This window comes from Apium graveolens, chromosome 11, assembly GCF_009905375.1.
Source record: "Apium graveolens cultivar Ventura chromosome 11, ASM990537v1, whole genome shotgun sequence".
NCBI lineage: Eukaryota > Viridiplantae > Streptophyta > Magnoliopsida > Apiales > Apiaceae > Apium > Apium graveolens.
Genome location: NC_133657.1, coordinates 195,484,355 through 195,610,951, shown reverse-complemented (window position 1 = coordinate 195,610,951; position 126,597 = coordinate 195,484,355). Strand labels below are relative to the sequence as shown.

The following is a 126,597-nucleotide window of genomic DNA, read 5'->3' as shown; positions in this document are numbered from 1 at the left end:
CATTCTGTTGCCCAAATGTACTGATAAATTATCGTCATCATTAGATTGTAATTGATAGGGTGATAGAATGATAAGGGTTCTTGATGATTTGTATTGTTTATTTCTGTATCTTTTGTTTACTTATTTTGTCCCATAATTTCATGATGTGCTACATGACAAATTTTAAGACCTTATCAAGATGACTGTGGTTCGATGAGGACAAGGATGTCATGTGAAGACAGTTGTGGACCATCGACATTAGTTAAATACATTAATGTTTTAAGATAATCAAAGTGGCATGTCTGAGATTTGAGAGCATGTTCAAATTACACACCAGACAACAGTTAGTTTGTCATCGGTGCACAATAATGTATTCAGAAATACTAGTACACGTAAACCGTGGGTTTGTCATATGTGAACTAGTTTCTGAACATTCAGCTGAATTATGAGAACTACAAAAATATATCGGAATGCAGTGACTTCTTCAGTCTGGTGGTAACTTAGGAATCACGATGTAATGAGATGAACTGACGATCACTCCAATAGCGACATTCAAGAAAAGACCTCTTAAGATCAAAATATGTGATTTCGTTCCTTGTTGCTTCAGGTACACAGAGAATGGAAAACTAAAACTCTATAAGATAAATTTGAAACTGCCTTACATTCTTTTACTTCTTTACCGCGAGTACTAGGAACCTACGTATGTATGTATAATTTTAGAGAGAGAAGGGAGATGAGAGGAAGCTGCTAGGGTTTATACAGATGTATATATCTATCTGTATATCAAAAAATATTTTTCTTATTTTTAATCCAAAAACGTAATTGATCAGTTTTAATTAAAATAAATATTTTACTTAAAACATATTTCAATATGTATATTATTTAGAAATGTAACAGTTAGACAGGACCAATTTACCTAAGCCCAAGCCCATAAATTCTAGGCCCACTAACAAATTCTAACACATACTCCCTCAATCCCGGCCAATTGTTATCGTTTTTGAGTGAGTGTCCGACACACATTTTAAGATGAATATAATAAAGTATAGTTATATAATTTTTTTTAAAATTTTCTTTTTCTGAATAAAAATCGAATGTTTAAACTTTTATTCAGAAAAAGAAAATTTTAAAAAAAAAATTGGAACTATACTTTCTATTCATCTTAAAATGCGTACCTGACACTCCCTTAGAAACTATAACAATTGGGAGGGACGGAGGGAGTAATATTTATATTAAAATATTATATTAAGTCACTATTTATTTAATTAAAGCAATAGTAAAATCCTTCGCCCAGGTCACCTCGCGTACGCGAGCCGCCGAGACATTCGCCCAAATTGCCCTTCGACCCAACCCGACCCGAGTCGTGTCGTGGAGAGGCCCACACTACACCCATGCATGCCCACATGCCTTAGTAGTTGTGCACTACACTTACATGTTATACAATATAAAGCCACCAACCCTCTTTCACCATATCAATGTGGTACTCAAGTTTTTACAACTTAATCAACCACAAACCCATTTCAAGCAAGCCATTTCAACTCCATTTATTTATGGATTCCACTAAGAAAATATCTTAGATCCAAACATGAAAGTTTGAGTCCTCTTAGCAAGGAACAACTTTCAACTATTAGTTTCCGGAAATTACATCAAAATCATAATTTAATTATGCCTCAAAGTTCCATTTTTTACAATCCCCCACAAATCCATACAGAAATACATATCTTATTTTATCATGACTTGTTTTTTCAGAGTCGGTACCCTTTCGGGTTTGAACCCTCCTAAGTCCTCTACTTCGATGGCTACCGGATATAGATGGAATATTTCACCTTGAATCTTTATCCGTGTAGTGTAACCACACTCCATAGACGACGACAAGTCAAAGGCTATGGTCAGATCTACGGCTTTGAGACGTTAAGGTCGTGCCTCGATCCTGTTCGTCGAATGCTTCGAGGAATAACCCTTTCCTCTAATTACGACCTCACAATAACATTCACTTAGCTGGGCATCTCCAAAGATGTACTGCTAACATCTCGTCTTACGACTTGACCCCATTCAGAGTTCTAAAAACTCTTGCTATAATAGCAGTTTCAGTACCTTTTTGAGGTTTCCAGGGGATAGACTCAGATACGAAGTATCAATCTATATATAGTAAAGGTACTACCGATTCATCCTTACAACTTGTTATTTCCACATTGAATACACTTCGAGGGATCTCCTCTCAGGTGTATTGGGTTCCCATTGTAGATGAACCATGATGGGTTTTTAGTCCCATCCCCAACCTCGACTTAAGGACCACAGCATGCTCAAGCCCTTTAGTCAACGGATCAGATATATTATCCTGAGTTCCTATGCACTCTATAGCAATAATCCTATCAGACACAAGACCCCTTATAGACTTAAGTCTAACTTGGATGTGTCTCTTTGTTTTAGCATTATACTTCACAATTCTGATCTTGTCGATAGTTGTACGACTATCATAATGAACAGAAATGGGAGGAAGCGGTTTGCTTACTATAGGTAACATTGACATCAGTCCATGTAACCATTCAGCCTCCGTCCCCGTGGCATCCAATGCACACACCTCAGCCTCAAACATAGACCGATTAATTAAAGTCTGTCTAGAAGACTTCCAGGACACTGCTACACCCTCAAGGGTAAACAGATATCCAGTCACTCCATTGGAACCGAATTTCTTAGCTATCCAGCTTGCATCACTGTACCCCTTGAGTACCCCCGGAAATCTTCAGTAATGCAAACCAAGGGAAATAGTTCCCTTAAGATATCTAAGAACTCTATTCAGTGCCTCCCAATGAGTCTTGTTCAGACAGCTTGTATATCTAGTTAACTTAGACACAGAGTAAGAAATATCTGGTCTAGTCACATTAGCAAGATATTACAAATAATAATCTGAGAATACCTTAACCGAGACACAGGAACTACCATAACTATTCTTGATAAGGCCAACTTAAGGATCGAATGGAGTACTAGAGATTCTACAATTTGAATAACCATACTTCTCAAGTATAGATTTCTCTATATAATGAGATTGTGACAAGGTTATTCCATCAGTTGAGCGAGTCAACTTGATCCTAAGAATCCCACTAGCTTCACCCATATTTTTCATCTCAAAGTGCATTTTCAAGAAACTCTTTGTCTTGTTAATAATCTCAATATTGGTTCCAAACAATAAAATATCATCCACATATAGGCACACAATCACACATTCATTTCTTCTAACCTTATAGTAGACGCACTTGTCACTTTCATTAACTAAAAACTCAAAGCCTAAAATAGTTTCATCAAACTTCTTATGCCAGTCTGTAGGAGCTTGTTTTAGGCCATAAATGGATTTGACTAACTTACATACTTTCCTCTCGTTACCAGAAGCAACAAATCCCTCAGGATGATCCATATAAATCTCTTCTTCAAGGTCACCATGAAGAAAAGCTGTCTTTACATCCATCTGATAGATGATAAGACCATGTACGAAAGTCAATGCAATAAGCAATCTAATTGTTGTCATTCTAGCAACAGGAGAGTGTGTATCAAAATAGTCACTTCCTTCTCTTTGCCTAGAGCCCTTAGCAACTAGCATATCCTTGTACTTATCTATTGAGCCATCAGGGTTTAACTTCCTCTTGAAAATCCATTTACATCCTATAGTAGAACACCCAGGAGGGAGATCGACTAACTCCCATGTTCCGTTAGAAATAATAGAGTTCATCTCACTCTTCACAACACATTTCCAGTGCCTCGACTCCGAAGAATCCATGGCCTGACGGAAAGTTAAAGGTTCGTCCACGATATTGTAAGTGACATAATCACTTCCAAAGTCCTTGACTACCCTTGCACGCTTACTCCTTCTAGGTTCCTCTACTTCATTATGAGTAGAGCTACTACAAGGAATCTGCCCCCACATTCGATCATTTCCACATGAGTCGGGAATGAAACTCGATGTGTGAGTGGGATCATCATCAGAAGTACCTTGAGGTATACCCGTCTTCATAGGGAACACATCCTCAAAGAATATTGCATCACAAAACTCAACTATCGTATTCGCTACAATACCATCTATGTCCGATTTTAAGACTAAAAATCTCATAGCAATTGTGGTTTCAAGATAGCCCAGAAAGACACAATCAACAATTTTCGGTCTTAGTTTCTTTCTCTTGTGTTCAGGGACAAGCACCTTGTCAAGGTACCCCCACACACGAAGATAATTCAAACTAGTTTTATGCTTCCTCCATAATTCATAAAAGTCTTATCCATGTATTTTAGAGGGACTCTGTTCAGAATATGGCAAGCCGTATTCAGAGCATCTCCCCACATGTACTTAGGCAACCCCGAATTAATCAGCATACTGTTAATCATATCTTTAAAAGTTCTGTTATTTCGCTCTGCCACCCCATTAGACTCAGGTGTGTATGGTGGAGTCACCTCATGAACTATACCATTGCTTGCGCAAAATTCATTAAACGGGGTACTCGTATACTCACCACCTCTATCTGATCTCAACCTTTTAAGTACTTTGCCAGTTTGTGTTTCAGCTTTATTTTTAAACATAATGAATTTATCTAATGCTTCATCTTTATGTTTAAGCAAATAAACATAAAAATATCTACTACAATCATCTATAATGGTAATGAAATATCTACAATGATCTTTAGTCAACACGCCACCAAATTCACATATGTCTGTGTGTACTAATTCTAAAAAATCAGAATCCCTAACAAAATTATGAAATGGTTTCCTTGTTAGTTTAGCAGTCACACATACTTGACATTTAGTTTTCTTATCAATGGCATGCTTTGGAATCAACTCTAAATTTATCATATTCTTTAGAGCACCAAAATTTAAATGACCAAGTCGTAAGTACCACAAATCAGATGATTCTAAACAATTAACAGAAGGTGCAACACTATCATTAATAAAATTGCCCAAAACAGGCTCCACATTTATTAAAAATAAACTGTCAGACAGGTAAATTTTACAAAAAAATTACCATTATGCGTAATAACTACTTTATTACATTTCAGGGAAAGTTCAAAGCCATTTTTAACCAAACAGCTTCCACTAATAATATTTCTACGAATAGAGGGAACATGATGCACTCTAGTGAGAGATAGAATCCACCCAAAAGCAAACTTCAGGTCCACGTTTCCTATTCCAAGCACTTGTGCAGCACTAGCATTCCCCATCGTCACTGTCACTCCATGAGTCTGTTGATAAGATACAAACAGAGTAATATCAGCACAAATATGCACATTAGCTCCAGTATCAATCAACCATTCATTAGACAGATAAGTGGAAAGTAGTTTAGGGTTGTAGTTAACATACCCATTATTGGCTTCATAGGCAACAACCTCACCAACAACCATGTTGGCCACAGGGCCCACTAGTGGTTGCAAGTCCAAGCACAGTATTTTCTTGAGCTACCACTCCAGCTTTCTTCGCTTTCTTCGCTTTCTTTACAGGATAGTCCTTGCTCCAATGACCGGCATATCCACAAGACCAATATGGTTTGTTTGCCTTTGGTTTCTTAGCTTTGTTCTTGTCAGTTTTAAGTTTAGTGTTATCCTTCTTACTGACAAATTTTCTTTTCTGCCCAACAGTCACTACGTTCACCTTCGAACTGCTCCCATGTTCAATAGGCATCACATGTCCTTGTTTGGACTTGTGCTGATCATGCACAGAGATGTCCAACATAAGGTTTGTACATGTGATCTCTCATTTCTGTCTTTTCAGGGAGATAGCAAACTCCTCCCAAGACTTAAGGAGCTTTTCAATCACATCCATCACCTTAAACTTCTCAGGTAAGTCCATTACAGACTCACCCAAAGCATGCACCAACATCTCAAACTCATGTACTTGCTCAGTAATGGATCTGGTATCCACCAGCTTGAACTCAAGAAACCTCGCCATAAAATACTTCTCAAGACCTTGAGAATCAGTATTATGGGTTTGATCCAGCTTCTCCCACAACTGCTTAGCACTATGGGCATCCGAAGAATAAACATCAAACAAAGTGTTCGTTAAAGCAGCCAAAATGGCTGCCCTAGCCACCCTATCCTTCTCAGCCCATAGCGCATAAACAGTCATAGTTTCAGCCTTTTCTTGATCCACAATAGGAGGATCATACTGCACCACCGGCGATAGACCCTTAACAGTTAACCAAAGCTTCATCTTTTTCTACCAGCGAGAAAAAGAAGCCCCCCACTGAATTTATCAGGCATGCCTGATAAATCAATAAGCTGAGGAAATCTATACGTGGTCCAATCTATGGCGGACGCAGTAACTCCAGAACCAAAACCAACAATAACAGGAGTCTTATCAACATTAACAGGAGTCTCACTTTCGTTAACCATCTTGTTAAATTGTAATATAACAAATAAACTATTCAAGATTGTTGGGAAAAATAATAGTACTACGACTAAACTAACACAACGAGTCAGTTATATAAACAATAACAAGAACAAGGCAGAATCAACAATAACGAAAACAAGTCACGAAGGTCAAACAAAGAATATAATCAGAAACTGTTAAATAAAAAGAAGACGAGAAAGAAAGCTTATCGTAATGAAGCTTTCAACACAGCTGAGTCATCAATCTCTCAAGAGGAAGAGGTTGTTCTTGAAAAGTTTATTACCCTCACTTACTGTGTACCGAGCCTGCAATAACCCTCCCAGGATAAAACAACAGCTGAACACCGAGCTCACAGTAGGACGATGTTCAACGGCGATCAGACCTCAGTCGCCCAAAACCTATGTATGTATGTATAATTTCAGAGAGAGAAGCGACATGAGAGGAGGCTGCTAGGATTTATATAGATGTATATATCTATCTGTATATCAAAAAATGTTTTTCTTATTTTTAATCCCAAAAACGTAACTGATCAGTTTTAATTAAAATAAATATTTTACTTAAAACATATTTTCAATATGAATATTATTTAGAATTGTAACAGTTAGGCAGACTCAATTTACCAAGCCCAAGCCCATAAATTCTAGGTCTCCTAACAAATTCTAACACATAATATTTATATTAAAATATTATATTAAGTCACTATTTATTTAATTAAAACAATAGTAAAATCCCTCGACCAGGTCGCCTCGCGTACGCGAGACGCCGAGACAATTTGCCCTGCGACCCGACCCGACCCGACCCGAGTCGTATCCTGGCCTGGCGTTGCGTGGCGAGGCGACGGCAAGCGTGTGCGCGAGGCCCACACTACACCCATGCATACCCACATGCCTTAGTAGTTGTGCACAACACTTGCATGTTATACAATATAAAGCCACCAACCCTCTTTTACCATATCAATGTGGTACTCAAGTTTTTACAACTTAATCGACCACAAACTCATTTCAAGCCAGTCATTTCAACTCCATTTATTTATGTATCCCATTAAGAAAATGTCTTAGATACAAATATTAAAGTTTGAGTCCTCTGAACAACTTCCCACTATTAGTTTGCGGAAATTACATCAAGATCATAATTTAATTATGCCTCAAAGTTCCATGTTCTAACATATCGTTACTCCATTTAAAGTCAAACGTATCCATTACCCACTGAATTATTTCATGGCAGCTGGAGTTGTAATTGCTGTGTTGCTGCAGTCCTAGCTATCAAAGTTATCCAGTTCCCTCCTATTATATTTTGAAGGAGGTCTTAGATTATAATTTCGTTTAATTAGCAAAAGGCTCATTAAACCTAATCAAGGTTGCAAGTACTGATTAAGTTTTTTTAATGCATGCACATCCAGCTTAAACGAGTTAATAGTGTTTTTATCAAGAAACGTTGAAACGATTATGTTCCAAAACCAGAGGACCTTGTAATATTACTTTTAACAAACGATAGAAATGTCAGATTTTCTTTTAGTACCGTATTTACACTTTTAAGTAACAATGGTGACTTTTAAGTGAAACAGGCGGCTCAATTTCATAAGGTGAAATAAGGGTGGTAATCCCTAACAATCATGTGTTAAATAAGGCATATCTTACACACTGTTTCAGAATTCTTAGATCAATATTTTAAGGGTACAAATGCAAGGAATTTTTTTTAGCGTTCCGCGAATATTTTTCGCGGAAAGGAAAAAAGCCCTTCCGCGGATAAAGCTTATCTAACACGCGCGAGAGAACAGAACAGGACACATGAAATAATCTAGCAAGCAATATGTATATAAAAATGATTCAGATGGTGACCCCTGTGAATGGAGATGGAGTACTGCATACGTACACAAGAGTTCTGTATGTCTAGTACATGATCATTACCTGTAGTAGATAAACAGCTTTTACGTAATCTTTGTCATCTGAATTTATCATACAGAACTATATAGAAAAGGAGCGAAATTAGTGATAATTTGCCCATAACGTTCACACTATATGTTACCTAGATGAAATTAAAACTCTAATTACTTGTCGCGATATCAATAGTTGATTAAGTAGTTGTTGTGAAGATCAATGGAATGGTTGGTCTGAGAATATATATAGGTAGATAGGTTTATCACTTTATTTCGATTGTGGCAAGGCCGGTTAGTCACGGCATGGATGTGAAAATGTTGCAACCGAATTCGCATGAGTTGTAGTAAAAAAAAATGGCATGAGTTTGGCTATGTCGGATATCTTATTAATCACTTATAGCTGGCCAGTGCAATGCACGGGTCTTGATTAATATTTATTATTTTTAATTTAATTTCATATAATTTTATTAATATTCTATATATATAATTAAATATTAAATAATAATTTAGGTTCAAATAGTACAAATAGTATATGATTAATTTGATCTTATTCATAAATAAATAATAATGTAGATGTTTGTTGTTAGTGAGTGAGATTCGAATCTGAAAACTTATATATATATATATATTTATAAATAATATAAATGTTTGTTGTTAACATGATTCAAACATGAGAACTTATATGTATCTTTATAAATAATAATATAAATATTTTTTGTTGACGGGATTTGAACCTGAGAACTTGGGACGGAGGCAGGGGTGGCCGGCGGGTGCGGCCGCCACCCCAAACTCCTGTATAATTGTGAAATTAGTATTAAATTTATGAAAAAAAAATTACATATTTATATATTTAGTAGTAAAAAAAATATTTTCAATTTTTGCCCCCTTAAAAATATATAAATTTTATGAATTTAGTATTAATATTAGTGATGTTTAGGATAATTATGAATTTAGATACACGAATTCAAGTATATCTGTATATTAAAATTGTTAAAAATAATATTTATTAATTTATTTAATATATAATAAATTAAAAATATATATTAATTACTCGAAAAAAAATATTCGCCACCCCAAATTCGGGTTTCTAGCTCCGTCCCTGCTTGTAGAGTGTACTTTTTTAGTATTTGGATTTAAAGGCTCCGATTATTTGATGAAAAAGATCCAACGATCATGATGAAAGGGGATAACCAAAATAAGGGGTTAACCAAAATATAAATTATAACTCATTCCGGCTATTAAAGTATAGTATACGTAAGCTTGTAAGTTCTTTGTACGGAACTATATTAAAGACGGCTACTGCTAGGAAAAAATATATTACAATTTTCGAAACATTTTGAGTTCATTTTTCTGGTATTTTTGAATACGAAACTGCTTACATGGGGGCTCACAAAAAATCTGCAATGCTCAACCTCACATCACACTTCACACACATACACTTTGCCACCACTTTTCTTTCAAGCTCTCTTGTTCGGATAATACAGGACCGCAATTTGGTGGGATCCACTTTTATACTCTGTTTCATCATCTTCTATGTAGACACCACTTCGTCGCTTACAGTTTTTTCTCATTATTACTGTGGATACATTATCTCACAATTTTGGCGTAAAATTTAATATTATATACCTTTTTTCATAAATTACAATTTGCTACCTATAACTTTTAATTTTTATGCAATATACACCCGTGGACAGTTATAACTAAAATAATGTAGGGTAAAATAAGAATTCATATATAAAATGTAATTAAATTTTTAGTTATAATTCAAAATATTTAAAACTATTTATTTTAATGAGTTTCCTCTCTTAAATACACAATAAACTAATAATAACGTCAAATAATTAAAATAGGTGATGAAACGAATTTATCACTAAAAAATTATTATACGATTAAAAATAATGTTTAAATATATTTTTTTTAAAATTATTTTTTTTGGAATTTTAAACTTTTTGAATTAACACCATAAAATAAAAATGAAATTCAAATTAGTAGTACAAGTCGAAACTTCAAAAATATGAAATAAATATAAAATTCAATTTTTAATATTTTTAAAATATGTAAAATTTATGTTATTCAATTTTTTAAGCTGAAATTCCTAATTTTCCCATGTTTTATAAACGAAATTAGGAAAAACCGGTGTTATTTATTTTGGATTTTAAAGAAAAGATATGTAAATTGTAATTTTTGATAATAGGTATAAAATATTAAATTTGGGGCAAATTTGAGGGATGCCAAATCAAAAAACTTAAGATGACTCACTCAACAACCGATGAGCACATCAAGTCATCAACAAAGAATACACGCCAAAACAAATATATACCGCCTTTATAATATACTCCCTCTGTCCCTCCCATTTGTTTACACTTTCCTTTTTGGTATGTCCCATCCAATTGTTTACATTTCAAAACTTTCCAAAAATAGTAAAGTTTTTATAATTTTTAAATTAACTACATCCACTATTTTCCTCCACTATAACCACTTTATACATATAATATTAATCGGTCCCACTACTTTACTCATTTTTTCAACTTTTCTCCACTACTTTATCATTTTTCTTAAATTTCGCGCCCCACCCAAATGTAAACATTTGGGAGGGACGGAGGGAGTACATGATAAGACCACTAGGGCAAAAATAAATAAGAAAAAAAATGCGAGCATACAATTAACTTATGGCTCATTTGTTAAATCTAAATAATAATTTCCGAACGATTAAAAATTCTGAATCAATGTTTAATCTGAATGTTGAACGAGTAATGTTGTGTGTTAAATCAATATAAAATTTTTGAATGATAAAATTAATAATTTTAAAATTGAAATTAATTTACTTCCTAGTTTTATTATATTGTTTAGTGTTATATGCATTTGTTTCATTATTTTGTTATCTTAAATTAATACAAGTAATTCATAATAATATTATAAATTTTACATTAATTTTTTTATAAATGATTTTAAATAAATCAAATTAAATTTTACTAATAAGTATATGCTCATCTACACGAGAAAAATTATATTATGAATAAAAAAAATACTTGTATAATTAAGAAATTTAACCAAATTTAATGGCATTGGTGAAGGAATGGTTCAACTAAAATTTTTACAATGGCCGGTCCAGAACTTATTCAGATGGAAAAGAATTGTTCAGGACAATTGATGCTTAATCAAACAATCTGAATGACTAGATAATACTTCATTCAGTTCAAGATAGCTCAAGTGGTAAAGGGCTTATCCTCTGTTGTCCCAGATCCTGGGTTCAATCCTGGCTCACCCCGAGAATTGTTGAGAACAGATACTCATTTGTAAGGTTATAAGCCAAAATTAGTCACAAAAAAAAAGTCCATTCCCTTATAAACAAATGGGCCCTTAATCAGCACAAGAAGTTGTAGAAAACTAAGGGCATGTTTGGCCTAACAAAATAAATAACTTATTTGCTTATAAGCCCTTAAGTACTTATCGACGAGTGTTTGTCGACCCAACTTATAAGTCGAATTTACAACTTATAAACTGATAAGTTGAATGTTAGCAACGACGTACTTTTTCTCAATTTATTTTGATTTTTTTGTTTTTATTAACTTTTGTTTTAAAATTTATGTTTTTACATGTCTTTCTAATTAAAAATTTATGAATTAAAATAATTATATTTAAAATTTATTTATTTTAGCTCAGTTAAGTAAAAAAAATTCTGACATTTAACCAAACACTTATATAATTTATAAGTATCCATTTACTTATCACTTATAAGAGCAACCTCAACAGCTTACTTATAAAGGATCCTTACCTAAAATTATAAAGATTCAATCAAAATTGGAACTCCAACAGCATCCTAGTATAGTTCCCTAAAATGTTAAGATTCTTCTTTGCTTCCTTGTTTAACCATTCCCTATCTTACTTTTGTTAATTAAATATTGATTTCCCTCCTTTTTCACACTCTTTTTTAAAAAATATGAATAGGATTTAAATTTAATATTAATAATAGTAAGGAACCAAAATAAGAATTGTTATTGGAGTTGAGCTACCTCATAATGTCTTAAATAATTAGGATCCTATTAATTTATATTATTTTTAAGGAACTCAGGGATACTACTGGAGTTGCTATAAATCCCTAATTTATTTTAAATCATAATTTACTTATTTTAAGATTTATCAAGCGGGGACACTAAATAATTGGTGTGAAGTACGGTAAAAGAGAAAAGAATATATGCTCCGATGACAATATTAGTGGCTTTGAATTTGAAAAAAAAAATGTTTATAAACGCAGCAACTATATCAACAAGTACCGATCTTATGTGCTAAAAACCACGTAGATATTGATAGACGGAAGATTATCAAACCAAGGACACCTAGCTTTGTTTAAATCTCTAAACTTGAATAAAATATTAAATAACATTAGATAGAAAATTATTGTATAAGAAAATAATTTTATGGGATTCCGAAAATATATTGAACAATTTTTTTCTTCTCTATTTTAAAGTACTTATTCTCTTTATTCCTCTGCTATATATAGGCAATGCTTTATATGTTTTTGTCCCAAACGAAAATTGCCCCTTAATTTTTCATTTATATATATATATACTTTTATTCCGTGGAAAACTATCTTATATGGAGAACTGTGCAAAATTATTGAATTTATTATAAAATCTCATCACAAATAATAAAATTTTATTTCAAAAAAATATAAAATTCGATGCAAGAAGGGGCTTGTTTGAGCAAATTAATTCATATGACTATTATGCCCCTATATAATATCTATATAATATTTATTTCTCATTTATTCTCACAAATAATATTTATTAGCTAACTTTTAATTCCTATATAATACTTATTACTCACAACTAATTTATACCAGCATAAATCCCGTGCGATGCACGGGTTTCCATTAATATTTTAAATTTTTATTTATCAAGTTATATTATATTTTTAAAATATTTATATAAATATATTATGATTATAAATTTATAATAAAAATAATAGAATAACGTATGGTCGTAATTTAGTAGAATAAATAGACTATTTCTAGTAGTTTAACAATTTAGTAGTTTAGCAGATATGTAACACTATTATTTATATAAGTTGTATTCGTAGTTTAGTACGATAAGTATACTATATTTAGTAGTAGTTTAATAATTTAGTAGTTTATTAAATATATAACACTATTTATCTATTTTTGTAATAATCAAAATTAGGGAATTATCGATGAACCAAATTATCTCTATTCCGGCTATTATAATATAGTATAGATTTTGATTTGATACACCATTGATATATATTTCATTAGTATGTACTTTATGCATACATTAATGTAAATGTAATATTTATTTAACTCAATCATTCATTTGTTAAATTTATTAATTTGACATGATTAGTATACATATATAAATACAGATTCATACATACGTGGATACATATACAATGTACATATTTACTTACTTGGACCAGACTAACGAGTCAAAAACAAATACTCGGATTGAATATTCGAACGAACAACTATTTTTACTCATCAATCACATTTTTGACACGTAAAATTATTCCAACAACATTTCCAATGCAAACACATAAAAGAATTTCGAAAAATCAATGAATTATACATATTTAGAGGATGTTCGTGCATAATCTAATAACTAGCATAATAACCCGTGCGAGACACGAATCATTTTCTATATTTTTTTTGTACACCATATAATTATAATTGTAAAAATTCTGATCATTTCCTTATTGGTAAATATTGTATAACGTCTAAAATATATCAAATACAAGTTGAGTGTTTATGAATGTGTATAATTTTCATGTAAGACATTAACAACATACACAATGTTTATAATATAACTCATTAATCAAATTATATATTTTCTTATTTGTGTTGTGTAATAAGTATTTAAAAAATGAATATAAAAAGTGTAGTCACTATACGTTTATAAGATAAAGATTTGAAGTTATTCCGTACAACGTTGTCAATATGTTCATAAAAAATAAACTAAAAGTTAAAACATATGCTTAATGCAGAGTCAAGTAAAAAATTTTAGTTTTGGTCAAATAGACCCTAAGTAATGAGCTATTTTATTACTTAAGTTATTACTAATTTACAACTACCTTACTTAATTTCAAAGAATTTAAATTCGCCAAGACCTGCAATCCTAATATTCAAGAAAATAGAATTTACATAACCATTAATATATGTTACTTTTAATAAAAATTGTTAACATTTATCTCGATTTTACGTCAATATTAATGTATTAATTCATTAATTTAAGTTGTCCCGGTCGTGTACTTAGTTTTTAATCTAATCTATTATACAAAGTTAATTTTATAAGATGTCAGATAATTGTCAGTGTCATAATTCATCAATTAAAATTGACATAATCCACCTAATTTTTAGAACATTGAAAAAAACTTAGATTTAGTTAATCATTCTCATTTTCACAACATAAAAAACTTTGGTTATTCTCTTCCAGTGTATTAATAAATTCGAATACAACATTAACATTGAATCTTTTAAAATTAGTAAAGATAAAGTCACGTGCGCGGGTATATGTATGTAAATTATTTTTTGTTATATTTTGAATAATTATGCTAGTCTCATTTATTATATGCTAAATCTTAGTTATGTATATATCTAATTGTTAGCCAATTAATTACTCAAATAGCATGCATTTATAATTATTCAAAAATTATAATTATCTAAAAAATAAATTACCATTATATATATATTTTAGTCGTAGTAGCACTAACAATTAATCAATATCTATTTTTACTCAACAGAGCATCAATCATGGATGCGACATAAAAATAATTCATATATCGTAAATACTAACTATTGATATTCACAAACTTTTTTTTCAAGAATTCGTAGATAAATTTGTATTAATATCATCATTCAAATCATTTTCAATTTTCTTTTATTTATGATTCTAATTTTTTTATATAATTAATGGTTTATCCAACTTTTTCCTCGCGTATACTTCCTTTTTTTGCGGATATTAAAGATTAGTATTGATGGTTTTGTTCTTTTTTGATGTCTTGTTTCATATTCAATTACCTTTTTCTGTTGTAGCGGATCAATACAATCAAATTCTTCTCTCTGAATCTTAGGATCATCCTAAGATGAGTTTTTTCAGTTATGCAAATTGTGAAAACATGTCTTCGAAATCGAATGGAAGATGAGTTTCTGAGATTATTTTTTACTATATATTGAAAATGAGATTGCGGAGACCATTTCTATTGACGGAATCATTAATTCATTTTATTTAATCAAAGAAAGGCGTGCGCATCTCAAATAGACCGGTATATTTTCTACTTTTATCAATTTGGCCCCCCATGCTAGATTACTGGCTCCGCCCTAGTTAGGATGGTCTTGCGCATACATGCCGATTTTGAAGAATTCGCAGAAGGTATAATCTTTTTGCCATTTCATTTTAATTATTTTTTATTTTTTTTCGTTTTTTATATTCTTCTCCGGTTTTTACCGGGTTTTTTATTTGTGCGATCGTGTTTGAACCGGTTTTTGTTTATTTTTAGTTTTTGGTTTGGTAAAATACTGAACTGGTTTTTACTGATCTTAAATGACCGTGCTTATTTGAAATCAGGCCCATTGATATATTGCTGAATGTAAAATCTTATTAACACCCTCTAGTATCTCCCTTTTTCATTTACACTGTTTCTATCAGCCTCTGTATGGACAATGTTTTCTAGGGCATTTTCGTCGCTTAAAAATAATAATCTAGCCAAATCAACTTATGTTTGATACGTTTTCACACGTTTTTTTCAAAAAAAATCCAATTCCGCAATTCTGTTCTTCAATACAGCAATATAAGAAATCAATGGCTCATAAGCTACGTTTGAAATCAAAGTATTTATTATAGATTTTAATTTACTAGTAGATCAACCATAACCCTCTCTCTCTCCTCATCTAAAAATCTGAACGTTACATCGTTCAGATCTATAATGAATACTTTAATTTCAAACGTAGCCTACAAGTTTTGTTTAAAGAATGTTGGAGAGAAATCAATTTTAAAACAAATGGATCTAATCTTAATTTACTAATAGGTTTGTTCAATCTTCTTCCTGTTTTTATTAGGGCTAGGAGGGATCTTTGGCTTGTTGATTCAAATTACCGTTACGAAAGGATATTGGAGCTTTGGTAAAAGGAATAGACTACCTGATAGGTAGCATAATTTTTTATTTCGTAAGTTTTTTTCCCTTCTTCATATTATTAATTTTGGTTATTTTTGTAGGTGCCTTGTTTTTATTTATTGTTAGTTTTGCATAATTACATTGGAAATATGGTATTTGTGTATATTGTTATTATAAATTTAAATAACTTTTAGAATTTTATTTTGTAGTTGAGACAAATGTGACTTTCAAGAAAATTGTTAAGGCTGTTGATGTTGTTGCTGTGTTTGCGAGTAATAATGTAATGAGTACTGAAAGTGTCATGTCAGTATTAATTACAATTATTTCTCGTTGCTCCACCATAATTCCGATGAGGAAACAATTCGAATACTTATTTTCTGAAACCGATCTTTGTTCTAAAGAAATTCCAGTTGATCTTCTTTCTGTTTCAATAGGGTGGAAGGAATATTCTAAGAAAATTTATGTTGGTGCCAATTCAATTGATGTTGAGGGATACTAAATCATACATTTCTCCAACTTTTCAAAAAGTACCATCAACCACAATTGAATCGGCGCCAACATAAATTTTCTTAGAATAAAATTAAGAGGGTTGTAGTTCAAGAGGTGAGGAAAATGCGTTGGGTTACACCCGTTGATTTTGGAACCTCCAAGAAATGGAAGTAGAAATTAGATTCTGCTCAAGGTGGGTATGATGTGTATATGTGAAATTCTGATTAAAGTTCTGTTATTATTTTTTTACATTTGTGTTGACACTTAATTTTATTTCCACACACTTAATTTCTTGCTCAAACTTCTGCAGATGGTGAAAAGATAAATGTTCACGCTACAACATCTCACCCTTCAAAGAAATCTGTCCAATCTCCCAAATCTTGTAGATTTTCATGCAATTCGTGCAACAAGTACCTTTCATCAAAACCCTTAAACACTTAGGTTTGTTGCTTCGCTCGGTTTAGTTGAGACTTAACAATCTCCTTTGTTGATTTTGCGGGACATTCAAGTCTGAGAAGAGGTTGGGGTCTCACGCTAAGGCTAAGCATGGAGGCAAGTATATGTGATATTCTTGAGCTAAATATTCTGAAATATATCTTTTTTTTGCTCACTATTTATTTCCACACTCTAATTTGTTTGATCAAACTTCTGCAGATGGTAAAATGGGTAGTGGGAACACTACAACTCCTCGCCCTTCAAAGAACTCTGAGAAAAGACAGTCTAGTCTCCTAAATCAAGTGGACTTATTTGCAATCTATGTAGCAAGTACGTGCATCAAAAACCTTTTAAACACCTTGGTTTGTTGCTTCATTGTAATGTGTAGTTGATACTTAACAAATTTCTTTGTCGATTTTGCAGGACATTCAAGTCTCAGATGGCCTTGGAGTCTCACGCCAAGGCTAAGCACGTAGGTAAGTAAATTGGAATTACTATGCAATGATTATTTTTAATATCAAGAGTTTGCAGCCCTGATATTGGATTTTGGTTATCCGTTTTAATATTTTGGTAGTTTTGGAAATTATTGGCTCTTGTAACAAACCGAGTTGGTGGTACCTATGGCATTAAGTTTAAATAATTACGATATGGTTATTTGTTTTAAATTCTTTGGTAGTTTTGGAAATCCTTGGCTCTTATAACAAACCGAGTTGGTGGTACCTTTGGCTAGAGCTTGCAATTCGTTCGTTTCGTGTACTTTCGTGTCGTGGACAGAATCTGTGATTAATACATATAATATAAGTGTGTGTGAATAAAAGAAAGCAAGAAAAAGGATATGAAGGAGAAGTTCTCGAGTCCAGTCGTATAACTGTCTCCTTAAAGTTATTACGGCTCTCACCGTATTTGTGAGTCATTAGCCTCCCAGGATAAAATGAGAAGACGGCGATGTTACGCAAACAGCACCTTCGGCGAACTAGAACGGAGCAAGAAACTATCAACGGAATTGAGAGAGTAGGGTTTGTGTTTAGGAGGTGGCCGTGTGGTGTATTTCGAATGTGTGAATAACCCTAAGCCTAATACGTTATTTTATAAGCTCGAGGAAACGTATGTGCTACTTCACGCATAATTAATTAAAACGCGTTAATTAATCAGTCGATTAATAAATCAAATCCATAATTGTATCTGATTATTATCACATCAAATAAATTATAATAATCTGTAATCAAAATGAATTAGACTTTTAAAAACCCAAGCCCAGTGGAAATTAAATTTAGCAAAACTAGTCCGTAATTATTCGGGCCAATTTTCTGCTACATTCGTGTCCGCACATCGCACACGCAAGCAAGCTCGAAGGCTTCGCAAGCCTCGGATTGTCCCTCGAAAGCCCAAGTTTTGCACCCCCATGTGCGCGCACGCAGGTGTTGGAGCAATACATAAATAACACATTTGAATGCTACATAAGTGTTTTCCTATATAAAGTTATGTATGCTCCTTTGCAAAATCAAAGTGGGACTTTCTTTTCTTCCACAAATTTCCACTACTATGAGACTAACTTCGGATGATTATATCTCATCCATCTCTTAGTCATTTTGAGTGGTTCAAAATAACTCGAAAAGCTCTCTCGGAGGAGAACGCATTCCAAGTGTCACTCGTTGCGCGCACACAACATTCATCCACTCAAATTATAGCTCAAATTGACTTGAAAATGTGGAACTACTACCCATATTTTCCAACAATCCCCCACATGGATGAGATTGACATTTCAGTAGCACACACAAGAAAGGCAGACACGGAGTTTGACATAGTGATAGTTCCTTCGATCAGATATAGCATACGATAGGTAGAGAATGCTCCTTGAACCTTCGCTCGAATATGCATACCGACTTTACTGGTAGACAGTAGACATGCTTATCCTTGAACTGTTCGACCGTTTGTGTAAACGGTAATATACTTATCACTATATATTTTCTGACTCGTTTAGTTCTCATGAGTATGTCCATTTTGGCCATGGAACATCGTCCTGGTTCTGCAAGAGTTTCTAAAGAATTGTGCCTCGTAATTCTCCTTCGTACCCTACGGGTCACACTGTTTCCTCATTATAGGAATAGGTCAGGGGTTTCCCCACAGTGATTTGGTCATCATGATTTAGTTGGCCCATTGAACCAAGTTCTTGGGATCTTCAGTTAGCATTGGTTGGGTGTCCACCATGATGCTGTTAAGCAAAAGGCTTAAGGACCATCCCTCTCGATGATTTCTCAACCACTTCTCTTGATAACCCTTTAGTTAGCGGATCCACAATATTATCCTTTGACGGTATATAGTCAATAGTGATAATTCTGGCTGAGATCAATGTCTAATGGAACTAGGGGTGTAAATGTGCCAAACTGTTCGTGAGCTACTCGAGTTCGGCTCGTAAAAAAATTGAATTCAGATCGAAAATAATCAAGTCGAGCTCGAGCTCGAGCTTTTCTAATTTTTAACCGAGCCGAGCTCGAGCTTCAAATTATTCGGCTCGTAAGGTTCGCGAGCCTTATCAAACCTCTATTATTTTTAATTTTTTATTGTAAATATATTTTTACGTAAATATATAATATTTTTTATATATTATTTATTTTTATCGAGTCAAACTTGAGTAGAACCGATCATATTTCGAATTTATGTTAATATTAATTGAATTAATTCGAGCTTTAGAGCCGAACTCGAGCCTACCGAACCTTTTACGAGCCGAGCTTCGAACTTGAAATTAAAGGCTCAGTCGAGCTCGAGCTCGAGCTTGAACTATTTTAATCGAGCTCGAGCCGAGCCTGGCAGTATTCGGCTCGACTCGGCTCGATTACACCCCTAAATGGAACTATGTCATCGTCGTATGTGACGAGACTTTCCATTATACATCGTGCTATGTGCTCTACTAATAGCGTATTGATTGTCACAGTGTATCCCTATTGTAGTCACAGGCTTTGGACGTCTTGGAATATCCTCTAAAAATTGGCGTAGATATTCACCCTCTTCAGCGCATTTATCTAGTGCCACAAACTCAGCTTCCATCGTGGAATGAGTTATCACAGTTTGCTTTGAGGATTTCCATGAAATTGCTGCGCCAGCTAGTGTAAACACATAGCCACTCGTAGACTTTAGAGCCTTCTTACTAGATATCCAGTTCATGTCAGTATATCCCTCTAATATTGTTGGATATCTACCATAGTGTCGTCCATAGTCTCGATTTCCTCTCAAGTACCTCAGTACCCCTATGATCGCTTTCCAGTGATCAGCTCCCGGATTACTCATAAACCTACTCAACTTGCTGATTGAGTATGCAATGTCTGGTCTTGTACAACTCATTAGGTACATCAGACTTCCAATTATCCTCGAGTATTCCAACTGGGAAACCGCTACACCTTTTTCTTGGATAGATGTAAAGTCATATCCACAGGTGTCCTAGCTTTCTTAAAGTCATCCTTAAGAAACTTCACAAGGATCTTGTCAACATAGTGAGGTTGACTCAATGCGAGTCCCTCTGATGTTCTAGAAATTTGGATTCCTAGAATCACATTTGCTAGTCCCATATCTTTCATGTCAAATCTTGCCTTTAACATGTCCTTTGTAGATTTGATCACTTTATCATTGCTTTCGGCAATAAGTAGATCGTCTATATACAATGTCATCATGACATCCATTGTCATTTTCCTTGACATAACTGATTTTGTTATCTTTGTAATGGGCACATCTACCACATTCATTGATCTTGAAGTCATTTTCCAACACGACCTCGTCAAATTTCTCATGTCATTTCATAGGAGCTTGCTTCAAGCCATACAGTGACTTCACTAGTCTATATAGACTTTCCTCTCTTATCCATGGACAACGAACCCTTCAGGTTGTTTTATATAGATTTCCTCATCTACAACTCCATTTAGGAAAGTTGTTTTCACATCCATTTGATGTACTGCTAAATTTCGCATTGTAGCAATAGAAAACATCATCCTTATAGACGTTATTCTCATTACTGGAGAATATGTGTCAAAGTAGTCAAGACCTTTCTGTTGCTTGTATCCTTTAATTACAAGTCTTGCCTTGTACTTGTCGATGTTACCATCAGTTTTCAACTTCTTCTTGAAAACCCACTTACTGCCTAACGGTTTACAACCGTTTGGAAAATCAACTAATTTCCAAGTATGATTCTGCAGAATTGAATCGACTTTATTTTTAATGGCCTCTTTCCGCATGGCCCATCGTGTGAGGTAACCGCTTCCATATAGGTTTTCAGGTCACCTTCCTCGAGCAAATAGGTCATAAAGTCAGACCCATAGGATTTCTATGTATTGTTTTTTGCTCCTTCTCACTACCCCACATTCTTGTCCTCACTTTATTCACTCTCATTATTGTCATCTATAGACTCATGAGCTCGTTTAGACGTTGTAGGAGGTTCGTTTCCTGGATTACAAGGAAACGTCGTCTCAAAGAATGAGGCATTCCTAGATTCCATAATCATATTCTTCTGAATGTCAGGAATCTTGGAATCATACACGAGAAACCGATATACAATTCTCTGTGGTGGATATCCGATGAAGATACAATTCACAGTCTTTGGACCAATCTTCACCTTATTAGGTGTAGGGACCAGTACCTTTGTCAGGCACCCCCACACTTTCAGGTGTTGGTAACTTGGTTTCTTTTTCTTCCATATTTCATAAGGACTTACAGCCTTATTCTTGCATATAGTAATATTTAAGATATTATTTGCGCTTAAGATGACTTACCCCCCCCCCACATAGACTGCGGAAGTCCAGAGTTTAGCAACATCGCATTCATCATTTCTTTGAGAGTGCGTTTCTTCCTCTCAGCCACTCCATTTTGAAGGGTTTTTAGCACATAAACGCAACGATAACGTAAATTTAAATCTTAAAAAAACCGAAACCCTCCGCAGGATCCATGAGAAAAATAATATTTAATTCGTAGATCAGTATGTTTACCTTAAGAAGTTTTACGTTAATGGAAATATGGAGGTCTTTAATAGCGAACCAAGAACGATGAACGGAAATCCCTAGCAACTACTCCTCAAGTGTGAAGCACTCCACCGGTATCCACCAAGAAAACGATGTAATGAAGGAGGAGGAGATGGAGAGAATTAGGGTTTTGTAAATTTTTTTGGTTGAGGCAAAAATAGGGTCTATAATAGTATATTTATAGGCAAAATTTTCAGCTGAAAATTTTTCCATAAATATTATTATTATTAACCCTTTATTATTCTCACTAATAATTAAAACACCTTTTAATTATTAATCCTTTTTCTAAACACTTTAGAAATAATTCTCTCACTTGATTTAATTTCCAAAAAATAAATTCTTAATTAATAATATTAAGAACTTTTTCTTAATTAATTTATAATCAATTAAATCTCATTTAATCAATTATTAAATTTTCCAATTAATTATTTATTTCATAAATAAATAATTATCAGCCATTATTAATTAATTTCTCCGCCATTAAATCATTCTATTTTATGGTGTGACCCTGTAGGTTCAATATTAAGTCAGTAGTGGAAATAAATAATTATAAAACTATTTTATCATTATTTATATAAATTCTCTAATTCATTAAATATGATTAATTAATTAATCATTTTTATTCTACATCGTGAGGGATACTTCTCTGCATATCGCGACTATCCGGATAATACGAATTCACTGCTTAGAATACCAAGAACCTATTCAGTGAGTAGTTACCGTATAATTAATTCCTTCTACCCTGCAATGTCACGATTAAATACAGACATGGAACTTGTGTCAAGCCTATCTTATTTAATCACTTGCTTTCCCATTCACTATACTTAGTTCTATTTAATGTAAATTAGAAACTCCATTCTAATTTCATTCACTCTGGCCAGAGATTCCTGAACTAACATAAGTGGATCAACATTGAACATTCTCTTCTTATACTGAAAGCGGTAGATCCTTTATTGATCATATACTATCTTCGTGTATAAATTTCTATACCCGGTAGAGCCTTTATAATTGTCCCTTGAGACTAAGAACTAAACTAAAGCATAGTTCAGTGTACACAAGATGACTATGATGACCTCAAGTCTAAGGATACTTGTACAACTATCACTATGTGAACAACTGCTGACACGTGAGTGAACTCATCAGTTATTCAGCTGTGTGAGTCATGTTCAGTGAACTTATTCTATAATAAGCACCTACATACTAGCTATAGTGTCACCACACAAATGTCTATGAGAACATACATCCTTCATAATCAAGCAAGCATAGTATGTACCGATCTTTGCGGATTATTATTTACCAGTTAGTAATCCTACGACCAGGAAGTATTTAAGTTTAGAGTTATCATCTTTTAGGTCTCATTATTATGATCTCATCACAATCCATAAAAAGCTTTACTCTAAATTGTGGTATATCTTATTTAAATATTTAAATAGATAGAGCCCGCAATAAAAACAAAATAAGTCTTTTACTAATATCAATGAAATCAAAACAGATTACATAAAAGTTATTCCTAAATCCTCATACATGATTGGACTTAGGACATATCTCTTTCAATCTCCCACTTGTACTAAAGTCAATCACTCTGGTATCTAATACCCATCTTGTCTTTATGACAATCAAAGTGACTCTGAGAAAGTGGCTTTGTGAGTGGGTCTGCTACGTTGTTATGTGTGTCAACTCTCTCGACGTTGACATCTCCTCTATTTTCAACTCAGATTCACCACCAAAAACAAGGAAAATGTCTTGAGTCCTTCGCAAGTACTTAAGGATGTTTTTCACTGCTTTCCAGTGGTCTTCACCTGAATTGGACTGATATCTGCTCGTCACACTAATTGAATAAGCAATATCAGGCCTTGTACACAACATCGCGTACATGATAGATCCTATTGCTGAAGCATAAGGAATCTTACTCATACGCTCTCTTTCCTCAGGTGTCTTAGGAGACATTTTTTCGGAAAGGGACACTCCATGGCTCATCGGTATGAGACCTCTTTTGGAGTTTTCCATGCTAAACCTTTTAAGCACTTTCTGGATGTATGTACCCTGGGTAAGACCTATCATTCTTCTAGATCTATCTCTATAGATCTTCATACCGAGAATGTAGGATGCTTCTCCCAAGTCCTTCATGGTGAAGTTCTTTGATAGCCATACTTTGACTGATTGGAGCATCGGTATATCATTTCCTATAAGAAGTATGTCATCCACATACAATACAAGAAATGTTACCGCGCTCTCACTAACCTTCTTGTAGACACATGGTTCATCTATGTTTTTGATAAAACCAAACTCTTTGATTGTCTCATCAAAACGGATGTTCCATCTACGAGAAGCTTGCCTTAAACCATATATGGTTCGCAGCAGCTTACACACTAGGTGTTCATTTCCCTTGGAAAGAAAACCCTCTGGCTGTGTCATATACACTTCCTCCTCAAGTTCCCCATTGAGGAAGGCCGTTTTCACGTCCATTTGCCAGATCTCATAGTCGTAGTAAGCAGCAATCGCAAGTAAAATCCGAATTGATATTAACAGGGCTACAGGCGAAAAAAGTTTCATCAAAGTCAAACTCTTGCCTTTGTTTGAATCTTTTTGCCACGAGCCTGGCCTTATAGGTCTCCACCTGGCCATCTGCTCCAATCTTTCTTTTGCATACCCACTTGCACCCAATAGGCTTAACACCTTCAGGCGCCTCAACCAGAGTCCATACTTGGTTGGTATACATAGATTCTATTTCGGATTTCATGGCACTATGCCATTTCTCTGAGTCAACACTACTCATAGCCTCATTATAGGTCACAGGGCCGTCATCATCAATGATTGACAACTCATTGTCATTCTTAATGACAAGGCCATAATACCTCTCAGGTTGGTGAGACACTCTCCCTGTCCTACGAATGGGCTGTTCCACAGAAGGTTGTTCAGTCTGAACAGGTGTTTCCACTTGATCCGTAGTAGTTTGTGCTTCTTGAACTTCATCAAGTTCAATTTTGCTCCCACTGTTTCCTTCAAGGATAAACTCCTTTTCCAAGAAGGTAGCATGTCTGGAGACAAACACCCGACGATCGGTGTAAAAGTAATACCCCAAAGTCTCTTTAAGATATCCCACAAAATTACATTTTACGGATCGAGATTCCAGCTTATCTGGGTCAACTTTCTTGACATAAGCTGGACATCCCCAAATCTTAACGTGTTTAAGACTCGGTTTCCTTTCTTTCCATATCTCATATGGTGTTTGAGGAACAGATTTGGAAGGCACCTTATTCAGTAAATATGCTGAGGTTTCCAATACATAACCCCATAGGAATACTGGAAGATTCGCATAGCTCATCGTGGACCGAACCATGTCTAACAAAGTTCGATTTCTCCTTTTAGATACCCCATTTAACTGTGGAGTATATGGAGGAGTCCACTGGGAGACTATACCATTTTCTTTGAGATAATCTAGAAACTCTCCATTCAAGTATTCACCACCTCGATCTGATCGAAGAGTTATAATATTGTGTTTGGTTTGTTTCTCTACTTCATGTTTATATTCTTTGAACTTTTCAAAGGCTTCAGACTTATGTTTCATCAAATACACATATCTGAATCTAGATCTATCATCTACGAAAGTAATGAAGTACGAAAATCCACCCATGGCTTGCGTAGATATTGGTCCACATACATCTGTGTGTACCAATCCTAACAAATCTGCAGCCCTCTCTTCATGTCCACTAAATGGAGATTTGGTCATTTTACCCAATAGACAAGACTCGAATGTAGGATATGATTCAAAATCAAAGGGGTCAAGTAACCCTTCATTATGCAATGTCCGCAGTCTATTTTCACTAATATGACCTAGCCTACAGTGTCATAAATAGATCAGATTTTTATCATCTCGTTTTCTTTTATTAGTTTATTCAATCTGAAGTAAATCATGCTCTACGTCACATACATACAGACCATTATTTAAAATACCACGTCCAAAAAGAACATTATCTCTAAGGATAGAACATTCATTATTCTTAATAATAAATGAAAAACCATCCACATCCAACATAGGAATAGAAACAATATTCCTCACAATAGAGGGAACGTAATAACAATTATTTAAAATAATAGTCTTCCCCGTAGGCATATGTAAACTAAATGATCCTACAGATATGGCCGCAACCCTTGCTCCATTGCCCATACGTAGAATCACCTCATCTTTTTCAAGAGTCCTACTTCCCTTTAGTCCTTGCAACGAATTGCAAATATGAGAACCACAGGCAGTATTTAATACCCAAGTAGAAATTTGACATAGTGACATATTAACTTCGATCAAGAACATGCCTGAATCAGAAGCGGTAGTCTTACTACCCTTCTTCTTCTTCTTCAATTCTGCAAGGTAAACCTTGCAGTTCCTCTTCCAGTGCCCCAACTTGTTACAGTGAAAATAAACAGCTAAATTAGGACCAGTCAACTTGTGAGTATCTAGTATGCTTCGGAGTGAGACATGACGAGTATAGTAAATCTGTAAATGATGAACACATAACAACACTTAGCAAATATTCAATTTCATTTCAAAACACTATATGAATCAGGTCTTTATTCATAAGTGTCTCCCACTAGTTTATCTAATTTTTTCAACCCCCTAAGTGAAAATTAAGCATTCATAATGCTAGTGGGAATAGGGATCCTACATTCCATCACACAACCTCGGCTGTGGCATGAAACGTCATGTGATGTTCAATAGGCAGAAAACTCTTGTCAATTACATCTTATGTTATTCCCTAATATAAGTTTAGCCTCTTGAATAATTGAGTCACGGCTGTGGCACGACAAACTCAATATTCTAAGTCAAGTCTAACCCAACATTTTGTATAATTGAATCAGTCTCCAACGACCCACGGCTGTAGCACGTACCAACCTTTAGATTCTAATTCAATGTACACATCTATATGTAATAGACAAGTATTTCTTATTTCGAAATCAAAGCCCTCGGCTGTAGCACGAAACGACAATGATTTAAAAATAAGAACCACTTTCTACCATGTTGGAAGGCTATGACCGACACAAGCCCGTTGTGTCATTGGCCAATTACTACTTGATATTATATAATTTTAGAGGGATTATATTACGTTACAATCATAATCATATTATAAAGAGATTATTCCTTTTAAATTAAATATTTAAAATCAATAATCGATAATCAGATGATTCCCAGATCGGGTGGAGCATTGTCAAGAGGCGTCACTTAATAACCCTTTCTTATAGATAGAAATCTGTTGTTGACAGAATCATCCTTTCTCTCAATATTAAAAATTCATATTCAATTATGTGTTTCATAAACACAAGAATCTCATGATCGTATTCATAATATTTATTGTTAAGGCAAGAAACAATTCATATTCTAGATTTTCTAGAGCACGCCTTATATTGATTTAAGTTCACCTAAATCTATCATCGCATGGTAAACATAGGCATATATCTCATATATAAAATTAAATAAACAAGTAAATGTAAAGTGCAATAAAGTAAATGTGTTTGGTTATGGCCCCATCCTATGTGATCTTTATCAAGCTCATGATAAAGATCAAGGTCAATCTAATATGGTGATGGAAATAAATATAACTACTTATTACATAAGTCTTCTTCTTTGTTTAGACTTTTTGTATGACTCGTCTTGTTCTTTGTATCACCTCCATTGGATAGCCTTCTTGAGTCTTCAATTACATTACATAGATTGAAAGTAAAACTAATCTAATGAACTTACAAGAATAACTCGAGTTACATTCGAAATTTATGATTACAAAGATTGACGACATGCAAGTCGTATTTAAAACCAAAATCATTACACTAAGGTCGAAAGGCCATAACCATCCACCATGCTCATACAACACATAAAAGCATGTTAAAACATATAATCTGATTTTAACATATCATATTATCCAAGATCTAATCATAAAACAAAATATGACAAAAATCAGAAAAATCAGAATCAAATCAGAAAAACAAGAATTACTGTTTACGGGCAGTAAACGACGTCAAACGCCTTACAGACGAGTCGCTGATAGCTATCGCTATCAGTTTTATTCAGACGCTCGTTTACCTATGGAATATGGTATTCGTTTGCATAAATCGGACACCAGACCCAGATTTCAGCAAATCTGCAGCAGCCAATTCAGAATCTGTATCTAACATGATTCTCATAATTAGAACAAACATAAATCATGTATATATCAGTATATATACAGATTACATAATCATCTTATGATTATACAACTCACATGAATATCATATATTCAAAACCATACATATATAAGCATATTATATCAACATCAAATCATGCCGAATCACGTACATGCTCATATATCGAAAACAGTTAAACACATAAACGAATTAAAAACTTTTCGCAAGTAGCTCTGATGCCATTGAAGGGTTTTTAGCACATAAATGCAACGAAAACGTAAATTTAAATCTTAAAAAAAACCGAAACCCTCCACAGGATCCATGCGAAAAATAATATTTAATTCGTAGTTCAGTATGTTTACCTTAAGAAGCTTTACGTTAATGGAAAGATGGAGGTCTTTAATAGCGATCCAAGAACGATGAACGGAAATCCCTAGCAGCTGCTCCTCATGTGTGAAGCACTCCACCGGTATCCACCAAGAAAACGATGTAATGAAGGAGAAGGAGATGGAGAGAATTAGGGTTTTGTAAATCTTTTTGGTTGAGGCAAAAATAGGGTCTATAATAATATATTTATAGGCAAAATTTTCAGCTGAAAATTTTCCCATAAAATATTATTATTATTAACCCTTTATTATTCTCACTAATAATTAAAACATCTTTTAATTATTAATCCTTTTTCTAAACACTTTAGAAATAATTCTCTCCCTTGATTTAATTTCTAAAAATTAAATTCTTAATTAATAATATTAATAACTTTTTCTTAATTAATTTATGATCAATTAAATCTCATTTAATCAAATATTAAATTTGTCAATTAATTATTTATTTCATAAATAAATAATTATCAGCCATTATTAATTAATTTCTCCCCCATTAAATCATTCTCTTTTATGGTGTGACCCTGTAGGTTCAATATTAAGCCGGTAGTAGAAATAAATAATAATTTATACTATTTTATCATTATTTATATAAATTCTCTAATTCATTAAATATGATTAATTAATTAATCATATTTATTCTACATCGTGAGGGATACTTCTCAGCATATCGCGACTATCCGGATAATACGAATTCACTGCTTAGAATACTAAGAACCTATTCAGTGAGTAGTTACCGTACAATTAATTCCTTCTACCCTGCAATGTCACGATTAAATACAAGGCATGGAACTTGTGTCAAGCCTATCTTATTTAATCACTTGCTTTCCCATTCACTATGCTTAGTTCTATTTAATGTAAATTAGAAACTCCTTTCTAATTGCATTCACTCTGGCCAGAGACTCCTGAACTAACATAAATGGATCAACATTGAACATTCTCTTCCTACACTGGAAGGGGTAGATCCTTTATTGATCATACACTATCTCCGTGTACAAATTCCTATACCCGGTAGAGCCCTTATAATTGTCCCTTGAGACTAAGAGCTAAACCAAAGCATAGTTCAGTGTACACAAGATGACTATGATGACCTCAAGTCTAAGGATACTTGTACAACTATCACTATGTGAACAACTGCTGACACGTGAGTGAACTTCATCAGTTATTCAACTGTGTGAGTCATGTTCAGTGAACTTATTCTATAATAAGCACCTACATACTAGCTATAGTGTCACCACACAAATGTCTATGAGAACAGACATCCTTCATAATGAAGCAAGCATAGTATGTACCGATCTTTGCGGATTATTAATTACTAGTTAGTAATCCTACGACCAGGAACTATTTAAGTTTAGAGTTATCATCTTTTAGGTCTCATTATTATGATCTCATCACAATCCATAAAAAGCTTTACTCTAAACTGTGGTATATCTTATTTAAACATTTAAATAGATATAGCCCGCAATAAAAATAAAACAAGTCTTTTATTAATATCAATGAAATCAAAACAGATTACATAAAAGTTATTCCTAAATCCTCATACATGATTGGACTTAGGACATATCTCTTTCACATTTGACTTAAAGGAGTATGGTGCAATGACCTCATGGATTATACCATGTAGTGAATAGAAATCCCCAAAGGGTTCAACATATTCATCTCCACGATCACTTTGTATCATTTTGATTTTCTCAGTTTGTTGTGTCTCAACTTCTTCCTTATAAATTTTAAATTTATCTATAGCTTCGTCTTTGCTTTTCCGCAAATATACATAGCAATATTTTGTACAGTCATCTATGAATGTAATAAAATGCTTGCTTCTATCTCTTATTGGAGCGAATTTTAAATCACATATATCGCTATGCATTAGGTCTAGCATTTTGGTGTTTCTTTCCACACATTTAAATGATGATCTCGTTAATTTTGCCTCAACACGAGTTCGACACTTATGTTTTGAATCAATTGTTAATTTTGGTATGTATTCTTTTACACTTAACCTTCGTAAAGTATCATAATTAACATGTCCTAATCTAGCATGCCATAAATTAGGAAACTCAAGCAAGCAGAAGAATTATTCATTTCATTATCGTCCTTAATGGACATAACATTGGGCTTAAAAAACCCATCGGTTATATAGAACCTTGCCTACAAACATATCAGTCTTAGACAAAATAACTTTATCTGACTCAATTACAATATGAAATCTGTGCTTATTCAACAAAGAACCAAACATAAGGTTCTTGCGAATATCAAGCACATTTAGTACATTATTTAAAGTCAAATTCTTCCCAGAGGTCATCTGCAGAATCACCGTGTCTTCACCTTCAATGATAGAAGTCGCTGAATTCCCCATGTAAAGCTTCTCACCAGCATCGGAAATTTTGAGGTTAGAGAAAATCGCTTTGTCTGAGTAAACATGCCTAGTAGCACTAGTATTAATCCATCACTCACGCGGATTAGAGCCGACTAGGTTCACTTCAGAGACCGTAGCACAGATGTCTATGTCACCCATCTCCTTGGAGATATGATCGACCATGTTTGCTTCTTTCTTCTTGTTGGCCTTTTTGGGCTTCTTGCAATCAGGAGACCTATGACCCACTTTATCACAGTTACAGCACTTCCTTGAAATTTCGACTTTGAAATCCCTCCCTTGGGGGCCAGTTTAGCCCCTTTACCAGAAGTGGTCTTCTTGGGCTTGGAGCTTTCAACATGCTCCACCATGTTTTCCTTCTCAGTAGCAACATTCACAATATTCTCAGATCATCTATTGTCTTCTTCAATACGAAGTCTGAAAATCAGATCCTCGATGGTCATCTCCTTTCGCTTGTGCTTAAGGTAGTTCTTGAACATTTTCCATGCAGGTGGCAGCTTTTCAATCACAGCAGCAACTTGAAAAGATTCACTAATGACCATTCCCTCAGCATGAATTTTATGAATGATCACCTGCAGTTCTTGCATCTGACTGACCATATTCTTAGAATCTGCCATCTTATAGTCAAGAAAGCGGCCAAAAATCCACTTCTTTTCCCCAGCATCCTCGGTTTTATACTTATGGTCAAGTGATTCCCGTAAGGCCTTAGCTGTTGGCTTCGAGCTATACATGTTATAGAACGAGTCAGCCAAGAAGTTCAACACATAATTCCGACATATGTAGTCGAAGTGCTTCCAAGTATCCACGGCATACAAAGTCTGTGTGTTGCTCTCACTAGTGAGCAATGGCACATCTTCCTTTAGGAAGCGATCCAGATGTAACATGGTAAGATAAAAGTACATCTTTTGCTGCCAACGTTTGAAGTTCGTTCCGATAAATTTCTCGTGTTTATCAGCGTGTGCAGCAGGCACAGTTGGAATAACAGGTACAACAGGCATCGCATGTGTGATAGTCGGTACGTGCGTCTGTACTACAGTTATATGTACACCAGTAGGCACCGCGAGTACAATCGGAGGAGCGAATCCTGACGATATTTGTCCAAGAGGCACACTAAACTGTCCAATAACATTGTGTCGCGCAGGCACATGTCCCGAAGGCACATGTCCAACAAGTGTCTGACCCCCATCAAATACTACGATCTGTGCGTTAGGGATTAGGCGCCTGTTGGTGAACCCCATTAGATCCAACGATCTATGCGTTGGGATCAGCCGTCGCGTTCATCTTATCATTCACAGTGTTATTCTCCATAGATCTGTTACTCAACATACATGCAAAGACAGATGTATTAGTCACAAATAATAAAAAAAATATAGCTTTAAGATTGTGGACACAATCTGCGATTAATACATATAATATAAGTGTGTGTGAATAACAGAAAGCAAGAAAAAGATATGAAGGAGAAATTCTCGAGTCCAGACGTATAACTGTCTCCTTAAAGCTATTACGGCTCTCACTGTATGTGCGAGTCGTTAGCCTCCCAGGATGAAACGAGAAGAAGGCGATGTTACGCGAACAGTACCTTCGGCGAACTAGAATGGAGTAAGAAACTATCACCGGAATAGAGAGAGTAGGGTTTGTGTTTAGGAGGTGGCTGTTTGGTGTATTTCAAATGAGTGAATAACTCTAAGCCTAATACGTTATTTTATAGGCTCGAGGAAACGTGTGCGCTACTCCACGCATAATTAATTAAAATACGCTAATTAATCAAATCTGTAATTGAATCTGATTATTATCATATCAAATCAATTATAATAATCCGTAATTAAAATGAATTAGACTTTTAAAAGCCCAACCCCGGTGGAAATTAAATTTAGCAAAACTAGTTTGTAATTATTCGGGCCAATTTTCTGCTACATTCGTGTCTGCATGTCGCACACGCGAGCAAACTCGAAGGCTTCGTAAGCCTAGGATTGTCCCTCAAAAGCCCAAGATTTGCACCCCCCTGCGCGTGCACGTAGGTGTTTTAAACAATACATAAGTAACACATTTGAACACTATATAAGTGTTATGCTCCTTTGCAAAATCTATATGGGACTTTCTTTTCTTCCACAAATTTCCACTACTAAGAGACTAAATTTGTATGATCATATCTCATCCATCTCTTAGTCATTTTGAGTGATTCAAAGTGCCTCGGAAAGCTCTCTCGGAGTAGAACGCATTTAAAGTGTCACTCGTTGCGTGCACGCAACATTCATCCACTCATATTATGGCTCAAATTGACTTGACAATGTGGGACTACTATCCACGTTTTCCAACACATATTTCGTGTCATGAATGCCTAACCCGAACCGTTAAGGATTCGTTTCGTTTCGTGTTCGTGTACCTTCATTTCGTATATGTTTCGTGTCGTGATCCGTGTAATTTAAAATTAATAATAAAAATAAATACAAGTAAAATATATATTTAAATATTAAGTTTTTACTAGTGGAGTCTTAAGTCAATAAGTCATAAAAAATCAAGTACAGTCAAGTCTTATGAAATTTAAATTTGAATCTATTTTGTATCTATTTTCTATAAATATTATATGTAAAATATTATTATAAGATATATGTATTCATATAAGTTTGATAAATTTAATTAAATATTTATTTATTTCGTGTACTTTCGTTTCGTGTCGTGTGCCCCGGTATAAACCCGACACTAAATTCATCTGTGTACTTTCGTGTTCGTGTATCAAAAATGACTAACCAAACCCGTTATTTTCATGTCATTTTCGTGTCGTATTATCGTGTCGTGTACGAAATTATCGGCTCTATCTGGGGCATTAAGTTTTTATATTTACGATGAAACGTTTTATCTTATTTGAAATAAGCTTGTGTTATGGGTCTTCTTCTTTCATCTTATGGTTTATGTGTTTTATTAGAGATTTGCAGTTTGAGAAATCGCCTAGTCTCTTCTGTTGGTTGGCATCTATTGTTTACTTGCCTGAGTTATTGTGGATAAATTTAAGAAAATCAATAGGGGGAAGTACTGTAATTGGATGTGATATGGGACAAATTATTGAATAAAGTTAATGACAGATTATTCTTTAAAAATGTGTATTGCTGTCATAAAAGTTTGTAAAATAAATAAACCCTACTGTATGGTTAGCCAATAACATAAAGAATCTAGCATAATAGATGTTATTAGGTCTATTAGCTTTGTTACCTAACCTAGTACCCAATTCTAGCATAATATGGTTGCTAAAATTAAAATACCTATCAGAAACAAGCATATAGAGCATATTAACAAGAGATGAAGTTATGACATCAAAATTGCTAATTTTCCCAGAGAAAACCTTGATAAAGGCATCCCCAAGAAAACTCCATTCTTTCCTAAGGCCTTTTCTTTTAATACTCCCTAAACTAGCAGAGTTAAAAGAATAACCTATGGAATCTAACATGTTGGATACATCATTATCAGTGTGTGGTGTCATGGCATTGTTCTCAGGTAATTTAAAACATGCTAGTAAGTCATCACAGTTAACACAGTGATTTTTACCTTTGAGAGTGAAGGAGATAGTCATATCTATGGAGTTGAACTCAGCAGTTGTCCAAATCTCCTCAACTACTTCACAGTAAATCGTTGGGGCTTCCAGCATTGCATAGCTAAGTTTACAGTTTTTGATGAAGTCCATCATTTTGTGATAATCTGAGTGGGCTTCATTCTTTTCTACCAAAGCTATGAAATTGTTCTTCTCATAGATGAACCCAGATTAAGACATAATCTTTACTACTGGTGCCATTGTTATGAGTAGAAATTGCAGAGAATAACTTGAAGGTTTTGCAGAGAGAAAATGGTAAAAGCTTTGAAATTTCAAGAAAGCGTAAAGTAAAAATGAAAAATCAGAAGGGCTTATATACTTTCTCAAAAAAAACATAAATAAGAGATTAAACAATAAATATGTGTAAGTGAATTTCAGCCGTTTAAGAATAAACTGTAAGTATTCTAAAAACTATCTTTAAAACAAATACATACAGCTGTATGTATGAGTATCAACGGTTAAGACAATAGAATCAACGGCTGTGAAACACTTGAATCGACTGATGTGATATTTCAACGGATAAGGTAAATTGTCATCCGTTGAAGAGCACTTCAGTTTTATCCGTTGACGGATAAAAATTCCAGAAATGTATATGACTTTCAATGGATAATTAACATCCGTTGATAGAACAATTTTGACTTTCAATGGATAGGGAATATCCGTTGATGGAATAATCTATGTTAAAAATCAAATTTGTTCTTGCAGCTAATACATTTCAGGCTTCAATTCAAATTGCAATAAGGACATGAATTTTAAGAGTAATTAAGCATACCTAGCTCACTTACCAATCTTGTGAATGTTGATTCATCAAGTGGCTTGGTAAATATGTCTGCAATTTGTTGTTCACTTGGAACAAAATGAAGTTCCACTGTACCTTTCATCACATGTTCCCTAATGAAGTGGTATTTGATATCAATGTGCTTGGTCCTTGAGTGCTGCACAGGATTCTCTGTTATGGCTATGGCACTTGTGTTGTCACAAAAAATAGGGATTCTATCAACATGTAGTCCATAATCAAGGAGTTGATTCCTCATCCATAACACTTGAGAGCAGCAACTTCCAGCATCAATGTATTCAGCCTCAGCTGTAGAAGTAGAGACTGAATTTTGCTTTTTGCTAAACCATGATACAAGCTTGTTTCCCAGGAATTGGTAGGAGCCTGTTGTACTTTTCCTGTCTATTTTGCAACCTGCATAGTCTGCATCTGAGTAGCCAATTAGATCAAAACCAGACTCTCTAGGGTACCAAATTCCTAGATTTGGAGTCCCCTTGAGATATCTGAAAATTCTTTTAATAGCTACTAAGTGAGATTCTTTAGGGTCAGCTTGAAACCTAGCACAGAGACATGTAGAAAACATTATATCTGGTCTACTGGCAGTTAAATATAAAAGTGAACCAACCATGCCTCTATAACTTGTAATGTCCACAGACCTTTCAGTCTTATTTAATTCAAGTTTGGTGGCAGTGGCCATGGGAGTTTTTGCAGATGAACATTCTATTAAGTCAAACTTCTTTAAAAGATTATAAATATATTTAGTTTGACTAATGAAAATTCCATCACTAACTTGTTTAACTTGTAAACCAAGAAAATAGGTTAGTTCTCCCATCAGGCTCATTTCATAATTACTTTGCATTAGCTTAGCAAACTTTTTACAAAGCTTATCATCTGTAGATCCAAATATTATGTCATCTACATAAATTTGAACAAGTATACTAGAGCCATTAACATTCCTAAAGAAGAGAGTTTTATCAACAGTACCTCTAGTGAAGTGATTCTCCAAAAGGAATTTTGATAAGGTTTCATACCAGGCTCTAGGTGCTTGCTTCAGTCCATAGAGTGCTTTCAACAGATAATACACATAGTCTGGAAAATTTGGATCTTCAAACCCTGGAGGTTGACTTACATAAACTTCTTCCTCCAATTTCCCATTTAGAAATGCACTCTTGACATCCATTTGATAGACTTTGAAATTGGCATGGGCTGCATAGGCTAGAAAAATTCTGATGGCTTCAAGTCTTGCAACAGGAGCATATGTCTCATCAAAATCTATTCCCTCTTGTTGAGAATAGCCTTTAGCAACCAATCTGGCTTTATTCCTTATGACAATGCCATTTTCATCCATCTTGTTTCTGAATACCCATTTTGTGTCAATAGGACTCTTGTTCTTTGGTTTGGGTACCAGCTTCCAAACTTTGTTTCTCTCAAATTGGTTCAGCTCTTCCTGCATAGCTAATATCCAATCTGGATCCAATAAAGCTTCTTCCACTTTCTTAGGTTCCTCCTGAGATAGAAAACTACTATACAGACATTCATCTTGAGTAGCTTTTCTTGTTTGCACTTTAGATGATGCATCACCAATGATCAGTTCAAAGGGATGATTCTTGGTCCATTTCCTTTGAGGTGGAAGATATACTCTAGATGAGGTGGCCTCAGTATTGTCATGATATGAGACAGAGTGTTGATTAGTTGAAACTCCCCCTGAGTTGTTGGTCCTTTACAGGGAACTTGGAGTTTTATCAACTGATGATGTAAATCGATTATCCGTTGATGAACTATGATCAACGGATGCTTCGTTTTGTACTTCAACGGATGATGCACTATGTCTTTCAATGGATACTGCATTGCCTCTATCAACGGATGCAGAATTTTGTGCATTATCCAAGGGCATGTTTTGAATCCCTTTTGAAGTGTCATCTCCATCAGTCTCCTCTTCACTATCATCACAATATATCTCAATGTTGTCAAATTTGAGTCTCTCATGGTGTCCCTTATCTGTTAGTCCATCAATCTTTTTATCATCAAACACAACATGCACAGATTCCATAACAATGTTGGTTCTTAGATTGTAGACCCTATAAGATTTTCCAGCTGAGTAACCAATAAATATCCCTTCATCAGCCTTTGCATCAAACTTCCCTTTATGGTCAGATTGATTTCTCAGTATAAAGCATTTACATCCAAAGACATGAAGAAAGTTTAGAGTTGGTTTTCTTCTCTTGAACAACTGATAAGGAGTCATGCCTTTAGCTTGATTGATCAAAGAAATATTCTGAGTGTAGCAGGCACAATTAACAGCTTCAGCCCAGAAATATGTTGGTAACTTTGATTCTTCAAGCATTGTTCTAGCAGCCTCAATTAAAGATCTGTTCTTTCTTTCAACTACCCCATTTTGCTGAGGTGTTCTTGGAGCTGAGAACTCATGCATGAATCCATTTTCTTCACAGAACAGCCTCATTGTCAAATTCTTGAACTCAGTTCCATTGTCACTCCTGATATTCCTAACCTTCAAGTCAGGATGATTATTGACTTGCCTGATGTGATTGATAATGATTTCACTTGCTTCATCCTTTGATCCAAGAAAATAGACCCATGAAAACTTTGAGAAATCATCTACAATCACTAAGCAATATCTTTTTCTTGCAATTGACAATACATTGACTGGTCCAAACAGATCCATATGTAGCAGCTGTAATGGTTCATCAATTGTTGTTTCAAGCTTCTTTTTGAATGATGCTTTCCTTTGTTTGCCTTTCTGACAAGCATCACACAAACCATCCCTTGAGAATTCAACAAGAGGAATTCCTCTAACTAAGTCCTTTTTGACTAGATCATTCATTGTCTTGAAATTCAAATGGGATAGCTTCTTGTGTCATAGCCAACTTTCAACTGGACTTGCTTTGCTGAAGAGACAAGTAATAGATTCTGCATCAGTAGAGTTGAAGTCAGCTAAGTACACATTTCCTTTTCTAACTCCAGTTAGAACCACTTTGTTGTCTTTCTTACTGGTGACAACACAGGCTTCAGAATTGAAGGAAATTGTATTCCCTCTATCACATAGTTGACTGATGCTCAGTAAGTTGTGCTTGAGACCATCAACTAATGCAACTTCATCAATGATGACATTCCCTGTTGAAATCAAGCCATATCCCATAGTAAACCCTTTGCTGTCATCTCCAAAGGTTATGCTAGGGCCAGCTCTCTCCTTAAACTCTGTGAGCAGGGAGAAATCTCCTGTCATGTGTCTTGAACAACCACTGTCCAAGTACCATAGATTTCTTCTGTTTTCCTGCACACCATAAAATCAATCAAGTTGATTTTGGTACCCAAGTTTCCTTGGGTCCATTCATTTAGCCTTTCTCCTAGACTTCATCCCTCCTGCATCTTTAGACTTAGGTAACTTTGAGTCAACCTTGATCTTAGATGTAGTTGGTTGAGGTGTAGGGTTAGTCACAGAATCATTTAGCACATTTGGAATTTGATAAGGCATGGATTGTGCAAACATGTTATTCCACATAGGCATATTGTATGGCATTTGAGGCATACTAAATGCAGCAAGATAAGGATTGTTAAAATATGGCATGTTTGTAAAATGTGCATAAGGATTCTGTTGAGACATAACAGGCATAACATTCAGAGGTGATGCAGACATATTAGGCATGGAAGAGGGTACAGGTATGGGAGTTTTCTTAATAGATTTGCAATTAGCAGATAGATGATTAACACTATTACAATGCACACAGCTTTTTCTAGGAGCATACTTATCAGGTGTGTAATTGTTATATTTGTTAACCCCTACCTTCCCATTTCTATTAGATTTCCTTTTAGTTTCCTTTTTATCCTCAACCACTTTGAGCCTATTCTTTAACTGTTCTAAGGTCATGTGTCCTATATTCACCTTACTGAAATCTTTGGATGTGCTTGCTTCTTCTTTGACAAAGTTCTTGGAAGTTGAACCAAAATTAACATATATGTTGAATACAAAGTTGATCACAAATTTTAAATTTTAACATATATGTACTGGTCTATATTATTACTGAGTTCACTACTAACTTACAATTAACTTATTCAATTTAAAAAGATAAAAAATACATAATTGAAGTTAGAATAACTTGCAATCATAATATACAATAATGTAAAACTTATATTATTGTTAATATAAAAGTTAATTTAATGAAAAATGCTAGTTTTTGAAATTCAACGTATGTATGTATGGAAAAATGTTAGTTTTTTATTTACATCATTGTTACCAAAGTAAAATTAAGTTATATATCTGTGTCAGCATGTAAATTATCGTATGTTACATTTCTTAGTAAATTACGATGATTTCAAATTATTTATATGCTAAATATCTGATTTATATACATGTATAATTGTTATTCCTAGTGAACTAACAATGAGATTTACAGAAGGGGGGGTTGAATGTAAATCTCAAAACTTTTTCAAGTTTTGAGCAGTTTCAAAGGCTGTGTGTTTAAGATAAACAAGTGTGTGAATTGCTTTAAGCTAATACAGACAGATATATATTCAAGTACAAAAGTACAGAACACAACAGACCTTAAAAACTTTTCTGGTGGATTTGTTGTTCCACCAGAGATGGTATTTCAGAAAATCTGTGATTCAAGAAGTTGATCACAGCTGCATCCTAGAACAAACTAGATAATTTTTCTCAAGATTTTTCTAAACAGCTCTGGAAAAATTCTATTCTAATTACTAGCTGCAACTTGGTTTATATAACACCAAGTTTACAAGTGAAGACAAAAATAAAAAGTACAATAATAAAATAAGTTCTCCACTTGTTTCTTCTCCATTTTACTCCAGTGCATTGTTGACTATTGCCTCTTTATACTAGAGTAGAACGGCTGCTTTTTCTGATGTTCCTGAAATAGGCTACCACATCTCAGTTGTCTCTGTCAACCCATGTGCCTCTGTTTGTAGGTACAACTACCACTTGTCAACTGCTATTTAACAGAACATCCGTTGAAGCCTTCATCCGTTGATGGCTTTATCCGTTGATGTGTTAGCAGTTAAAGCTCTATCCGTTGATGCACTCATCCGTTGAAGGATGTTATCCGTTGAAGCTTTAGAGACATCCGTTGAAGCTTTGTTTCTCATCCGTTGAAGGTCTTTAAGTTATCCGTTGACACCATTTCATTTATACAAAATTACAAGGCATGAAATATTTACAATTGGCCTTCCTATCTGCATATCCTTTAGTAGTCAACATGACTTATAATTTCCCTCAACATTTAAGAATTATATCTCAAATTCAGAGACTGAAATGTGCTACAACACTAGACTTATTTCTAAGTAAAGCTACACCATCAACGGATAGCCAAAGTGGTCTTATCCGTTGAGGCTACAAACACTAGATTTCTACTTAAGTGTTTTGTTAAATATATCATCAAACTAATGCACATATATTCCTAACAATAATCATTATTAACATCTAGTGAGATAATTGATTACTTAAATAACATGTATTTATAATTATTCAAAAATTAAAATTATGTAATAAATAAATTGCAATAAATTGCCCATGGTTTCTTGTGCTTGAGTTTGCAATCTCGTTTTTCCACAAAATGATTTTATAAAAAAAAATCCAAAATGGTTACGAAAATTTTTTAGGATAAATTATAGATTAAAAAAACATAAATCAGAACTTTGTGAATAAGTGGGTTTGATCGAGTCGAACGCTGCAACTCATCTTATACTCGATTAAAAAGTTCAGGTTCTTTAATTTCAAGATCGAAACTCGACTTATAAAACATTCGATATATTTGAGTTAGACTCGAAAATTAGAATAGATTTCACCAAATATTAATAAAGTTCGAAATATGATTGGTTAGACTCGAGTTTGATTCAATAAAAATGTTATATATATATATATATAATTTATAATAAAATATTTTCAAATAATAGAGGCTCGATAAGGCTCGCGAACCTTACGAGCCAATTGCATTTGAAACTCAAATTCGGCTCGGTAACGAATTTAAATAGCTCGTGCTCGATTCAATTATTAATGAACAAAACTCATTTATTTTCTTCGATTAATCATTCATATTAATTCTCTGTTTTTTGATTAACCCTAAATCGGTACCTCGACCGATCTCTGACAATTATCGATTTTTATAACATTTAGTAAACATATAGTAATTATTAAAATTTTCTTGTCAGGTTATAAAATTATAAATATTATTTTTATATTATCTTTACTGACCATTATATCTAATTAGGGGCGGCACTAAAAGACAAGACGCGAAATCCGATACGCGCCCGACTCGATTCGTAACCCGATTTACCGAGAGAAAACCAAAAATGATCCGAACATGGCATGTTCAATCCGAAAATGATCTGAAATGATCCGTTTTCAAGAATTTCATTTCTTTGACTTAAATATTTGATTTCCTCTAATTTTAAGTAGTTTTAACTTAATTCATAAGTAAACCGTTTATAAATACGGCCCGAAACCCGAAATTACGACCACTATCCTAATATACTAATATGTTTGAAAATATTCCTCGGATTTAATAAATCCATTGGCGACAAATTTGAAATATCAATTCAAATCGGTAGTTGATCTTCCGACTCTCATATCTTGAACTCTTTTTCAGAATTCCGATTCGTTCTTCCAGAAAATCCCTTTTTCTTAATAGAACTCTCATTTCTCTCTCTCCCTTTCAAAATTTCAATACGTTCTTCTAGAAAACACATAACAAATATTATATCAATTCAACAAATATTTTTAGAAAAAAGCTTATAATTGTAAACTGTTAAATGCCTCGTATAAAAGCCAAAAATACATTATTTGTGTCAGCAAGAGTTGACTCAGTTGATTAAAGAGGGGATAAATATTCTTTTGATCATAGGTTCGAATCCCACGGAATATATATATATAATAACGGTTTGTCTAGTTTGTGCCCATGGGCACATGCTAAGAAAGTGTGATAGATGAGTTGTATAAATTTGGCTGGTGGGGATATCTGTGCATGCAGGGGTCCATCATTATTAATGAGCTCTCCACCAATCAAATTTTTACAACTTATGTATCACATTTTCTTAGCATGTGTCAATGGGCACACACTAAAAAAATCCAAATAATAAATGATTGTTTAAAGCACTTCTAAGAACAAGTCCAATGTAAACCTATATTCAGGGATCGTTTGAAATATGTGGTATCGGGTATAAATTAGGAATTAGGTTAGAGTGACATGAGAATCATGTATCATATCTTATATCGGTTGAGGGCTCTAATACATATTTTAATTTAAAATATGTTTATTTAATAATTTTAATTTAATTTAATATATTAATTTTATTATTATTTTAATATATTTTAGGTTTATAGATTTATTTTAGTACTAAACATTTATATTTAATTGATTAAATAAAAATTAAAATAGTGAAATAAAATTTGATACCCATGCCTCTCCCTCGTATCAGCCTCCCTACTTAGGTATAAAAACAGTATGAAAAACAATACATTAGGAGTTTGAGGAATATATATGAAATTATATTTTTCTGAACTAATATCTGTGCTTAAACCCATACCTATTCGAGGATGTCCCGAAACAAACAACCCCATAGTCCTATAGCTATAATATAATATCAAATAAAAAAAAAATCAAATTCACAACTATACCCGGTCCTCTAAATACATAAATGGATAGTTGGTATATATAGCTAAGTATAGTAATTGTTATCCTTTCCAAATCATTAAATAACTTTAAATGAGATGTCTTTTGGTTTGTTTTAAATGAAATTTAGAAGGGGAAAATAAAATTTTATTAAATTTGAAAATATTTGATTGTAAGATTGAAATTGGAGATGAAATCTTATTTTAGCACAAAAATATATTTTTTGATCTCAAATTATAGTAATAATTCTGATCATTTTAGTTTTAACACTGAACTTGCTCCACGTATATCAAAGTGAGTCTATATATTATCTTATTTTAGTTGTTTTAATTCAGATCAATAATATAATTTTATTTTCGTGGAGACGAATAGTATATATTATATAGTTTTATCCAGAAATCATCGTCCTTATTTAATTTTTTTATTAATTTTATATTCATGTATTAAAATTATTAATTCATGTAATTTTTAATTTACAATTTATTTTTTTTAAAATTATAACTTATAATTTATCAAACTCATATACCTAAAATTATCAAAACATTTAGATAATTTATAAGTTACCGTGTTCGTATCACTTTTGTCTTACTTTTTAACTTTAAGTTATAAGTTACATTTTTTTTAACAAACCCCAGACCTTTAGTACTGCAGTAATAATTCATATCGAAAATAATATCAATTAAAAGTTATGCGCTAACAATGAACATCTTTAAGGTCACAAATTAGAAATTCAATAACACAATCAAATGAATTTAAAACCGAAGAGGATACCTAAAAGCCCAAGAAACAGAAAACAAAGCCGAAAAATAAAATAATTCCTATATACATGATCTTCTATATTACATATCATGTGTGGGAAACTAGACTCTAATCAATGGAGAATCAGAGACCTTTTCCTTTCTTTCTTTCTTTCTTTCAAGATGCCAGACTGCTTATCAATTTCTTACTTATTTTTTCAACTTCTAAACCCGAAGGCAGACCATTTCTTTGATGTTTCTTTCTTTGTCCTCCTAGAGTTGGGATCGATAAGGTTTTCCAGCGACTTCGCTTTCTTGTTTCTGGACCTTCCTGCTTCTTTCAGGAGCTCAGCTAGCCTTTTCTTCTCGTCGTCAAAATCAGGATTTGCTGTTCCAAGTTTTTCTTCCCTCAACTTAAGAACATACTCCAAAATCTCAATGGCATCCTCGACTCTGCAAATTTGCCAAAATGAGGTTCAGATATCAAGAACTAACAGAAATTTTAATGGTAATGTATAGTATGATGCGGCAACACATCAATTTGTAACAAACGACTGGATAAGATCTGGTCAGATTGTACCAAAGCAGCATCCTTATAACCCAACTTAAAAAATGTCAATGCCTTTGACCTGTTGCATCAAACAGTTATACAAGTGCAAAAGGATATATTATACTGGATTTATGCATATGAAAAAACACTCAACTAAAATAGACAAATTGGTCAACAGTTTTAGGAAATTCTCATCTAGGCCAAGTCAACAATCCACTTCAAAATGAAATTTGCCACATCTCAAATAAGGAAAGGAGGCCAGGGGAAACAAAAGTTTTATCAAGTACAAAATGCATCTCTTCTCTAAATCAATTCTTCAGGACAAAAAATGAAAAAAGTCTGCAGATGTTGCATGTATGATGTAACTGTAATCATATTTTTATGCATAACAAGCCGCCGCGCCGCCGCCACATTGCTTAAATGTAGACAACATTCAAATATAACATAATCCATCAGAGGAAATTTCGAAAAGAAAGTTTTCTAGTACAGAAATCACAATCAAATATAATATAATCCACCAGAGGAAATTCCAAAGAGAGAATTATATAGTACATACTCACTCCGTCCCAATTTATCTGTCTTGTTTGACTTTTGATGGTCAAATTGACTCAACTTTGACCGTAAATACAAACTCATTCTTTCATTATTTTGAAAAATTAAAATATACATATAAAAGTAGATTAAACATACTTTCTAATGATATAAATTTTATAAGTATTTTCGATATTATACTATGTGAAATTTTCGGTCAAAGTTGGGTCAATTTGACCGTAAAAAGTCAAACAAGACAGATAAAGTGGGACGGAGGGAGTATATAATTACCTTCCCATCGCATCATATGTTGCTGCAAGATTGCTATAGACACCAAGAGTATCCTGGTGACAAGGGCCACACTCTTGTTCAAGTATTCCTCTTGCTTCTTCAAACAATTCAGCAGCCTCGCCAATCTTGAACAGCTGCACACAAGCCAAACCCATCTGATTCAGCACAACCCCAAAGAAGGCTGATTTTTTCTCGCCACTGGCCCTGAGTTTTGCTACAGCACTTTCAAATGAGCCCCTCGCTTCTTCGTACCTTCCCAACATGTAAAACATAACACCCATCCGTGCTTCTATTCCTGCAATCGTACTTTGTTGTCCTGCTTTATCTTCCAGCAGTTTCATTGCCTTCTGCAAGAGTTTCAATGCCTCCTCAGGTTCATTGAAAGATTCGTAGATAGCAGAAATTTCCGTCATTCCACTAGCAATCTCTTCTGCTGTGGTTCCAGGCACCGGTTTTGCATATATTCTTAGGGCATTTTCACAATAGGATCTGGACTCCCGCAACTTCCCTGTCTTGTAGTATAGATCAGCTAGCCTGACAAAGACAGATGCAACTGAAGGATGGTTATCACCCTTTGAAGATTTGAAGACTGTTAGTGCCTTCTGGTAGGAGAAAACAGCTTCATCAAAGCGAGATAAGGACAAGTAGATATTTCCGATGCTGACATCGATAGCAGCAACTTCATTGTCTTGTCCATTGGCAATCATCGCCATACTGGCAAGCACAAGGTGTTCGAGAGCAGATTCATAATCTCCTTTAGCCTCACATATGAGGGCCATCAATCGGCGGTCAGCTGCTTCCTCAAGAGATGCAGGTGAACTATGTTCTCGGTGGATTTCAAGTGTTTTCTTGCACAATTTATCTGCTTCATCAAATTGCATTGCTTGAACGTGAGCCTCGGCTAAGTACCTGCATCATCAATATTCAATACAGTCTAATTAGAACAAACCTTACCTACATTACATGAGAAACCACTTTATAAATTCCCTACAAAGTGCCTAAAAACAAAACAAGAATATAGCGAGATATTTAAACAAGTTGATAAAGTTATACTTATTATTTCCAAAAATGTTATTCACAAAAGCACAAAAAAAAATGGTACCACCCAATCAGCGAAGCAAAATAAACAAGTCATCAAGTAACCAAGTGTCAGATATTTGTCAACACCATCACAAGGATTCCATAAAAAGATCTAATTTAGTTTTTATGTCATGATAAGACAGCTGGAAAGAGAGGTAGCAAAGATGTACCCGCCTCTATCCCTATTAAACCACATTATTGCTACAATTGAATATCGATTTATTCTGGAATATACTTGCTCTTCGATTGTAATTCTCTTACTATCTACATTTAAGCTAACTTGCAAATTTGTTTAAAACGAATTTCTGAAAGAGAAGAAGAGAAGTGCTTGAAGCACATGAAGTGATGAGATTCTTAACTACTTTAATAACATACTCTAAAATTTGGGGTTCAAAGAGGAAATACAATAAAAAATATATTTAAATGATTACCTCTTCAAAAAAATTAAACATAAAAAGAATCAGAACGTAGATAGAACAATATGAGGATAAAAATTATATTAACCTAGTTCTTTCCGCAGATATAAAATGCAGGAAGGTGAAACTACAAAATACCCTCATTAGGTATCAAAACCCTAGATCAGAAAATGCTTTTCATTTTGATGTCGAGAAGAGAAAAGAGGTGGCTGCTCATTTTGGGAGAATTTGGTGCTCATGATCTTCAAATATTGGGATGCCCAACAACCACATTTTTCTTTCAAAGAACTAAATGAAACATGTTCAAATCTATGATTTTGACCCCTAAGAAAGGTAATTCAGTAATTTTACCTTTCCATACGAAAACAATAAGGGTAAATCGTCTTTCCCCTTTCTGGGTTTGCAAGGGAAAAAATGAATCAATCAACTATTCTTGAAAGGCAAGATATTTTCTTTTTAATTTGATACTTGATTATTTCTCTACCTAAAGTATGGGAAAGTCATTAATTGCCAAACACGCCCCGGCACACCTGGGTTACGTAAGCCATTTAGCCGGGGACCAGGACCCATTTAATTTTATACCATACGGACCAGGACCCATTTCATTTTATACCATACGGACTAGGACCCATTTAATTTTATACCATTCTCTCATTTTATGTTACCCTAACTGTATTTCAAATTTTTTCTCGGCATTTCCTTTGCTACAGTGTGAATTGACAAGATAATAGAGGAAAAACATTATGTCAAGCACTTCAGACAAAACTTGCACAAATACACAATGTGCCAAATAAAAACATCAGAAACAAAAGGAAACTAGATCATATTTAATTGAACCGATATCCATAGTCCAACTTCAGCAATCCTAATTTGTACATTTTTTACAGATCAACAAAGCTATAGTTTATAAACAAAGAGCCTGTCGAAAACTAGACACATTTTACACGTTCGTATACTATTTGAAGAATATAATAACATAAAAACTGTAATGTAACCTTTTTCGTCAAAAAACAATGTACTAGCATCAAATCTTCACTCTCTGCATATATTTAATTACATCATTACCATATCACATTATAAAACTCACTTCACTTAAACCCAAACAAACATCACAAAATCACAAATACATAAAAACTGCAATGTAACCTTTTCCGTAAAAAACTATGTACTAGCATCAAATCTTCACTTTCTACATATATTTAGTTACATCATCACCATATCACATTATAAAACTCACTTCACTCAAATCCAAACAAACATCACAAAATCGCAAATACATTTATCCAAAACTCGAAAAATATACCTGCAAGTCTCGGCAACACGAGGATCGGTATCACCTAAAGCCACAATCTGAATATTCAACCCTTCCTTATAACAATCAATTGACTTATCCAGCTGTCCAAGCATAGAATGCGTATCACCAAGCTGCATATACCCCGAAAAAGCCGCAAGCGCGTGATCCGCACCTCTACTCACTTCCGGCACCTGAATTGCCCTCTCTAACACCGGAATCGCCTCCTCAAACCTCCCTAAACTACAATAAATCGCCGCCACAACGTGCAAGCTCATCGCCAGATCGAGATTCGGCTCGCCGTCGATCGCGCACCTTTCAAACGACTTCGCAGCTCGCAGCGCGTAATCCAACGCGCGCGTCGGTCCGTCACCCGATGCGATCGTATCGCGCGCGAGTTTCAACAGAAATGGACCGAGATCTGGATTATCCAACGATGCTTCGTCAAGTAACGGTTTTTCCGGCGATTTCTTCCTTCCGGAGCTCCGATCTGGCGACGGCTTGGCTCGCGACGGCGACGGAGGGCGGCGGTTGGCCGGAGAGTTGGATTTTGGAATTACCGGGTCGGACCTGTCCGGGGTGGATCGGATCTGAGTTCTGGACTCATCGGGAACGGTGATTCGCAGCGGTGGAGCTTCCGGTGGTGTTTTGACGGAGACTAATCCCGGCATTGTTAGTGAAAGTGAGTAATTAAAGCTGTGTTGTGTGTATATCTGTGTGTATATATAGACGAAGAAGGGAGAGAGTTTCGGTTGCGGAGACAAGCTATGAGTGTTATGGATAGGACGTTATTTAGAAATTCGGGTCATTTAATTTCTATATAAATATTTAAAATTTGTACTAATTTAGAAATTAACTTTCTTAGGATAAGTAAGCTTATAGTAATTCCTAAAAGAGAAATGGTAACCAAAATTAAATTCAAACACGGTTTAAAATGCTACATGGATTGTTCTAATTGATCATTATGCATTTATATGCGCACAGGAATTAAAATCAGTCATGTGTCAGTCAGTCACGTTATTTAATAATTTTTTTGTGAAAATATTTGGGTTACCTAGCACTACACATTAATTAATAAATTAAACTCATGTATTCAGATCAATTTTATCAATTAAAATAGGTCAAAATAATATATTATATTATTTTGAAGTTATTTTTGTTATCAATTTTAGATCCCTCTCCCTAAAATATGTTTTGAAAAATTTTGGGACACGTGAGAATCAAACTTAACATCCTTAAACAACATGTTCGCTATATTTTTATTATTATCATTAGAGCTTAATATTTTTAAATACGTAAATAATGTAATCACCCGATTTAGGTGAGATGTAAATACTTGTTAAAAAATATATGAGATGTGAATACTTGTTAAAAAATATATGAGTAATATATCGTAATTACATATGTTAATCAAAAAATTATAAATATATTAGTAAAATACATTAATTAAGTACTCGTATTGATATATTTATTGGAAATACACTATATTTACGAGTTACTTGAAACCTATATGAAGACACAAAAAAATTATAAAAATTTGTGATTTGTGATTATTATCATACAAAAATTGTTTTTATTTGAATATTTTATAAATTTTTCTAGTGAGGTGTTATCAAAATATTGATGAAAAACTCATTAATAATGATGGACCACAAAAATCTCCACTCATTAATCACACGTTTTTAGAATATTTTAATTACTACTCCCTCTGTTTTTTATTATATGGTGTTTGACTTTTGTGCACACACTTCTAAGTATTTTGAACGCATAATTAAAATAATAATTTTTAATTTTTTTTTTTGTGAATAAAAATATATAATTAAAACTTAAATTTAGAAAAATAAATTTTTTTTAAAAAAATTATTTTATCTATGCTATAAAAGACTTAGAATTGTGCGGAAGAAAGTCAAACCGGGTGTAAAAGAAAACAGAGAGGGTAAGATGAGAGTGATGTAAAGAGAAGTTGCGTGTGGGGTCTACGGAAATTATGATGACGTGGGGAAGTGTGATTTGTTGGCGTTTTGCATGTAATAATTATTGACAGGAAGTTAAGACTACTGCCACATGAATCAGGCTGGCAGGACCGTTATATGGCAGTACTAATAAAACAAGTCAGTGTGATTAATTATTATTTTGGCGAAATTTTGATTTTGGAAGGTGTGATTAGGTGGATCTTGTTCTTGTTAGGAATTGTGAGTTGTGCTTTGTGTGTCTCAAGATCATTACAGTTCGTGATTTAGCTCATTTTTATTTTTTTAAAACAAGTTTAATAATATGCACCAAATTATTCTTTAAAATAAAACTCTTGTTATAATTAATTATAATTTTTAAGTGAATAATAAAATAGTAAAGTTAGCCTTAGGAGCAGAAATTTTGATAATAAATTAAATGTTTTTGTTCTTCAATTTGGCTATAAATACATGACTTTGGTGAAACTAAAATTTGCACCAAACATTCTACATATATGCTCTCTGTCTCCCTCCGATTATCATTCTTTCACTCTTAGATTTAGTAGCTCGTTCTAAAATATTAAAATTTTACAATAACTCTAAAATAATGTCAATAATTTCCAGATTTTTATTGCTCTAAAAGTAATAAAAATTAACTTCGAAAATAACTTTTTCTGTCTTCTTGTTTCTTCTTTATAATGCGCTTCAACCTTTCAGAGACACTAAAGCTAATTGCTCTTCTTGAACATAGATGTACAGAGGGGAAGAACAGGGGCACCGGAGGGAGCCTTATCCTGTCAGGTTCTAAAATTTACAGAAATTTTAGTGTAAATTTTTAAAAAATAAAAAATAATTTAATTAGATACCCCTTCGGAAATAATTTTTCGGTTTCTCATAAACTAAAATTATGAGAACTGATACTCATTTATAAGGTTATAAACAATATTTGTCAAAAAAAAAAATCTGATTCGGTTCCTCGCGTACACATTATATTATGGATAATTGATACATCAACAACCTTTAATTCTACACTTTTATTTTATCACACAACACATCTTTAATGTAAAAAGCATATCCCAAAATTTTAATTGTCACGAGAGCATTTTGTCGTATCCACAAAATGTATTATCCATACTGAAAAAAGGAAAATGTTACATTTTCCAAAATAATTTTCAAATTACACGCATTATATTTTTATATTTTTCTTCATTATTAACTCAATTTACTAATAAGCTTAAATAAAAAATAATAATGATAAGCTAATCAAATTACTATACTCCTTCCTAAAAAAAATAATTGCTTAATAACTTCACTTTCCTATGCATAAATTTGGATATGGGCCTCGGCAGGATTGAAGAGAGTAGGCCTCACTTCACTAGATATAATTTCCTCAAGTTAGGCCTATGAAGACATTATTAATGAAACAGAAGACATATGAATTCGAGAGCCCACCTCTCTAACGGATCCAGCCCATCTTCGTAAGAGTTGTGGTCCACCTTTTTCATCTTTTCTCTTGATGGGAAGATCCCTAAATTCCGAATATTGATTTATGGAATAAAGTTTTGTGGAGTCCATCTTTTATTTGGTGATAAGTTCCTTTGGATTAATGGTTTTTTTCTTTCCTATTTACCAATCTCTCTTTAATGAGAGTTTTTGTATACTTTTAATTGGATCTATTCTACTCATTTTTTGAGTTCATTTGTTTATCTTTACAAAAGTGGTGTGTTTCGAATTTCTCATAATTATATAAAACTGTTATTATCACAACTATACAAGTGAGGGATGCTACTAGAAAGGTTAGGGTATCAAAATGATTTTCAAAATCGTTTCCAAAATGAAAGAACACATTTGATAATTTTCTTGATTTAGAAATTAAAATGTGATAAATATCATACTTGAGGTATGTAGCAATACTTAGGAGTGTAAAGATATGTTCAGTGTAATATTTGCCCTTGAAAAATTTGATTTGATTTGTTTATTTGTTCAATTTTTCTTGTTTAATTACTTATCATTGGTGAATAGTTTTGTTTTGAAAGAACAATATTGTTGTGCGGACTAGAAACATACAGTAGAAACACCCCGTGGCCTTCTTGCATAGAATCATAGAACACGACGAATACAACACGACTAATATCACCCGAATATTATATATGAAAAAGGCACCTATCTATCTACTTTCTTGACCTCTTCCTTTATTTTGGATACATTACTGAAGTTATGTATATAATTTATATGATATTATTACATAATTTAGTCAAGGATTGATGCCTTTACCACCGGGCTTTCCTTTTCCAGGGCCGGGATCATGACCAGGATTAGGTCCTGGGTCGCGGTAATCCTGCACGTCCACATCGCTCAAAATCTTTCTCATCTTCGTCTTCCCTGTTACCTTCAATAATTTACATACGAGTGTGTATTCATATTAGATTTTAAAATATTTTTAAAATATTTATGAATTTTAAAAAAAATTCGTTGATTTCAATTTTTCGTGAATTTTGATAGAGTTGGTCCGAAATTTTGTAGAGTCTTACAGATTTTGTGTAGTTTTTAGAAATACATCAAAATCTCATATATTTTGAAGAGATTTCAAAATATTAAAAATTTACTAGCAAATTTATCAAAATTCACAACTTTTTTAAATAAAAAAAAAAAGAGTAAAGGGTGGGTTATAATTCTAATAACATCATACTCTTCAGAGATCATGTTATAATTTAGCAAAACAAAAATCATGGTATGAGTCGGATATACAGGATATATTTGGTTTGATTATATGTAATTTATGGTTAGACACGATAACTCGCAAGTACTTGGTAGTATACTTACCTCGATTGAATGACATAGCTTCACATGCTTTGTTCGGCCATCACCGGCACCGCAACGGCCTGCAAGAAGAAAAGAACATCGCAGATCATGAGGGATAAGATTAGTGTAATTGAACATATACAGAAATACATGAAATTCTTCACACACACATATGCCATATGTGTGAGCTGTGTTGAGGAGCTTGAGTTGCTCACCTGAAGCAGATGGAGTAGTTATAAAAACGACTAGGAGGAGGATCAGAAAGATGGTTTTCATGTGAAGCAAAAGAAACATGGACTAGGTCTCTGGTTGTTTAGAGATTTGCGATTTAATATATATAGACATGTGAAAATTGAATACAATATGTTTTTTTGACGAAATGTGAATACAATATAGCAAGTCTTTTTTCAAAACTGGAGTAACCAAACAGTGCTTGTCATCATGCACTTTTATGATTTATCCACACCCGCACTTCAAAGTCAACTACACATGCAACATGGTTGCATGTTCCTTAAATTTACTGGAACACTGTACCCCCTTGCCTGCTAGTGCTATCCACTTTAAATTAATTTTCATACTCCTCTTCATAAATATGAAAACACCACACTTGGATTGAGATTATTAGAAAATGATGGATTCTTGAACTAGTTATGAAGTTAAAGTAAACAATCGATAAATAGAACTAGGAACATATATAATCCCTGATTAGAATAAAGTAAAACTTTACTTTATTTTTCGGCTTAAGTTTGCTGTCATAAATGTCCTTGATAAGAGGCTCACCCAAAATATTTTATTTTGACATTTTATGTTTACATATGTAATTTTTTTCGAAAATAAGTTGAAGTATGTCAAGAAATCGGTTATTTTAAAATCACAAGATGAGTAAGCCATTTCCGGGATCTTATATTAGTATTCTAATACTCCCCTCACTTGAAATCTCATTTATGTGTGTAAAATGGATTACAAACATTTATTTTCTTAGGACATAAATTTGCCAATTACGATAAATTGTGAGAATATTGAAAGAGTTTTTTGTTAGTCTGAGTTATGATACAATGTCAAGAAATCGTTGTTCTAAAATTTCAAGATATTAGAACAGTGTTAGATAATATGTTTTTTAAAATTTTATATTAGTATTTTAACAAATATACTGAACTAAATACAATAATAGACAAATTTATCACATGTACGTTTGTTGATACACAGACCAAAGTGTCACAATCTTGTGGAAGATGGTGGGCAAAACTAACATTTATCATTCATGGAAATTCAATAAACAGAACAAGGTGTGTAAGTGTTTATATGCACGATATTGTTCCGATTAACGTAATTATCTGTAGCTAACTAAGATACTGTGTGAATGGTGTCGACAGATAGACACAACACAAGCAATGTGGTATGGACTGTTACATATGCATGCTTATTTCATCGCTTTAAATTTCAACCTCTTGATAATTTCTCCGTCATTTCTTATTCAACCAAATCCCTTTCCAGACCTAAATAAAATACTCCGGTATTTTATAGACAGCTCATGAATTTTGCAGACGAAATCATTAGCAACCATTTTTTAATGGTTTTCTGGGCCATGAATTATTAGTTCAATGGTCCTGACCTCAACTCTGTCATCACCAAAAGTCAGCTCTTTTCGGGATTCTTACTTTTACATCTATTTTTTTTTAAAAAAAATCGACGGGTTTACGTAGAGAAAGTTTGTTAATTTACACAAGACAATGATCACCGGTGGATCAGGCTTTGAATTTAAGGGGGTCGGGATTTTTTTTAACGAGTTCGAGTCGAATATTTAGTATGTTCTGCTCGAGTTCGACTTAAAATAAACTCGAGCTTGACTCGAAAAAAATTAAAAATACGATCTCATATATTAAATTATTGATAATATTTCCGGCTGAAAATTCTCTCTTATTGTTGCGGTTGCAACCGTTACAATCACTGACAATTTTATCAACATATAAACCCAAGGATATTTAATATTTTTGTGTAAGGCTGTAATAAGATCCGGGTAGCTCGCGAACTGGCCCGGCTCAAACTCATTTTACTGGACTCGGCTCGTTTCGTAAAGAAGCTCATGTCCCGGTAGAGATTTTGTAACAGCCCGCACTTCCGGACTATTAAATTCTAAATCGAAAACTAAAAATAAAATATATTATTACTCGATAATTCTAATAGATCACGAAATTCAAAGCAGCGGTCAAACTCAATAATCAAAATCATAAAAATAGAGACGCAGCTCCACAAATCCGATAATAATTGTCTAACAGATAATTAAATTTATTCTCTAAAAACAAAATCTTTATTCTAATTCAAATAGCACAAACGAAGCAGCACAGATCTCCACATAGTTCTCAGTCCTTAATCTTAATATGCTCCAAATTCCGAACCTGAAATGTTAAAAGGGGTGAGCTACACAGCTCAGCAAGTACAAATTGACTAACTTTTAAACAGAAAAACAATGGGTGTTTTGATAAAACGATTTTTCTTAAAACAATAATAATTTTGTAAAACATTTTCTAAAATAAATCCAACCCAAAGTTTTATATTTCAAAATTCAGAATTTAAAACAGAACAGAGCAGAATTTATAACAGTACAGATTTTATAACAGATCTGAGCAGAATAAAACAGAACGAAACGATAATTCTTATAAATACCACAGTCTTGATCTACGGCCACACTTTGCCAGTAGCCGGCATCTAATTCTTATTCTTATTCTTTATACCACACTTTGCCAGTGGTCGGCATCTAAAGTTCAATAATTACGCGCCCTTAATAGGTATCTAAAGTTGCACACTTGTGCGCCTACTAAGGGTATCTAAGGCTAGTTCCGGAACTATAGCGTAAATTACGAACGGTTCGAAAACGTAGAGACTGGGTTCTAAAATTCACAAATACTTATATCTTATAATTTCGAAATCAAAGTTTTTATATCTTATATGAAATTAAAAACAGAACTGAAATATCTTTTCGGAAATTTAAAAGTAAGTCAAAAGGTACTTACCTCAAAGCCTGACCAGATCTGAATTTACTCTTTTTGACCCTCTAAACGATATTTTCTTGAAAAACACGAAACACGAAAGCTGAAGATAACGAAAAGACCTTTCTGAAAAGTCCAGAATCACTGAATTCTGACTTACGATGAATTTTCTACGAATTTTACAAGACAGCTGATTTTTGCTGAGAAAGTCCTACGAATTTTAATGATAAAAACAAGGAATACGAATATGGTGTATTTATAACGATACAAAACCCTATATCTCAACTAGGAAATAATAATATTTCCTCCTAAAGATTTACAACCTCTCCAAGTAAATTCCATAAATAAAATATTTGATACACAATTACCTAAACTAAAAAAATTTCGATTTTCTAAATTATTCTTACACTTATTTCCACAAATAACAAATCTTTTCACAAATCAACTACCTTGCACAAAATGTTTTCAGAATATTCTAATTTTAAAATATTTATCTAGACAAATTAATATCTAATTTCTAATAAATAAATTAAAAATAAAATTACGAATTTTACATTCTTCCCTCCTTAAAAGAATTTGGTCCCCAAATTCACATAACATAAATAAATTAAATAAGTCACTAAAGAAAAGAAATCATACCTTAATTGCGATAGTTGTCATTTCCTGTCAGCTGAAACACACGTCCTTTGCCCATCTTGTTATCTGCTTCCTTCCTTGGTGGCGGTGGCGGATTGTGCGGACAATTCGAAATCTTATGTCCTACTTCTCCGCAATGAAAACAAGCACCTGTATTCCAACGACAGACTTTGTCCGGATGATTCTTGCCGCACCTGGTACACGTCTCTCGATCACCTTGACCCCCGATGTTATCGTACACGTGTGGCTTCTTGAGTGGTCCCCCTTGAAAAGATTGCCCACTAGTTTGAGTGAACCGCCTCTTATTCCAACTGCCAGACGCCTTTTCAGATTCTGCCAAGCCCCTTTCGATCACTAACGCCTTGTTGAGGACAGCCTCGTACGTCTGAAGTTCAAACGACGCCACTGAATTCCTGATGTCACTTCGAAGTCCCTCCTCTAATCTTCGTGCTCGACTGCTCTCATCTGCTACTAGGGTCGACGCGTACTTCGCAAGCTTTGCAAATTCTGCTTCGTATTCAATGACGGTTCTTCCACCTTGTTGAAGTCGAATGAAGTCCCTCTCTTTCTGCAGACGAACTGTTCTCGGAAAGTACTTGTCCTCTAAAGCCTTCTTGAACTTTGCCCAAGTGTACGGTTCATGATTTTCTTCAAGATTTGTCGTCTCATTCTTCCTCTTTTCCATAAGCCACCAGTCGTAAGCGCTTCCTTGCAATTGGTACACAGCTAAGGTCACCTTCTGTTCCTCATTGCTCCCCAGAAGTCCGAAAGCTTTTTCCATCTCTTGGATCCACATCTCAACGATAGCCGGGTCTGTAGCTCCATCAAAAGTTGGCGGGTTCAAACGCTTGAATTGAGAGACGATGTTGGGCTTCGGTTGCTGATTCACAAGTACAGCTAGAGTTTCAGCCAGCTGGTCAAAGACGTTTCCTCCTTCATCATTATTGCCCTGATTTTCATTGTTGTTCTGATTTTCTCCATCCATCTTTACTAGAACACACAAAACAAATTCTAAACTTATAGTCAATAATCAAAAAAACACAAAAGTCAAACATATCAAATAATCACACAAATAAATGCCCTAAATCCAAAATAATTTTCTAAGACCTATACGATAGTCTAAAGGATCGCATCCTAGGGAATGTACTAGTCCCATACCTAATACACTCCGAAGGACAGCCTGCTCTTGATACCAACTGTAACAGCCCGCACTTCCGGACTATTAAATTCTAAATCGAAAACTAAAAATAAAATATATTATTACTCGATAATTCTAATAGATCACGAAATTCAAAGCAGCGGTCAAACTCAATAATCAAAATCATAAAAATAGAGACGCAGCTCCACAAATCCGATAATAATTGTCTAACAGATAATTAAATTTATTCTCTAAAAACAAAATCTTTATTCTAATTCAAATAGCACAAACGAAGCAGCACAGATCTCCACATAGTTCTCAGTCCTTAATCTTAATATGCTCCAAATTCCGAACCTGAAATGTTAAAAGGGGTGAGCTACACAGCTCAGCAAGTACAAATTGACTAACTTTTAAACAGAAAAACAATGGGTGTTTTGATAAAACGATTTTTCTTAAAACAATAATAATTTTGTAAAACATTTTCTAAAATAAATCCAACCCAAAGTTTTATATTTCAAAATTCAGAATTTAAAACAGAACAGAGCAGAATTTATAACAGTACAGATTTTATAACAGATCTGAGCAGAATAAAACAGAACGAAACGATAATTCTTATAAATACCACAGTCTTGATCTACGGCCACACTTTGCCAGTAGCCGGCATCTAATTCTTATTCTTATTCTTTATACCACACTTTGCCAGTGGTCGGCATCTAAAGTTCAATAATTACGCGCCCTTAATAGGTATCTAAAGTTGCACACTTGTGCGCCTACTAAGGGTATCTAAGGCTAGTTCCGGAACTATAGCGTAAATTACGAACGGTTCGAAAACGTAGAGACTGGGTTCTAAAATTCACAAATACTTATATCTTATAATTTCGAAATCAAAGTTTTTATATCTTATATGAAATTAAAAACAGAACTGAAATATCTTTTCGGAAATTTAAAAGTAAGTCAAAAGGTACTTACCTCAAAGCCTGACCAGATCTGAATTTACTCTTTTTGACCCTCTAAACGATATTTTCTTGAAAAACACGAAACACGAAAGCTGAAGATAACGAAAAGACCTTTCTGAAAAGTCCAGAATCACTGAATTCTGACTTACGATGAATTTTCTACGAATTTTACAAGACAGCTGATTTTTGCTGAGAAAGTCCTACGAATTTTAATGATAAAAACAAGGAATACGAATATGGTGTATTTATAACGATACAAAACCCTATATCTCAACTAGGAAATAATAATATTTCCTCCTAAAGATTTACAACCTCTCCAAGTAAATTCCATAAATAAAATATTTGATACACAATTACCTAAACTAAAAAAATTTCGATTTTCTAAATTATTCTTACACTTATTTCCACAAATAACAAATCTTTTCACAAATCAACTACCTTGCACAAAATGTTTTCAGAATATTCTAATTTTAAAATATTTATCTAGACAAATTAATATCTAATTTCTAATAAATAAATTAAAAATAAAATTACGAATTTTACATTCTTCCCTCCTTAAAAGAATTTGGTCCCCAAATTCACATAACATAAATAAATTAAATAAGTCACTAAAGAAAAGAAATCATACCTTAATTGCGATAGTTGTCATTTCCTGTCAGCTGAAACACACGTCCTTTGCCCATCTTGTTATCTGCTTCCTTCCTTGGTGGCGGTGGCGGATTGTGCGGACAATTCGAAATCTTATGTCCTACTTCTCCGCAATGAAAACAAGCACCTGTATTCCAACGACAGACTTTGTCCGGATGATTCTTGCCGCACCTGGTACACGTCTCTCGATCACCTTGACCCCCGATGTTATCGTACACGTGTGGCTTCTTGAGTGGTCCCCCTTGAAAAGATTGCCCACTAGTTTGAGTGAACCGCCTCTTATTCCAACTGCCAGACGCCTTTTCAGATTCTGCCAAGCCCCTTTCGATCACTAACGCCTTGTTGAGGACAGCCTCGTACGTCTGAAGTTCAAACGACGCCACTGAATTCCTGATGTCACTTCGAAGTCCCTCCTCTAATCTTCGTGCTCGACTGCTCTCATCTGCTACTAGGGTCGACGCGTACTTCGCAAGCTTTGCAAATTCTGCTTCGTATTCAATGACGGTTCTTCCACCTTGTTGAAGTCGAATGAAGTCCCTCTCTTTCTGCAGACGAACTGTTCTCGGAAAGTACTTGTCCTCTAAAGCCTTCTTGAACTTTGCCCAAGTGTACGGTTCATGATTTTCTTCAAGATTTGTCGTCTCATTCTTCCTCTTTTCCATAAGCCACCAGTCGTAAGCGCTTCCTTGCAATTGGTACACAGCTAAGGTCACCTTCTGTTCCTCATTGCTCCCCAGAAGTCCGAAAGCTTTTTCCATCTCTTGGATCCACATCTCAACGATAGCCGGGTCTGTAGCTCCATCAAAAGTTGGCGGGTTCAAACGCTTGAATTGAGAGACGATGTTGGGCTTCGGTTGCTGATTCACAAGTACAGCTAGAGTTTCAGCCAGCTGGTCAAAGACGTTTCCTCCTTCATCATTATTGCCCTGATTTTCATTGTTGTTCTGATTTTCTCCATCCATCTTTACTAGAACACACAAAACAAATTCTAAACTTATAGTCAATAATCAAAAAAACACAAAAGTCAAACATATCAAATAATCACACAAATAAATGCCCTAAATCCAAAATAATTTTCTAAGACCTATACGATAGTCTAAAGGATCGCATCCTAGGGAATGTACTAGTCCCATACCTAATACACTCCGAAGGACAGCCTGCTCTTGATACCAACTGTAACAGCCCGCACTTCCGGACTATTAAATTCTAAATCGAAAACTAAAAATAAAATATATTATTACTCGATAATTCTAATAGATCACGAAATTCAAAGCAGCGGTCAAACTCAATAATCAAAATCATAAAAATAGAGACGCAGCTCCACAAATCCGATAATAATTGTCTAACAGATAATTAAATTTATTCTCTAAAAACAAAATCTTTATTCTAATTCAAATAGCACAAACGAAGCAGCACAGATCTCCACATAGTTCTCAGTCCTTAATCTTAATATGCTCCAAATTCCGAACCTGAAATGTTAAAAGGGGTGAGCTACACAGCTCAGCAAGTACAAATTGACTAACTTTTAAACAGAAAAACAATGGGTGTTTTGATAAAACGATTTTTCTTAAAACAATAATAATTTTGTAAAACATTTTCTAAAATAAATCCAACCCAAAGTTTTATATTTCAAAATTCAGAATTTAAAACAGAACAGAGCAGAATTTATAACAGTACAGATTTTATAACAGATCTGAGCAGAATAAAACAGAACGAAACGATAATTCTTATAAATACCACAGTCTTGATCTACGGCCACACTTTGCCAGTAGCCGGCATCTAATTCTTATTCTTATTCTTTATACCACACTTTGCCAGTGGTCGGCATCTAAAGTTCAATAATTACGCGCCCTTAATAGGTATCTAAAGTTGCACACTTGTGCGCCTACTAAGGGTATCTAAGGCTAGTTCCGGAACTATAGCGTAAATTACGAACGGTTCGAAAACGTAGAGACTGGGTTCTAAAATTCACAAATACTTATATCTTATAATTTCGAAATCAAAGTTTTTATATCTTATATGAAATTAAAAACAGAACTGAAATATCTTTTCGGAAATTTAAAAGTAAGTCAAAAGGTACTTACCTCAAAGCCTGACCAGATCTGAATTTACTCTTTTTGACCCTCTAAACGATATTTTCTTGAAAAACACGAAACACGAAAGCTGAAGATAACGAAAAGACCTTTCTGAAAAGTCCAGAATCACTGAATTCTGACTTACGATGAATTTTCTACGAATTTTACAAGACAGCTGATTTTTGCTGAGAAAGTCCTACGAATTTTAATGATAAAAACAAGGAATACGAATATGGTGTATTTATAACGATACAAAACCCTATATCTCAACTAGGAAATAATAATATTTCCTCCTAAAGATTTACAACCTCTCCAAGTAAATTCCATAAATAAAATATTTGATACACAATTACCTAAACTAAAAAAATTTCGATTTTCTAAATTATTCTTACACTTATTTCCACAAATAACAAATCTTTTCACAAATCAACTACCTTGCACAAAATGTTTTCAGAATATTCTAATTTTAAAATATTTATCTAGACAAATTAATATCTAATTTCTAATAAATAAATTAAAAATAAAATTACGAATTTTACAGATTTCAACTCGTTTAATTAAACGAGTCAACTCAATTTAACTCGTGAAATTAAATGAGTCGAATTCGGGCAGCGTTTACCGTCTCGTTTAGCTAAATGAGCCGCCTAGATTCGACTCGTGAAAATTAACGAGTCAAGTTCGGGAAGAGGTTTAGACTCGTTTAACTAAACGAGCCGGCTCGGCTCAATTAAAACTGGCTCGAATTACGCCCGACACTGTTAAGGGAACACACAAGTATAGAACCAAATAAACAATGCAAAACACACACTCAATATATGACGCGAAAAAACCCACGTCCCAACTTGTATTATTAATCAAAACAATTATCAATAATACAATAAATCTCACCAAACGGTATTCACTGAAGCGATACTTAAGTCAAACAATACTCAAGCATACATCAAAACAATAACATAACTATGTATATATAGTCATCACAAACTTAGCCAACAAGATATACCTAATATGATTACAATAATAATTGTCTACCCATATAATTATTACCCATTCCCATTATAATAATAATTGTCAACACATGCAATTATTACTCAATCTCGTTATGATAATAATTGTCTACCCATACAATTATTACCCAATCCAATTCTGTTTTTTATCACCAAGCCATACTACCTATTGGGTTTAACCCACTGGCCAGGACCGAATTACACCCATATCTTTGTATTTTTCAACCATCTTTTGAACGAGGTCAATAATATTATTCAAATTTTGAAAATCAAAACTTTGGTTTTTGCGTCAACTAAATAGTTAAAAAACTGACATTCACGTATTTGATCAAATTTTGAAAGATAGAATTTTAATCAAAAACTGATACAAATTATGTGGATTAAGTCATGACACGTAAACAATCAACTTTATATTAACTTCATTATAATTCTATCAAAATTAATGGTGTTAAAGTGGTGTAACTAAATGCTCGTTCAATATCAATTCATATACTTTTTTTGTCATCTATTCCTAACTTTTACTTTCATTTGTAACTCATATATTTTTAAAACAAAAAGTTTATAACTTTCACTTATAAATATTGCCCCATTGAAAAGATTTTTGACACCAAAAAAATTTAAGTAGGTGGCAATCCTTTTTTGTTAAGGGGGTCATTTTTAATTTTTATATAATTTGAATGTACATATTTAACTAAATTAAAAATTTAAGGGGGGTCGGATTACCCCTTTGCACTTTAGAGGATCCGCCTCTAACGATGATGATTGCAATATTAAAATCTGATGATTAACGGAAAAACACAAACACGGAGATTATATTGAAACTAAAAACTATTATATTCATTTAAATATGAATAATTATATAATTTATGATATAATATATATATATATATGTGTGTGTTAATGAATAATCAGTATAGTCATAATGATATATTAAATTAATAATTTAATAATAAAATGCAACTAGTTTTCATTCCGATTAATTCTTTCGATACATTTTCAATTTTGATTAATCCTAAATCGGTGCTAATCAATTAGGTACGATTTCTGATTTTTACAACACTGCCCTACCATATAATTTGTTTGTGTTTCTTAATTTTGTAATTTGTTAAATAATTATAGTCAAATATATTTGTAAGGTAGTTATAACAATGAAATGTTTGTTTGTGTTTCTAAAATTATGTAAGGTAGCGTTTGAAAACACTAATTTCATTTCAAATCCGAGATTTCAATTCTAGAATTTGAAATTCAGGATTTCAATTCCAAATCTTTTGTTTGGATATTCAACAAATTGAAATTTAAGAAATTGAATTTCAAAATTTTGTTTTAAATTTTTTCTTAAAACTTGATATATATATATTTTTTATTTTCTCAGAAAATTGAAATATTTATTTTATTTTATTTATTTCAAGATATATTTTCGAAATAGAATCCCCAAAAGAAAATTTCGAAAAAACTTCTTGATGAAAAGGTTCCCGTTAAACATTTCCTAGAAATTTTTTCTTTCTAGAAAATTTTCGGAATAAATATTTTCAACCGGAAAAATTTCTCGGAAAAAATTTCCGAAGTTTTCTAGAAAAAAATTACAAAAAAAAAATAAATCCCGAGAATTGATTTTCGGGAAAAATATTTCCGAGATATGTTTCTCGGGAAAAAGTTCTCGAGAAAATTTTACGAAACAAGTTGTTCGGGAAAAAATTGCCGAGAAATATTCTCAGGAAAATTTTCCGAGAAAAGTTTCTCGAAAAAAAATCCCAGGAAAAAATTCTCAGGAAAATTTTCCGAAAAAAACTTCTCGAAAAAAAATTTCGGGAAAAAAATTCTCGGGAAAAAGTTCTTGAGAAAAAATTATAGGGAAACAATTCCCGAAAAAACAATACCGAGAAATATTCTAGGGAAAATTTTCCGAGAAAAGTCTCTCGAAAAAAAATCCAGGGAGAAAGATTCCCGAGAAAATGTTCTCCGGAAAAAATTCCCGAGAAAAAGTTCTCGGGAAAATATTCAGAGAAAGGTTTCTCGAAAAAAATTCCCGGGTATTTGCCAGACAACATATTTGATCAAATTCAGGATTTGAAATGAAATTTATGTATCCAAACGGGGCATAATTTCAAAAGAGTTAATTATATCGTTCATTTTTTGTTATAAATAGATATTTTAAATAAATATTAAAAATATTTTTATTTTATAATAACTAAATTAAAAATTAGATTTAGTTTTAAAAGTAACTTTAATGACCTAAAATACAAATCTGTATTAAATTATAATAACTGAAATGAGATGTAATTTGTTTAATAGTTATATCTTATTTTGGTTATTTAAAATAAAAATAAATAGTGTTATACACCTACTAAACTACTAAATTGCTAAACTCGCTAGGACCCAACTAATCATGTTAAACTACGACCACATCCCAATTTCTTACTAATTATTTTATAATTTTATTATGAATCTATAATTATTTTTATATTCATATGAAATATTAAAAATATGGTTTTTTTTCCAGAAATACTATATTTTAAAATATTTCAAAAATACTATCATTTTTAAAGTTATTTTAAGAAATACATTTTTTAATTTTAATTTTTCAAAAATACGATTTGCAACATAAGCAACACGTTAGACAACTTTTATTTTATTTTTTCAGAGTTGATTTTAAGATTGTAGAGGTTGCAAATTTGAAATGTAACAAACCCAATCTTGAAATATACCTTTTCAAATTTTGTAATTATGTTAGATGTTGCAAACCCTATTTTTGAAAATGAAATTTTATAAAATTTTATTTTTAAAAATAACTTTAAAAATGTTAGTATTTTTGTAAATAAATTTTAAGGTTTGGGTAAATCCCTAAAAACATTATATTATTAAAAAAAAATTAAAAAATATTTAAATATTAACGGGAAGCAATTTAAGATAGTTATAATTAAAAGGGATTTTTTGTTGTATAAGAAGATATGTGTCGAAATTTGATTGATTTTTAAATCATAAATATTGGTGGACCCCTACATTTACATCGATTCTTCCAATAAAACACTACAAATTCATAAAATTTAGTGTATACACGTGCACACACTAGACAAAGCCTGATTAAAAATGGATCTCAGTTAGAGCCGGCCACATGTGCGGGTTTGAACCGCTCATTCGGGACCGGTTCGTACGGAAACCGTAAAAAATTCGGACCGAACCAGGCCGGTTCAAACCCGACCAATTCGCTAAATTAGGTGAATCGAATACGAATTCTAATTTCAGAACCCGGAACCGCACGAACCCGCACGAACCAAGCCCGCACGAGCTGCACGTAGACTGTAACCCGCACAGCCCGCACGAAGGGAAGAAGGGGATAGTTTAATTTGTGTATTATTCTGGACTTCTGGGTTTATTCGGTATATTATTGATTATAGTATATTGTTGATTCGTTTTTATTGTTGAATTAAAGGAATTTATTTTGTAAATTCATTTTTGTAAATTTCAGTTTACAAATTTTATTCGATTTGTAATTTGACTTTAAATTTTAATTGATGATGGTAAATTCGTTTACTAATTTTATTCGTTTTGTAAATTTCTATAGGTGCCACGAGTTTATATTTTAATAAACATTGATATACTAATTTCGAATTTTAAATAGTGAAAAATATTTATTATACATCTTCAATACATGAATTTAAATCAGAATACAATTTAATATTATAAGCCGGACAAATCAGAATACAATTAGCAATAACTTCTCTACATTGAACATGCAAGTGAATGATGTTGTTGGATTTACCAATATATATATTTTATAATGATAACTGGTATGGTTGAAAACTTGAAACATGAACGAAACAGAAACAATATAACAACCTGTACATGAACGAACCCCGCGTGCCAACCCGCGAGCATGCAACCCGCGAACCCGTGAACCGCCTGGCACGCACACGAGTTCAGTGCCGAATCCGAGTTACCTTCTGCAAGTTCAAGCACAGCCCGACCCGATTCGCTCATTTCAAGTGCCGGTTCAGTGTCCAACCCGCTACAAACCCGGCCCGGACCGCACGAGTGGCCACCTCTAATCTCAGTGGAATGCTTTCTGATTTTAATGACAAACGATGGTTCATTAATGTGCCTGCTGCCTAGCACGTTTGTTTAGTAACCACTACCAAGTCCTACACGGTTCAAATAACCACTGCCAAGTCCAAAACATTTGAACAACTGATCCACATAATCAGAGTTATGAGGCATTAATCTCTAATTAGTTGCAAATCGTTATCCTTAAATTTCCCTCAATCGGGAACTGGCAAAATATACATGCATGCGTCAAATGTAACCTCATTGGCAAGCAATCTATACTTATGGAGAGAAAGTTCAGAGTTATACTTAAGGTGGAAGTCATGACCTCTGTCTACTCGAGACGAAGTGGCTGGTTGATGATCATGTTTGCTGCGACACTCTCTTTAGGTAAAATCACCGCCCATTGTTTAGTTTAAGGCCTCCCTGTACACAAATTATCTTTTATGCACGAGGACATTTAATATTATTAGATATTCGATCCGATCCGTAGACTTAGAATCTATGTTAAAGCACCGATATTTCTCTTATCTCCTAAAAGAATAACGATTGTTAAAAAGAAGTTTATTATTATTGTACATCGTGTTTATAAGATAATTATAGCTCATCTATTCTAAAATTTGCTGACTCTATGTTACTAAGCAGATTGCAAGAGTTCGTCAAAAAAAAAAGTAGATTGCAAGAGTTGAGGGCTTAAATACCGGGTTTTATCACTCCCGAGATTTGTTAGAACAAATACTTGTAAGACATATAAGGACATATAAGCCTAATTAATCAAAAAAGAAATACATTACAAGAGACCTCGACGAAATAGCTCAATAAGAGCTTATCACTTGTCGTTACAGGTTTAACATTCGATTTTCACAACTCCGAGATTTGTTATAACAAAATAATCGTTTATAAGGTATATAGGCCTATTTATTCAAAAAAGTATAATGCAAGAGGAACATTCTATTGTGATGAGAAGTAGTAAAATTCTGTTGATGAACGGGAAGTTAGTAACATTTCGTCGATTGACAGTGAATTTCTTTTTGTAATTTGAATTTGAATTGTTAGTATAATATAAACTAAATTTGACAGGTTTGAGGATGAGGAGGTTCAGAGAGCTATCAAATTGTTACCTTATAAAATTGTTAACATAGATGGGAAGCCATATATTGAGGTCACAATGAAGGACAGAAAAATATAGGTCTTCAGTCCCGAGGAAATAAGTGCCATGATCCTAGTTAAGATGAAGGAGATAGCAGAAGCTTTTCTTGGGATGAAAATTAAAAATGTCGTGCTTGCTGTTCCTGGTGAGAACATTTTACATTTGGAACTTAAATACAGTTTTCTTAGTGTATTATTGTCATGTTAACTAAGGTTGATGTGCTTTCCCTCATAGTTATAACCGTCCTTTATCCTATCTCTATCTGCAGTGCACTTCAATGATGCCCAAAGGCAAGCTACCCAAAGATGCTGGTGTTATTGCATGATTAAAAGTTTTCCAAATAATGGACGCACCAGTTGCCGCTGCCACTGGGCACGGGTTGGAAATGAAGTATAAGTATGAAAACGATGTCAAGAACATTCTGGTCTTTCACCTTGGTGGTGCGACTTCAGATCAAGTCCTTGCTTCAACTGGAGATAGATTTTTAGGAGGTAAGGATCAGGCTTTGTGAATGGTCTTTTTCCATATGCTTTTAGGACAAGTACACACCAGTAAAACAGACTTCACAGTATCATGGCACTAGAGTCGCAGTATACTCTGTTATAACATACTGATGTAGGTAGCTAGATTGCTCAATTTGATAAAGATTGATATCAAAATTTACCTGTTACCTACAATAGTTTGTTGTATTATGGGGAAAAATAATCGCACTTTAGTTCTAGATGTGCATAGAAGGAAATTTGCTGTATAACCTAATTGCATAATTTAATTTCCATATTGCTGGAGGTGATGATTTTGATCATAGAATTATGAAGTACTTCATGAATCTGACCAAGAAAAAACATGGGAAGGACATCAGCAAGGACGCCAAAGCTGTTGATAAGCTAAGGAGAGAAATTGAGCATGCCAAGAGAAAATCTATTAGGCAGAACCAAATCCGTGTAGAAATTGAGTCGCTATTTGATGGAATGAATTTCTCTCAATTCTTGACTAGGGTACAATTCAAGAAATTGAACAAAGATCTGTGTAGGAAGACAATAAGTCTTGTTAAACAAGCTATTAAAAATGCGGGCTTGCAGCAGTTGCCTATGGTGCTACCGTACTAGGAGGAATCCTTAACAGGGAGGAGGTTTACAATACTAGAGGTACTGAAATTTTATTAGCTGCAACTGTATGTTATTTTTCAGGCCACATGACGTTCAATATCTATTTGTGATAGATATTCCAAAACATATGGATAATCTTCTACTGCTACATGTTGCTATCCTGCAGACGTAATTTACTGGCCAGTGTTTCCGGTTAGCCTTGGAATTGAAACCAAGGACGGGTTCGTGACTAAGTTGGTCCATAGAGGCACTTTTGATTTGACGCCAACCCAAAGATATCGTGTCATCAGAACCGTCAAGGATTAGCAGTCTACTGTGTCCATTAAGGTACTAGTTTACTTGCCAAGTAAATTTTTGTAAATTACTGACTCTTGTAAACATATTCAAACATTTATATTGTTTTTCTGCTTCTGTTGTAGGTATTTCAAAGTCAAAGTAAATTGACAGAGAATTGTAGGCTACTCGGAAAGTTTAACCTCTCAGGAATACCACCTGCCCCAAGGTTTGTACATTGACATTCAGTTGAGTTCACTAGACTTGACAAGTTCTGAACTCGTTTATCTAGTACTAGATTTGATCCTTCATTAGACAGGGGAAAACCCGTGATAAAAGTCACATTTGGAATTGATATAGATTAGCACTTAACTGTCAAAGCAGATAACATCACCATAAATGATTGGTGGATCGATGAAGATCTGATTCAGAGGTCAGTGAAGAGCGAAGAACTCGATGCATATAACAGACTCAACACATACGTCAGTAACATGACGAACCAAATTTATGACAAAGACAAGCTCACTGGCAAGCTCCAAACTCGTGAAAAGGAGAAGATTGAGGATGCAATTATAGAGGCTAATGCATGTCTTAATGAGAGGGGGAACAGAAATAAAGAACAATACCAAGAAAAGTTTAAAGAGGTAGAAGCTGTTTGTGAGCCAATTATCACAGCAGTGTATATCAGCCACCACTTGGTTTATGGTTTATGCAAGCTAAGTAAAATTGAGAAACATGCAGATATGATACAGATTTTTTTAGTACCAGAAGCATTTTAGTGTTCATATAATTAGATTGAATTTGATAGAGTAGTCCTGTACTATGCTTAAAAAATTTATTAGTTAGTAAATTAGTTTTTTTTTAATAATATTGATAATAATCAAATGTCCCCTTAACTGTTCTCTCTCTCTCTATTTTTTTATCATAGTAACTGCAACAGCTACCGGTGAGTATGCAAACCGCTTTTAATCCACAAACAGCATACTCATAAATTCTAATTTAGAAGTGACCAAGAGATAATTATTTTTATTATAAAAATGCTTTTGACATGATATATTCATAAAAAGCAAAATGAATTATCTATTTTTATAGGCTTTTTACATTTTAAACTTGACATTGTTATTGTTATATATTTTTTAATAATAAATACTACAGAGCCATACTTTGACGATGCATAGAAATAATTTATAAACTACTTTCCCTGATTTTTAAGCATCAATGCTTTCTAGGGAAATGTTATTATTAAATAATTATAAGATTTTGTACTTTTTAAATTAATGAATCATGAATTTTTATATTTTGTTACTCAGTGACTTTTTTATTCATATAATTTTTTTTGGAGAAACTACTTTTTAAAGCTTATTCACAACTCTAATATATTATCTATAATTTTTACAAACTAATAACATGAAAATTAAAATAAATTTTAAATAAAATCAGATTTTTATTTATTTTAATGCTTTTACCTTCTTAGTATTAATTATAAATTTTTGAACTACTTTTCAAACTAATGTCAATTTATAGCCCATACATTTTTATTAATCATTCATTTTTGTTGTTTAATTCTTTTAATATTCAGTTTTATATTAATTTTATTATTATTGGTTTTTATTCGTTTTATCGAATGATATGTTATGTATTTGTTAATTTATGATTATGCTTTTGTTTTATACTTTTAAAATTATATTTTTATTCCGATGATTAAGTTAATGTTTTGACCGTGACGATTAAATATAATTATTGAGTAACCATGAAATTACATTGTAAAATCACGGTAAATAAATATTTGTTAAACAAATTGTATGATCAAAAGAATATATAATTATAACATATATTTAAACTTAGTAAATGAATAATTTCATAAAACGAATAAAATTCTCAAAAACATAGTTTTTTTTTTTTTTGACAAAATGCTTTTTATAAATTGCATCAACCAAAATTACAACTTAATTTCAATAGGAACAAAACTCCCATCGAAAAAACACAGTCAAGATTAAACAAATAAACGAGCTAAGCAAATAGTCGCTTATGTTTTCAGACTGTTTAACATAATGAATCTCACGATTCTTTGAATGAAAAAAGATTAAAATGGCTTCCTGATCGATCATACATGCATCAATTCTGGAACTAATAATATCACAAATGACCTTCACATACGCACCATCTGTAGCCCAATGTTCAGAAGCACCCAAGCTATCTACATGCCAAAAACCAGCTATAGACAAGCCGAGGGTGAAAGATCTCAAAAGATGAACACATTTTAGTTGTGAAAAGTAAGCTCTTGTAATAATCGGCACCAGCCCAAATTTAATGCACGGAAAACAGATCTCCCACAAAACCACATAGATCATTTTCAAAGTAGCCAGATTAACCCAAGACTAAACAAAAACATAACAAACACTCCAAAAGGAGAGACAAATACACACTCCAAGAGGAGAGACACACAAATACCCAAAAAAATTGGGTTTTATTGAAAAGAAATAAACGAGAATAAAAAATGAAGGGATTGGGGCTTTCCACTGGAGAAAATCAGTAGAAGCACCTCGATTTACTTGAAAATTGACAAAACCCCAGGAGAGGAGACAAAAAAAAAAAAAAACCTCAGTAAAAAGACAAAAATAACCCGCAGCATCAAAAACCCTTTTCTGTCTTAAACCCTAAATTATTTAATCCCACTTCAATTTTTCTACATTAAAACCTCAAGGTTTATACTTTATATAAACCCTAAATTATAAACGCACAAATTAGAAAACAATGTCAATCGAATTGAACTCAAATCACAACCCTAAAATCACATGGGAAGGCTGCAATGTACTGCTCGATATCAACGATGGAGATCGCTTGCTTTTCGCTCGTCTCACCCCTGCTTCGTACGTTCTCTTCGCTCTCTCTATATAGACATACATGTTTATTTAATCTTAATTTTTATTAATTCGCCGGTTTTATGTGTGTTTATAATTGATGAGATATTGAAATTGACAGAACATTGAAAATTGGGAATAAGAGTTACTCTCTTCAGCCGTTGATTGGTTGTCATTTTGGCTCTTTGTTTCAAGTCGAAACCGGTGATCATGGTCCTTTTTTATCCCCCGTCGTTCAAGGTTCGTGTTTCTTAGCTTTCGGTTTGCAAGTTCTCGTTACTACCTCCGTTTTAAAATATCTGATGTTTGGCTGTCTTGATTGTGTAGTTAAAATTGTTGTTTTTATAATTTTTTTTAAATGAATTGTATATCTTTATTCACCAAACTAAAATTTGAAAATAATTATTTTAACTACATAGTTAATATACTTTGAAGTGTGTGCAAAAAGTCAAGTGTTATTTAAAAATTAGAATAGAGGAATGTTTTTTAGGTGTGTGATGTTTTACTCTGTGGCTTGTTTGTATTGGTTTGGAGATTATGAATTGCAATAGGAATCTTGTTTGATGTGGCTGACAATGTATTAGATAACTTTTTGCATTTTTATTGTACTCCCTCCGTTCAGCTGTCCAAATTTTTGGTTCTTTTAAGTTTTTGACGAATGAAGATACATTGAATTAAAGATTCGAAAGGATGCTTTTATTTTCTTAAGCATCTGAAAAGGTGAATCTTTTTATAAAACAGATTTAAAAGTTGAATCTTTATATGCATTATACAATAGTTTCTTATGTTTCTCAAATAGGGATTAGGGATATAGGGTGTAGCTTGTTATTGCTTTGCTTGAGTTCATAACATCATATTTATTCTTTTTTTAAGAGTTTTATGTTTAGTGTTATTGCAAAAGATTGTATGTGTATTCAACGGTGTGGTAACAAGAAGCTATTTGTTTCAATTTAAAAGTACATTTGAAAGGAAGTGGACTACGTATGGTTATAACAAATTTTGTTTGCATGGCAGAGAAAAATTATTACAGAGCACTATAAAGGCAATATATTAATTATTAAGCGACTAAGATTTGGAGAGCATTTTTTATTCCTCACTTGCCTATTTTGGTGTATATGATTTATTCAGTATCTTGTAAAAGTTCTATCTTTCTTCTTTATGCAGGCTTTGTGTGTTTTTATTTTTCATCTTAACTATATTTTTCATTGAATTTTAGCATCAAATCCAGAGGAAAAGGATTGCAAAATAGATGAGCCCAAAGACAATCGTGCACTAGTTGATAATAACACAGCTCAGAGTCTTACTGGGGATGAGATAGATGCAATGCGGAGGTACAAATTCTTTTGAAGATCACATTAAATGCAAATAGTTCCTTTTCACATTTATTTGTAATTATTAGTGTCGTCCATGATGTAGATGAGGCTTCTCTTTTTATATAGATAAGAAAGCTCCTTTTTTCTGTAGACTTTAGAGAGCCTTATATTATGGAGTTTTTCTAAAACATGTTTCTCGTTCTATTACCGCAAGAGTTTTCATTAACTTTTAATGAGACTCAAATAAATGCGTACACATAATATTACTTGAGCAAAACTTGAGAAAGTGACTTGGTTAATCCTTAACATGCATCGGTTACATAATGATTATTGTTCTTTTGTAGGGAGGGTGCAACTGGGAATGAAATTGTTGAAGCTCTTATTGCTAATAGTGCAACATTTGATAAGAAAACATCATTTTCACAGGTGAGCTTTATTCATGAAAGTTAAATAATTTAAAAGTAATGCACATGATGCTAAATGTTGATGTTCAATCTCCATTTAGGAAAAATATAGGCTGAAAAAGCAGAAGAAATATGCACCTAGAGTACTTTTGCGGCGTCCTTTTGCACGCAGGTAAATTGAAGTTCTTAGATATATGTCTCGGAGTGGTTGGACTTGTGTAAAATTAGTTGTTTATTTTTTCAGTCGTTTGAAGCACAGACAATTCATATGTTACTTCTAGTCTTACGATTTCATAAAATTTATTTTTTCTTTCTGCCAGCATATGTGAGACGTACTTCAAGAAATATCCAACCAGAACCGGGTAAATATTATTAATTATTGACTTATTATATTATTTGTGTTCAATCATTATCGCACTATAAGATAGTTATTGTACTGGTGTGAAGTTTCATTTTGTTAAATTAGTCTGTTTAATGTGAAAGTATTAGTAATCGCGTAAGTTTTTCCAAGTGATATGTCTTGTCAACAAGTAAATAGAAAAATAAGTTAGTTCTTAGAAGTAAGTGGGGGAGAAGGAAAGAGATTATCATCTGATGGGTGATAAGTATATATACTAATATAAAAAACAGAGGTGTTCATTTTTTACCACACATATATTGGGAGACCTACCTGGACCTTGTACGGGGGCGTGTTCTTTTAAGGTATTATTGTCTGTTTGGTTCTTTTGTGGGTCAATATGGCTATCTGGGATCGTAAACTTGTATATGATATATCTCATATATAGCTTTATTGAATCTTTATGTGGAAAGATATGGTTATGTCTTTTGGAAGCCAACTGATGCAGAGCATTAAACAGTTAAATTAGTTGTTAATTGTTTTTTATTATTATTTAGATATGACTATGTTTGCGATTATAATTGTATTATATGGTTAGGAACATTCTAGATTATAGTATTAGAATAAATTAAGGATTTTTTTTTCCTTTATTTAATTATGGTAGTAATATATTTTAAAGATTTAGTTTTCTTAGGAAATTACTTGGATCCCAAATAATTAATTATCTATATAAATTGTTGTAATCTATTATTATTGAATAGAGTTGAATTATGAATTGAATCTGCAAATTTTATGTGTTTTTTAATGACAAAACAATGGTGAAACTCCGGATTAAATCGGGTGTGAGATATCTGTTGGTGAGACAAATCGTCAAGCCTTATCTATTTAACTTTCATTCTTGGATCCAGATGATGTATCACAATAATTGAAACGACATAAAATGCAAGGATTATACGAATTTCCAAGAACAATCAATAATATTATTCTAAAGAAAAAGTGTATAATCAAGTGTACCCTGGAAGTAAAATATTTCGGTATATATATACCGACATAAAAACCTTAATGGGCTAATAACAAACCAAAGCTCTAAACACGTGAGATAACATAAGCCTAATAATATAAAATTCGGTCCAATATATAATAATAATATATAATATAATAGTAGGGCCTGAACCCTATCATCAGTGACATATCTTAATTACTTCCAAAAGTTCATGCTAAACGCAGATGGAGTCGTGTTCGAGGACTATGGTTCTTTTTCAGTATGAAACTCGTAGTCGAGTTATCTTTAAAGGAGAGGATAATGGCGCGGAACAGAGGATAATTAAATTGGTTTGTCTATATTATATTTTATTATTTACAAATAAAATAAATTATAGTTGATTAAATATTTAAATTATATTAAATAATTTATTATTAGGTCATTCTAGATTAGAGTAATAGAATAAGATAAGGATTTGTTTTCTTTACTTAAAAAATTTAGTTTTATTAGGAAATTACTTGGCTCCCAAGTAATTAATTATCTATATAAACTCTTGTAATCTATCATTATTGAATAAAGTTGAATTACCTCTCATTAGGAACATCAACTATCTAATGTGAAGAAATATAAGTGGTTCAAGGGGTACAAGTACTGATGGGGTAGATATAGGATCATTAGAGCTCGAAGAAGCTGGTGTACAAGTGGATAGCATAGGTGAAGCAAAAACACGTGAAGAAAGTGAAGTGGGATAATGTCAGCGGGTCCATGAAAATAAGTAATCTAGAAAATTAATTTAAGCAATGAAAATTATAAGTCTGTTACAGAGGTTCATCGCAGGTTTCAGATTCGTAAAAGAGTTGGTACTAATGCTTATGAGTTAGATCTTCCTAGTGGTATGACGATTGGGTATGTGTTTAATGTGGAAGATCTTACTCCTTTTCATGGATCAGTTGACATTTATCCTTCTTCTTCACTTTCTTCACCTACTGTTGCTTCACCTATGCTATCTACTTATACACCAGCTCCATCGAGCTCCATTGATCCTATATCTAGCCCACCAGTACTTGTGCCCCATGCACCCCCTTATGTTTCTTCACAACAGATAGTTGATTTTTTTAATGAGAAGTAATTCAAATCTATTCAATAATGATAGATTATAAGAGTTTATATAGATAATTAATTACTTGGGAGCCAAGTAATTTCCTAAGAAAACTAAAATTTTAAATAAAGGAAACAAATACTCTCTTCGTCCCAATGAATATTTAACATTTGAAATAGAGTGTTCGACACGCATTTTAAGGCTCTTATCTACTATAGATACATAAATAATTTTAAAAACTTTTTTCGTTGGAATAAAAATTAAATGTTCAATTTTTATTCATAAAATTAAAAAAAGTTATGGAACTATACTAGATAAGAGTCTTAAAACGCGTGTCGAAATCTTCATTTCAAATGTTAAGAAACTACCGGGACAGAGGGAGTACTTATTTTATTCTATTACTCTAATCTAGAATGACCTAATTATAAATTACCTAATAAAACTTAAATATTTAATAAATTGTAATTTATTTTATTCGTAAATAATAAAATATAATATATACAAATCAATTTATTTATTCCCTTTTCCGCGTCATTCACTCGACTACGAGTTTCATAGTGAAGAATCCATAGTCCTCGAACAGAACTTCATAAGCGTTGAGCATGAACTTTTGGAAGCAATTGAGATATGTCATTAATGATAGGGTTGTGGCCCTATTATTGTATTATATATTATTATTATTATATTGGACCGTATTTTATAGTATTGAACTTATGTTAGCCCACGTGTTTAGGACTTTGGTTTCTTATCAGGGTTTTTATTTTGGTATATATATACTGAAACATTTTACTTATATGGTACGCTTGATTATACATTTTTTCTTGAGAATAATATTATTGATTGTTCTTGGGAATTCGTATAATCTTTGCAAGTCATTTTAATTATTGTGCTACATCAATTGACATCGTTGACTTCACAAAACCACCAAGGAATGATGAAGTCACTGTGAGTTGTTTGAAGTTCAAGAGGTGACTTTGAATCAATAATGTCCTCATGTACAGTAGAAGCACCTCCATCTTTTGCAACATTGTTGTCTCCATTATCTCAATCTTTTGCATGAACTTGCTTCTTATCGATATAAGTAGAGTTTTTTTCCTTTGGAGCAATCAAATCTTGCATAGTGCGCTTCATTCTTAATAGCCCATCGACAATGTCAAGTAGTACCACTCTTTCATATTCAGCATCCAAATATGCTATCACCTCATCGTATCATTGACATTCTTCATGATATTTAAAGTAATCTGGACTATATGGAAGAGAGAATGATAGCATATAAAGTAACCTGAAGTTGCTTTTTAGTGGTTGATATTTAAAACTCAATTCGGGCTAGTGTCCTTTGCGATAACATATTTGTCCAAGATAATCAAAGTGCAGGGCTGTTCCGAATAATTAAAGGGTTTTGGAAGCCCTCAAACTTCTGGACAGGGACTGCAGTGGCTACTGGTGGCAGTGGCTACTGGTGGTTGCTGCTGGCTGTCGGCGACTATTGGTGGCTGCTTGGTTTAGGGAAGGTTTTTGATTAAAGGTTTAGGTGAATGAACGGTGGCTCTTGATACCACTGATGTAAGACAGGGGTAAGGGGATACCCAAAGTATTAGCAAAAACACACAAATCCGCAGATTTAATTCATAATAATCAACTCTATTCAATAATGATAGATTACAAGAGTTTTTTTTTTATATATATATATAATTACTTGGGATCCAAGTAATTTCCTAAGAAAACTAAATCTTTATATAAGAAACAAATCCTTATTATATTCTATTACTCTAATCTAGAATGACCTACTTAAATAATTACTTAATATAACCTAAATAATTAATCAACTATAATTTCTTTTATTTCTAAATAATAAAATATTATATATATATGTAAAAATCAATGCTAATATTCCTTGTTCCGCATCACTCGGGCACGGGTGTCTATCACGGCTATGAATCTGTCCGACTCTTGGTTTCTAAAAAGTTAGGATGTGGATATGGATATGAAATTAGACATGGGTGGGGGGATTCGGCAGATAACCTTCACACAAGTGAAATTATACCTACTTTTTACATATTTTACATTTGTAAATTAGTATCTAATACCATCAAGCTTTTAAGGAAAGTGTAATGTCACATGTATGGGAAAACAATCCCATTTATAACCTTCTTTAATGAAATTTCTTTATTTTTTGCAAAGATAACATGTCGGTTGTTTTGTAGCCTGGGCCAAAGTATATCCAAAGATGGATGTAAGAGCCATTGAATGACCTAAAAATGAAATAAATAGACAATTGCCTATATTTTGAACTCTTTTAAGTGTTTAAATAGATATATGATTAAAGAAAAGAATGCTTTTGGTTAAATGAATAATGAAAAATGCTATATCTGGAATTGACAATTCTGACCTGCCTGTTTTAGGGAAAATGTATGCCAGCTTTTAATGATGCAAAACAAGTAATAAATTTTTTAATTTTATGCAGTTGTAAGGCCTTTAGCTTGCTCTTAGCTTGTACATAATAATATATCATGATATCGAATCATCTACTGTTAGTTGCTAGTTAATTTAGCCATATTATCTTGTGCTACTTGGTCCTCAATATTATTTGATATTCGTTAACCATTCTCTTATGCACAGATATTTGCGAGTGGACAGTTTATCTCTTCTTCTCTCCATGGCCAATATCACAGCCCACTCTGATGTCCTTGTGGTTGACATGATTGGTGGTCTTCTTACTGGTGCTGTGGCAGAACGAATGGGAGGTGCTAATTAATTTCTTGTTTGGAAATATAGGAGCTTTCCTAACATAAAGAATTAGACTCTTAACTTCCAAATATATATTAAAATAATTTTTAAATACTCCCTTTCCTTAGTGCGACCTAGTATGTCTCACTGTCACTTCGGATTAGGGTTTGTGAAGAGTGAGATGTACGCCTACTCCTAGGCACACACCTTGAGTAGAGAGGAGGTCCCTGAGAAGATCTCTGCATCTAAACAAAAAAATTTGCAAATTTTTGAAAAATGTTAAAGACTTTTGAATACTTTTTAAATTTTTTGAGCAATTGCAGACAGGCATTCAGTGTGAGTGTTATATGAAAATTTGCTAGTCTTGGGTGTGGGTTTGTGCTTTGCATCTATCATACTTTTGTAAACTCTTGGTTACGTGTTTATTGGGTTTGCTATCACACTTATGTGAAAATGTGCTAATTTTATTTTTATGATACCGTTAATGAATCAATAAAGAATTATTGTATCTAGTTGTAGATTTTAATTTCGTTTAGGTGCTCTTCGGTGAGAGTCATTTTTGAAGTGTTCTTAATGATGATGAAAATCTGGATCTTTGATGTTTTGTTGATGTGGTGTGTTTGGCGTTTGCAAGTGCAAACTGATTGACCAAGTACGTAAAGCTGAGATTGCTATACTTAAACTTTGTTAGACAATACATTCGAAAGTCTGTCCTACCAACCCGTTAGTTCATTAGTCCCTAGATGGTGCTCAGTAATATTTAATTCTACACAGGAGATGGTGCTATTAGTTGGTTTACCATGTAGCGGAGAGTTATTTTTAAAAATTCAATCCGTTAGTTATTGAATGTTATTACCTAATGATAGGTATGGGGTACGTATGCAATACCTATCTTGGAGCAAGTCCCTATCCAATTGATATAATAAGGATGTTTAACTTCAGCGATGAAATTTGCAAAAGGTACTCTCTCCTTCCAGCTTCTCCTTATCTAAACTTTTGCCGTCTATAAGTTTTTCCAAATTCAGTTTTCTGGTAGTCTCTCCATCTTTAAAGGGATGTATTGGTATCTTTTGCTAGCAAATTAAAGAACAAACATATACTCTTTTATCTTTTTTTTGGGATGCCACACAAACTCACCGAAAACTCTTTTATGTGCTTTTGTGCACAAAGTTTTGTACCTTCAGTCATCCTTTTGAGGATGGGAGGTGTATCATATGATATATTTTCTATTGTATAGCAATTGCGTAAATTTAGTTGGGACTAACTTGTAAATCTTTGTTATAGAATTGTGCAATCGCCTCTCACTGAGCTCTGTGCCCGTGAAAATGAAATTTCACTGCAACATAGCCAACCAGAAGATTCTTCTAGGACCGTAAGTCTGTCCAATGTATGTCATACTAACAAATTATAAAGCATTTATCCTTCTATTCCTTCCCTCTTATAGTAGGAGATGCTGAAAAACTTTGTACAGGAAAAATTGGCACCGCCACCTCCAAACTCTGCCAATATGGATGAATTGATGGAAACACCTGAAAGCAATAATTCAGATTTTTGGCAACAGCTGTTTCTCCAGTTTCCAAGACTTGCAAAGCTGCAAAAGCTGGAGACAGAGCGCCGAAAGAGGCAATTAATTCTTGGAAAGAAACTGGTTTTTCAAGGTTAATTGCAAATTTTTCAGAAATTCCCGTTTAACAAATTGACTACATCAATTACACCGATAACTTGTATTTGAAATTGCAGCCTCATAATGGCCGTCCCGGATATGGATGCTTGGACTATTGTCAAAGAAGTCCTCCCACTTTTATCATTTTCAGCTCCTTTTGCAATTTACCATCAATATCTTCAGGTGCCAAATAGATTTCATGTTTTTGCTGGGATCGTAGGTTTATTGAATGCTCTGCAGGGATTTTTAATAATTCAAGCATTATATTGGCACTTGCAATTATTTTAATTTAGTATATAGCCTAATGGTTTATATGCCCACACGAAATATATACTCATGGTATCTCTAAATGCAGCCGCTTGCAACATGCATGCACAATTTGCAGCTTGGGAAAATGGCAATTGGATTGCAAATAGCAGAACCGTGGCTACGTGAATATCAGGTCTGCCATGTTATGTTTTCTGTTATACTTTGGTTGGTATAATTTTGTGGTTAATTTCGGGAAAGGGTATGGGTTTAACCTATTTGGGTTCACTGGTATAATATGAGGGGGCTGGGCAGGGGCTTCCGGATCAACCAACAGCTTCTTCTGACAGTATCCACTCCGTTGATTAGGATGAATTATGGAAAGAGGTGGAATAAGGGGAGCAGGCGGGCCTGTCCCAACAAGAATCTCACACGATGTACCTGAATCTATGATTATTAAAGAAAAAAATTGGCTATTAAATATAAGGAAAAAGTTAAATTACCTCCAAAGCCTTCTTAACTTCTGCTAAGATGATTGAGACTAAGGAAAAGGCACTTCTGGCTTTAAACCATTTGAGATAGAAAAGAGAATGACGATAAAGAGTACCTATACAACAAATCGTAAATTAGAAAGGATTTTATAAGTAGAGTTTATGCTTTAAGTTTCTACCAATGTGCTCGAAAAACTATGCCATTCTCACTACCAAAGGAATGGTGATCTACGGTGAGAATTGATGTTGGAAATTACTTTACCCGTTTATTGTATTTTAGAGAAGTAAAAGGAAAGAACCAGTGGTCTTGGTTCATATGTACATACAAATGAAGTGGACTAGGTTGGATCTTTATTTTACCCTTCTTTACTGGATGCTGAAGGCGTCCTTGGGTTATCTCATAGTTCCTGTGCCCTGAAGATGATGGTTTGGTCCATGGATTTTCTTGTAAAATCGTATAAAACTCATATGGTTTTCCTTAATGAGTATCATGCAGCTGGCGTTGATCACAGAATATACTGTCATATATCTCCTAGAAAGATTGGGTGTTTCTCCCAACACTTCTTTCAACAATTTAGAGATTTGATTACTCTGAACTGGATTTCAATTTATAACGCTATCTGTTGGCTGGTTTTATGTTTATGGTTCCACGACAGTAGAATCCTGATATTACTTCTTTTCTTATACTAAGTTTTACTTTGGTTTCCAATTATGCAGGTCTTGCCGTCAAGAACCCATCCACAAATGCAGATGAGCTCATTTGGTGGTTACGTTCTGACGGGTACAAGGATATGCAGTGATTGATTATTCGAATTGACATGATCAAGTTACTTGATTAGTTTGCTGTTTCTTGACAGAATCAAGTGTCCCTCCCTGTTGTAAAATAGCTATATGTTAAGAGCAATAATTTTAATACAAGCAGCTAGTCATCTGCAATTCTGAGTAGTCTTGTCATTGAAGTAGTTAAGGCTGTTGTAATCTTAGTAATTGTTTAATTGTTCAGTATTTTTACAAAATTCTTTCACTGACTAATATTCTTTGGTCAGTAATTGTAAGCCAGTTTTGATACCGCTGTAGCTTTTCTTTGTTTCTGTAGGGAAGAAAGAAATGCCTATACATTCCTAGAAATATGTTTTACTTTTATAGATGAATGTTTGATATATGACCCTTTAGCTGAGATTTTGTACAATTTAGTTCTGAAATAAGAAAGCTGTACTTTTAGGGATTCGTATATTGTGGAGACCGGAGGTAACTAAAATATAGAATTTTGTTATTTGTTAACAAGATGCGAGAAAAGAAATGCTGGGGAGGCACCATAGCTCATCTTGTCGAAGAGGATTTGCACGTTCTTATGGAGAAGATGTTGTATATCAATTAGCCACTGCTGCTTCATTTGAGCCTGAGGTGGTTTTGGCAGATATATGGTAGTAGGTTGCGTTGCAGTTGATTTTTGAGCATTCTTAGCAGCAAAAGGGAGCATCTTTAGTTTCAGCAGATGTAATAGTAGTATGAGTAGTTGGTTGAACCTGCATTTGTGTTGTAGCAGCTGCTTGGCGAACTCTGTTTGCTTGTTGTGTCTTTAACAAGAAAAGAAATGTAGATTTTATCTAATTACTAGCAATGATAACTCTGTAAGGACATCATGTAACACCTAGGATTTAGAAGCAAAGTGTATGTAAAACTGAGAAACATACAGAAATTTAAGAGTGTTTTTTTCTTAATATTGAAGTAAATGAAACAATTTGTACTATATTTATCTTATATTTTGTCAAATTTTATGTCTGTCTCGCGGTTTACTATATTTATATTCTATTATCATTTAGAATTAAAATATGTCGATCTAAATTAGCAATTTTATTTTCTTTAAATTTCAAAAATATTATTTTTAAACAAAAACCCAATTTTGTAAAATACGAAGAAAATGTTGATATTATCAACAAGATCATGAAATTAATTTCAATTTATTACAACATACATTATTGATTCATTTCAACTAATCAATCATGATACAAGACAACAAGAATTACAGTTAAACATTGATAAATGAATATCCTTGGTATTGAAATATTTTATTCATTAATCGAGTTTATTTATTTATTGAGATAAAAAATACATTATATTTATTATATTGGGATAAAAAAATATTAATTTAACGTAATTATTATTCATATATCAAATATCATTTGTCGAGTTCTATTGTATAAATTAACTTATTGAAAAAGAGTAAATTAATTGACTCAAGCTGCATATTGCATAACTTTGGATTCAAAACACGGCATGACACGTAGGATAAACAAAAATATAGCGTGTGATACGGTTCCAACAAAATAGCCCAGCCCTAAGTGGCTTAACTTGGTCACTCTTAATTCTAATTGGTCCACGTCATCACCAATGACATATTTGCTCTCTCTCAGTACTCACTTTATAAACACATCCCATCCTCCTGACATTTAAACGCAAATCTCTCTCATTTTACTCATAATTCATAAACCTCTCTCTCTCTCTCAATAAATCTCTCTCTACTATATATACATACATTATAAGGAAGGTGACCTATACGTATAGAGAGAGAAAGTGGAAGCAGCCATGGCTGGCAGGCGAAGTGGATCTCAGATCGTTGTTGCTGCTATTCTCTTCTTAGGTATACATCTCTCTCTCTCTCTCTCCCACTCTCTCGCTATCGCTATCGCTCTAGAAATATGTATGTATTAGTCATTGACACTTTGAGATCTCGTTTATTATTGTTATATTTAAGCATTTAGGTGTGTATATAGATCGATGAAGTGTAATGCTATGCTTGCTGTAGATTTGTATGCATTTGATTGTTGAAATCAGCGTTGTTTAGTTGTAGATATAGTTAATCAGCTTGGATCGGATCTTATGCTTATGCAGTTATGCTTGTGATATATGTTGATCTGGAAATTTAGTTGTAGTTAGTAACGAGCTTCTGAATTTATTGACTAGATTGGATCAGTTTACTTGGATCGTATGCTAGTAATTACGATTGTTGCGATTAATATGCACTGATTCAGTGAGATTTAGCTAGTTAACATTTGGATTCTGAATCGAACTTTAATTGACTTGAACGGTTAAGAATATTGTACGTAATTGTTTTAGTTTGCGCTATTTATTTGAGTTGAACTTTTAAAAAATTGTAATTGTATTAGTTTGTGATATTCATTGTTCTATAATAAATGATTAGAGGTTACTTTAAGTGGTTGTGATGTTGTGCTAGCTTGCATTGTAGATCAGTTCATTATGTAAAATCGGAAAAACAGATTAAATTAATGACCAATTCTAGTTATAAAGGTGTTTGGAGTTAGTATGCATGTGTTGAGATGCATATCATACAGGAAAGATTTAGGATCAAGTAACAGAGTGCTTTTTTTCTTTTTGTAATTAGTGTTGGTGCTTTTGTTTTGAAAGCAAGAGTTTATTAATGGCATATAGCTGATTGTCTGTTGCATTTAATGTGTTACCCATTTTACTTGTACTTCATTCCTTCCGTGACTAGCTTTTTTATGGTAATATTTTTACTGCATGGCTTCACCTCTTGCTAAAGTTCTCAGATCATCACTAAGCATCTAATATCTTTCAGGTTGTCTATCGGCAATTTCCATTGCAAAAGAGGAGGCATCTAAGTTGGGTACAGTTATTGGAATAGATCTTGGAACTACATATTCTTGTGTTGGTGTTTATAAGAATGGCCATGTGGAAATTATAGCCAATGACCAAGGAAACCGTATCACCCCATCCTGGGTTGCTTTTACCGACGGTGAGAGATTGATTGGTGAGGCTGCAAAGAATCAGGCAGCAGTCAACCATGAAAGGACTGTATTTGATGTCAAAAGGCTTATCGGAAGAAAGTAATGCATCTCGTTCAATCTCGTGAATGTCATTATATATTACTTTGAGGTGATCAGAAATTCTAACAGTTGTATGACAGGTTTGAAGACAAAGAAGTCCAGAAGGACATGAAGCTGTTTCCCTACAAAATTGTGAATAAAGATGGCAAGCCATACATTCAAGTCAAAATGAAGGATGGAGAGACAAAGGTCTTCAGTCCTGAGGAAATAAGCGCCATGATCCTAGTTAAAATGAAGGAGACAGCTGAAGCTTTTCTTGGAAAGAAAATTAAGGATGCTGTTGTTACAGTTCCTGGTACAGTCCATTCTACCATTACCACTAACATGTAGATCTCTTTTAATACTTAATTGTATGATGTTAATATTTAATGGGATATTTTTATCCTATCTGCAGCTTACTTCAATGATGCCCAAAGGCAGGCTACCAAGGATGCTGGTGTCATTGCTGGGCTAAATGTTGCCAGAATCATCAATGAACCAACTGCCGCTGCCATTGCGTACGGATTGGACAAGAAAGGTGGTGAGAAGAACATCTTGGTATTTGATCTTGGAGGTGGAACTTTCGATGTCAGTGTCTTGACTATTGATAATGGTGTTTTTGAGGTCCTTTCCACAAACGGAGACACACATCTAGGAGGTAAGCTATTTTTTTTAATGCTAATTGATTGGAGTAGCTTTTAAACTGATTCTTTGTTCATATTTCTTGTGTCACCCTTTCTAGGGTATATCTGGCTAGTAGAATAAATAATTTCTACTCTTTTATTTATGTTACATATTTATTGGAGTAGCTTTTAAACTGATTCTTTGTTCATATTTCTTTTGTCACCCTTTCTAGGGTATATCTGGCTAGTAGAATAAATAATTTCTACTCTTTTATTTATGTTACATATTTATTCTTCTTAAAAATGAGCCCCAAGAAAAAATGGATTCGGACGTTCTTTCCTTGTAGAAACAAGGAAAATTATGCAAATGAATTAGTTAGTAAATGCAAAATATTGAAAATGTAAATATTTGATGATAACATTTATTTTCCTGCAGGTGAGGATTTTGATCAAAGAATTATGGAGTACTTCATCAAGTTGATTAAGAAAAAGCACGGGAAGGACATCAGCAAGGACAACAGAGCCCTTGGAAAGCTAAGGAGAGAATGTGAGCGTGCCAAGAGAGCATTGAGTAGCCAGCACCAAGTTCGTGTAGAAATTGAATCTCTCTTTGATGGAACTGATTTCTCAGAGCCATTGACCAGGGCTAGATTTGAGGAGTTGAACCAAGATTTGTTTAGGAAGACAATGGGACCTGTCAAGAAGGCTATGGATGATGCAGGGTTGCAGAAAAGCCAGATTGATGAGATAGTTCTTGTTGGGGGAAGCACTAGGATTCCAAAGGTTCAGCAACTCCTTAAGGATTACTTTGATGGTAAAGAACCCAACAAGGGTGTGAACCCCGATGAGGCAGTTGCCTTTGGTGCTGCTGTGCAAGGAGGAATTCTTAGTGGAGAGGGTGGTGACGAGACTAAAGGTAATTATATATTATCTTTTTTCTGGACCTTGAGTGCTGCATCTTGTCATGATTGTAGTTGGAGTCTTGGAGATATGATGAAAATATTTTCGGAAACTAATGACTAATATCTAATGATTTTTATACTTTAATGCAGATATCCTTCTTTTGGATGTGGCACCTCTTACCCTAGGAATTGAAACCGTAGGTGGGGTGATGACCAAATTGATTCCTAGAAACACTGTTATTCCTACCAAGAAATCCCAGGTTTTCACAACATACCAAGATCAGCAGACTACTGTATCTATTCAGGTACTATTTTATTTGGCACTTTACATAGAGTATTTCATTGGACAAAATTATCAAAGATTGGTATTCCTTATATAAATCCTTTCACATTAAATATATTGATCATCAGTGTACTGAGTGCACTTATTGGCATCTCAAAACTTTAGCTGATTCCTGCATCTTTCGTAACAGGTTTTTGAAGGTGAAAGGACTCTTACAAAGGATTGTAGGCTTCTTGGGAAATTTGATCTCTCAGGAATACCACCTGCCCCAAGGTTTGTACATTTGACTTTAAGAGTTAGTTTCTATAAAAATTTTAAAGCTTAATGACAGATATCTAAATAAGTTTTGATCCTTTGTTCAAACAGGGGAACACCACAAATCGAAGTCACATTTGAGGTTGATGCCAATGGTATCTTGAATGTCAAGGCAGAAGACAAAGGAACTGGCAAAGCAGAGAAGATTACCATCACCAACGACAATGGCCGGTTGAGCCAAGAAGAAATTGAGCGAATGGTTCAGGAGGCAGAAGAGTTTGCCGAGGAAGACAAAAAGGTCAAAGAAAGAATTGATGCTCGCAACAGCCTGGAGACCTACACCTATAACATGAAGAACCAGATCAATGACAAAGACAAGCTTGCTGACAAGCTCGAAGCAGATGAAAAGGAGAAGATTGAGAGTGCCGTGAAGGAGGCTCTCGAGTGGCTAGATGACAACCAGTCTGCTGAGAAAGAAGATTATGATGAGAAGCTTAAAGAAGTAGAAGCTGTTTGTAACCCAATCATCACAGCAGTATACCAAAGATCTGGTGGAGCTCCGGGGGCCGAAGGTGCAGCAGAAGCAGACGATGATGACCATGATGAGCTATAGGTTTATATTAGAATCTATCAGCCACCGAAGATGATCAGGAGCAAAAAGTGAGGATGACACGTTTGACAGGACTTTGTTAGGCAGAAAATTAGTATAGTTTCGGTTGCACGGGGCCTGAGAACATCCCTTCTTGACGTATGATTGTTAAGTTGCAGATACTTTAAAGAACAAATTTATTTCTTGTTCAATTGTTGAAAGAAAATTTTGTATGTTTTAAAAGCATCATATTGTTATATTATTTGGTAAACGTGAATTGCACCTCCTTATCTACTCCGTCTCCAATTTTAAGTTTTTTTGGCTAGTTTCGAGCAATAAAATTTTAATGAGTTCATATATAGACGATATTCAGTTGTTCACTATCAGGTTCCAAGATATATGTTATATTTTTTGACACGCATTTTAAGGCTATAAAGTATAGTTCAGGATTTTTTTTTAATTTTCTTTTTATAAAAATTTGAATAATATATTTTTATTTAGGAAAAAAAATTAAAAATTTATGCAATTATATTTAATAAGAATATTAAAATACGTGTCTTCCCAAATATAAAGGATGGAGGGGTATATAATCGGTCCGCTTGCTTCAACTGCTGGAATATTTTCCATGGCTTCGGAACTTTACTCTAAGGTAACTATTTCGTGAACTGAAATGATTTCTTAATGTCTAAATCCACGATGATGCATTTATGTAGTGTATTAAAAATTTCCGATTTTTAAAAAAATTCCCCCTTAAAAAATATTTGGCAGATCTATTTTTTGAAATTCGATTAATATTTATAAGTTATTTTTAAATTATATATTTCATAATAAATAATGTACCTAAACCGATTAGTACCGATTACCAATCTTTACAACCATGCATTTATGTATTAAATCATGAAACTTTTGTCTATAGTGTTAGCGGGAGAAGATCATCTGCGGATAAAGAGGTTTCCTTCACATATCTTTCGAGTAGCTTTGGCAAGAATGCCTTCTTTAGCTTGGAGTTGGTAAGTGGTAACGCTTTGTTCAGCTGATATGCCTATATCACAGTGATATTCTTAGACAAGCTTCTCCCGAAGGGATATGGTTTTGGATCTGGAATATCTTTGTTCATAGCTACCAATATCTGGTTGGTCTTTCATCTACATTGAAAATTAACGTTGCACTCCGTTCTCACATCTAAATGCAATCTAACTGTAGACAGTCGAGTGAAATCCTAAACTAAAAATCATTTTGGTCTGACTGGCAGTGAAATATATTTCCAAGGCTTCTGTGTGGTTTTGCCCGTGAGATCAAAGAATGCTTGTGGACAACAGGAATCCTACCTGGTTAAGCTATCATTCCTCAGTCCGCCCTCGCGTACAACCTTTAATTCATATCTCAGGTAACAAGTCTTTAATCTACTTTTAAAGCAGTGATCTGTAGTAACAATGATATTTGAACTGTACTAAAACTTCTTTCATTTTCAACAGTTTCTATTTGAATAATACTTGAATTGAAGGTGGAGTTGGACTATTAACAGTTGACTGCAGTGAAAAAATATCTTGCTAAAATATTAAGTATCCGTCACAAGTCATAGTTTAGAATGGGGTTTTGAGCCAATGTCCAATACGTGAGTTATATACATAAACAGGATACAGTTGTAAAACAGGAAGATAAAACATAAAATTCTTTCCCAGTGAGATGAGATGGTACCTGCGACGAAAATTTAGGTAATGTACTTTAATCATACTTTACAAAAGAACGCCATTGTAGTACATAAGCTAAAGCAAATGGTACCAGATCTGTACGTAGTAAAAAGGTTTGAAAGGAAACATACCTGGACCAGAGGTACGTGTAATTACACATGGATCAGAATTTGGAAGAAATTAAAGTTATAGCTTTATTTCTCTTCTTTTATGGTTAGTACTTATTATCATCTGCTGATGCCTTTTACAGGCAAACTAAACACCAGCTCTTGGATCCCCTGAGCCAGCTGCAATAACTCCCATACCTCCTACAGATGTAACATCCTGTTGATCCTTTTCCGTTGCTGTCATAAGAGTAACCTTATCGCCATCAATTTCCTTTACCATTTCATCAATCTTGCGGAACTGATACGGCCATCTCGCGTTATACAAAAACTGGCGCAGATCAAATCTGTTGTCTTCTGGTGAGTAACTCTGGATGACGGGAATGATTATAAGAATTTTTTCAAAATGATTTTAAGATGAAATTTCATAGCTAATAAAAGTCAAAGCCTGTATGAAATTCATCTTTGAAGGAAAGTACCTCAGCATGATAAGAGGGCGTCATGACAGTCATTTTGTGTCTGTTAATTGAATAATACTTAAAGAAGTACTTCACTTTATCAGCCACCTGTGATGGCGTTAACTTTCCTCCCCATTTGTAACATAGATTCTGCAATAAATTTACCAAGAAAGGACAAGAGAACAATAATTAGATATACGGCCATTCCCACCTAGGATAAAAGCAACCTTGGATAATTTCAGCAAGTTAAAGCATGAACAATATAGATATATTGCCGAATGCCGCTAATCGCTTAGTTCTCTTCTATGCTTAGTTGAAAAGGCTAGGGAAAAGAGTTGGAACACATGATATCTGGTATTATTATACACATATCCTCTAAAAGATGGTATATGACAGCATTACATAAATACAAGTTTTCCCTTCTATATAGCCTTCCGCACTGGTCACCATTCAGTAGATGATCTTTACGGTTATAATAAACTTTTCAATTGCAACTTAAAAAATGAACACTTCTGCCTGTATCTATTGACCTCACAACAAACATATCAGAACCACTTTTTAGCTACTTGTCACTTAATATCTACCTGGTAAATAACGCAGTTCTCCAACATTAATGGCTTTAACAGATTCTTATTATTTCCGATTAGTTGTTATTTGTAGACCAAGCAACACATACACACACAGTAGGACTGCTTCAAGAACATACCTGGAACATAGATACAGGACCGCAGCGGAATATCTTTCGCAATCTTCCATACACCGACAGTTCTTCATATGTCATACCCATATCTACTTCATCAAGCTGTTAGACCAGGATACAATGGTCATTTGGAAATGAACCTCGAGTGCAGAATGGTAAAGAAAATTTAATGTGAAATACGAAAACTTTTTCGAGATACTGTTGCTTTATTGAAATTAGCATTAATATAACTACATTCTTGTTAGACAAACATGTAATGTAGATAAGAAATTCTTTAGGAGCTAAATCACATACCTGGCTGTAATTGGACCGAATAGGCTCCAGCTCAGCAGTGGGTGGAGCTGCTTCAACATCTGCCAAGGATGGATAACCAAGATTGACGGCAGCCCACCGCAGGAATGTTCGGAGGTCCTGCTTGCTGATACTTCCTATTGGATTGATATCAGCTGAACTGCAATCATACTAAACGGGAGAGCTTAATCAGTACTACATCATGTTGATCACATACAGAATATTAATAATCTAGCATTTTATATTCAGTGAACCGCTGGCGAAATTAAAAAATAAAATAAAATACCAGAGCACTAAACAAATGAACCCTGGGGTGTATTGAATATATTAACTTGAATTCTACAACAAGAGAGGACATGAATGAGTTGTGACCCTGTGTTGATATAAGATGGTATTTTTTAGAAATATATTATGATATGGTATTATTGGCCAAGCAGAAGTATCTATCTGCAGCAAGCCTCTAGAGTCTAGTATATGCTTACAATTTAATATACACTTGAATAAATTACTCTCGCTTTCGTTCTCTCTCTTTCTTGGTCCCCTATTTTCAATATATAAAGTACATCAACTTGATTTATCTAATGGATTGAGGAAAATCCTAAGTTATATTTTGAGAATAAACACCTAAAACACATATTCACTTGGACAAAAGGGAATGGCAAGTGAAATGGTTGTTTAATAACTTGCATTGAATACTTAATTTGTGAGGTCAGTCTGATCTGTATGACTGTGTATTAGCCAAAGATTCATATACCTGTCGATCATATATACAGCAGATCCTTTATAAATGACATCTAAAATCATTAAAATTATAAACAGGTAAAAAATTTAGGTGCTTATGCTTGTAAAATGATACATTTAACAAACTAGCTTTCCATATCTTTTGTTAGTGCATGTATATGTTCACCTTTTGGACAAAACCTATGCTTACACTGCTTGACAGAGAGATTAATCAGTCCTCTACTTAGCAATGAACATTCCTTGCGACGGTGTTAATGGGGAACCAAAACAATATACTCATGGCATATTAAGGATAATCTATTTTTTATGATTGAAAGGTTAATATAATAATATACCTTTGTGAGATAACCACGCAATCCTTCATCTACATTGGAGCTACCTAAAACCAAATAAAATCCTGGTTTACTATGAACCCATGGCATGAGTGATGCTAGCATAAATGCCAACACCATTCTGATTCGAGCCTGAATATTCTGCAAACCCAAGTTTTCAATGTTTGATCCTCCATCTAGCTGTCATAATTAGACGTTGGAACTTGATCAGTTAAAAAATCCTTTATGATTTATAATTTTAGACATTCCTTGAAATACTCCATCTAGATGACAGGAATGACAGTTAATAATTCCTTTAATATGAAATTGTTCACTAATCAGCAATGAAAGATCATTGTATACTTGGCTGGAAAAGCAAAACAAGCAGCATAAAGTGAAGGTTGTATGTAATCTTAGTTAGCATGTGCAAATAAACTTCGTAAAAGGTAAACTACAATCTACACATAATTTGACTTAATATCCCTTTTACCTTGTAACGTGGTCGTTTTCCGGTTAGAGTCTGAAACAACGTGAGCAAGGCAGAAATAACTCCATCTATAGAAACATCAAGATGCCATGATCCAATTTCATCTGCTAAGACTTTTGCCCGTGTCTTTGTTGTTTCCGAGCTGTAAAGGGAAAATCCTCTTACTAGTCATTGACAAAAGGATATTTAAGAGAACATGAATAATACACAAGATGGGTTAAAACACAACCAATTCAAGCCATTTTTTGTGCATTTTACATCGTCATTCCTAAATGATTTCTTTACGAGCATTAAAATTTTAGAATAAAAGAAGTTGGCAGCTAAGTGTTGATAAAATTAATATTAATAATTTGAGGGTGATTACTGATATCTGATTTAGTTGAAGACATATTTTAATTTCTGCAACTGACCATTGCCCAAAAATTGAAAGATCTAAGATCGGTTCATTCGACTTGAAAAGAAGATGTGTGATTAAGGGTGATTACTGATTTAGTTGTCTATGCAAACAATTCAGAAAGAATAAGAAAATCTGTCAGAAAGAAGTTACACATGCACACCTATTTTCAGTTCCCATGTACACAGTGTAGAATATGCGCTTAGCAAACTCTTTGCTGTCTGTTGGAAATTGTCCATCAGTGTAATTACCGATTCTTATGGCATCTGCTTTGACCTGACTATCCCCGTTCTCAATTTCTGCATTTTAATGAAACAACATCAAAAAAATAAAAATCAAAAGATGTTGTGAAGCAGTTATTAGTCATTTAGGGCAAGTGGAATGTAAATACGTCTTTAACAGTAAAAGTTATGTAATTAAACAAGATAATCTTCCTTTTCTTGTTATATTCTCTTAGACTCATTAAAAAGTATAGTCCGCCAGCCACTTCAAGCAAATAGTCAAACTTAGATGCCCGATTATATATATACCTTCAGGTATCCACTCTAATCCAACTAATGTGACCAATATCAAAGATGGAGCTACTTATAGTCCTAAATGGAATAACAGTCAATTCATTCCAACTGTAAACTTGATTGCTCAAACTACTTTATTCCAAATACCATTTTCCGCAAGAAAAACCAGTTTCTGTGGATATATATTATGCATTCAAAATTTTAAAAAAAAAATAAAATTTGTCGTTGGTAGCAAAACTATTGGTACTTCTAGGGGCATTCATCATAAGTAACTAAATGTCAACTAGAACATAACATGTGCTGATACTTTTCCTAGTGATCTGCTACAAGAAAAACTATATACAATAAGACTAACCTTTAACTACAAGCTGGCACATGCAACCAACAATTGCAGCCACGGAGGAACTATCAGCCCCGCCCGAAAGAGGAAGTAAAAAACCAGAAGCTCCGCTTCTTCTTAGATAATCCCATAGCCAGCAACCAGGTCCAAAAGCTATTTCTTCCTCGGGAGAATGATACTTAATCTAAAATATGTATAAGAAGATATAAGCGAATAGCTATCCCAGTAGAACCAATGTTCGACATTGTCCTGCCCTTTAAGCATCTCAAGAAACATATTTAAATGGAGACAAACGGGGATTAAGGGTAGAAGAAGATGCAGTTCAAGCTAGACGATCTCAGACCCTGAACAGGGAGCTTCATAAACTGACCTTACGAGGACTGGAAAGAGACATTGGCAGTTTAAAAGACTGGCAAAGCTTATAGGGCACTGGAACAGAAGAAACTTCAGGTTTGCTACTTGCTTGCTCTTGAAAACTACTTATGGATCCTCTAAGACTTGCAACCTGTGGCGTTATATTGGACAAAAGCATTAGAATCAAAAAGATAAATCTGAAAACCTAGCATGATTTATGAGTAAATGCACACCAGGAATGATGCAGCAAGAGGAATATAAATTACTTAGCAAGAAGTACAAGCTACAACAACTTTTGCAAGAAAAAAATATGAAGAAAAGTAATGTGTGCAAAATAATTTAGGATATTCGAAAATACCGCGTCTAAGTCTATCTGAGCTACCTCCACCTCAACATCTTTCAAAGAAAACTGTGAACCTTGAGCAACGACATCCCCGTTCACAACAATACAAGCACATCCATCTGCAGCATATTATTTATTTACAAACACTTATTTATTAATAAAATCTTAACAAATATAATATTAATAGAACATCTGATGTTTTAGATAAAAGAAGATTTTGAGTTCTTTAGTAGCGGAATAAAAAGATTCTTCTTGGATAGGGGCAGGAAGAATAAGCAAATTATTATCACAAACAAATAATTTTAAGAAACCTGGGCGCTATAAAAGAATACTATACCATAGTAAAGACGACCACCATCACATCCTTGGTGGTTGCTGTACATGTAAACTCCTCCTCTAGTATGTGTAGCACCTATAAACGCACGTAAGCGAAGATCAAGCTTCCTTAGTTGATGGTGACTCCCACTGGCATTCAGAAATACTTCAACACCATTCAGTGCAAGTTCAGTGTGAGGAGGCATAGGGCTAAACAGTTCTTCACAAACTTCTGCTGCAACAGCTCTAATATGAAACAAACAATTTTAAACTTAGAAAGAGCTAAGTATACTAAAATTTACACAAATGCGAAATAAGGTTGGACATGACAAATAATTAGAAGAGTTAGCATACGTGTCTATAAATTGCATATATCCGTAACCAAAAGGAACACTGTCCTGTGATATAGCCTCGGAAATTTCAGCTGGGAGATTAAATTTCACAAGCTGCTCTTTATGCTTCCATGTTGTAAACCACCGCAGTTCCCTGTAGTTCCCATCATTTGCTAGCCACATTTTGGGACGTATCATGATAATTTTCCGGTTTAGACATAAAACTTGACAATTATACCGCTCGGACCCTTTGATAATTGGCATTCCGAAACTACATAAGATGCCATCAGTCCACTCACCAACCAAAAGCTCTTTCAAACACTCCCACCTGCAATTAAACACGAGAGCATCCAAGTATGACATGTCCAATACAATCAAGAACTGATACTGTACATGCACATAGTCGACTGAAACTTACGCATGAGTAATGGTGTCGAGTTCCAGGAAATGGTCTTCACAGCCATAGCCAGTGATTTCAAGCTCAGGCCCAAGCCTGATAATGGCGCCAGCTTTTTTAGCAGTAGTTATTGATTCCTTGATATTTTTCAAATTGCAATCAAAATCCATCGCCCATTGATTCAAATTGCAAGCTGCAACACTTATCAACCTCATATTGTCTTTGGAATCACTCTCTCCAGTTAATAGTTAAATGTACAAATGCTACTCAAGGGAGGTCTGCACACCAAATATAGTATACTTATTTCTTTTTTAAAAAAATCACCAAACACTGAAACACATATAAATACTTTCAAATTTATTTAAAACAGTCTAAAATTAGTTATAATCCATAAAGAGATGTACTTAATAAGGTCTCTATCAGAGTAACAGTACTTACAACTAGGCAACAAGCAGAAGAGCAATAAACATATTGCATATGGTGTTCGAGATATTTAACCAGTATAGCATGAACTGCACAATATGTATGATTAAAATCAAGAAACAGACTCATATGCTGTCTTAGTAGTTCTTAAACTTGTGCATTGCTCAATCCTCAATGTAATAAGTAAATACTAATAGCAATAAATTATGTATTACAAACTGACCATCACTTATGAAAAAGCCCAAGACTCCGTTAAATTCAATTAGATATAATTTACGAACGAAAGAGGCCTCACTTGGCACTACCCGTTATTCTGAGGCCTACACCCTGAACTCATCTAAAGATTCCGCCTTTTACACTAAAAACACAACCGGACGATTCCAACAGAGTAAAAATCATGACTTTCGAGGTCAATTCATCCCCTTACGTAAAACCCATCAAGGGTTAACACTCAATCCCAATTCAACTTCACAAACAAAAAAACAGACCATGGTAATCTCAAAAAATTCATAAAAGTGTAACAAGCTAATTTGAACCAAGAATCAATTTTAATTAAAGACCCAACAACAATAATAGTACAATTCACCATGCAAAAGCAACAAAATCAATATATACAATAAATAACACATATAAAAATGCAAAATTAAAAAATTAAAAAAAAATCAAGAATCAAGAATAAATGTATGTAAAAGAAACAGGGGTAGCAGAGTACCTGTGTGTGGATGGAGGGGCAGAAGTGAAAAGAGCCTATTCAAGTTCTTGACAAACTATACATACAGATGTTGTATGTATATATGGGAAGTGATGTAAACAATTTTTAGAGATTGATTTATGACAACAGACGCTAGCTATTTTCAAATCTACGTGGCAATTTGAGTACGACGTCAGTGTCTTCTTATGGTGGTCTGAATTCACCGATTTAAATTTAAAATTTTAGTTAATTATTTTATAATTTTAAATTTATGAATACCATTTTAAAGTTTTCTGTGATAAGTTTTATTTTTTCAATTATATAACATAGATACTTATATTTTAATCCAATCTTGATAATTTGATCGGTGAAAAATCAAATATGACCACCGTCAGAAAATATATTTATTATAAATTGTAAATTAAAATACTAAATATGTTCATTCAGGTACTTGAAATGATCATGAGATAATTTTGAATCTAGAAAAATAAGTAAAGATAATTTATCAAATTGGTTATCATAAATTCGTTTGAATTTACATTGCAACTTAAAAATTTAAAACAGTTAACACGATAGTAGTGGTCTTGCGAGGATAAATTGTTACTTAATAGTTAATAAGGAAGTTTGTAAAGGGAAAAAATCAAAATATCAAATATTTACAATATGACAATACTTATTATTAAAAATATCCGTACAAATATCTACAAAATACACACATAAGAAAAATATGTATTCGATTATTTAAATTTTAAAAAAGAACACATTTGTCTAAAATGTGTATTTCTTTTTAGCATGTTAGCCATGCACATAAAGTTAAAAAATTAAAGTCTATATACATGCATAGCATGTGCATTTTTTTGCCAAAATTTCTAAAGATGACATTTATTCCGAAATTCGTATTTCGTGGATAATTTATATTTTGAACAGTTGAAATTCAAAAATAGTATATTTTTATCAAGGTCCAAGACTTATCGGGCATCATTATTGGGCCTGACCAGAAATCCTCCAAAAATGTTCTTAAAAGTTGATAAGCGAAAGTTATGGGATGGGTACTTTCTCATTTCGTTTTGCAGATCATACTTCCAATTACTTCACTGACTTTAGTTTAGTATCTTTGTATTGTTTTAGATAATTTTATTGTTTGACTAATTATTTAATTAGATTTATTTTAAAATATATTTAATTAGATAAATTACAATAAATTATATGTAAATTATATCTATTTATATTTTTATATTAAAGACGAAATATTAAAAATTTGGTTGTTGATTGTTGATCGTTCTATTATTTTTAAAATAGAACACTTAATATTATATTTAAAACAAGACACCTAAAATTACTCACCTATCAATTCTATTATATTTAAAATAGGACACTTATATTATGACACTTAATATTATATTTAAAACAGAACACCTAAAATTAATCGCATATCAATTCTATTATATTTAAAATAGGACACTTATATTATATTCCTATCTATATTATTATATTAAAGACGAAACATTGAAAATTTGGTTGTCGGTCGTTGTTGACCGTTAGATTTATTCTTAAAAATTAGTATTATTATATATTTGACAAAAAAAATAGTATTATTTAAGAGATATAGGGTTCGAATCCTGCCGTCAAGATATTAATAATTACGGATTTTTTTTTCAGTTTATGTAATATTCAAAACTATTTTAATAAAATGAAAATAGATTCCTTCAGCTCTCGAGAAATGCGATCAAAAGTAATCTTGAATGCAACTGAAAACAATTCCGTTATCTCTCTTGAAAACGAATAAAAGTCGTGCTTCAGTTTTCTTATTTTAAAATTTGGTTTTTCTAATTTTATATTAATATAGTAAAAAATTTATATTAAATTTTTATTTTTTTTTATAAATGACTTATATGTAAAATTATCAAAATAACTAAATAACTTATAAATTTTGAGGCTCATATCACTTATATGAAAATTTTCAACTTTAAGTTATAAATTATTTTTTTAAGAATTTCCAAACGAGCCCTTAATGCAAAGTAGAAGAATACTTATCTTTTTTTGACTAATATGGCTTATAGTCTTACAAATAAGTATCTATTTTCAATAATTCTCGGGTGAGTCAGAGTCGAACCCAGGACCTGAGACGATAGAGGATAAGCTCCTTATTACCACTAGACCTTATTTGACAAGCAGACAATAAATGTAACATAACTTCTTTCCTGTATCATGGTTGTAAAAATCGGTAGTCGGTACTAATTAGTTTAGGTACTGATTATCGATTAATCGGAAAATTGTGAATTAATCGGTGGGATTAATCAGAACAAAGATCATATATATTTAAATATTTAAATAATATTTAATATATCTAACTTATGTATTATAAAATATATAATTCAAAAATAATTTATAAATATTAATCGAATTTTGAAAAATAAATCGGCCAAATATTTTTTAAGGATTAATCGGAAATTTTTTAAAAAATCGGGAATTTTTAGAACATTACCAATGATTAGCTAATTGAGTAATTATATAATCTAGTGCTACATGACTAATCAACTTAAACCATCTGGATTAAGGTGGAAAGTTAATTAATCTCATTTAACCAATGAGAAATATATCTTAAGACCCTATATTCCTAATCTTTAGGAAAGGGGACCTGGAAGATTATGGGCTCCCACAGTATATAGACGAGTAATCATTAAAGAGTAATGGCATGCTAATCAATGCTTCATTTTAATACACATAATAGTCTCTTGTTGTGTGCTCAGGCCACTTTAAATATTTTAATTTTGTAAGTTTGGATTAAGAAATGATAAAAAAAGATAGCTAGTGGAAAAAGGTTGGCTAGTGTGATTGGATTCTTATATATACAAATTTTGTACTAGCAGTCTTTTATTTAGTTAAACTGAGTTGGCTATTAAAACAATTGAGTTGTGATTGGAGAGAGGAGGATTAAATAAACATAATGTATTTTTATTGACTCAGTAGTATAGAAATCTAAAAGTTGACCAACTCAGTTTGTGTGTAGGGTTGTGCATTCGGTTAAAATTGAACTGAACCGAATTTTTTTTCCGATTAACCGAAACTGAAATAAGGGAAAAAATGCTATCGAAAACCCAACCGAAATGTATTCGGTTTTAACCGAATCGAAATTATCATTTCAGTTATTACCGGAAACCGAAAATAGAAATCGAAATTTAAGAAAATATGTTGGAATTGTAAAAAAACTCAGACCATGTAAAGGGCGTTCATTCTGAAACCAAGAAAAATGAGACCGAGAGTGAGAGAGAGAGATTGAGACCACAAACACCAGAAAGCCCTAATCGTTGAGTGAGAACTTATTTCAAGAATAAATTGAATTTGAATTTGATATAACCCGGGGCCTTCTCATTGGACAATGAGCGGTAATTGCCTAATTGCAAAATTTTGCCAAATCTCTTTCACACCGTCTTTTTATGTTTGGATTATTGACTTGTTGTACCGAATTTTTTTCCGGTTAACCGAAACCGAAATAAGGGAAATAATGATATCGAAAACCCAACCGAAATGTATTCGGTTTTAACCGAACCGAAATAACCATTTCAGTTATTACCGGAAACCGAAAATAGAAACCGAAATTTAAGAAAATATGCTGGAATTGCAAAAAAAGTCAGACCATATAAAGGGCGTTCATTCTGAAACCAAGAAAGATGAGACTGAGAGTGAGATAGAGATTTAGACCCCAAACACCAGAAAGCCCTAATCGTTGAGTGGGAACTTATTTCAAGAATAAATTAAATTTGAATTTGATGTAACCCGGGGCCTTCTCCTTGGACAACGAGCGGTAATTGCCTAATTGCAAAGTTTTGCCAAATCTCTTTCACACCGTCTTTTTATGTTTGGATTATTGACTTGTTGTACCGAATTTTTTTCCGGTTAACCGAAACCGAAATAAGGGAAAAAATGCTATCGAAAACCCAACCGAAATGTATTCGGTTTTAACCGAACCGAAATAACCATTTCAATTATTACCGGAAACCGAAATTTAAGAAAATATGCTGGAATTGCAAAAAAACTCAGACCATGTAAAGGGCATTCATTCTGAAACCAAGAAAGATGAGACTGAGAGTGAGAGAGAGATTGAGACCACAAACGCCAGAAAGCCCTAATCGTTGAGTGGGAACTTATTTCAAGAATAAATTGAATTTGAATTTGATATAACCTGGCGTCTTCTCCTTGGACAACGAGCGGTAATTGCCTAATTGCAAAATTTTGCCAAATCTCTTTCACACCGTCTTTTTATGTTTGGATTATTGACTTCCTGTATTTCGTGACCGAGAGAGCCTTAAGTAGATTTTTTTAAGCAAGTATTTATTTTACTTATTTAAAACTAAATTGACTTTACTGGATTTGCAATAAAAAAAATATTTTATTCATATTAAAATAAATTTATTACACTGTAGCGAATTCAATTTTAAATTTAAATATTAATGGAATCTAGAAATCAATTTCTCTTTTAGCCAATCAGATTCGAGCCTTTTGCGTACAAATAAATAGTTGTCTAACTTGAACTTCAAATTTAAGTCAACTTGAGCCCATTTTATCAATATTCAATATATAAGTATATTTAAATGTATATTAAAATTATTTTAAATGCATATTTAACGTGTAGTAATTAATACAAAAAATAAAAATAGAATTAATAAGAAAGATCGTGCTTAAAAGTTAGTTTTTTTGACATAAAAATAATTTTTTGAATCAAATTAGATATTTGATCAAATGAAAACTCTAATATTAGTGTTTGGCGTTGATTAATGATTGACTTTATAATAATCAGCAGAAAAATGAATGAATATTAGTGTTATTTTTTGTACACTCGATCTTTCCCGCATTCTAAAGTACAATCGGGTGCAATAATAGCAGCATAGATTGAATAATAGAATATATCGATTTATATATGTAAAACTTGACTCCTAACAATTAATGTTATTTTATGCATATACAGGAAATCAGAGGCTACAAAAATTTTTGGTAAACAAAAGTGAAAAATAGAATGTTAAATTTTGGACCGGTTAATTAGCTAGCTTGTTATGTTGCTAAATTTGGAAGTAGCAGTCTTGTAGTGTAAATAACTTTGATGATGAAGATATATTTCACTTTATAATCTATTATATTATAATCTATTTTTACATCAGCCAACAAATTAGATAGTAAAATAAATGGGACATTTTTTATACACTTAAAATCTGGGAAAAAAGTTAGATACATTTGTTGACCTTTAACAAATACCAAATAAACATGCTTTGACATAGTTGGATAATTCTTTAAAATCCTTGGTCAATTTAAAAATTGAAACCACTCCTAAAGAACTCCATCAAAGTGATCGCCTTTGTTGCTTGCAAGTCTTCTAAATAGGTTGTCCTCTCTGGGTCAGCCTCAACATATTTCTTAATAAAAACTTCAAGCTTCTTTTACTGCATGACAAATAATAAACTCAAAAGAGTGTCCTAGGAAGTTCTTCGGTTACACTCAGACTTGTACGTTCAGAAATTTAAAATGAAGTCGATGATAAATAAAAAAACTAGCATAATAACCCGTGCGAAACACAGGTCATTTCTAGAATTTTTTTTATGTATCATGCAATTATAATGTTTTTATAGCAATTCCAACAATATCCTTATATAGGCTATTGAGTCAAATTTTGAAGAAATGGAGATAAAAAAATTCTCCAACAACATCCATGCCCCCTCTATAACATTAGGAGTTTTGAATACTTCCTCATTTTTATGAGTGAATATCCCCTTAATTATTATTATATTATATTTTTCTTACCCGTTATTTTATATTTAATGAATGAATATAAATAGGGTAGTAAGTGTACGTTTAAAACGAAACGATTAAACTTAATCTGTAGAATGCCGTTAGTATATTTATAAATAAAAAGCTAAAAATTAACATATATGTTGAATACAGAGTTGACCAAAATCTTGAATTTTATTTAAATAAACTATATGTACTGAACAATATTATTATTGAGTTCACTACTAACTTACAATTAACTAACTCAATTTAAAAAGATAAAAAAGGCATAATTATAGTGAGAATGACTTGCAATCATAATATCCAATAATGTAAAATTTACATTATTGTTAATATTAAAGTTGATTTTAATGAAAAATATTAGTTCTTGAAATTCAAGGTATATATATTTATGGGAAATTGTTAGTTTTTAATTTGCACTATTGTTAATAAAGTAAGATACATTATCTATATGTGTGTGTTAACATGTAAATTATTGTATATTACATCTCTTAGTAAATTATGACGTTTTCAATTATTTATATGTTAAATATCTGATTTATGTACATGTATAATCATTATTATTATTAATATTTAGTGAGATAATTGATTACTTAAATAACATGCATTTATAATTACTCAAAAATTAAAATTATGTAATAAATAAATTGTTATAATTGATATATGATATTCACATTATCACTGACAAACAATCCATATCTATTTTTTACGCAGTCGGGTATCAATCATGGTTGTAACATAAAAACGAATTATATATTTTTAAGAATTATTATTGATATTCATGATTTTTTTAAAGACTTCGAAAGAAAAATTGTATTTATATCGTTATTTAAACCGTTTTTAAGTTTCTTTCATTACGACTCTAATATTTCTTCATATAATAATTTGATAACATTTTATACTATTCTCCTAGAACTAAAAAAATTCAGTTCGATAAAATTTTATAAATATCAGTTGACCTAGTTAATTCCTTCAAATTATTGAACAACATATGTTTTTTCTTAAATAATATAAAATGCATTAAATTAAGGGTGAAAAACCAAAATACCCACCATTTGGGGGGCAAATGCCCAAAATACAGTTTGGCAGGATGAGTTAACCAAAATACCCGCTGATTACGCATCCGAGGAATGCGTGTACACTTTTTTAAAATTTTGTGAAGAACACACATGTGAGACATGCGTGTTTCTTTTTTGTTCTCACTTGAACACGCATCTTTAGAACGCATATTCTTTGAAAATAAAAAAGTATGCGTGTTCTTTACAGAGTTTTTGAAAACTTAATATGCATCTCCCAAATGCGTAATCAGCGGGTATTTTGAGCGGAACGTACCGCCAATCAGCATTTTGGGCAGTTGGAGCTGGAAAATGCTGTATTTTGGGCATTATTTCTTGAATCAAATGCTACAATATAGTATATATATAACTTTTATTTGAATAATTAAAAATATTTGTACAACATTATCTTGATCAATGAATATTGCTGATCTAAAAAAATTCTTTTTAAAAAGCTAATTTTTTTAAGTGAAAAATGAAAAATAAATCGATTTAATATATCATCGTAGTTTTCACAAATCTCGTGAGATCTCATTTCAAATTTCAAATATTCTTAAAATCGGGACAAATTCCAAAAATAATAATGTGTTATCAATAAAGTTAGTAATTTTAATATAAATAATTAATTGACTTGATCCTATAAAGACCTCAAACACATTAATTTATATTAATATAAGATATTAAAAAAAATCACATTATTGGTAAGATATTCCCGTCGAGCTTGTAATTTAAATTTATCAAACATAGAATGTGACGATGTTTTTCGGCCGGGTCATGTAGTCAACTTTCGAGTATTTTTTAAATAATGGGCCAAATTCTAAAATGCATTGACTCATTATAATTCAAACTTATCTAAATATGTAATACCAATATAGATTATTTATATATTAGCGATTCTATTTTCAATATTTTTTTTAAAATTATATATGTACATTTTAATTACTTTTTATAATAAAAAATATGTTAAAAATATATGAGATATATTTTCAAACTAAAAAATGATTAATAAATAAGATAACAATACATTTATGTACTATGCCTAATTTTATATCTGAAATTCAATTTTTTAAAATTAACTGTATAAATATTCAACTAACTATCCTTTTTTTTACGGAATTCAAGTAAGTATCTTTAAAGTTAAATAAAATATTCATTTAGCACACTTAGTCACGTACATATTATGTGTATGATAAAAAGCACATGTGACAATATGGTGTAGTGGTAATAGGTTGTATAGTTTAACGAAATAACTTGAGTTTGATTCCCACAAACCATATTTTTTATATAAATATTAGAAACAGGGGTAATTTAGTCTTTTAAATGAGACTTTTTAATTTCATGAAATTATACTCTTATTCTCCTATTATATATAGAAGAGATAAGGTGAAATATGTCAAACATTTGGTCAAAAAATCTCCAACGCAGTCTGAACTCTGAAATGACCAGTTAAGCAATTATAACACCAAAATTTTGATAACTTCTTATATGTATAACCTGAATATAGGTAGACAAGATGCACCGCAAACACACTTGTATTAAGAATATATGAAGTCTAGACTAATAGTTACCTGTCAGAGAATGTGCATGCATAACATCTATTATAGACGGTCTATAGTAGAAACTTTGTTCTGCCTAGATTGGCCTACAAACATTTGTATTGTCCCGTGAACAATCAAACAGCCTGATTCATAGCGTGATTCAATATTGGGTCCAATTGTTTTTTCCGGAAAGGCAAAGTTGATGAATGCAGTGCAGAGGCATAAACTGTACTTGAATAGTATGGGTTTTCATCCTTTAACATAGATATCTGGAATATGAAAGCAAGGATAATTATTAATCAAAGATGATGAATGTTCCTTGAAAAACTATGATGTTATTACATTTGGTATCTAGAGATATACAATTGAGATACATCTGCATTTGATCAGATTATACCATTAATTTTCTCAATATTACCTTTTTGATACCAACTAAGAAAATCTTATAGCAATTAAGTGATTAAATTCTAATTGAATATATCATAAATTCAAGGTTGCTAAATCATCTGATAATGTCCACAAAGATATGCTTACTTCTTCGTAAGGATGGGCGAACCGAGAGACACAATCAATTTACAGAAGGATGATATCATGAGAAAGAGACTGCATGTAATATCCGGGATATATCGTGTAATTATTTTTGCTATTAAATAATTATTATATATGTTCAATATATATTCTGTGCATTAACTGTTAAGTGTTATCTATATTTGGATATTCAAAAATAATATTAATTGAGTATTTTAATTTTTATATATCCAAAATAAAATATAGATAATTGTCATATCTTCCTAATTATTTTTATGTTGATTTATGAATTTATAAGAATTATATGAAATTTATAAAATCTTTTTCCGGGTATTTAAAATCTATTTTATAAAAACGGGAACCAACCGACGTCACACGTTGTTACATTTTTGGAACCCAAAACTCTTTCGAGAACTCCTTCCTAACCTAATTGTAATATTCCGAGCATATTCCATGTTTCGACTTTTTCGATCCGGCATACGGTTTGTTCTGCGCGGGTCCCGGCGCAACATTTTCGATACAATATTCGTTTCGGTAAATCAATAAAACCCGTATTTTCGATAAACGGGAGCTTTTTATTAAACTATCCCAATTATCACCTCGTAGTATGTGTAACCAGGCGCTGAGACCAAGACCGCAGTACAAATTGTACTGGTTTGGATAATTATCCCGAAAACCGATACCGTTTGGATCAGTTTTTATAAATAAACGTACCGTTTTATATCCGGAATGATTCAACGGAATACTAATTTTCCGTAAATATAAATAGCCTTTTACCGTATTTTATTTCGTATCAAAATTATTTGCAGATAGTTAATTTTATAATTTTCAGAGAAAGACCCTAATTTCATAAACTGTTCTAAGAATCAAACAGCAAAACGAAGGCGTTACCGATCTCTGTTTTCAAAGCTTGAGTAACCAAAACGAAGGATTTGAAGTGTTCTACCAGATTCCGAGCTTCGTTTTACTGCAGAAATCAAGGGTATTTTTCTATATTTTTATTTATTTTTGAAATAATTTTATTAAAAATATGAATTTTTGTTCGGATGATTGTTTGTATGATTTGATGATTGCATGTTGTAGAGCTTGTTTTCCTGATGATTTTGATATATTATACGTCTGATTTGGAGTTCAATAACATGTTCAAATTTGAATTTGATTTTCGAATTTTAAAATTAGGGTTTATAACCCGTATGAATATTTTCAATTGAAATTTGGGGGTTTTTGATTTAGGGGTTATTAGTTGTTGATTTATAGTGGGTTGTGTTCCTTATGAAATTTGCAATCGATTGGTATATAGCTCGTTAAGAGAGGATATCTGAATCGAAGGGAGTTGTGTTTTTAAAATTTCCGATGTTCGCCGGAAACCGACGATGTTCTTGGCTAATTTCCGGTCAAGTCTGGGGTTATTGATGAATTTTGATTGCAGATATAGATTCCTGATGTTGTGTAGAGTGTATCTGGAGAAGATGGAGGTGTGACGGTGCCGGATACGAGTTCTCCGGCGAGCCCCTCGTTTTCCGGCGACTGAACTGCAAAATTGCAGTTTAGTCCCTGTACTTTTGAAGATGGTGAAGTTGAGTCCCAGAACTTTCTCGAATTTGCAAAAATAGGATTCCTGTTTTCAAAAATCATATTTCCTATTTATTTTTATTATAAAAATTCGATTTTAATTTCTGAAAATTCTAAAAATTATTATTTTAATTCCGAAAATTATTTTTAATTCAAAAATAAATCTGAATTAATTAGTTAATTACTTTCAGTTAAATTTTAATTGATTAATTGGTCAATTAATTCAAAAATTAATTAACTAATTGATTTAATTAATTATTAATTGATTTTAGTTAATTATTTAATTAGATTTAATTATTTAAAAATGATTTAAAAATTCCGAAAAATAGTTTCGAGCTTTAAAATATTATTCTAAATTACTTCCAAGGCTCGATAATTATTATAAAATTATTTCGGAGCCAGAATTGGCCAACCGAACCCTATTTATTACCCCGAAATTGATCCAATGACCCGTTTTAATTCCGAAAAATGTTTTAAAAATCATTTTAAATACCTGAAAGCCTGTTTATGACCCGAGACTTATTTATAAATGATATATCATTGATTATGTGACGTGTTATGTGTTATATGTGACTTTTTGGTTGAATGTCGGTCTGTATATTCGATGTTTACTGGTTTATTACGTAACTTTCAATCCGTTAATCGAATTTGGGTGAAACGAAGGGTAGATAAACGTATGTGTTGAATATAATCCTATGAGTTAAATATTGATATATGCTTATGATATGTGAGCAGAAGAGGCAAGGCGTAGGAAAGAGAAACAGGTAGTTGAGGAGTAAGAAGGTTGAGATTGGAAACGAGTGCAGTATAGTAAGCTAATACCAGGCAAGTGTTCTGAATTTTCTCGAGATATTGTCGTGATTGATATTCCTGTTTTATATTGTAAGTGCTTTGAAGCACTGAACCCTAAACCTTGATTCCAGTTATTGATCTTGAGCCATAACCTGATTCTTTCTAGACCATTGATTGTTGTATACCCAAACACGAACCTCAAATATACGATACTACTCCACAAATACATACAAACTAAATATTAAACACTAAACCAGATTGCTTACACATTCAAACCTTTATATTTTACGCTCTGAAGGACCAAATCCTTGAAACCCTGAAACTTTGATTCATTGTTAGTCAATTCTTTCATTAACTAGCATCCAAACTTTGAAAATGCTCTTTTGATCCTTATGCAGACTAAAACCATTTCATTATGGAACATCAAATGTTGTTAATGATTCTGGTTATTGTTTATTATTGCTTATTCTGTTATTATGTTAGAATTGGATTGTTTTTATAAAATTGTGGACCAGATTCGTGGTCAGACCATATAATGGTCAAGTATAGGCCAATGTGTGCCTTGGATCCAGTAGTTAGAGCAGTGCTGTGTGCTTTGCTCGGGGTTAGTGCGTGACTGATCAGCAGCCTAACCTTGGTTTTTAACATGAAAATATAATATCCAATTCTAAATCATAATCCAATGTTCACTTGATATCATAACCATGTTCACCTGATGATCATTATTCTCAGTTTTGTCATTATGACTTGCTGAGCTAGTTAGCTCATTTGTGCGATATTGTTTATGTTCTTTTCCAGTTAGGAAGGAACCGGTTGGTACCGAGGATCCCCAGTCCAGCGCGAGAGCTAGGGGTTCAGGTTGATTGAGCTGAGCTAGTAGGCTTCTTTTGGGATAATTTAAGTCTGTAAAAGTTTGTAATAATGTTTAATACTCAGTTTTGAGTTTGGAATAGTTGGGATTTAAACGTTTGTAATATAATAGTGTGTTTGGCTTGTGTGCATACTTTAACCTGTTGCAGTCCGTGGTGGTTGGTAAGTAGGGTCACTGCATATTATTATCTTTATTATTGTTATAAGCAGGTTATAAATAAGGTGTATGTATGGACTCCAAATTTCTGACCCGGGTTTGGAGGGCGCCACAAGTTTGGTATCAGAGCTACATGTTATAAGTCACTGACACAAGCCTAGGTTGACGGGAATGGGTAGAGAGTTAGTATTAGAAGTAAGGAATAGAAAGATAGAACGTCGAGAGGTTGAGTGCTTCGGTATAACAGGTATTAGTGTAATTCGCGTTATGATTCGAGATTCTTACATTGCGATATAATTTCAGATAGCAGCGATGGCCGACTCTTTTATGCCCGTATCAGCTGATCACTCAGAGCCTTCAGTTGGAATGCCGTCTTCGGATCCACGTCCTGTTGTTCCACCAGTGTTGGCTATACTACCTCCACCTGTGTTGCAGTCCGTACCACTGCAGGCTATTCCACCCCCAGGCATGAGGCCACCTATCAGAGGACCTCCACCAGCTGATTCAGATTCTACCGGGCATTCAGTTGCGAGTGCCCCATTCCAGTCTACATTGCCCCCAGTTCCTTATTACCGGTATGAGGCTCTTCTATTGGAGCGTGATTCCTTGTTGGCCCAGATCAGAGAGTTACAACATATCATCAGGACTACAGATGTGGATCGTGGTGTGAGGGAGCTTCGAGAGGAGATTCATTTGACACGGAGGGTTCTTGAGTCTAGGCTACATGGAGCTATACTACCTGAAAGAGGCCCTGATGCACTGATGGGCTGGGCTACTGAGGTGATGGAGGACTTTGAGAGGCTGGCAGGACCAGAGTTTCCTTGGAGCTGAGTCAGAGATTCAGAGATGGAGATGTTGAGCAGTGTTGTTATGGTTATATAGTATGTACAGTAGTGTGTAGTGTGTATCAGTAGACTTTTGAGTTGTATTTATAGACTAGCTATGCTGACTAGCGAGTAGGTTGTTGTACCCTTTTGCTTTTACTTCTGAAGCGTCTTTACGCTTGTACTTCCTAAAACTTTTGATCTATATATATCAGTACCTTTTTCTTTCTATTACTGTCATTTACTTTATTGCACCTGTTTTACTTTACCTTATTTATTGCACCAGCTATACCCTGCGATACCATGTACCCTGTTTTTCATAACTGTTTATATTTTGTAAAGAAGCATGCAATTTACTTAGTTATAACTGTTTCCAAAAAGGAGATATTTTTGATTTACAAAACTTTTCTTTTCTACAAAGAATTTGGTTTAAAAGCTAAATAAGTTGTTTGATTCTTTACAAAAAAATGCCTCCTAGAAGAAATACCCGCACCAACACCCAGAATGAAGAAACCAACAACAATAACAGCCAAGATGATACAAATCCAAATGTGAACCCAGGACCCATGGACCCAGCAATAACCCAGATTCTTCAAATCTTGGCCCAACAAACAGTTCACCTGGCACAACAACAACAAAGACAGACCAATCCCCAGGTAACTTTCAAAACTTTTCAGGCAGTAAACCCACCAGAATTCAAGGGTTCCCTAGAGCCGATTGAAGCAAATGTTTGGTTAAAGGAAATATATAAGGCATTTGTCTTAGTGAAAGTAAAGGAAGAACAGAAGGTTGAGTTTGCAAGTTACTATCTGAAGAATGAGGCCACATATTGGTGGGAGATGGTGAAGATATTGGAAGGTACAAATGTTATTACTTGGGAGAGGTTTAAGGATTTGTTTTTAGAAAAGTATTTTCCTCAGTTTGTCCAAGATCAAATGGAGCTGAAGTTTTTAGAATTAAAGCAAGGGAACCTGTCAGTAACTGATTATGAGGGTAAGTTTGAGAAATTGTCAAGGTATATGCCGTCGTATATGGATACTGACAGGAAGAAGGCTAAAAGATTCCAGCAAGGTTTGAAACCATGGATCAGAGGGAAGGTAGCCATTTTTGAATTGGATACCTATGCAGGAGTGGTACAGAAGGCTATGATCGCAGAGACAGAGAGTGAGATGTTCCAGAAGGAAAAGGAAAGCAAGAAAAGGAAATTTGAAGGGAATGAGGGCCAGTCACAACCAGGGAAGTTTCCAAATTTTAAGAAGGGCAAGTTTCAGCGAGGGATGAATTTTAATTTTAGGAGACAAAATGCAGGAGAAGGAGGCCAGAGCAACCGTCCAGTTAATGCGAATCAGCCGAATCAGTTGAGACTAACTTTTCCAGATTGTCAAGTATGTGGAAAGAAGCATGGAGGAGTCTGTAATAAGTTAAATATGGTATGTTTTAAATGCAACCAGAAAGGGCACTATTCGAGGGAGTGCCGAAATCAGCCAGTAAGAGAGCCAGCAAATAAGGATCAGCTTATCCGGAATCCAGCAGTAAAGGTTCCAGTCATTGGATTTACGTGCTTCAAATGTGGAAAGCCAGGACATATAGCCAGGGATTGCAAGACACCAGCCCCAGTCAGTAATGCATTAAGGATTATGGGATCTACCCCAACAGTGAATGAGACTCCAAGGGCTAGAGTTTTTGACATGACTGTGAAGGATGCTATCCAGGATACAGATGTCATGGAAGGTACGCTTAATGTGAATTCTTTATGTGCCAAAGTGTTAATAGATTCGGGAGCAACTCGATCGTTTGTTTCACAAGATTTTGTTAGTAAGTTAAATTGTCCAGTTGAGTATTTAAATGAAATAATGACTGTGGAATTGGCAAATCAAGAGCGTGTATCTGTTAACCGAGTTTGTGGGAATTGTGAGATTGAGATTTCAGGTAGTAAGTTTTGTGTAGACTTGATACCATTTAAGTTAGGAGAATTTGACGTTATATTAGGGATGGATTGGTTATCTAAGCATGATGCCCAGATAGACTGTCGAAATAAGAAGGTAATGGTGCAAACGCCAGACGAAAGGATAGTAACGTTTAAGGGACAAAAGCAAGTAAAGAAGTTCTTAATAATGATTCAAGCTAAGAAGTTATTACGGCAAGGATGCGAGCATTTCGTAGCATATGTGATCGACAGAAGTCAGGAGCCAGCAAAACTTGAAGATATTCCAGTAGTGAATGAATTTCCAGATGTGTTTCCCAATGAGTTACCAGGACTTCCTCCAGATAGAGAAATTGAATTTGCGACCGACTTAGCACCTGGAACAGAACCAATATCCAAGGCCCCGTACAGAATGGCGCCTGTTGAGATGAAAGAGCTAGCGAAATAATTGGAGGAGTTGTTAGAGAAAGGAGTAATCAGACCCAACATATCCCCGTGGGGAGCCCCGGTATTATTTGTCAAGAAGAAATATGGAAGCATGAGACTGTGCATCGACTATAGAGAACTCAATAAGCTTATAATCAAGAACAAGTATCCGTTACCTAGAATTGACGATTTGTTTGACCAATTGAAGGGAGCCAAGTACTTCTCCAAAATTGATTTAAGATCGGGATATCATCAACTGAAGATCAAGCCAGAAGATATACCAAAGACAGCTTTTCGAACAAGGTATCGACATTATGAATTTTTAGTAATGTCTTTTGGATTGACCAATGTCGCGGCAGCGTTTATGGACCTGATGAACAGAATTTTCAAGGAGTATTTGACAAGTTTGTTATTATGTTTATAGACGATATTTTAATTTATTTAAAACGGAAGAGGATCATGCGGAACATGTAAAAACAGCTTTGGAGATTTTAAGGAAAAAGAAGTTATATGCTAAATTCTCGAAGTGTGAGTTTTTGCTACAGGAAGTTCAGTTCTTAGGACACATAGTCAGTAACGAAGGGATCAAAGTAGACCCGGCAAAGTTCGAAGCAATTACGAATTGGGAGAGACCGAGAACACCCACCGAGGTAAGAAGTTTCTTGGGATTGGCGGGATATTATCGTCGATTCGTCCATAATTTCTCAAGGATTGCAACACCACTGACAAAGCTTACATGAAAGAATGAAAAGTTTATATGGAACGACAAGTGCGAAGGAAGTTTTCAGGAATTGAAGCAAAGATTAATCACGGCACCTGTTTTGTCACTTCCAGACGATCAAGGGAATTTTGTAATTTATAGCGATGCTTCTCACAAAGGATTAGGATGTGTTCTAATGCAGCACGATAAGGTGATTGTGTATGCGTCAAGGCAATTGAAACCACACGAACAGAAGTATCCTACTCATGATTTGGAGCTAGCAGCCATAGTTTTCGCTTTGAAGATTTGGAGACATTATCTGTATGGAGAAAAGTGCGAGATTTTCACGGATCACAAAAGCTTAAAGTACATATTCACGCAGAAGGAACTTAATATGAGGCAAAGAAGATGGTTAGAATTGATCAAGGATTACGACTACTCGATTAATTATCATCTCGGTAAAGCGAACGTTGTAGCAGACGCGTTAAGTCGGAAGGAAAGGTTAAATGAGTTATCAGTACCTGAAGAGATATATAAGGAATTTCAGAAATTGGAACAGGAGATTATAGTTTGCAAGCCTGAGGAAGCGAAAGTGTATAGTATGACTTTCCAACCGGAGTTATTGGAGAAAATAAAGAAATGTCAGGAAGATGTAATGGATCAAGATATAAATCGTTTGGTAGGTGAAGAATTATGCACACAAAAGGATGATCAAGGTATTCTGAGGTTTTCATCTAGAATTTGGATTCCACCGGTGACGGAGTTAAAGAATGAAATTTTACAAGAGGCACATAGTTCAAGATATTCCATCCATCCAGGGAGTACCAAAATGTACAGGGATTTAAAGGAGAATTATTGGTGGCCAGATAGAAGAGGGAAATTGCGGAATGGGTTAGCAAATGTTATACATGTTTGAGAATTAAAGCAGAGCATCAAAGACCAAGTGGATTGCTACAACCATTAGAGATTCCAGAGTGGAAGTGGGAACATATTACCATGGATTTCATAGTTGGATTACCAAGGACAAGGGCTAATCATGATACCATTTGGGTTATAGTGGATAGACTTACCAAGTCAGCTCATTTTCTGCCTATAAATGAAAGATTTTCGCTCGACAAGTTAGTCCATATGTACCTGAAGGAAATCGTAGTTCGTCATGGAGTTCCAGTGTCTATTGTATCTGATCGAGATCCAAGGTTTAATTCAAGATTTTGGAAGAGTTTTCAAGAATGTTTGGGAACAAGATTGAATATGAGTACGACCTATCACCCGCAGATGGACGACCAAAGTGAAAGAACGATCCAGACAATCGAGGATATGTTACGTGTTTGTGCTATTGATTTCAAAGGAAGTTGGGACGAGCATTTACCTCTGGTAGAGTTTGCTTATAACAACAGTTATCACGCCAGCATTGGGATGCCACCCTATGAAGCCCTTTATGGACGTAAATGTAGATCTCCAGTGTATTGGGACGAAGTAGGAGAATGCAAAATACTTGGACCTGAATTGATACAGCAGACAAAGGAAATTGTTGAAATTATCCAGAAGAGATTAATAGCCGCACAAGATTGTCAGAGGAAATATGCGGACCAGTCAAGGAAAGACATGGAATTTGAAGAAGGAAGCTTGGTATTACTGAAAGTATCACCATGGAAAGGACTAACGAGGTTTGGAAAGAAAGGGAAGCTAAGTCCAAGATATGTCGGACCTTTTGAAATCCTAAAGGGCGTTGGCAGAGTAGCTTACGAGTTGGCATTACCACCGCGCATGGAGCACATTCATAATGTTTTTCACGTATCAATGCTTAAGAAGTACAATCCAGACTCCAGGCATGTAATAGAATATGAACCAATAGAGCTTCAGGCAGATTTGTCATATGTAGAGAGTCTGATAGAAATTCTAGAAGAAAGAGAGAAAGTATTGAGAAATAAAGTGGTAAAGCTAGTAAGAGTATTGTGGAGAAACCCAAAGGTTGAAGAGTCAACCTGGGAGTTAAAAAGTGATATGAGAGAAAAGTATCCTCATTTATTTTCTTAGGAGATTCTGAGGATATAATCCTTTTAAAAGGGGGAAGGATGTAATATTCGGGATATATCGTGTAATTATTTTTGCTATTAAATAATTATTATATGTGTTCATTATCTATTCTGTGAATTAACTGTTAAGTGTTATCTGTATTTGGATATTCAAAAATAATATTAATTGAGTATTTTAATTTTTATATGTCCAAAATAAAATATAGATAATTGTCATATCTTCCTAATTATTTTTATGTTGATTTATGAATTTATAAGAATCATATGAAATTTATAAAATCTTTTTTCGGGTATTTAAAATCTATTTTATAAAAACGGGAACCAACCGACGTAACCTGTTGTTACGTTTTTGGAACCCGAAACTCTTCCGAGAACTTCTTCCTAACCTAATTGTAATATTCCGAGCATATTCCATGTTTCGACTTTTTCGATCCGGCGTACGGTTTGTTCAGTGCGGGTCCCGGTGCAATATTTTTGATACAATATTCATTTTGGTAAATCAATAAAACCCGTATTTTCGATAAATGAGAGCTTTTTATTAAACTATACCAATTATCACCTCGTAGTACGTGTAACCAGGCGCTGAGACCAAGACCGCAGTACAAATTGTACTGGTTTGGATAATTATCCCGAAAACAGATACCGTTTGGATCAGTTTTTATAAATAAACGCACCGTTTTATATCCGGAATGATCCAACGGGATACTAATTTTCCGAAAATATAAATAGCCTTTTACCGTATTTTATTTCGTATCAAAATCATTTGCAGATAGTTAATTTTATAATTTTCAGAGAAAAACCCTAACTTCATAAACTGTTCTAAGAATCAAACAGCAAAATGAAGGCGTTACCGATCTCTGTTTTCAAAGCTTGAGTAACCAAAACGAAGGATTTGAAGTGTTCTACCAGATTATGTGCTTCGTTTTACTGCATAAATCAATGGTATTTTTCTATATTTTTATTTATTTTCGAATTAATTTTATGAAAAATATGAATTTTTGTTCGGATGATTGTTTGTATGATTTGATGATTGAATGTTGTAGAGCTTGTTTTCCTGATGATTTTGATATATTATACGTCTGATTTGGAGTTCAATAACATGTTCAAATTTGAGTTTGATTTTCGAATTTTAAAATTAGGGTTTATAACCCGTATGAATATTTTCAATAGAAATTTGGGTGTTTTTGATTTAGGGGTTATTAGTTGTTGATTTATAGTGGGTTGTGTTCCTTATGAAATTTGCAATCGATTGGTATATAGCTCGTTAAGAGAGGATATCTGAATCGAAGGGAGTTGTGTTTTTAAAATTTCCGATGTTCGCCGGAAACCGGCGATGTTCTTGGTTAATTTCCGGCCAAGTCTGGGGTTATTGATGAATTTTGATTGCGGATATAGATTTCTGATGTTGTGTAGAGTGTATCCGGAGAAGATGGAGGTGTGACGGTGCCGGAGACGAGTTCTCCGGCGAGCCCGTCGTTTTCCGGCGACTGAAATGCAAAAATGCAGTTTAGTCCCTGTACTTTTGAAGATGGTGAAGTTCAGTCCCTGAACTTTCTCGAATTTGTAAAAATAGGATTCCTGTTTTAGAAATGTTCAAAAATCATATTTCCTATTTATTTTTATTATAAAAATTCGATTTTAATTTCTGAAAATTCTAAAAATTATTATTTTAATTCCGAAAATTATTTTTAATTCAAAAATAAATCTGAATTAATTAGTTAATTACTTTCAGTTAATTTTTAATTGATTAATTGGTCAATTAATTCAAAAATTAATTGACTAATTGATTTAATTAATTATTAATTGATTTTAGTTAATTATTTAATTAGATTTAATTATTTAAAAATGATTTAAAAATTCTGAAAAATAGTTTCGAGCTTTAAAATATTATTCTAAATTACTTCCAAGGCTCGATAATTATTATAAAATTATTTCGGAGCCAGAATTGGCCAACCGAACCCTATTTATTACCCCGAAATTGATCGAATGACCCGTTTTAATTCCGAAAAATGTTTTAAAAATCATTTTAAATACCTGAAAGCCTGTTTATGACCCGAGACTTATTTATAAATGATATATCATTGATTATGTGACGTGTTATGTGTTATATGTGACTTTTTGGTTGACTGTCGGTCTGTATATTCGATGTTTACTGGTTTATTACGTAACTTTCAATCCGTTAATCGGATTTGGGTGAAACGAAGGGTAGATAAAAGTATGTGTTGAATATAATCCTATGAGTTAAATATTGATAGATGCTTATGATATGTGAGCAGAAGAGGCAAGGCGTAGGAAAGGGAAACAGGTAGTTGAGGAGTAAGAAGGTTGAGATTGGAAACGAGTGCAGTATAGTAAGCTAATACCAGGCAAGTGTTCTGAATTTTCTCGAGATATTATCGTGATTGATATTCCTGTTTTATATTGTAAGTGCTTTGAAGCACTGAACCCTAAACCTTGATTCCAGTTATTGATCTTGAGCCATAACCTGATTCTTTCTAGACCATTGATTGTTGTATACCCAAACACGAACCTCAAATATACGATACTACTCCACAAATACATACAAACTAAATATTAAACACTAAACCAGATTGCTTACACATTCAAACCTTTGTATTTTACGCTCTGAAGGACCAAATCCTTGAAACCCTGAAACATTGATTCATTGTTAGTCAATTCTTTCATTAACTAGCATCCAAACTTTGAAAATGCTCTTTTGATCCTTATGCAGACTAAAACCATTTCATTATGGAACATCAAATGTTGTTAATGATTCTGGTTATTGTTTATTATTGCTTATTCTGTTATTATGTTAGAATTGGATTGTTTTTATAAAATTGTGGACCAGATTCGTGGTCAGACCATATAATGGTCAAGTTAGGCCAATGTGTGCCTTGGATCCAGTAGTTAGAGCAGTGTTGTGTGCTTTGCTCGGGGTTAGTGCGTGACTGATCAGCAGCCTAACCTTGGTTTTTAACATGAAAATATAATATCCAATTCTAAATCATAATCCATTGTTCACTTGATATCATAACCATATTCACCTGATGATCATTATTCTCAGTTTTGTCATTGAGACTTGCTGAGCTAGTTAGCTCATTTGTGCGATATTGTTTCTATTCTTTTCCAGTTAGGAAGGAACCGGTTGGTACCGAGGATCCCCAGTCCAGCGCGAGAGCTAGGGGTTCAGGTTGATTGAGCTGAGCTAATAGGTTTCTTTTGGGATAATTTAAGTCTGTAAAAGTTTGTAATAATGTTTAATACTAAGTTTTGAGTTTGGAATAGTTAAGATTTAAATGTTTGTAATATAATAGTATGTTTGGCTTATGTTCATACTTTAACCTGTTGCGGTCCGTGGTGGTTGGTAAGTAGGGTCACTGCATATTATTATTATCTTTATTATTGTTATAAGCAGGTTATAAATAAGGTGTGTGTGTGGACTCCAAACTTCTGACCCGGGTTTGGAGGGCGCCACACTACATCTTGAATATCATGAGAAATTGTTTGTTTTCGGTTTCCAATATATGTATCAATGGAAGGATTCCGCACATTATAAAACAAAACTGAGATGTTTGTATATTCTTCTGCCATATACTCCAAAAACTCTGCAGCCATACCGAAAAATCTTCTAGAATCATCTACCACATATAAAACGCTTGAGCCATCAAGAACCACCTCTAGTCATCACTGTTCAGCTATCAACCTCAAGACTTCCTTGATACCTCCGGCATATCAGTTACTTTCAGACCCACACACCTTTCTTTCAATTTAGTGTCCACTGTAATAAACTTCCCCTTGTAAACAGCAACAAACTCAACACCATTCTGCCCGGCCTTCAAACAGAGTCATTCTTGACTAATTCATTTTTGCAGATAGCAAGTATTAACATGATACTGAACAAAGAGAAAATTAAATTTGTTTCAATATTAAAGGATTAAGAAAATCTCAGCTAGATTATCAAAATCTAATTTCTTCTTAATTATATATACCGCAAATCAAAGCCCAATTCATTATCGGCTTTTCAACCCTCGTTCAACAGGACAAGTAGATTGATATTAAGATTTGTTACTCACATAAATAATTAATGTAAACTTAGTAAAGCTAAAACTATATAGCACTAAATTTATGTTTAATAACTATAGATTAAGTAAAATAAAGTAAAAAATCTCAAAACCTTGGGTGATTATGGGACTGATTGTAACGACTGGGAATTTCGCAACATAATTAAGTGAATAAAGTATGATTTTAGTGGTGTAATTATAAATTATGTGATTAAATGATTTTATTGGTTAATTGTCCTTGTTGTATATTAAAATCTGAGAGCGTAGAAAGATGCGTTCCAATTTGATGCGTCAGCTTAGGGGTTAAGCTGTGTTGTCGGGCCGTCAGATAAAACAGAACCCGTCTTAAAAAAGGATTAAAGTGTTTAAATATAAACTATGTGTTGATATGTGAAATGGAATGTTTAAGTGAGTATTATGTTCTAGTGACGTGTCGGTTGATAAAGATAATTGTGAAGCGTAATTGAAACGCTTAGCGTCGGGCCGTCAAGCAGAACGCAACCCGTTATGCAAAAAGAGGAATAATAATAAAAAGGCAAATTTCATGATCAGACATGAGTTGTGATGTGTAAATATATGCATGCTTACGTGATTTGTTGATTTTTAAAAGGATCAGTGCATTTTAAAATAATTTTATCGGGTTATAATTCTATTTTTCGCACAATATTGTAAAATCCGTAGTAAATCAACCGTTCGCTCAAAAATTATTCTGAAAATATGGCCGAAAAGCTAATTTTGAGATCTTTATTCTAAAATCATTATTCTTTGCATTCCCAACTTTTCTGAGAGAGTTATTCATTATTTAATTTATTTTTAGAGTTTGGAATAAAAGGGAAAAGAGAATTGAAATAAGAAAAATCAAGTAAATACCTAAAGTGCCCCTCCCTTTTATTATAAAAACCCACCTCCCCCTTTCTTTTTCTTTTCTTCACCCGGCTCTACTCTCTCTCTTCTCTCATTTTCTCTCGTCTCTCTCTCTTTCTCTCTCACTCTCGAAGCTCTCTCTCTCTACCTATCTCTCGGTATATAGTCTCTCTCCCTCTCTATTTCTTTGAAATCCTCCATGAAACTTCATCCTTGTTCCATATATGAGCTTCAATTCTTGTGCATGTGTGTGTAGATGCTTACATGCGAGTGTGTGTGTGTGTTTACATTTGGTTTGAGCCGAGTGCCGAGTTCTTGCTTTATAAACTCGAGATGATGTGATTTTTGTGATAATTGTGTCTTGCATGTGTGAGTTGCTGTGTTTTTTAAAGTAAATCGGGGGTTTTGTGGTTGGACACCCTCGAATGAGGGCACCACCATGAAGCCACCGCCACCGGTGATGAACTCCGGTGAACCGGTGGTGAGTGATGATGTTATAACTGAGCTCTAGTATTCATAAAACTTATTTTCGGTGTTTACATGTGGTGATTACCTAAAAACCGAATGTTATAATTGAGTTGATTTTTGTTGATTAAAGTGATTGTGGATTATTGTTTTAGGATAATAATGAGAAATTAGAATACTTGATGATTTAAGGATTTGGAATAATGTTTGCATGTGATGATTTCTTAAAACCCGGATGGGTTCTTGATTTTTTGAGGATCAAATTGATTTTTAGTGATGAAAATGACTTGTTGATGTTTATCCTTGGAAATTATTGGATAATTAGAGTGATTGATAGAACAATTGCTTAAATGGTTGCATGCATGTTATGATTCTTAAAATTTTTGAATGTACTTGATTGTCTTGAAGAATTAAGATTGATTGATGTGTTTAAACGGACTTTAGAGATGATTTTGATTTGGTTTTAGACGAAATAGTAAATGCATGTCAAGATAGAGTTGTGCATGTAAGTGATTAGGTTGAAAGACGATTTAAAAAGAATGAGTGGTGACTTGATCCCAAGTTTATATGCGATTTTGGTGATGCATGTTAATGCTTGATTCTTGGGTTGTGTTTTGTGGTTATAGCCGAATGGAATATAGGTATAAAAGTGATCGATTTGATTCTTTTACCTTGCTAAATGAATGCATGTGTAATTTCTAGAATTAATGTGATTTATGTGTGTGTTTTGGTTCGAATGAAATGATGAAAAAAGGAAGGATTGAGTCGTCTTGATATAATGTTATATAAGTGATATGATAACTCAAGTATAGAGTTTGAAAAATAAGGATTAAATGCTATATGTCGTATTTGCATCTTAATTTGTGATTCGAAGTCTATATGGTTAAAGTATATATATATATATATATATACGGGCTTTGGTATAAACGTGTTATCTGATCATATTTGAGTATATATACTCTTAGGGTATTGCGATTAAGGGAAATTATTAAGCGTTCTGGGAACGTCGAGTGAGAATCTAATTAGGTTTTAATTGTTGATTGTAGATTCGGAGCGTGAAGGCATTCGGGCTAGGAAAGGGAAAAGTATACTAGGTGGCAGTAGTTCAAAAATATCCTTATGGCTTCCAATCTAGCAACTGGTGCAAATATTTCATCATAATCAATTCCCTCCTGTTGAGAGTATCCTTTTACAACCAACCTTGCCTTATTTCTTATAATTATGCCATCACTATCAGTTTTGTTTCTGAATACCCACTTTATGCCAACAACGGATCTGTTCTTTGGTCTTGGCACTAGGGTCCAGACTTTGTTTCTTTCAAATTCATTTAACTCTTCCTGCATTGCTTGTACCCAATCAGCATCTTGAAGAGCTTCTTCCACTTTCTTTGGTTCAGTCTGAGAAAGAAAAGAATTGTAAAGACATTCACTTGAAGTAGTTGTTCTAGTTCTGACACCTGCATCAGGATTTCCAATTATTAAGTCAGGTGTATGTGATTTAGTCCACTTCCTTGCAGATGGAAGGTTTTCTCTAGAACTGGATGCTCCCCCATGATCCATGCTAACTTCATCAACATTTTCTGATGCTCCCCCTGAAACTATGCTCTCTGAGTTGGATTCTTCAGAATTTAAGTTTTCAGAATTATCAGAACTTGGCTTATCAGAGCTTGACGAATCAGAACTTGAAGAGCCAGATGTATGTTCTGATGTTTCTTGAGATGTGGTTGTATCTTGAGTATGCTCATATGTTTTATACTCATATGTTTTGCTTTGATCTAACCATGACAGTTAAGCAAGAGGATGACCGGGCTTAGACGCACTGCTCGTAAGAGCGTACTCGACGGTCCCAACCGTGTTGAGGGCTTCCAGATGCCAGAGCAGGTAGTACAGGTTATGACTGAGCAAACGCTTAACCAGAAAGTTGTAAAGATACAATGGGTTATCTGTCGGTTCCAAGTCGGAATCGATTATGTAAACTTGGTTTTATCTTGGGGTTGTAAATTATATTTTATGGTTGGTAGTTGTAATCTTGTCTCAAACTTTATCATGTTTGATCTTGTTAGTAGTTAATCGGGGTTTATGCTTATTTAATTCATAGATTAAAGGTGTGTGGGTCCTCATTTTCTAACCCCGAGATTGAGGGCGTCACAAGTTGGTATCAGAGCTACAGAATCTAGTCCCTGAGACAAGTTAGGATTAAAAAGGGGTATCTTGGGTATATTTATACCACGAGAGTGTTCGACTCATATAGAGTTGAGTTAGACTATTAGGTATAGTCTAAGAAAAATGTATATAAGCTAAAAGTGGCAACTAGAGTTAGGGTGTGAATTAGTTGGAATTTTTATTTAACCCTAATGTTGTTTCTTGCTTGTTGTTTGGTGTTTTCTCTCAGGATCCCAGTAATGATAATGATTCTGATTCAGAGGTTAGTTTGACCGGTACCCCAGTGGACCCCATCCCACCCTCTTCAGAGGAGCCTGTGTATGTTAGTTAAGATCCGGAGGAGGATCCATCTGAGTGTAGTAAGATTCCTATGCATATATCACCCTTGAGGCCAGAGTCAGAGACCCCATCCCCTGAGCCAGAGTCTGAGATACCTAAGATTGTTCCTGTCAGTATTGGTGGCAAGTTAGCCCAGGATCGAGACTTTGTTTACTCCCGTATTCCTGAGTTGGGAGCTTTGGTGGATAGGCTAGCTCGAGAGTCTAGGCAGAGCTCTTCAGTAGTGATGGAGGAGTGGAGAGCTAGGATTCAGTTGGTGGAACAGGTTGCCCGGAGGAGATTGGATGAGGGACCATCCACTAGTGATGCTGATGCTGAGGCTCGGAGGCTGCATAAGATCATTCGCTGGATGTTGGTTGTGTTGAGAGAGATTCTGGATGATTAGAGATTAGTGTTGGTCAGGCGGGACTTTTGGTGGAGCCCGTAGTTGTTGTTTTCAGCGCCGGTAGGCTTTGGGATACTTGGTCAGATGCCGGGATCCCTTTTCATTTGTTGTATTGTATCTCAGAACTTTGTAGTAGTAGTTGTTAGAAGTTAGGGGTAGATAGGGGGATGTTTTCCAGTTTTTCCTCTATTTAGCCATGTTATATTATTGTACCTTATTCCAGAACTTATCATAATCAGACTTTTATCTATGTACCTTTGGCTTGTTGAATCAATCATATATCTTGTTTTCTATTGTGCACCCTGGAAATCTTTATAAACTGTTTTGTGTACCATGTTTCGTAAAATCATACCCTGTGCCATGAGAAAACAACACTGATATGAGAAATTATATAGTAATAGGATTGTATGTGCAAAATTGGGTAAAGCTTAAAACCCGCAAAAGCGATTTCGTAATAAAATGTTGTTATATATATCAATGCCATGCTATCGTATTGCTAAATAATTGCTCAATCAGGTTTGTAAGAAATGGCCACTCACCAGATCACCAAGAAGAAGAAATCCAAACCCAAGACCCAGAAATAAATCAAGAAACCACTATAATGAGCCGACTTGTTCAGCTTTTGCAACAACCCGTAGCCCCTAAAGTTGGAAACTTCAAACACTTTCAATCCGTTCATCCCTCAGAATTCTTAGATTTGCCCGACCTAATAAAAGCTCAGTCGTGGTTAAGAGAAATGGAGAAAGCGTTTCAGTTAGCAGAAGTTAAGGATGAAAAGAAAGCTCGGTATGCGAGTTATTACCTTAAGGATGAGGCGAGTTTCTGGTGGGAATCTTCGAAAGCTTTGCTTGAAGGAAAGGATTTATCATGGGAGAAATTTACTGAAATGTTTCTGGAGAAGTATTTGCCAAGTTATATGCAAAATCAGTTGGGGATGAAGTTTTTGGACCTTAGACAGGAAGATATGTCGGTAGCAGAATACGAAGTGAAATTTTCGGAATTGTCTAGATTTGTACCTGAGTATGTGAATACGGAGGCGAATAAGGCCAAAAGGTTCCAACAGGGACTTAGGCCATGGATTCGAAGTCAAGTGGCGTTGTTGGAGATCAAGAACTATGCTGCTCTAGTGCAAAAGGCAATGATAGTGGAAGGAGAGCGTGAAGCTGCAAAAAGAGAAAATGAAGGTAGGAAAAGGAAGTTTGAAAGCTCGGAGCAAGAGCAAGGAAGTTCAAAATTCAGAGGATAGTTTGGAAAGAATGGAGGATATCAGAATTAAAAATTTCAGAAGTTTAAACCCGGTAATGGAGCTCAGAAGAACCGTTTCCAGAATGCAGGACAACCGGGAAATAATAGTAGACCCCAGATTCAAGAGTGCAAAGTTTGTGGGAAGAGACACCCGGGAAGGTGCAACAAGTTGGATGTAACCTGTTTTAAGTGTAACCAGAAAGGGCATTACTCATCAGAGTGCCCAAATGGAGCAAAGAAGCCTGATTTAACCTATTTTAAATGTGGAAAGGTGGGCCATATGGCCAGAAACTGCAAGGAGCCTGTTCAGAAGGCCAATATTCTTAGGATTGTTGGACTGCCGCCTCTCCCAGCACCAACAGCTCAACCTAGAGCTAGAACCTTCAATATGACAATGAAAGATGTTGTGCAAGATGTGGATGTGGTGGCAGGTATGCTTGTTATTAACTCAATAGAAGTAAAAGTATTGATGGATTCTGGAGCAACTAGATCTTTTATTTCTGAAAGTATTCTTGATAGACTAAATTGTGTTGCGTACCCTCTTGAACCCAACTTGATTATAGAGGTAGCAAATCAAGAGAAAGTCATTGTTAATAAGGTTTGTCCCGATTATGATGTGGTTATAGAAGGTCGGAACTTTTCAGCTGACTTAATCCCTTTTAAGTTAGGAGAATTCGATGTTATATTAGGAATGGATTGGTTGTCAAACCATGAGGCGCAAATAGAGTGTAAAAGTAAGAAGGTGAAGTTAAAGACCAAGGATGGTATCGAAGTGATATTCAAGGGAAAAAGACAAGAGAAGAAATTTCTAACGGCTATTCAGACGAGGAGATTATTACGTCAAGGATGCGAAGCTTATTTGGCTCATGTCAAGGATATAGAGAGAGAATCCGTAAGGATTGAAGATATTCCGGTAGTAAGAGATTTTCCCGATGTGTTTCCAGATGAATTACCTGGACTACCTCCAGATAGAGAGATTTTGTTTACAATTGATTTGGCTCCGGGAACGGAACCAGTATAGAAGGCTCCATATCGTATGGCGCCAGTCGAGATGAAGGAATTAGCAGCGCAATTGCAAGAATTATTGGAAAAAAGAGTAATATGCCTGAATGTATCCCCGTGGGATGCACCGATGTTATTTGTAAAGAAGAAAGATGGAAGTATGAGGTTGTGCATTGATTATCGTGAATTGAATAAGTTGACGATTAAGAATAAGCACACTCTACCGCGAATCGATGACTTGTTTGATCAGTTAAGAGGAGCTACGTGTTTCTCCAAGATTGATTTAAGATATGGGTATCATCAGCTAAAGATTAAAGCGGAGGATATACCCAAGACAGCGTTTCTAACAAGATATGGACACTATGAGTTTTTCGTAATGGCATTTGGTTTGACGAATGCTCCAGCCACATTTATGGATCTTATGAATAGAGTGTTCAAGCAATATTCGGATAAGTTCGTTATAGTGTTTATTTATGATATATTGGTTTATTCCAAGACGGAGGAAGATCATATGGAGCATTTGAGGATTTCCTTTAAAATTTTGAGAAAAGAAAGGTTATATGTCAAGTTTTCAAAGTGTGAGTTTTGGCTAAAGAAAGTACAATTTCTTGGACATGTAGTCAATAAAGAAGGAATTAAAGTAGATCCAACCAAGATAGAAGTTGTGATGAATTGGGAGAGACCCAAGACTCCCATGGAGGTCAGAAGTTTTCTGGGATTAGCTGGATACTATAGAAGGTTTGTGCGAGATTTCTCTAAGATTGTTGTTCCATTGAATAAGCTGACAAGGAAGAACGAGAAGTTTGTGAGGACGGATAAGTGCGAGGAAAGCTTTCAAGAATTGAAGAAAAGATTGGTAACTGCTGTGACGCCCTCAATCTCGGGGTTAGGAAATGAGGACCCACACACCTTTTATTCTAATAATTAAATATGTATAAACCACGATTAACTACTAACAGGATCAAACAGGATTGTATGAGACAAGATTACAACTACAAATCATAAAATATAACTTACAACCCCAAAATATAATTAAATAAACATAATCGATTCCGGCTGGGAACCGACAGATTACCCATTGTATCTTTACAACTTTCCTTCTAAGCGCTTGCTCACTCAGAAATACCACTACCTGCTCTGGCAACCGGAAGCCCTCAACACGATAGGGACCACCAGGTACGCTCTTACGAGCAGTGTGCCTAAGCCTGGCCATCTTCTTGCTTAACTGCCATGGTTAGATTAAAACAAAACATATGAGTATAAAACTCAGCAAGTAACTATAAAGCAGTTCTACGATACGAAATCCACAATATACTTTACCAATCTCAGGGCATTCTACTTTATTTGAGCTAGGTGGTAGATTTCCATCTTTTGGGTTAAGGAAGGGTTATGAAGGAAAAATGTAAGGCTTTCAAGGAACAAGGCTCAACGCAGGGTGAAAGCCGATATTTATCACAAATCATTAAAGGATCAGATTAGACCTTTTAGGAAGAGGAAAGCAACATTATTTCACTATATGGAATCAATCATATGTTCAA

The 126,597-nt window shown here is 33.7% G+C and overlaps 6 protein-coding genes and 1 pseudogene across 8 annotated transcripts; 3 read left to right on the top strand and 4 right to left on the bottom strand.

Moving 5' to 3' along the window:
• Positions 1–43,840: 43,840 nt before the first annotated feature.
• LOC141696792 (protein KINESIN LIGHT CHAIN-RELATED 1-like) lies at positions 43,841–48,839 on the bottom strand. Its single transcript, XM_074500916.1, has 3 exons — positions 48,074–48,839; positions 45,275–46,183; positions 43,841–44,355 (listed from the first exon to the last, which is right to left on the bottom strand). The coding sequence occupies exons 1-3, from the start codon at positions 48,730–48,732 to the stop codon at positions 44,121–44,123; spliced, it is 1,803 nt and encodes a 600-aa protein (XP_074357017.1). The 5' UTR covers positions 48,733–48,839; the 3' UTR covers positions 43,841–44,120.
• A 7,600-nt stretch (positions 48,840–56,439) lies between these two features.
• LOC141696413 (uncharacterized) lies at positions 56,440–57,420 on the bottom strand. Its single transcript, XM_074500555.1, has one exon. It carries the CDS (start codon positions 57,418–57,420, stop codon positions 56,440–56,442), a length of 981 nt encoding a protein of 326 aa, XP_074356656.1.
• A 1,738-nt stretch (positions 57,421–59,158) lies between these two features.
• On the bottom strand, positions 59,159–60,139 carry LOC141696412 (uncharacterized). Its single transcript, XM_074500554.1, has one exon. It carries the CDS (start codon positions 60,137–60,139, stop codon positions 59,159–59,161), a length of 981 nt encoding a protein of 326 aa, XP_074356655.1.
• A 3,753-nt stretch (positions 60,140–63,892) lies between these two features.
• LOC141696411 (heat shock 70 kDa protein BIP1-like) lies at positions 63,893–69,605 on the top strand (annotated as a pseudogene).
• Positions 69,606–71,488: 1,883 nt separating this feature from the next.
• LOC141697239 (uncharacterized) lies at positions 71,489–82,176 on the top strand. The gene is given in 14 exon segments (XM_074501519.1): positions 71,489–71,696; positions 71,809–71,927; positions 72,904–73,018; positions 73,345–73,426; positions 73,506–73,576; positions 73,725–73,766; positions 78,442–78,566; positions 79,416–79,509; positions 79,834–79,921; positions 80,021–80,099; positions 80,102–80,207; positions 80,290–80,395; positions 80,568–80,654; positions 81,667–82,176. Coding segments are annotated over 14 exon segments (1,317 nt in total). The 5' UTR covers positions 71,489–71,580; the 3' UTR covers positions 81,754–82,176.
• Positions 82,177–83,397: 1,221 nt separating this feature from the next.
• LOC141697238 (luminal-binding protein 4-like) lies at positions 83,398–87,740 on the top strand. Its single transcript, XM_074501518.1, has 8 exons — positions 83,398–83,590; positions 84,548–84,815; positions 84,896–85,110; positions 85,210–85,452; positions 85,854–86,333; positions 86,470–86,624; positions 86,793–86,875; positions 86,969–87,740. The coding sequence occupies exons 1-8, from the start codon at positions 83,536–83,538 to the stop codon at positions 87,468–87,470; spliced, it is 2,001 nt and encodes a 666-aa protein (XP_074357619.1). The 5' UTR covers positions 83,398–83,535; the 3' UTR covers positions 87,471–87,740.
• A 1,227-nt stretch (positions 87,741–88,967) lies between these two features.
• On the bottom strand, positions 88,968–96,509 carry LOC141697395 (glutamine-dependent NAD(+) synthetase). 3 transcript variants are annotated; one of them, XR_012564692.1, is made up of 15 exons: positions 96,355–96,509; positions 95,241–95,497; positions 94,845–95,150; positions 94,513–94,736; positions 94,191–94,294; positions 93,849–93,983; positions 93,494–93,662; positions 92,787–92,922; positions 92,233–92,371; positions 91,767–91,943; positions 90,694–90,861; positions 90,406–90,501; positions 89,721–89,849; positions 89,269–89,611; positions 88,968–89,144 (listed from the first exon to the last, which is right to left on the bottom strand). XR_012564692.1 is itself a non-coding variant. In XM_074501754.1 (14 exons), exons 2-14 carry the CDS (start codon positions 95,432–95,434, stop codon positions 89,393–89,395), a joined length of 2,196 nt encoding a protein of 731 aa, XP_074357855.1. In that variant the 5' UTR covers positions 95,435–95,497; positions 96,355–96,509; the 3' UTR covers positions 89,151–89,392. The 3 variants fall into 3 exon arrangements, 2 of the variants coding, with proteins under 2 accessions (XP_074357855.1, XP_074357856.1); XM_074501754.1 differs by lacking the exon at positions 88,968–89,144 and having other exon boundaries at positions 89,151–89,611; XM_074501755.1 differs by lacking the exons at positions 88,968–89,144; positions 96,355–96,509 and adding an exon at positions 95,658–95,723 and having other exon boundaries at positions 89,151–89,611.
• Between the last annotated feature and the right edge of the window lie 30,088 nt (positions 96,510–126,597).

Excerpts from the sequence above, each read along its gene's own strand:
- LOC141696412 (XM_074500554.1), bottom strand. The coding sequence starts at position 60,139 with ATGGATGGAGAAAATCAGAACAACAATGAAAATCAGGGCAATAATGAT.
- LOC141697238 (XM_074501518.1), top strand. The coding sequence starts at position 83,536 with ATGGCTGGCAGGCGAAGTGGATCTCAGATCGTTGTTGCTGCTATTCTC. Across the intron at positions 86,625-86,792 it reads AGACTACTGTATCTATTCAG|GTTTTTGAAGGTGAAAGGAC; the intron begins GTACTATTTTAT and ends CTTTCGTAACAG. Across the intron at positions 86,876-86,968 it reads GGAATACCACCTGCCCCAAG|GGGAACACCACAAATCGAAG; the intron begins GTTTGTACATTT and ends TTGTTCAAACAG.
- LOC141696792 (XM_074500916.1), bottom strand. The coding sequence starts at position 48,732 with ATGCCGGGATTAGTCTCCGTCAAAACACCACCGGAAGCTCCACCGCTG. Across the intron at positions 46,184-48,073 it reads CGTGTTGCCGAGACTTGCAG|GTACTTAGCCGAGGCTCACG; the intron begins GTATATTTTTCG and ends TTGATGATGCAG. Across the intron at positions 44,356-45,274 it reads ACATATGATGCGATGGGAAG|AGTCGAGGATGCCATTGAGA; the intron begins GTAATTATATAC and ends GCAAATTTGCAG.
- LOC141696413 (XM_074500555.1), bottom strand. The coding sequence starts at position 57,420 with ATGGATGGAGAAAATCAGAACAACAATGAAAATCAGGGCAATAATGAT.
- LOC141697395 (XM_074501754.1), bottom strand. The coding sequence starts at position 95,434 with ATGAGGTTGATAAGTGTTGCAGCTTGCAATTTGAATCAATGGGCGATG. Across the intron at positions 94,737-94,844 it reads TATATGCAATTTATAGACAC|AGCTGTTGCAGCAGAAGTTT; the intron begins GTATGCTAACTC and ends GTTTCATATTAG. Across the intron at positions 90,862-91,766 it reads TGCGTGGTTATCTCACAAAG|TATGATTGCAGTTCAGCTGA; the intron begins GTATATTATTAT and ends TCTCCCGTTTAG.